At 41.7% G+C, this 144,179-nt stretch overlaps 2 protein-coding genes across 6 annotated transcripts; both read left to right on the forward strand.

Annotated features, from left to right (window-relative positions):
* The first annotated feature begins 2,113 nt into the window (after positions 1–2,113).
* Positions 2,114–80,829, forward strand: HIVEP1 (HIVEP zinc finger 1). 5 transcript variants are annotated; one of them, XM_032222771.1, is made up of 10 exons: positions 2,114–2,204; positions 3,199–3,320; positions 9,971–10,100; positions 52,526–52,579; positions 55,560–61,399; positions 71,963–72,090; positions 73,004–73,179; positions 75,210–75,311; positions 77,680–78,197; positions 79,047–80,829. In XM_032222771.1, the coding sequence occupies exons 3-10, from the start codon at positions 10,055–10,057 to the stop codon at positions 80,217–80,219; spliced, it is 8,037 nt and encodes a 2,678-aa protein (XP_032078662.1). In that variant the 5' UTR covers positions 2,114–2,204; positions 3,199–3,320; positions 9,971–10,054; the 3' UTR covers positions 80,220–80,829. The 5 variants fall into 5 exon arrangements, with proteins under 5 accessions (XP_032078662.1, XP_032078666.1, XP_032078663.1 ...); XM_032222775.1 differs by having other exon boundaries at positions 71,966–72,090; XM_032222772.1 differs by lacking the exon at positions 2,114–2,204 and adding an exon at positions 2,514–2,630.
* Positions 80,830–108,294: 27,465 nt separating this feature from the next.
* Positions 108,295–118,680, forward strand: EDN1 (endothelin 1). The gene is made up of 5 exons (XM_032222395.1): positions 108,295–108,703; positions 111,318–111,471; positions 113,919–114,077; positions 115,905–116,018; positions 117,329–118,680. Exons 1-5 carry the CDS (start codon positions 108,640–108,642, stop codon positions 117,468–117,470), a joined length of 633 nt encoding a protein of 210 aa, XP_032078286.1. The 5' UTR covers positions 108,295–108,639; the 3' UTR covers positions 117,471–118,680.
* The last annotated feature ends 25,499 nt before the right edge of the window (positions 118,681–144,179 follow it).

Genomic DNA, 144,179 nt, shown 5'->3' on the forward strand with positions numbered 1-144,179 from the left:
TACCACTTTATTGGTGAAATTTTTCAAGAGCAAAATTAAGTTTTGAAAAATACTTAATTAAGAAATTATGTGAAATTCCACAATAGAAATTTAAACCGTATTTGGAAGTTAATGAAGTTCCACAATAATTTGTCAGGACCAATTAGCTGTTACAAGATTAAAATAAAGCTTCCCAATACTTTTAACTAAGACTAGAGGCAATGCTATAGGCCTAAGAGCTTTCTTATTCCTAGGTAGCAATCCAAGCTGATTGTTATCTAGTGCAGTGAACTTGGCAAAATGGGTAAATACATTTTATACATCTATCAGCTCCAATCAAGATGTACAGTAAGTGTTCAAAATCAAAGGTTTCAAGCGTCAGTTAACTCTTTTGTTATAGAGTTATTGTCATTTATCAATAAAGAAAGAAGCATTTGGATATTGTAAAATGCCCCAACATAATTAACCATTGTTGAAAGAAATGTCCTTCTGGGTTCAGCTCCAAGTGGGGAAAAAGACACTGGAGACATGAAGGCTGCTTGGAAAGATGGTTTAATGGTAGACAGGATCACATGGCTTGAGTGCCAAAGCAGAAAATGTGATCACGCGCTTCAATATTGGGTGACGAAGAAGAGAAGGGCTGAGGAAGGGGCTTGCTGGGCTATTTATAATCTTTCAGCCCCACCTCTCTGTTTCCTGTTCCTGTGTAAGAAATGTATTCTAATTCGTTGTCAAATTCCTATGGGGCCATGCAAGGACAACTCTCTAGGCTGTGTTTTGAATCCAGGTTTGGTTGAGTTTTCAGATTACATGTAGTGAGTGGGTAAAGGCTAATCATGCCTTAATCCCATGACCCTGGAGCTGAAGGGGAGAACTCTTTATTATGTAAAGGGACTGGCTTGGGCATCTTAATGGCGCATTGACAAAGTGGGATGGGCAGGAAGCTGCAGGGAGCTACTCTGTCTTAAAACATGTTTCTCCCTTTTCACATCCAGGGAAATATAATATTCTGCCTTTTCAATATTTCCTAGAATATTTCATTTTTCTGGGACAGGGCTGGGTGATAACTTTCTACACCATTTAAAACTAGATCAGATGTTGGGGATGATGAAACCTCTGTAACTTACTTGGCAATGGGATAATGGGACATTTCCACATAGATAGGACTGAACAGATAAAAGATCTTCCAGGCATTCCAGGAACAGGCAAGGGATTTTGAGTGAGTGAACTGTGAGTAATCATTAGAGATCACCAACTCATAGAAAGTTTACTAAATAGAAAATAAAATAATCTACAACAATAGTTTGCAGCCTGTTTCCAAAAGCTGACTTTGGCGCATTAAGGATGTTCTGAAGCCTTTATTGATGGCACTTAAGCAAGGCAAACTTAAAGATTCAGGAAATTTACTCAAGTCAATGCATTCAGCAGGGATTGCAATAAGGTAAGCATGTAGAATAGAATGAGGGCTTTATTTGTTGAAAGTTATGAGCTACCTTGAACTTTTTAGAAAAAATGAAGTAAAACGCACTTCCAAGTAAAGAAAAGATACAGGAATCAGAGCACTGTGTTATTTTAGAAATGAGTTTGGAAAGCTACCAGATTCATTTCTGTATATCTGTTTATGACTTTACCATTATTTAACCTCCATGGATAATGGTATTTATTGTTATGTCACCGGTATTAGACAATCTTAAGAAAAAAAGGTCGCATTGCACAGTCTACGCTTTTGGAAGATAAAATAAAATCACATGGCTTGAGTGCCAAAGCAGAAAAGGTGATCACATGCTTCAATGTTGGGTGAGGAAGAAGAGAAGGGGTGAAAATAAAATGAAAAATAAATCAAGCTTTCCGCTAAAGCCAGGATTTCGTCGGGGCACTCCTTCCTATTCTGGAGAAAAAGGATCCCGTTGCCCTACTGACGGTCTTTATAAACAGCTGATGGCTGCAATGCAAGCCAATCCAAGCCGGACAGGGCCAAAGGGGAGCGGGGTGGGGTGGTGGTGGTGGTGGAGGCAGGGGGGGCGGAGGTAGAAGAGAGAGAGAGAGAGAGAGAAAGAATGAGAGAGAGAGAGAGAGAACGAGTGAGCGAGCCTTAAGCGCCTCCCCTTTTGATTTCCTCTCCCGCCCACTTCCAACAGCGAAGGGGGTTTGCCTTCCTTTCCTTTCGGCTTTTGTCGTTTCGCCTTAAAACTTAACTGGGGGAGAACCGGCGCCGACTTGGAGGGGTAAGTTTTCCTTCCCCGTGTTTTTTTCGGGGGGACAGATTTGACAGCGGGCGAGAGGCTCGCCTGGTGCGGGGCTGTGCATATTTCTCTGCCCGCGCAGTTCGGGCTCAGTCTGTCGCAACGGGAAGGAGGAGGAGGAGGAGGAGGAGGAGAAGGGGGGGGATTAAAGCGTGGCTCCTTTAGCGAACGGGAAAACCCGACCAGGAAGGAGGCGGAGGCGGAGGAGGCGGTGCCCGGCAAGCGCAGCCTGCATGACCTGCCAGCAGCGAGGAGGAACCTCCGGGATTTCCGCGTCAGCAGCAGCAGCAATTGTGCATAGATGGGAGGGTGTGTGCGTGTCTCGGTCCTGGAGAGATGGGCCTCTGCAGGGGGGGCGTGTGACGGGCACCAGGGCTGGAGGCGGCAGCGCTGCCGCTCCTTGCCTCGGTAAGGACTCTTCCCGGTGAAGTTTGGACTTTTCCCGCGGGAGGGAAAAGCACCCAGAAACCCAAAGGCATGGTTGTGTTCCTTCCCCCCTTCCTCGCTTTAACCCTTTCTGCATCCGAGGAAGCTCCCTTTCGCCAAGGAGAGCGACAGCCCAGCAGAGCTTATGGAAGGAAAACTGGGCTTGCAAGCTTGGGGGTCGCTCAGCCTCAAGGGAAGACCCCCTCCCCAATTGTGAGTTGCTTCCATGGTCGTGTATAGCAGTGTTTCTCAACCTTGGCAACTTGAAGATGTCTGGACTTGAAGTCCCAGAATTCCCCAGCCAGCGAATGCTGGCTGGGGAATTCTGGGACTTGAAGTCCAGACATCTTCAAGTTGCCAAGGTTGGGAAACACTGGTGTATAGGATGGCGCTAGGTGTCCTGGGTGTGCCAGAGGGAGAGGGCAGCTTCCAGGCAAATTTACTGCACGAATACACGGGTTTTTTATCAAAAAGGATTGTATGTGAAATGCCCAAGAAGTCTCCTCTCCTTTTTTTATTCACGAATTATCTCCTCGTTTTTTCTTTCTAGAGAAAAATGTTTAAAACAAAAAAGCAGAAACTCCAGGAGGATGGCTGTGCTTAGCATTAGAAGGCATCTCCTGCTGTGAATCACTCAAGAACTGAGAGTAATATAGTGGACAAGCATAACAGGTAAACACAGTGGCAAAAATAAGATCATGTAGATAAGAGTGGTCTTTGAACACCTGAATCACTCAAGAACTGAGAGTAATATAGTGGACAAGCATAACAGGTAAACACAGTGGCAAAAATAAGATCAGGTAGATAAGAGTGGTCTTTGAACACCGTCCTCTTCAAAACTACTTAGGATCTGGTTAGTTCTGAATAACCGTAGTAATAGCAGGGGCATCCAATTTCTGCAGATGTGACTTACTTTTGGCCTCCAGAAAGGGCTGTCCCACAGCTGTTGCCATCCTTTGTTTTTAGTTGTGGTGGCCGAGACTAGGAATTTTGTAATACCTTGAATCCAGAGTCCTTATCCCTGATCTGAATGACAGGACCATCATTTTACAGAATTGTTGCTTCTTCCTTTTACAAGAAGTTGGATGCTGTTTCTTTCAGAGTGCAGCATTCTTTTTAGGTAGAAGTCTCAACGAGACCAGGGTGGACAAATTCAGAGATTGGCTTGATTTCCTACAACTTCAAATATATATATATTCCCAGTCATTTCTCAGATTGTCAACCTTGAAATGTAAGAACTACTCTAGATAGTATTGTGCATCAGTATCTGTCCCATTGTTCTAAAACTTAAGTTAGAATGACACAATAATAGAAGAGGCTTCCATTATGTCATTGCTCTACCTTATTTACATAATTGTGTGGGAGCACTTCCAATCTTTCTGTCTCTATAAAAATTACCCTACTACTTTTTTATTACTTCCATGTTTTTGTCCATTAAAGACCCCCCCCCCTCCAAAAAAAATAAGCTGTATTTTGTAGAAAGGCTGGGCTAGTGTTTCTATAATTAAATAGCAGATCCAGTATTATCATATAGCATTTCACAGCTTATTACATTCCCCAATACTTTTGTGTCCCTTGACCAGATTTAATAGTGGATTTTAATTTTAATGAGGTAGGCAGAAAAAAGATCATGGCCTGCGTGTCTTACAATGATGTGATTGCCCCTGACACTTCTCCTTTTAAAGGGTGCTTCCTCAAACTATGTATGCCTTAATTAGCAATAGAAATTTAGCATACATATTTCATTCGTTTAGAAATACTTGGGAAAGTTGGAGAAATCCTTTTTTTTTTTAAGTGTCTGTATAAGCTGGTCACTCAATCAATAACTCTTATGTGAAATATAACCTGTAAAATTGGAGTTCAGCTTGCTGCTGAAAAGGCAGTGTTGGAAAGTAAAATATTTATCCTGAATGAAGTTGAGTCCGTTGACTTCCAAGTCAGCCTTGGGCTGGGAATTCTAGGAGCTGCAGAGAGAACACAGCTACAAGGCCAGGCGGGGGAGATAGTTTTGACGTTTTAAAGGCAAAGCAATGGTGGTTTGATAACCCAAGGACACTGCCCTGCCGCCAAGCTCCCAGCTGCTTTGCAAACCAGGGCTTTCCAGAAAAGCGACTCGCTGCTTCGCAGAGCTGCTGGGATTCTTCGGGTGGGAGGATCCAAACGGTGGCGAAGGAATTCCCCCTCCCCCCCCCTCCCCGCTCCTCCTGCTTTTAAGTTCTTAGTTTCACTTCTGCCCTTCCTCGTCGAGGTCCAGAGGAAGCGAGGAAAGCCCCTCGGCCACCCCCTTCCTTCGTCAAGCCCCGCCCCCTCCCCTCCTAGGCAGACGGAGAAGGGGCGGGGCCCGGGAGACCCGATGACGTCACCCGGCCCGCTTCCTGCAATAGAAAGTGAAGGAAGGTAAAGCAGAACCCCCCCCTCCTTTCCATTTATCTCCTCTTTCCCCCCCCCTATCCTCTCCCCCACCCCCAAAAAAAAAGGCCGGAGGTGCAGCCGGTCGCGTGCTCTACTCTCTCTCTCTCTCTCCCCCCGCCCTTACTAGAATGGGGGGGAAGGGCACCAGGGAAGAGAGGAAGGGGGGAGAGAAAGAAAAGGGGAAGTGGTGGCGGCGGCCGCTCCAGCCCAACCCCCCGCTTTAACCGTGTGGGGTGTCTCCGCCCATTGACACCTTCTTTGAAACCCCCCCCCCCTTTTTTTTTTTTGCCTACCGTTCTTGAACCCTCCTGCACAACTGCCTCCTTTTGCGCTTTAATTCCTCCAACTTCCTCGCCTCCAAAGTCTTTGGAGTACCCGATTGTGACATGCTCCCCCCCAAGCCCCTGTTTGGCCATCCCCAACCCCCCGAGCGCCCCTGCAGGCTGGGTGTTCCTCCTGCTGTCCACCTGCTAACCCCCGGTACCGCCGCACCCTCTCCTCTCCTCTGCCTGCTTCCCCGGGCTTTGTATAGTAGCGGGAGGGGATGGCAAGGTGGGCTTTGAAGGGTGGCTACTTCAGGCTTGGCTGCTAATCCTGGGTGCAAACGGCGGGGGAGGAAAGGATGCAGCCCGGGGGGCCTCCGTGTTTGGTCTAGGGGCGGGAAAAAAGGGGGGCGGTGGGGTTTTGCAGGGGAGGGTGGAAGTCGGGGAGACTGTTGACGTGTAGCTCGTGAAACATGTGGAATACGCGGAACGAGGTAGGCGATACGGGGAAGGTAAGCGGCAGCAAAGGGTCCTTGGAAGGGGGGGAGCGCGGGTTTGGAACCAAGGTGCGAGTTCAACGAGAGATCCGTAGGTGCGAAGTGGCGAGAGGGGTTCCTCTCCAGAAGGAAAGGCTTCTCGGGAGGGGGGGGGAAATGACGCGACACACCTGCCTCTCGGGAGGCAGGCAGGAGAGGCTGGCTGGAGCCTGGAGTTTCCTAGGTCGGAGCCAACAGCTCGCCTGGACGTGAAGGAAGGTAGCCGCGGGGGAGAAAGAGCCCCCCGGGAGAGATGGGAGGGGCGGGCAGGGAGCTCCCAAGTCGGAGCAGATGCGGGGAGAGTTGGCGGTGACTCTCGACCTGGAAGGAGGGGCGCTGAACTTCCCGCCAAGATGAGGCGCGGTCCCCGAGGAGAGGCGGCTTACTGGAGGGGGCGTAAGGTGCCAAGAGCCGTCGGGATTGGGACGGCCGCGGGCATGCTCCGGCTGCAGCCCTCGAGGACCGAGGCGAAACGTTTTCCTCCAGGCTGAATCGCGGGTGTGGGCAACCTGGCGCAGCAAGAAGAGGCTTCGCTCATTCCCAAGCCCCCCCCCCCGTGTTTCGGGGGGCGCTCTCGGCCCATCCTGGCGTGCCTGGAGCGACTGGGGTAGTAGAGAGAGTTGAGCCGAGGAGGAGGTGCTGAAGGGCTTGGGGGGCGCTGCTGCCGTGTTTATGTCTGTGCTGAGCCGGCGGAGGGATGCGTACGGCAGAGAGGGGGAGGCCTTAGCGAGGAAGAGGATTGTGGGGAGGGGTTTTTTTTCCCTATTTTAGCGCCGGGTCATGTTTGTGGAGGAGGCTGTCAAGCTGAAGGAGGATCCCAGACGCCGCCACCGTCGCCGCCGTGCTGGGGTCGCCGAGCTTCCCAGCTGGCTGCTGCTCTTCACGCCGGCGCCGCCATCAGAAGCAGCGGCAGCAGCTCTGGCTGCCGACTGAGCGGGGCTGCGGGGGGGAATCCAGGAAGGCTGGCGGAAGGAGAGACCTAAGCGCGTACACCTCTCCCCCCCCCTCCCCTCCCCCGGGTCTGCCAGTTTCCTCTTTTGGCCGCTTCTTGTAGCCCCCACGGAGCCTCCGAGCCCTCAAAGCGGAGGGGAAAACATAGCCGGTCCCAGCCCCCCTGCCCGCCCCAAGGAGTCTCCTTTAACCATGAAAGCTTCGGGGCAGGGAGAGTCGGGCTGGAGGCGCGAATGCAAGGGCCGGAGAGAAGCCTGCACGGCTGGCGTTGGAGGCTTGGGCTGGCGCGGTTTGGTTCGGCTCGCCTTGGCGCGGTTTCTTCTGGCCGGCCTTTTGGGCTGCCTGCGTTTTTTACACGGCGGCGTCTGCAGCTTCAGCCAGGTAGGTTTGGGGCGTCGTGGCTGTGGTAAGCAGGCATCCCGGTGAGTTCTCCCTCCCTCGGGCCGGTCCTGGTTTGCACTCGTCCTCCTCCTCCACCTCCTGGCATGTGTGCTGTGCTTTGTTCAGTTCTGCGTTGCACAGGGGTTTTCCCAGGCTCCTCCCTCTTTATTCATTCATGTTTTTTGCCTCCCTCTTTGCAACAGTGCTTCTCACAGCGCCCGTCACTGCGCCTCGTTTCATTCCCATCATTTCCTCTAATGCTGTTTTGTTAATTCGGGTGGGTTTTTCTCCTCCTCCCCCCCCCCCGGCCACTATTCTTCCCCTTTGCCCCTTCCTCATAGTTATTTCCCATAAGAGATCCTTGAATGTTTTCCTATTTGAAAGGATTGTCACTCGAGCGCCTTTTATGTCCTTAAACTATTCTAAAAACAGAAGGGAAATCCTGCTGGTGGCCAGCGGAAGTACTACTCTAAAAAGAATAAATATTATGTAATGTGCTTTTTATATATGGAGTCTAAAAATTCTTGCTAGGGTAAAGGATTCATTTGCTGTTAATAGCTGACCAGCTAGTAGTACTCCAACATCTGGGATGAATTGTGAGGAAAAGACCGATATTTTTTAACTATTGTTTTGTCTAAGACGTTGGCAGCATAATAAGTTTGGTAACAACAATAGCAATAGCAATAGCAGGTAGACTTATATACCGCTTCATAGGGCTTTCAGCCCTCTCTAAGCGGTTTACAGAGTCAGCATATCGCCCCCACAGTCTGGGTCCTCATTTCACCCACCTCGGAAGGATGGAAGGCTGAGTCAACCCTGAGCCGGTGAGATTTGAACCGCTGAACTGCTGAACTAGCAGTCAGCTGAAGTGGCCTGCAGTACTGCACTCTACCCACTGCGCCACCTCGGCTCTTACAACCTGGATGGATGGATGGATGGATGGATGGATGGATGGATGGATGGATGGATGGATGGATGGATGGATGGATGGATGGATGGATGGATGGATGGATGGATGGATGGATGGATGGATGGATGGATAGATAGATAGATAGATAGATAGATAGATAGATACTTTATTTGTATGCCGCCCTTTTCCCTGAGAGGACTCAGGGTGGCTCACAATTCAGGGGGAGGGAAGGACAAACAAGTTACAAACACGAAAACATACATCATTAAAAAAGCACAACAGTCATACTATTCGAGTGGGGTTGGAGTCTTTAGCCCCAGGCCTGTCGGGACAGCCAGGACTTAAGGGCTACGCGGAAGGTCTGGAGGGTGGTGAGGGTACGAATCTCCAAGGGGAGTTCGTTCCAGAGGGTCGGAGCAGCCACCGAGAAGGCTCTCCTCCGGGTAGTTGCCAGTCGACATTGGCCGGCCGATGGAATTCGGAGGAGGCCTAATCTATGGGAACTTATTGGCCTAGTGGAGGTAATTGGCAGTAGGCGGTCTCTCAAGTAATAGCCAATTTAATTGGATAGCCAATTAAAGAACTATCCATGTTTCACATAGTATTTTTTCACATTTTTGTTTATCTAGCAAGGCCCTGAAGAGTTATAACATTTTAAAAACACAAATGTGTTTTTGTGTTCCCTTTCCCCCTTTGAGTTGTTCGTCGCCCTGAGTCCCTCCGGGAATAGGGCGGCATATAAATAAAACAAATCTCAATCTCAAGAGTTCTGAAACTAAGGGAAAAGTAAGTTCTCATATTGGGGTCAAAGAAAATAACTCCTTCATATCCACATATACTCATTTGTGAATCTCTCCCCTTTCCCTGAATTGCATGATTCCCATTCATTATTTCAGGGAAGAAAGATGGCTGTACATTAAATTTTATCACAATTTAATCATTCTTAAATTGGAGTGGATAAACCCTGAATAAGATATACACACGAATAAAAACTAACTGAAACAAGTAGTTTAGGAAAGGTGGATTAGAATTATATTTCCTCTTGAGCAATACAGAGAACATTTTGTGTTTTTGTAGGGTGCATAATTTGTGTTTGATGGAAATCCAAAATGAGTTGTTAGAACTTTTCTTTAAAGGCCTTTTGATTTCTGTCTGAGATCTGGGGAAACTTTAGTGGAACAGATTTGAAATACCATATTGGATTATTCATTATATGCACGTAATAAATATTTCTGCAGTGGAGTTTTAAACTATTTGGGGAGGCGCCTCCTTCATGAAGGGTTTTACAGTTCCTTAAAAACTGTAAGATTTAATAGATTTGATCTGACTCAGAAACTTTGTCGCAATCTTCATATTAGAACCTATTTTTTTGTTCACATATTTTGGTGACCTAACATGCTGGCATGAGAGAGGATTGTCCTGTTGAAATACTTCATTAGAAGTATTTCTAATACTTCTGGATTGAAACTTCAAAATAGTTGTTTTTAATATAATTTTGGATACAGTTTTAAAGTGTTCTATATGATTGACTTCAGTTAGTCATAATTAATGTATTGCTTTTTAAATTGTCTTTTTTTCTTAAGGAGGTGATTGTAGAAAAAATTATGTTGACTGTAGGTAATTAAAGAATGAGATAGTTAAGTACATTGTTTTTAAAGATTATCTGCACTAGACACAATGGGATATTTGCTTTTAGAGTATTTTTTTATAGACAGGCCATAGTCTATAAAATAAAATAATAAAGAAGTAATTGCTTTGCATGTGAAGGTTAGCCTGGTCTCATGTGATTACTGGAAGTCCATATTGTAGATAATGTATGTTTAGATCACTGCTTCTGATATTACTTAATCTAATCTTTTTCCTCCCCAGTATGTGGATTAATTGACCCTATTGGCATATTTATGGATCTTCTTTTGATCTATTCTCCATTTCTGCAAAACTACCTATGATTGGATGAGAATGCCTCGAACAAAACAAATAAATCCTAGAAATTTGAGAGGTAAGAAAGAAACATTTATGTGAGAGTGTTAATATTTCAATGAATTAATTTTAAGATAAGGGGTAATGTTTAAAATGAACTTGCTTTCAAAAATTAGTATAATGGCAGTAATTTAAAAGAAGAGTTTTGTACTTAAAGCTAACATATGTTTCAATATCCATTTTCTTGCACATATGCATTCTGGTCTATTTAGTAATCTTTTCATCTGTTTTAAAGGTTAATATAAGGACATTAAGTTCATATAAGCTATAGTTTCCTATATGTACTAAATGCAGGGGTGGGTTTCTCGCCCCGTTCCAACCGGTTCGGTTGGAACGGGGCCGGCGGTGTCCTCGTGCACGCGCGCAGTGCACGCATGCGTACTAGCGCCTGTGCGATGCTCCAGCTGCTCCTGGAGGATCGCGCAGGTGCTGTATGCGTTCTGCACATGCGTGGAAGCACAGAACTCGTCAAAACCGGGTAAGAAACGTGGGTGGGCGGGTGGATCCTTCGGCGTTCCCGGAAGTTACTTACTTCCGGGTTCGCCAACCAACCGGTTCGCGGGGACCGCCGCGAACCACCTGAAACCCACCCCTGACTAAATGCAACTTGACTTAAAGCTTTTTTGTTGCACCTATGACATTTGAAATTGGTTTTGGTTGCTGTTTTCTTCAAAAACCATGCTAATTTCAAAAGCTTTGCGTAATTTACATGAATTACACCCATCTCTCATTTAGTGACTGTTACATTCAAGACTAGGTCTTGCAGTGAATGGTCGCTAAATGAATGGTCACTAAATAAACACATGGACACAAAGAAAAACTGCAAAGTCTTCTTGTTCCTGTCATCTCAGACAAAGTTCTACATATATTTCCCACCCGCCACACACTAAAAGTGGATGGAGATGCCTGTGTGTCTTATACAATGAATGTTGCTGAAGCCTCAACCACCCGCTGGCCCCTACCCGCCGGCCGTTTTCGTCCTCCGCAGGTCACATTTTTGGCCTCCGCACACTCTCATTTTAGACCTGTTCGAGGCTGCGGGGATCGCCATTGCACATTGCTGCCAATCGCCGCCTCTTCACGTTGCGTTTTTGGCCTCTGCGCATTGCTTTTTCGACCTCTGCACACCCCATTTTCGGCCTCCGCGCATTGTGTTTTCAGCCGGTTCCAGATGGCGGGGATCCCTGCCGCCACCAATCCCTGCTGCCTGGAACCGGCTGAAAACATGACGTGGGGACGCTGAAAACATGACACATGGAGTTGATGATAGGCTGTGGTGATCCCCGTAGCATGGAATAGCTGATTGGTGGTATTCCGAGAGGCCGAACCAACTGTCAATCAGCTGTTTGTGCAGAATCAGGCTGCAATAACGTGCTGAAGCTGATCAGCCTATTTGCTGCAAGGGCCTCTAGCCACATGAATACCGATGGATGCTGTTAGGCAGAGTCAGAATTTTTTCCCCTTGTTTTCCTCCCCAAAAACTAATGTGCGTCTTTTACTCTGGAGCATCTTATACTCCAAAAATTACGGTAGTTAGTCAAATGTTATTCTCCGGTCTACATTGTTGTTAGGTGCGTGAAATTTCATCATGAATGCACAGATTGGTTAGAAAATGGTCTTTTTATTACCGTCATATTTGTGAATAGTTGCTAACTTGTGGTAGTCACTACCTGAGGAATGGGTGGAAAGTACAAGCAATACATGCATGCGTGCACACATAAACATAGTGGCTAAGACGCTGAGCTTGTAGTGGCTAAGACGCTGAGCTTGTCGATTGGTTGACAATTCAGCGGTTCGAATCCCTAGTGCTGAGTAATGGAGTGAACTCCCATTACTTGTCCCAGCTTCTGCCAACCTAGCAGTTCAAAAGCATGTAAAAATGCAAGTCGAAAAATAGGGACCACCTTTGGTGGGAAGGTAACAGCATTCTGAGTGCCTTTGGCATTTAGCTGGCCACATGACCACGGAGATGACTTCGGATAGCGCTGGCTCTTCGGCTTTGTAACGGAGATGAGCACCACCCCCTAGAGTCGGAAATGACTAGCACATATGTGCGAGGGGAAACTTTACCTTTACCAATTTTTAAATCAAGATTTGTGATTAGTTTATGCCTTGGATCTCCAACTGTAGTTTTTGTGTCACACATTACACAAAGTTTTCTTTTTTCTGGTTTGTTCCTTTATTTGTGAAAATGGATGGAAAAAATATGAATGCATTTCTAAGTACTGTTCCTTCATTGCATAAACACATTTTGTTGGTAGGATTAGTAAGTACATTCGTTTATTTAATTAAGACAAAAAGAATTGAATGAAAACTATACATTTGGAAGGGGTCTTTCCATGTACTATTTTGCATTGTCCTCTCTAGTTAATTAAATAAGCAATCAAAAGGCGATACTGTTATACTGGTTTTTATTTCTCATTCATTCAAATACCAATACATATTGGTGTGGTCTTTTGCTCTCTTGTTAAAACAGTATTGGTAAAAACACTACCTGTGTCAAAACACTATGAAGAAAGGTTAACCAGTTTTTATCTAAGGCAGGAGTTCTCAAAAGTTACCAAAACTGCAAACCCTCTAAAAAGATAAATGAATTTTTTGCCAGCTCTCAGGAATTAAACAAAGGATTTCATTCAGGTTAGGATTGAGCAAGAGATAAATGAGCCCACTTGTATTATGAAGTTTTAAGCTTTAATAAATGCTTTTGCATTTTGCTAATAATTACTAACATGTAGACTTCTACAGATCCTCCAGAGAATATGGATGCCACACCTGCAAAGATTGTAGAGAAAACAAATATTTCCAATAGAAGCAAAAACCCACCTTTGATGGTCAATGTTAATACATCACTAACATGGAATCATTTTTTTAAAAAAAAATTAGCTGCTACATGTTGCAGAATTGGAATGTTGTCCATATTAATGCCACTAAAACTCTATTCCATAAAGTACATAGTTATCGTGACCCGTCAAATGCGCACCCGACAAAAGCACGCCGACAAAACCGCGGCGAGAAACCCGCGACGTCGAAAGCGCTCCCACAAAAGAGCGCCGACAAAACCACGCCCACAAAAGCACGATTAGGGTTAAGGTAAGGGTTAGGTTTAGAGTTAGGGTTAGGGTTATTACGTTGTTTTTGTTGTTTTTTGATGGCGCGCTTTCGTCGGCGCACATTTGTCGGCGTGCTTCTGTGGGCGTGATTTCGACCTCACGATTTTCTCACCGCGGTTTTGTCGAGCGCTGTCGGTGAACCCATAATTATATAGTCAAAGCAAGTCACAAAACTTTACAGATAATGTTGAGATAATGATAGATCTTAATGGATACAATATTAAAACATTTTGTAAAAGAAATAAGTGATTATAAACATTTTCATTTCAAAAATTGTCTATCAACATCAAATCAAATGCGTTTTTTTTTGAGTTCACAGAATCCTCATGCCTCTGCCAAAAATGGTGAGCATGCAAAAATTCAAAGTCCAAGCTTGACAGAGGAAAATTTAAAAAGAAAATAGCAAACCACTTGTAAATTGTTCACAACATTTCTGGGAGTTGCAAGTTACAGTTTGAGAATTATGATAGGTTGCCTCTTGAATGAAATAAAAAGGATGTTCTTTTGTCATTAAATTTGTGCCTAGATTAAATACTGTGACTTGAGTGATGTCTCACTTGCATGTCATAAGATTTTATAGGATTACATATTAACCATGACTTATCTGTTGGCCACTGATGCTTTCATCAGTGTTTCTCAACCTTGGCCACTTGAAGATGTCCGGATTTCAACTCCCAGAATTCCCCAGCCAGCATTCGCTGGCTGGGGAATTCTGGGAGTTGAAGTCCGGACATCTTCAAGTGGCCAAGGTTGAGAAACACTGCTTTAAATGGTCCCTTTATTTGACCAAAAGGTTCATCAATATTGCAAAGGCAAAAATGCTTGAGGTTTTGCTTGCTAGAGTTTTAAAGATACGCTATCTGACGCTAGATATGCTATCTGACTCTGAAACACACAAAAAAAAGGCTTTTTCTAGCGATTTGACTCCAGTATAAACATATTTCAGTTTTGGAATGAACATAATGCAGAACATCTTGACGCAATCCCATCTGTGCTTCTAATGGATCAGAACTAGGCTGGTTTACAAAATCTGGAGGAAAGCTTGCAGGAAAGTTAATATTTTGCCCCATTAAGATCAATATTTTTATTTCAGAAATTGACATACGCATGGCTGTTTTCAATCTAAACTCCGGTCCCAACGTAATATGAGTAAAATAAATGGTAGAAGCGCTGTAGAATAGGTTCTCTGCCATATTCGTGTGTGAAAAATAGTATTCTCATAGTTGCTGGGTAAAACCCAAGTCGAAATCCTGTGATCCAAAAAGTTCTATTCATATCAACTTAGGAGCTAGGGGTTGCTTCAAGAACTATTTTATTCATCCTTACTGCGTATGTTTCCATAATTATGCACATTACTGAGAATCCAAGGCTAGGAACTTTTAGGGTTTGGCATGCCAAAAGTTCAGAACATGCTTACCTTGATTCTGCTGGTATGTCACTCCCCCTTCTCCCCATCCACCCCCCTACCAAGGACAAAAGAGGCCTGTCTGGACCTCCCATCTGGACTTCTGGAAGTTGCCGGAGATAGCCCTCCTCTCACGGGGGCCCCCGGAGTCTCTGAAAATTGCACGAGAATGCTTGCGTGGTTTTTGGAGGCCTCAGGCCCCACATGTTAGCAAAAAATGGCATGACTTGTCATGTTTGACATTTGTGTTATAGGTTCACCATCAATGGACTAGATAATGTTGTTCTCATATTTCTGGGAATAACAATGATGTCTTGAGAATAGCAATAGCAATAGCAGTTAGATTTATATACCGCTTCATAGGGCTTTCAGCCCTCTCTAAGCGGTTTACAGAGTCAGCATATCGCCCCCACAGTCTGGGTCCTCATTTCACCCACCTCGGAAGGATGGAAGGCTGAGTCAACCTTGAGCCGGTGAGATTTGAACCGCTGAACTGCAGATAGCAGTCAGCTGAAGTGGCCTGCAGTACTGCACTCTAACCACTGTGCCACCTTTAAGTGAGCATCTTAACTCATGTTGCTAGTGTTCCTGTATTAGATACTGCGCTTCATGTGATTATTGAACAGCAAACAAAGGCTATACTCAAAAGAATATCATGCTTTCCTTTAAAGTTAGAAATTTCCTTTCCAAATACAAACAGAAGATGAACAAATAAACAAAATAGTGATCTAGCTTTTGGAAAGGAATATAGCAATAGCAATAGCAGTTAGACTTATATACCGCTTCATAGGGCTTTCAGCCCTCTCTAAGCGGTTTACAGAGTCAGCATATCGCCCCCACAGTCTGGGTCCTCATTTCACCCACCTCGGAAGGATGGAAGGCTGAGTCAACCTTGAGCCGGTGAGATTTGAACCGCCGAACTGCAGCTAGCAGTCAGCTGAAGTGGTCTGCAGTACTGCACCCTAACCACTGCGCCACCTATTTGTCTCAGCAGGTGGTGGTTCATGGCTGACCTTATCTTGGCTTTGGAACCAAGTAAAGTTCAGCCTGGTTGGAATTTGGGTCAGAGATCACTGGTGAGAATCAAGATTATAGCTCATAAGGAGCCTTATAGAACTTTTTGGAATGAACATAATGCAGAACATCTTGACGCAATCCCATCTGTGCTTCTAATGGATCAGAACTAGGCTGGTTTACAAAATCTGGAGGAAAGCTTGGAGGAAAGTTAATATTTTGTCCCATTAACTTTTCCTGAGTAACACATTTTTTTAAAGCTCACAAAAGAGTATGCTATTTAATAAAATTTATTAGCCACAAAAAGTACTATCAGGCTCCTGATTTCCCTCTCACTATGCACAGTTCTTCTACAAAGACTACTCCAGGACTAAGGGTGAGACAAAAAAGAAATAGGAAAAACAATCATGTCCCGTTATCGTCCTAAAAAGAATAAATCACATATTTGAGCCCAGGAATTTCTTTTGATCTCACGAATTGAAACTGTGGTTTTATATAAAATCCATTCCTGGGTACCTTTATTTTCCCAATTTGTAAAGTGCGAAAAGCTGTTGTGTTGCCAGTGTTAAAAATGGAGATTCAGTAAATCCTTGCCAATATCATTCAAATATACCAGTTTAGCCTGATCTATTTCCTACCCAGCTTTGATCTACTTAACAGATGCTCTAGGTTGTACAAATTTAAGCCATAATAAATATGTGAATTTTCCAGCTGGTGCAACACATTTATTGTATTTTTTTTAAAAAAAAAAACTTCTGTGCTATGAGAGCTATATTAGAGCAATTTTATTTGTCAATCTGTCTCTTACCCCCCTGTTATATTTATTATTTGTATGAGTAGACAGCCTAGCTTGGAAAAAAAAAACCCTGCACTTAAAGTTTCAGTATTGCTTTATAAGCCTATAATTTAAGTTACATCAGGGCGTCATATAATTGGCCTGAAAGATTCTTCTCATTTTCCAGTAGAAAAAAAAATGCTGTTGAAATAGTTGCATTAAACGTTCAATATTGTAGTAATCATCCGAGCTATGAAAACAGTTAAAATGTATTCATAAAATTTTAACAGCATTGTTTGTCTTTTCAGTTTATTTATTTTATCCCATCAATTTCTATGGCTGCTGACTTGCAGACAGCTTTTATTCATGTCTCATGAACTCAAGCCCTTTGTTAGTAGCGAAGAAGAATGAGTAACACTTTCCTTGAAAATTGCAAAATGCTTTCTGAGAACAAATTTTAAGTTTTGAAGAATTGTAACTTGCTGACCAGTAAATTATAATGCTTGCAACACCAGTACCATCCCAAACCCACTTTAGAAAATTAGAGAAAGCAAGAAAAAAAAAATTGTAAGGTCAAGAGACCTGTCATGTCGACTGCTAACATTTTTTTTGGAGTACGTATATCTGCAAACATAATCTTTAAAGGGGGAGGGGGTAGAGAGGAAAAAATAAAGATCCCAAAGCTACAATTAATGAGAAATCTAGTGTAGTAAATGCATTAAATATTAGTGCATGTGTTTGAACATTATATAAGTAAGAATTTGTTGAAAGCACCATGTAAGTAAGAACTGGTTGAAAGTGTAAAAAGGAACACAGAAAACAACAGAAAGTACAGTTAAACACCTGCAAGGGAGAAGAGACAAAATATTCTTAGAATAAAATGATTCAAAATGTAAAAGCAGAATAGTATTGATGAAAGAAATGTCCTTCTGGGTTCAGCTCCAAGTGGGGAAAAAGACACTGGAGACACGGAGGCTGCTTGGAAAGATGGTTTAATGGTGGACAGGGCCACAAGGCTTGAGCCCTGAACAGAAAAGGGGATCACATGCTTCAATGTTGGTGTAGAAGAAGAGAAGGGCTGAGGGAGGGGCTTACTAGGCTTTTTATACCCTGTTTAGTCCCACCTCTCTGTTTCCTGTTCCTGTGTAAGAAATGTATTCTGATTGGTTGTCAAACTCCCATGGTGCCATGCAGGGGCAACTCTCTAGGCTGCGTTTTGAATCCAAGTTTGGTTGAGTTCTCAGATGCCATGGGGTCAGTTGGGTAAAGGGCCATTATCATGCTTTAATCCCATCCCCCCTGCATCTGAAGTAGAGAAGTCTTTATTATGTAAAGTGGACTAGCTTGCCCTTCTTAATGGCCCATTAACAGTGGGGAAGGGCAGGAAGCTACGGGCAACTATTCTGTCTTTTAAAACATGTTTCTTTCTTTTCATATCCAGAGAAATATTTTGCCTTTTCAATATTTCCTAGGATATTTCATTTTTCTGGGAGAGGGCTGGGTGATAACTTCCCACAGTATAATATAAACCATGTTACGGCACCCAACAAGTGTTAATTGTGGGCAACTCTAATAACAGTCTGTTACTAAGAGGTGTGTTAACTACAGGAACACAAGGACACGTTTCTTCCATTTCTCCTTAAGTTTCTACCTTTTTAGAGGTGTTACATATTAATTTCTATGAAATATTTAAGGGACAGGATTGTTTTTAGAACTTTAGCTTAGATGGGATTTGGTATTGGGTTGGTCTGTTTTTCTTGGATGTAAAAAAAAAAAAGATTCATATTCTGGTTGGAAATGGATGTTAATAATCTACCATGATGAGAAGGTATGACTGCATTACATTCTCAGCTGTAAAATGAATTTAGTATGTGAAATTATTTCTGATTTATGGTTGCTTTGATCTTTATTTGAAAGTTCTATAAAATTAGGTGTATAATTGCCAAGAGATAAAGCATGTTTATCTCCAAGCATTTCAGTAATTCAAAATAGTTCTTGCCTCTAATTCAGTTTTGTTAGAAATGTAATTTTTGAAGTTATTAGATTGTGTATATATTGGAGATCGGTGGTTAATTTCTGTTAAATTTGGCTTGTGAGAAGACAAGGCCAACTGAACTTTATTTTAAATTGTGCTTGCTATTCTAATGGAATTCCATGTTTTTTTCCCTTTTCAATTTTTTGGGTTATCCTTCTAAAAAGAAAAACCATTTCAGCTGTTCTCTGTTCTCTTCCTTTTTCTTCCTGATATGTCTTCACTTAGCAATTAATCCTTTGGGACTCTCCCCGTGCACTTTAAAGAAACAGGCAGTTGAATACAATCATGGACTTGTACCTGCTTGTTAATTTGAATTCTGTGCTTCTGGTAAACAATGCTGCAAATGGGTCTCTTGAGTCAGTCACCCTCATGAATCAGGCTTTCTCCCCATAGGCTTTGGAAATGCAGCTTTGGCAACTGTAGCAAAAACAGTGTGAGGTGGGGTTGAAGGTTCTACTTAAAGCTTTCAACCTTTCTGAGAAATCATCTGATGGCGTATTATTTCGTTTAGGTTCAGTGCTTCCTTCTGCTCCGTCATTGAAATAGGAACTCCCAGATTACTTTTTAAAGAATTGCTTAATAAACATTTTAAAATTTATATAATTTTGACCTGATTGGTTTTTTTTTTTGGAAAGGAATGCTCTTGTTAGAAAGCCAAAAAAAGGAAAACAGTTAAGTAAAGTTTAGGTGTTTTGGAAAGGGTCAGCCAAAGACACTTCCTCCTAAATTTTATAATGGTCAATATCAACATGAGTGACTATTATGCTACTAGTGAACAATGGACTAATGTGCTCCTTTCTCTCACACAGTTGAGATGTTGACCACCACCACTATAAATTCACATCAGGAAAGAAGAACAATTACTTCGCACAACATAATAAGCGGGGCCTGCTTGTGTAAAGCAAAAGTCTTCTATATAAACTTTCCCCCTTTCTCTAGTACAATGATGGCGAACCTTTTGGTCCCCACATGCCGAAATTGTGTGTGTGTGTGCGTGACAGCGCGCACATGCGTGCCCACACCCACAATGTTTCAAATATATTTTATTTTCATTTTCATTTCATACAGTCACATATATACTGTGCATAACCGGGGCCATATAACATTGAACAATAAACACAGCCATCCTTGTCAGCAATACTCCCCAAAATACAAACCCAATATACCACTTCAACCCTCCATACATCCTTTCTTTCACCCCCCTCCAACTTTCCTTTCTCCCCTCCAACATTCCCCTCTACCCTACTTCCCCTCCCCCTCTATCACTCCTCTCTCCCAATACACTCCCTCCCTTCCATCTCACCCTCCCTCCGATCCTCTCTCCCACCCTTAATTTCCTTGGTTTTAATATATTTTAGACTGTGTTTGATAAAAAGCTATACCGTGTACGGGCTCTGGGAAGTCGGGGGGGGGGGGAAGGGAGGTTGGGTTATAGGGGGGAGGGGGGAAATATAGTATGTGCTAGATTTTAAAGTAACATGATTGCACTTGTATACTGTTGCTTTTTTAATTCTAGTGTAAAAATAGGAAGCTGAATATATTGATAGATAGTAGAAATACACCCACACCCACAATGCAATGCACCCCACCCACCTGCGCTTGCGATCCCCCACGTATGCATGTATGACCCCACTGCATGGGAGGGGCGGAGTTTTCACCCTCCCCAGACTCCAGAGGCTTTCATCGAGCCTCTGGGAGGGCAAAAACAGCCTCCCCGGGCTCCGGAGGCCCTCCCTGAAGCCTCCTGGCATCAAAAATGGAATGTGTGGAGTGCCCCCAGCACCCCCACACATGCGCATGAGATCCCTGTGCATGTGCACGCATCTGCCTGCCTGCCTGGCAGACCTGAAAATCAGCCGGCTGGCAGGAGGTGTGCGTGCATGCAAAATTGTGCATGCACCGAACCGGCAGTAATGCTGACAGCAATCTACCCCTGGGTACAAGGCAATCTCTAGGGACCAGGGCTGTAGATTTGACACTTCTGGCATAAACTGTGCAGAAGAGATTTTGACAATACGGCAAAGTACAGCCAGCTGGGCTTTGTAGTCTCTTCTTTGGGGCAGCATCGCAGTCAATAGACCCTTTTCAGAACACAGGAAGACTCTTGCTTGGATGAGGGCAATGGACTATGTTCTAGCCATTGATAACTTCACCCTCTATACCAGTGGTAGTCAAGCTTTTTTCTACCTACTGCCCACTAATGGATCTTTCTTGATGGAAAAATATCCTTACCTCCCACCAGTTTTTGCGCAAGTGCGGAATATTTTTTTAGAAAGGAGGGTGTTTTTTTTTTAAAAAAAAGAAATGTACGTACATTTATCTTTTTATTTCTTTAGGTATGTTTATAATGTTTTTAACTTTATAAAGTTTAATTAGAAAACAATAAAGTAAGTTGAAATTAGCTTTACTAGTGATTAATGAGATCTTTGAGGCTGATGCCGCGAGACTAAATATTTGATATCTGGTTCAATTTTCGTAAGGAACAAACGAAGATCTCCTCTTTCGGTGATATTCTCTGTTTGCTCATAATATGATTAACAGCACTAAAGCCTGATTCTACAAGATATGTGGTAGCTTCTGCCTGTCCCTGCTACCAGTTTCCACTCCTCCCCTTCCTCTTCCCACGTGTTTGCGTGCACGCGCACTTTGGTTTATTGATGTGTGTGCTCGCGCCTGCCCACTTGCTCAAAAGGAGGTTTTAACCTCCGATGTCCCTACCGCCTACCTGGAATCATGAAACGCCCACTAGTGGGTGGTAGGGACCAGGTTGACAATCCATGCTCTATACATTTGTCCACTCTCTTTTTAAAACATTTTAAATTGGTGGCAGTATCAGATCTGCTGGCAATAAAATTTGCAGCTTAATTGACACCGTTTCAACGTTTTGAGTGATGGAAAAAACACTTCTTTTTATCTGTATTTCCACATTATAGATGGATTTATGAAAATAAAACATATTAAGTAAAAAGAAGTATTTGATGCTCAGAACCATGTATACTGTTCTAAATGAAAACTCACTGTAGATTTATATTGGCTTTCTCAGATTTCAACCATAGAATTTACCTTTTGTTTTGCTTTTATAGTAGCAACACGGAATTGTTATTTTCACTGAGTAAGGCTTCTTTCCTGATCAGTCGCAGTTAGCTTGCAACTCATTAATGTGTATGTAAAAGCTGAGTTTTTAGAGCCAATATGTGCCACATTACACTTGCTTACATTTTACCGCATTTGGCATTTTAAAGCCTATTTCCCCAGTTTGTGGTGACCCTTTTGGAACTCTTTGCAATCTGTTGTTGATTTTATTATGTGAACAGCTTGGGTATCATCAGAAAACCTGGCCACCTCACTATTCTTTTTCAACTTCAGAGCATTTACACATCAATAAAAACAAATTGGCCAAGCTGTGATCCCATGAAGACTCCACTTGTACACCTCTCAGATATGAAAATTATTGTTTTCTCCTTAATCCCTTTTACTAGTAACTCGTCCATAACAGTGTTTGTCACCCAGAGGTGGGTTCCTACCAGTTCGCACCTATTCGGTAGAACCGGTTCGTCAAATCTACCGAACCGGTTTGAAGAGGTTCCACCAGTGGACCCGGAAAGCAGGCCACACCTACAGAAGAGGTTCCAAAAGTTTTTGAAACCCACCACTCACACACACACACACACACACACACACACACACACACACACACACACACACAGACTGACACAGACTGACACAGAGAGAGAGAGAAAGAGAAAGAAAGGAATAAATAAATAAATAAATAAATAAATAAAAAAGAGAGAACAAGAGAGAGAGATGAAAGAAAAAAAGAAAAAAGGGACAGAGAGACAAAAGGAAGGAAAGAGAGAGAGAGAGAGAGAGAGAGAGAGAAAACACATGGCTGGCAAGCCACTCCTACCAGCTCACATGGCCAGTAGGCCACTCCCACAAAGGAGGCCACACCCACAGAGTAGGTTCCAAATTTTTTTGAAACCCACCACTGTTGTCATCCTATCTCATGGTTGTTGAGTTTATTTAAAAGACTGATGAAGGACTTGAAAATCAAATTCTGCATTACTTCATCCTTATTCTTATCAACAGGCTTGTGGTATTTTAAAAATTATGGGAGATTAATAAAATAAATTACTCAAACAAATAAGAAAAATATTTCTTATTCTCCTACGATTTTTATGTTTTGTTGTGAACCAACTTTAGACTAACTAGCGTATAATTCCTTATATCAACTTGATCTCTTTTAAAACGTACATTACGCTGACTGTTCACTGGTACTCATAATGGCTAATAATTGCCTCCTTTAAGTAGAAGAAAATAAATCGTAGCCACAAGGCAGAGCCTTCTCTTAAACATGATGCCAGTTCGGTCCTGTTCAGTTCAATCATCTGGAAAAGTTAAGAGAAGCCCAAAACAAGTATTGTAACCTTTACTTTTCCATAAGTCCTGTCTGTATCTTCAAGACTGACAAATTGAAAATATTAATAGGACAATAAATTGCTATGGTGACAATGGTTTGGCCTATCTGAGCAATTTGGCTTCAGGGTGGGCTTACCTGTTTAATTTTTAATCTGTCTAGTTTGTATATAAATCTAACGTAAAGATTTACCTACTTGCCTAAAGAATTTCAAACCTATTTTTTCTTGATGACTGGCTCTTGCCCCAAAGAAAAATAAACGAGGGATCACATTTGTTAATAAGTGGAGTTATAATTAACCACTCTATGGTAATTCTCCATTTAGGAGTATTAGATATATTCACTGCCTTGAGTTATATGTAAAAATAATAAAGGTAGGATATAAATAAACAGCTGTTGCTTGTTCCAAATATACTTATATTGAATTGAAATTAAATATGCAGTTATCTTCCTGTTTTGGAATTTTAAAGAGTTTTAGTAATTTTTTCAAAAATTGTAGCTGCATCATAATAATAATATGAAAGAAAGGTGAATCTTTTTTTAATACTATCAACACATCTTTTTCTGATCTAAAAATTCATCTGCAATGTTGCTTATTAAAAATTATCTACAAAGTTGCTTATTTAAAAACCCAGCAAAATTAACACAAGAATAATTAACACTGTAATAAGAACAGTCAGGTTTCAATAATAGCATAGTGGTATAGTGGGGATAAGAAAGAATATATTGATTATTTATTTTGAGTGATTCACGCAACTTAGTAATTACAGACACCAGAGATGCAGTAACAGTGTGGTTTTCCCCCCCTCTGATGCTGAATCATTAAAGCATGCCAGTTAGACTCCTTAGATAGGGAAGAAGATCAATAGTAGATTCAGCATTATATTTCCTAGTCAGTGAATGGATGGATTTATCACCATGATGTGATTAAATAAAATTGGCATATCAACGGAATGTGAGCAAAAACCTTCTAGGCTGGGGAATTTTACTTGGAATTTTATTCCAGGTTTTCAGCCTGTATTCTTAAGAGAGATCCTTAGAGAGATCTTAGAACTCACCCAGTATCAAAAGTAGAAAAACCTTAAGATTGCTTGTGTTGAGTCCAGAGGTGGGTTCCTACCAGTTCGCACCAGTTTGGTAGAATTGGTTCGTCAAATCTACCGAACTGGTTAGAAGAGGTTCCACCAGTGGACCCAGAAAGCAGGCCACACCTACAGAAGAGGTTCCAAACATTTTTGAAACCCACCACTGACACAGACAGACAGACAGACAGACAGACAGACAGACAGACTGAATCACACAGAGAGAGAAAGAGAAAGAAAGGAAGAAAGAAAAGAAATAAAAAGTGAGAGAGAGATGAAAGAAAAAAAGGAAAAAGGGACAGAGAGACAAAAGGAAGGGAAGAGAGAGAGAGAGAGAGGGAGAGAGAGAGAGATGGCTGGCAAGCCACTCCCACAAAGGAGGCCACACCCACAGAGTAGGTTCGAAAAATTTTTGAAACCTACCACTGGTTGCGTCTTAGCATTATTGTTCTGTCCCCACTGCATGTTAGTCTGTGTGCAGCTCGAAAGCAGCTAAATCCACCCCAGCCCAAAGTCTTTCAGAATCTCCTTAGCCAGAGTCTGAAAAACTCCATACACCAAACTATCTCCCATTTAAGCCTGGATTGAGATACAGAATTGGGTATCATCCACAGATCTACTGTATATCATATCAAATGCCTATGAATGACCTCCCTTATAGGTTGGAAGAGAGGGTTGAGCCCTGGGCCTAAGACCTCTTTTTTTTCCTCATCATAGGCATTTGTTGACTATTTGGCAAGTCCTCGACTTACGACCTAGCGGCTAGCAACAGCCAAGCTGCGTCCTGATTGGTTAAGATGCGGCATGGCTAAGCGCGGGCCGCTAGGGGCGCGCCTGTTGGTTTCCCTGCTTGACAGCCCCGTATAAATAGCTGTCAAGCAGGGAAAGGTGCTGAACTGCTTGTGTAAATAGTTACTGACTGTCTGACAATAAAGAGAGCTGTTCTTACCTCCGACTGCCTCCTGCCTCGTCCTTCGTCTGGACCTTAAAAGCACTGACTAGAATTGCCCACTTAGGAAGGACCAAAACCACTAAAGCATGATATAATACAAGATAGTACTTGAAATATCACTGTAATGGAGCCTGTTTATCACAGCTACAACTGGTGATGGCCATTGAGTGAGATGTCCTTATTTATGATCCCTACCCCCTGCTCTCCCTAATACAGCCACTAAATGAATGCACAGGTTGCTAAGTGGAATACCGGATGCCTTGAATGGGGGAGGTTCTTAGAGGCCTAGCTCAGGTCCAGGCCTGCCTGGCCCCGGGCATCCCCCCCTTGCCCAAGATACCCCATGCTCCACTTGCTGCCGCTTAGGTCTCCACAGGCCCTTCTCTCCCCTCCCGGGTCACTGTAAGTCTTTCCTTCCCCATCATACCTTGCAGCAGGGGTGGGTTTCTCGCCCCATTCCAACCGGTTCGGTTGGAACGGGGCCGGCGGCGTCCTCGTGCACGCGCGCAGAGCACGCATGCGTACTAGCGTCTGCGCGATGCTCCAGCTGCTTCTGGACGATCGCGCAGGCACTGTATGCATCCTGTGCATGCGTGGAAGCGCAGAACTCGTCAAAACCGGGTAAGGACCGCGGGCGGGCGGGCGCGCCCTTCGCCGTTCCCGGAAATTACTTACTTCCGGGTTCGGCGACCAACCGGTTCGCAGGGACCGCCGCGAAACGGTTGAAACCCACCCCTGCCCTGCAGACATTTTCCTCCATCGGGTTCCTACAGGCCTTAGGGCTGATTCCCGCCCCACCAGGGCCCCCCACATCTTCCTCCCTTACCTTTTGAAAATATCTGCTCTGCAGACTGTGTTTAAGGCAGCAAAATGGAGCAGTTCATCCGTGGGCTGTGTAAGTGGCCTTGCAGAAGTGCCTGTCCTTTTGGTTCACGCACAAGGAATTATGGGCACGCTAAAAATAACAGCCGCTTCCAAGAGGCAGCCAGGTGGCCCAGGGATGCCTGGCCTGATCTCCTCCTGCAGGATGTGGTCTGAGATTTTCAAAAGGTAAGTATGTGATGGACATGTGGGGAGTAGGCCCAAGGCCTCTGGGGGCAGGATGTGGGGGGGGGAGAGATAAGGGGCACTAAAACCTCCCCACGGTCATCATAAGGGCCAATGATTGTGGGACACTGCAGCAGCCATAACTTTGAAATGGGTTAAATGACTGGTTGAATTTCGAGGATTTCCTTCCACTGATGTGGAACTAAAAGTATAAAAGACAATATCAAAGACCAGTAAGAGCTTCACTAGGACAGGGATGTGGCAATCTTTTTATCCCACTCCTATCCCAGGCCATCTATTAATAATACGACTCTTTCTGTCCTATAGTCAGCTGGATGAGAATTCAGATAACCCTCTTTTTCCCATGATCATTTGTAATTGAGGGCTCACCATCTTTACAACTTTCCTCGAGAATGGGAAGCAAATTTGGATAACTATTGTATTACATATTACCAGTGGTGGGTTTCAAATTTTTTTCGAACCTACTCTGTGTGTGTGGCCTCCTTTGTGGGAGTGGCTTGGTGGCCATGTGACCTGGTGGGAGTGGCTTGCCAGTCATGTGTTCTCTCTCTCTCTCTCTTTCTCTCTCTCTCTTTCTTTCCCTCTCTCTTTTTCCTTCCTTTTGTCTCTCTGTCCCTTTTTTCTTTTTTTCTTTTATCTCTCTCTCTTTTTCTTTCTTTCTTTCTTTCTTTCTTCCTTTCTTTCTTCCTTTCTTTCTTTCTCTTTCTCTCTCTCTCTCTCTCTGTGTCAGTCTGTGTGTGTGTGTGTGTGTGTGTGTGTTTGTGTGTGTGCGTGTGTGTGTGTGGTGGGTTTCAAATTTTTTTGGAACCTCTTCTGTAGGTGTGGCCTGCTTTCCGGGTCCACTGGTGGAACCTCTTCAAACCGGTTCGGTAGATTTGACGAACCGGTTCTACCGAATAGGTGTAAAGTGGTAGGAACCCACCTCTGGGTGACAAACACTATTATGGACGAGTTACTAGTAAAAGGGATTAAGGAGAAAACAATAATTTTCATATCTGAGAGGTGTACATGTGTTTTCTCTCTCTCTCTCTCTCTCTGCTTCCTTTTGTCTCTCTGTCCCTTTTTCCTTTTTTCTTTCATCTCTCCCACTTTTTCTTTCTTTTTCTCTTTATTTCTTTATTTCTTTCTTCCTTTCTTTGTCTTTCTCTTTCTCTCTGTGTGTGAGTCTGTCTCTGTGTGTGTGTGTGTGTCAGTGGTGGGTTTCAAAAAATTTTGGAACCTCTTCTGTAGGCGTGGCCTGCTTTCCAGGTCCACTGATGGAACCTCTTCTAACCAGTTCGGTAGATTTGACGAACCGGTTCTACCGAACTGGTGCGAACTGGTAGGAACCCACCTCTGCATATTACCAACCTTCCACAAAAATGGAACATTTACAATAGTGGACTTAAGGCAACTTTCTTGAAAAGGAGGCATACCAGTGTCTCTTTAAAGGTAGTCCATACTTGTTCCTTCTGTAGTGAGATCTTAACTGCTACCCAGATCCACTTCATTATCCCACCCTGACAGCCTAAACCAGCTAGGTGAGCAAGCAATAAATTTAACAGAACAGGCATAATAAAATACCTTGCCCACTGGCTTGAAATTCACGTTAGAAATCTCCCTGTTAACGTGGTAATGACCCAGTGGTATCAACTAATCCAATTTTGACCATCCATTTAGCTTGGAGTAAATGGGAGCAATTTTATCATTGCCCAGTTAAAATATTCAGTTAAAAGGTCACAGCAGCATTTCATTGGAACTTCCAATCCAACCTTCCTTAAAAGATTTCTAGGACACTTTAAACACTATAGCTAGATTGCATTCCATTACATTATGCAACATAGATAGAAAAAAAAAAAGGTTTGTTGCCCTTTTCACTGTGGCATATGACTGAATCTGAGCTTGAAATCTGTGTCTATATTCACCCTTTGTCTTCACAAGTGGAAGAATAACATATAAACTTTATCACTGGAAAAGTGGAGTCAAAGAAATGTTATTCTTAAAGAGTTTCATTATGCAAGAATTAAGGTTGAAAGAATTTGTTTCACCATTTCTTCTCCAAAGTGAATTGAAATCAGGTTTAGAAAAAAGTTTAGGAAAAATCAGGTAAAAATAAAATATCTAAACCTGAAGAGTCCTAATTATTTTTCTTACTTTTTGCATGTAAAAAAATAATTAAAGACAAAAACTGATATGCTTAATTATTTTACACATATGCCAAATATTTTATCTTTGTATCTGGAGAATTGTTTTGAAAAAGGACTGAATATGCTGTCTCCACATTTAGATGGAAAACAGCATACTTTAATTAAAAAAAAAAACTATTAAGGGGAGGGAGAAAAGTTGAAACCGTGTTAGTTTTGTATTGTTCTATAGCTGCTTGTATTAAAATGTAATTTGCTCCAGGCAAATTGTTTGAATAAAAGCTTAATTCAAGATATGTATAGGGTTAGTATCTACAATTTCCACAAAGTTCAAATTCCTACAAGTTGCTAGGAACAATAGTACAAAATACTTTACAGTGAAAAAGTTGATGTAAAATGAATGTTATTCATTCACCAGCATCAACCTTACTTCAAATTATTGTGCATTCACTTTTAATGTATCAGGCTGGTCAAGCCATCTATTGCTAGGTATGTAGTGCACAATAACATCTATTACTTTTATGTTTGTAAATAAATTCCAGTATGTTCTGATTCCCACATGTGTGGAAGAGAAAAGGAAAGGAGAAATGTAGGATAAAGGGGAAAAGAAAAAAAGCATTGACTTCCAGCATTTTTTCAGTGCAATAGATTGCAAAATAAAATTACAGCCTCAACTTTTGACTTTTACATTTGGTAAACTAATCTAATCAGCAAATCCCAAATTCAAGGATTTGAGCACAAAGTTTAGAAGAAGTTTCCAGGTAGAATTGAAATGAGATATATTCTTTTCTCCAGTTAAAAAAGTTAATTTTGTCATCACTGTTAACTCTATCACTTTTTCCAGCCCATTTTTCCATCATGGGATTGGTGTATCTTTCTATTTTTGCACATAAAGAATTTTTACTGCAGTCAGCTTACACAATAACAAAGTGCCAACTTTGTATACAAATTATATCAACATTTAATTTCATCTAATAGTGAAATACCTTCTTTTGCTTTGGTGGAGCATTGATTCCATTTTTATCCCATATTATATATTTATTCTCCATCTTTAAATAATGTGTCAAAGTTCTGTGGAGTTGTTTCCTCAGTTTTCTCCTTTTTTTCTATATCTGATGTTTGAGGTTGGTCCAGATCAATCTGATTGTCAGAATCCATTATTTCTTGCATTTGTTCCATAGTTAGTTTATGTTTAACCAAGAAATATTTGCCTTTTTCTATAAAGTTTAATCTGAATCTTTGTTCTTGATAGGTAAAAAATCATTCTTTCAAGTTTATCCCAACAACATGGAATCTTTCTCTTCTTTAAAATATTTGTTAGAAAGGCATAATCTTTTCTTTTTCTCAAAATCCTAACAGGAATTTCCTACAGTATGATTTATGTCCACACTGTCAATCTTCAGTTTGGATTTGAAGTGTCAATTCAAAACGTGTTCTGTTGTTCTCCTTGTTTGCGGTTCTCTTGTTTGTGGTACAGCAGGAGTATTTCCTACATACCTTGTCTATTTCTAATTCAATTTTTCTTTTCCCTTTTTCTTATATTTTCCTCAGCTGCCTCAAGAACAGCTCGAAACTGTAACTTCAGTTCTTTGTCTCATAATTTCAACAGGACTAAGTTGGCTAGGTCATCCTCTAATCTACACTCCAAAAAATCCACTCTATTTTTTATCTGTTAAATGTCCCCTGAAAGTTGATGAGTTTCTTTATAAAGTTCCTTTGAAAGCTTGTCAATCTTTACTTCCACTTTTGTTTCCATTGCCTGAGTTGCTTGAAGAGTTTTATTTGAACATTTTTTCCAAAATGCTTCTTATTCCCTCAAGCAATCATTTCTTGTTTCAGTCTAGTTGTCATGTTATGAATTCACAAATTGTCACATAAATATGTTATAAGCTTTATTGCGATAAATCAATAGATTATAGGCAATATTCTGCTCTTTAATTCTCTCTTGTTATATTCAAACATTGCCAGGAATTATAGATCTGTCAGGTGCAAAAAATTAGGTTAGTGTGCAGTATAGATTTATTCAAGCCTATACACAAAAAACTGGTCAATTACCGTTCAATACTAAATTGGCATTAGATAAGAGTTAACATAATTTAAGAAGGGTTGATCTTGTAGTGCTTGTGGGAATACAGAGACTCTTAAGTTGATGACATGTTTAACTTTGCTCCCCTCCAACTCGGCCTGTCTTCTCCTACAAAATCTGGCCACATATAGATGTAATTGAAGCTTTTTCTACTCAGACAACACACTTCTTAAAATCAGCATTTGCAGAGCTTTTTAATGGATCAGGCGGGCTTATTAAAGGGAGAAATAAAGTCCCCCCCCCAAACTTCAAATCCCTATGTTTCAAAGGTAGATTTAGAAAAAATAGTTTCAAGCTTCATTATTTTTGTTCAACTTCGACACTCCCATTCGTTGCCTTTTTCAGTCACGGAACCTCTTCAACGACACAGTTTATCAAAAAGAAAAATCAGGCTGCAGCTGAAAAACTCTTTAAAACAGTAAGGTAAATATGCAAAATTATATGCCTAAGAAGTAGAAGGCTCATTTAAGTATCTGTTTTAAAAGTATTTAAAAGTGACTTGGGCTTTCCATGACAAACTTGCTTGTTGCCCTGCTTTCCAGCTAAGTTCAGTCTCTGTCTAGAAAAGCAAAAGGTTTGATTCTGAAGATTTTTTCCTTTCTGACAAAAGTTTCTTCAAATTTAGGAGACCTGATAAGCCTAGCCAGTGGAGAATTCGACTCTCAGAGCTTCTCTGGAAACACATTCAGATAGCCATTTTTTTCCTACTGGAAATCATCTGTAAGTTGATTGCTGAGAAGATTCAACAGACTGTTCATGTTTATGTTAAACACATCCATCTTAGAAACTTAAAATGATCTGTGCTTTGAAAAGCTCAAATGTTATACTCCCCTCATTAGAGAGATTGCCAGGGAGAGCAGACAATTTTTATGTAGGCTTTCTCCTCCAGGACACAAACCCGGCTACCATGTATGCAGTGGCAAAGTTCTGTGTTGCTGCAATGTCCATAAGAAAAAAATTGGCTACGGAAGTATAGTTATTATCTTGTACCAATTATTTGGACATAGCTCTAACAATTTCTGGACCGTTGTATTTACTCCCATACTTATCGGCTTTGCACCCAGGTAAACCAGGGAGTGACCCGAACAATTTGAGAACTTTGTCCGGCAGCCTGCCCATAACCATAGAAAACACTCCTAGAGCGGCTGCTGCTGGAAGAATCAGAAGCCGAGTTCCGGAGTTTGGAAGCCCGACAAGAAGTTTTGCTCGGAGCTCGGCGGCAGCTGCAAGGACAGCTGGCCCAGGGCATGGTGAGTCTGGGAGGCATGAGAGCTGGGGGCGGAGCAAGCACTCACACAACCCCCCCTCTCCAGCCGGGCAGAGCTCCATGCACTGACCTAGGGGGTATCCCGAATATGCCAAGCCGCAGGAGCTGGGGGGCGGACAGAGCGCCACATGGCCTGGCGCCTTAGGGATACCCCCTAGGTTAGTGAATGGTGCTCTGCCCGGCTGGAGAGGGGGTTTGTCATGTGGCTGCTCGTGAGCACGGTCACCTCATGGCTGCTTCGCCCTTGAGGCTGTGGCCAGCTCTTCAGGAGCCCGGTTGCAAGGGAGCAGCCGCCTGGCAACCCCAAAACAATAAGCCCTCCCCCTCTAATAAGCCCAAGGCCATATTTCATGTGTCAAAAAAAAATATAAGACCCTGTTGTATTTTCGGGGAAACACGGTATGATGTTATCCACTTTTAACATCAATGCTTTTTAATTATATTTTAATGTCAGTACTTTTAACATATGGTAAAAAGTAATGTGTATTGCTGGTCTTTGACTGTAATAAAGATTTATACTTATACTCAAATGTTATACACAATATCTTTGAGATAGTCGTTTTTTAAAGTGGGAATTTCATGTACAAAACATAGATGAAATTTTGTGGTGCCAACAAGACTGCATAACTACAGCAGCAAGTGAAATGCCTCTATCATGCAACTATCTATTGGAAGAAAACTTTACTTGGAATAATGAGGTCTCAGCTAACCACCAGGATCATCTGTTAGGCATTTTATCCTAGGCAAGGTATCATCATTTTGCTACTCCGTTTTCCTTTTTTTGAGACCCAAATCCCTTTAAAAAGCTGTATTTTTATATTTGCTTGTTTGCTGGTCCTTACTGTAGGATGTAAAGTTTATCTGTCTATTCTTCAAAACCCTGCTATGCTCTTTCTAATAAGGTTAGGTTTCTAGTAAACACATTTCCTACTCTTCAGTAAGATTTGTGGAATTACAGGTAGTTCTTGACTTACAACCATTTATTTATTGACCCTTTAAAGTTACAATGGCATTGAAAAAAGGGACTTGTGACCATTTTTTACATGACCCCATGGTTACGTGATCAAAATTCGGATACTTGGCAACTGGTTCATATTTATGACCATTGCTATGTTCCAAGGTGATGTGATCACCTTTTGCAATCTTCTGACAAGCAAAGTCAGTGGGGAAGCCAGATTCACTTAATAACCATGTTACTATCTTAATTGTGGTGATTCATGTAACTGTGGCAATAAAGGTCATAAAATGGGTCACAATTCACTTAGCAACTGTCTGGCTTAGCAACAGAAATTTTGGGCTTAATTGTGGTCGCAAGTCAAGGATTACCTGTAGCCAGTTTAGTGTGGATAAACTGGGGCTCTAAATTACAATGTAGATTATTGGCTATTTTTCCGAATTAATAGCATTACTAGGTAGTCATTTATACAGTAAAAAACTGCCAGTACAATAAAAATACAAAATTATGTGAAGTGCTCTCCTAATATTAACATCTTTTAATGCAATTTTTATATTCAGCTTCCAAAAGAACCATAGTGTGACGATATTGGTAATGGATATTAGGACTCAAGTCAGTCACTTTCTTTCAGTCCAAATTATTTCACAGGATCGTAGAAGAATAAATGAATTATATATGTCTCTTGAATGGTCAGGTGGAATATAAGTGATAATGTGCTTAATCAACTTAAAACCTGCAAATTTAAGAGTTTAGTCCCATCCAAGTGGATATAGGGATGCAACCGGTAATCACAACCAAGCTTTTTCCCTTTATATGTATTTTATATGCTTTTTTCATTTTTCCAAAAATGTCATGGAAAATGATACATATTGCAATGTGTGCTTAAATCATCAAAAGTTGACTTAAAATGATAGGTGTCTTATCAATTACACATACAGTAATTGACTCCATTCTTATCGATGAAGAAAAGGCAGATAATGCTTCCTTTTTCTTACTTGACTGAAGCAAGCAGATAACAGCATAGCTGGGTTGGCACATCACATTATTCACCAATTACATTTTCATGGGTGTAACTTACTGAATAAAATCATGGTTTAGCTTGTTGTGCAAAGGCAACTTACATGAAGGTAGAAATATATTTCTGTGATCTAATCGTATAGTTTATTTCAGTATTACAGCAATTCTGTATCCTGTTTTCCACTTGGTGCTGTCAAAATGACTTATGGCAGGTGTTTGTGATAACTTTGGATATACTATTTTAGTGTAGGGCAATAAAAAGATTTTCAATAAGTGTCCAGGTTCTCAATAGAACAGCAGTGAAGAAAGGCATAGCTTTTATTGTGGAGGAGGAGGGCTATTGATGAACTACGGGCCATGATGGTGTGTCATAAATCTTGTCATGACATAAATCTTGTGAATTTTGGCATCTCAAGTGTGAAAGATAGGTTCAATATACATTGCATCGTTTTCCTTTGGTCATTGTGCTTTGATTTGGAAGCCTATGGATTTGGCCATAAAATATTATGCTAAAATAAGTAGGGTACAGACCAATATAACCAAGGATGATGGTAGGGATATAAAGAAAGTAAACTCGGGCTGTGGTGGCAGGGGGTTCCACCACAAAACCGTGCACGACTAAACCGCGTCGCTGACGTCATCAACAGGGCGACAACAGCGCGGAGACAGAAGCACGCTGTAAACCCTAAACCTAAAATTAACCCCTAAACCTAACCCCCCTAAACCTAACCCTAAACCTAACCCTTAACCTAACCCTAAACCTAACCCTAACCCTAATCCTAATCCTAACCCTTAACCTAACCCTAACCCTAAAGCTAACCCTAAAGCTAACCCTAACCCTTACCTTAAGTTGAATCGACTTGCTTTCAAAGCGCTATTTAAAGCGCCCTTCTTTCTCCGCGCTGGCTGTTGTCACCCTGTTGATGACGTCAGTGACGCGGTTTAATCGGGCGCGGCTTAGTCGAGCGCGGTTTTGACGGGTCACGGTGGCAGGGATCAGTTACCACATCTTTTCTTTTGCTTGACAGTCTTACTGAGGAAATCAGATGGTTCCTAACCTCCCAAGTACGAAGCCTGCAATACTATTCTTTTTCTTTCGTGATGAGACTTTGTAGCATAAAGAACCATCCACCATATTTAAATGACATTTCTATACAAATAGAAATCTCTTTGTACCTTTGTATCTCTTTTCTATACAGAGACAGTTTGTCCATGCCCCTGGTAGCTTCTAAATTGGATTATTGAGTCACCGTTGTTTCTTCTTCTAGACCAGGGGTGTCAAATTCGCCGCCTGTGGGGGGGGATGCGCCATGTGCTGGCCACGCCCACACCTGGTTTAGAAAAGGGGGGAAACTCACAATACATCACGAGATGATAGCATGACGCCACAGGTTTGACACCCCTGTTCTAGAATAACTAACATATCTTAACTTGATTGAAAATCCTAACTTGAATATCCTGACTGTTTTGAAGCTTGAATTGTAGAATTGTTCTGAACATAAACCGAGTCATTAAAGTCATATAACCTCTATACATGTTTCTGACCGTGGGGTTTTCTGAATGGTATGGATTCATCATGCACAGTTGCCTTCCTCTTACTGCAATTGTCCAATTCTGCGGAAGTTCTTCTGGGCATTCATATGATCAATAGAGCAGCATCCCTGTTTAACAACATTATTTATTATTTGCTTGTACTACTCCATAATGCTTTTAATACCTCCATTAATGTGTATCTGTTCTGGAAAGTAGATAAGAGAGTGCCATGATTAATTTGCCCCAATGAGTTCAGTAGGTTTATGGTAAGCATGATTAATTCTCATAATGTGTGTGAGAACTTTCCAGACCTAGGAAGCTTATTAAAGGCTTATTTATGTCTGCCCAATAATCATTTTAAAACTTGTGTTACAATTCTGTTTCCATGCCTGCTTAATGGGGGGAAAAACACTTGTAAGAAGAGAAAATATCAAGAGTAACAATTATACCAGTGTTTGGGTTGGGTTTGCAGGCTCAAAAGTGGTCCTAAAAAGCAATTCATGTTTGTAATTCTATCTTGTACCTTATGTAGACTATGCTATTTTAATAAATTGTAACAATTTAGACCAGTGTTTCTCAACCTTGGCAACTTGAAGATGTCCGGACTTCAACTCCCAGAATTCCCCAGCCAGCATTCACTGGCTGGGGAATTCTGGGAGTTGAAGTCCGGACATCTTCAAGTTGCCAAGGTTGAGAAACACTGATTTAGACTGAGTTATAAGCCAATATATAAATATAGACGTGTGTTTATTGTGTGCCTTCAGTTATTAAAGTCTCTTCTCCCTCTCTCCATAAGCATTTATTTCTCCAATCACAAAGAGGAATTCCAGGACTCTGCAGAGCACACCTTTGTTTCCCTAAGAAAGAAATCCTTCTCTATGGCTTGCTCTGAGTAGTCTTTCCAAGTGTATTTGTGAGACAGACAGACAGAAAGAGAAAGTGGGGAAGGGGCTCACCATCCATTCACAATACAGGCCACTGGCCCCCCTGTGGAAGAAAATTGCTGAACCCTGGGTTAATGCTGATGCTGAAGCTGATCTAATATTTCAGGCTCTTGCCCAATTAAGGAGAAACTTCTAACAATGAGGACAATTAACCAACTTGCCCTCAGGATGCTTCATCACTGGAGGTTTTTAAGAAGAGACCGGACAGCCGCTTGTCGGAAATGGTATAGGGCCGGGATGGCGAACCTATAGCACGCGTGCCACAGGTGGCACGCAAGACCATTTGTCAGGACACTCGAGGCGTGTGCATACGCACGCTGGTCAGCTGACTTCAGCCTTTTTTTTAGGCCATTTTTTGCCGTCCTCAGGATCCAGAGGCTTTATAGGACCCTTGGGAGAGTGAAAACAGCCCCCCCAGAGGTCCTCCGGGGACTTCAGGAGTTTCCCCGAAGCCTCCGGAGTGGGAAAAAACGGCCCTATGGGCAAACCGGAAGTTCAGGAACGGACCAGTTTTAGCCCTTCAGAGGCCTTCCGGAGGCTTCCCTGAAGGCTCTGGAAGGCAAAAAACAACCCTACGAGCAAACCGGAAGTCAATTCTGTTTTGTCCGTAGGGCCGTTTTTTCGTCCTCCAGAGCCTTTAGGGAAGCCTTCTGAAGGGCCCTGAAGGCTCTGGAGGACTAAAAACGGCCCTATGGACAAACCGGAAGTCCATTCCTGAACTTCCGGTTTGCTCATAGGGCCTGTTTCATTTTCGTAGAGGCTGTTTTCGCCCTCCCCAGGCTCCTATAAAGCCTCTGGAGCCTGGGGAGGGCGAGAAAAGCATGCAAAAAATGGGGGCCAGGGCTGATCATGTGCGCATGCATGCTGGGGGTCGGCATTGCATTATGGGTGTGGCACACCTACGCAGAACCCCCCTGCGGTCCCCCCGCTTTTGGCACGTGAGCCAAAAAAGGTTTGCCACCACTGGTATAGGGTTCTCCTGCCAGAGCAGGGGGCTGGACTAGAAGACCTCCAAGGTCCCTTCCAGATTTTATTCTACTCTCACTTATCTATTTTTAAAAAATAGACTGGATTATTGTAATGCGCTCTGCATGGGGCTGCCCTTGAAGAGTGTTCGAAGACTCCAATTAGTCCAGAATGCAGCCGCGGGAGTGATTGTGGGTGCACCAAAGTACACCCATGTTACACCTATCCTCCGCGAGCTGCACTGGCTACCTATTAGTCTCTGAATCCACTTCAAGGTGCTGGTCGCTACCTATAAAGCCCTACATGGCATCGGACCTGGGTACCTGAGAGACCGCCTCCTGCCAATTACCTCTCTCAGACCAATTAGATCGCACAGGTTGGGTCTCCTCCGGATTCCATCTGCCAGCCAATGTCGGCTGGCGACTCCCCGGGGGAGAGCCTTCTCTGTTGCAGCTCCGGCCCTCTGGAACGAGCTCCCTGTTGAGATCCGGACCCTTACTACCCTCCCGGCCTTCCGCAAAGCCACCAAGTCCTGGCTGTTCCAGCAGGCTGGGGGGAGCTGAGAAGCATCTACCTCCACGGAAATTGTGAATGTTGGTTTTGTTTTTAATATGTTGTCTTTGTCTCGTTCCCCCCTTTCCCTTGTCTTTTGTGAGCCGCCCGGAGTCCTCCGGGAGTGGGCGGCATACAAGACAAATAAATAAATAAAATAAATAAATAAAAGTAATTGTTCAAAATAAACATCTGACTCTTAATTTAACTTCATTTAAACATCCCACAAGTTTGTAAAAGCAAAACAATGACATATTCTTTGTTGGGTGTTGTTCAAAGAAAACAAAGGAAGCTTTTAGTTTGCAAAACTTTTCAAAGGTAGGATATCGTCAAGTTTCTCACTGAAGGATGACAAATATGGTGCTTGAAACCCTGGCAATCAAAGGAGTGGAAAGCAAAGCCTTTCTGGAAGGGTTTGAGAGGAAGGTGCCTCTCACGCGCTGGAAAGTACTTTTCTAATTTGTTCTAATTTACCATTATCTGGGGCAACGTCCCCCCCCCCCTTCCAGCCACCCCAATGCAGATCAACGTGCACAGGCTTTTCCTAACGTGAAGCCAGTCAAATCGGATTGATTGCTGTTTCTTTAAGACGACAATTAAACAGGGAGGAGTAAGAGTGATGTTTTGACTGCTGGCATTTGTGGCCTCTCTCTTGGCAATGTTTCATATTCCCTTTGCTTGCGTAAGAGGTGGACTGCCTTTACTGTAGCTACTGTTGCCATGGAGAGATAGCGGGGGAGGATTCCTAGGATCCCTAAGCCTGCAAGAGATTACGTCTTAGAATTGCGCTTTGAATATAGCATGATGTGGCAGGGCAATTCAGGTGTATTGTGGCATTATAATGGGGGATGACCTGTCAGCTCTCGGGTAAAAGCTGCCTAATTATTCTAGATTACGAGAAAAAAAGTATAAAGCAATGGGTATGAATTGATTGGAAGGAAGGGATCTAGGGACAGGGATTATTTCTGCGGTGTTTTAGACAATGTTGCATTTCCTTTTATTTTTAAAAAGGGAGAAGTTTGCAATATTGAGATGGCTATAAATAGAAATAATTCATGGGTGAATATCTGCACGAAGGCTCGATTGCAGTTTATATCGTCACGTGAACAAACTTTAAATACCCAGGTTTGTAAGATTAATTTGCTGTAGAATTCAGAGTACAGTAGATTTTGCGTTTGCTTGTCATCCAAGTGTTACATTGCAGCGTAGCAGTATGTAAACAGAAATATGCATTTCTGCAGTAAGAGTATAAACACTGCCTTTAGTGCAGTTAAAGTATTTTACCATCCCGAGAGTTAGTCACTGGGAGATTTTTAGCATGAATGAAAAAAATTACTGTATAGAAGAAGGATCTGTCTGCTTTGGTAAGTTCTAGGGTTTTTCTTTTCATTTTCTCCATCAATTATTACTGGTCCAAGTGGGCATTTAAAGAAAAGCAGATATTGCTACTTTTATTTTTAAAAGATTCTGTTGGGAATATATTTTTTTTCAGTCATAAATTTTGATGATTTCTTTCTCTGTAATCCTAACATATCAGTACAGTGTTTTGGAAAACGTTTATTAAGTTTACTAAATTTAAATTTATGTCTATAATTAAGAGAATGTCAATATGATTTTGCCTTTAGTTATTCATATTTTTCATGTTTGATAGCTTGCAAGTGTTCTGGCAACAACTTCGAGTAAATACCATATATTAAAATGATCCTATTGCAGTTGGAAAGGAATGGAAAAGAATGAGAAGTAGGAAATAAGATTGCATTATAGGTACAGAGCAATTCATAATTATTATGTGGTAATAATTGACTTTTTTTCCCCTGGTAACTGAATTTGCAGGATAAGCATATTGGATTTTGAAAGACCAAGTGTTCTAAATATAGATGGTCTTTACTTTCCTTCTTGCTTCAAATCTTGAGATGTAAATGCAGCACTTTGGGTAGATAGTTATGGATTGTATGGTAGAGATCTCACTTATACAAATAGTCACTGATGGGGCTTGAATGTATTAAAATTACCCTGTGAAACAGTTATTAATTACCATGTGCCTTACTGATGTTTGAGTTCTTGTGTTTCAAACATCAGGTGGGACAAACAACTATTTATTTTTGAATGCTTGCGCTAATATATATTTGTTCCAGCATTCTAGCCATATTATAGATTTTGATAGTCTTTTTTTTTTAATGAAATAAATATTCAAATTGTATGAATATCCGCAACAAGACGATACTATCATAGGGTTGTAATAATTCATAGGAGGAGAAAACTGGTTATGGTGGTGTCTTAAACATTGTACAGTTAACTGAAATATATTAATAGCTAATAGCATTTATAAGAAAATACATTGCTTTTTTAAATAAGATATGTAATCCAAATCTGTTTAAAATTATCTGTTCAATTTACTGTTTTATATGGGTGCAAGTAATGATCAGTATTGATTTTGTTAGCTATACAAAGTATAGGTTCTGTATGGCTTCTTGTGTTGGTATAACTTTCTGATTATTCTTTTTTTTAGCATAGTGTTGGGGAACTGTGCTGCAAACTGTAATGCTGCTTTATATTTATGTACGAGCTTTTTGTTGCTGTTGTGGTATGTCTTTCTCCAGCTTCATAAATATTGTACAACAATTGCTGTTTATAACTATTAGATGGTTTTTTTTTTTCTTTAGGGAGGCACAAAGTTGTTTTACTATTAAGCTTCTTAAGGGCTTGAGGATAATTTGGTTTTTTTGGAGTGGGAATCTATTTCTCAAGTATGTTTGATTGTTAGCTTGAGTAGTAAAAAGTTACTTGGTAAATAGATCGAAATCAGAACTGTTTCCTGACCTTACAATTATTTTTAACTGCATTTTAGCTGTTATAGTCAACTGAAAGAAAAGAATAAACTCTTTCACTTTGAGGTTTCCCAGTGCAGATTTTCAGTAAATAATTCTTGGGCAACGGAAATAAAGCATGACACATCTCCTGATTTTATTGCAAAATACCCTTATAATTTAAGGGAACCATGGAATGTCTTCATCTGTATTATGTTGTGTTCTTGAAGTGGATAGTATGATTAGAATTAGATCTCATTACAATTACATAGTTAATTGTGACAATACCCAGCACAACAGCTCAGAATTCTAGTTCATTACATATGCAATATATTTTGGGCAGGTAGGAACAGCATATACTGAACGGCACCATCAAATAGCTGGCATTGTGTTTCAGAAACACCTGCACAGTATGTGGCATAGACCCTCCCAAAACCAGATGGGAGATTCCAGAGAAGATTGTGAAGAATAAGAGGATCCTATAGGACTTCCGGATCCAGAGAAGCAGACAGATACTGATCAATCAACCAAACATCATGGTAACAGACAAGAACCAGCGTGACCCGACAATTGTGCAATAGACATATGCGCGCCAACAAAATAGCGCCGACTAAAACGCGATGTCAAAATCGCGACGACAAATTCGCGACGACAAAAGCGTGACGACAAAAGCGCGAAGACAGGCACAATAACATCGAAATTTTGTTAGGGTTAGGGTTATAACGTACGTATACGCGTCCCACTATGTTAAAGGCCCAGCACACTCACTGGGCTGTCTATTTTGTTGATGACGCGATTTTGTCGTCGTGCATTTGTCATCGCGCTATTGTCGAAAATCAATTAGCGGTTTTGACGGCGCTCATTTGTCCGTCGCGGTTTTGTCGGCGCGCATGTGTCTATCGTGCATTTGTCGGTGAACCAAGAACCAGAAGAGTGGTATTGATAGATATAGTGGGGCCAAATGACAGCAAGATCAAGGAGTATGAGAAGCTGGAGAAATACTGGGGTGTGAAGGAGGAATTAGAGAGGATGTGTCAAATAAAGTCCGAAGTGGTGATAGGAGCTCTTGGGATTGTGATTCCTAATCTGGGAGAAAGGCTCCAGCAGATCCCAGAAACAACATCAGAGATTTCTGTCCAGAACAGTGCAGTGCAAGGAACAGCTAAGGTACTGAGCAGAACCCTCAAACTTCCAGGTCTCTGGAAGAGGACTTGAGAAGACACCTAACCCCCATATAGGTGAGAAGGGAGGGATATGAAAAAGTCTGGAATATATTTTCAAAATAAGTAATGGAAACATATATTGAGTATACATTTGAGCCATATATTCTGACCTTGTGGGAAATGAAGAAATGCTAATTATTTCTGAGAATTGTAAATTGGTTTATTGCATCAGGTATAAAAAATTATGCTTCTGTTTCTACTGAAGGGCCAGAGAAAACTGCAAAAAATAAATCCCCATCCAAAAGAATAGAGGAAGGAGAGAGAGAGACAGACACACACACACACAGAGAGAGAGAGAGAGAGAGAGAGAGAGAGAGAGAGAGAGAGAGAGAGAGAATAAGCTATGTAGACATATAAAATCCTCTTGTAGCATAATGTGACCCCCAACAATTTAAAATGTGTGGGGTTCCCCCCCCCCCGAGAAACTAGATAGTTCAGTTAAAGGCTTCCTCAAGGACATATTCTAGTGACCTCATGACCACTTGCAAAGTATTCTTAGAAACTTTATAAAATGGTGTTCTTTAATCACATTCTAGGATGTTTTTTCAAATACCCTACTTAGTTATAAAAACTGGGATTTCCTTGTAGTTTCATCTAATATTAATAACTGTGCTTATCTTTTTCTTGATATGCCAAGGTCAGCTTGATGCTGCCATCTACTGTGATAGATGAAGTATATATTTGAAACTTTTTTGGTTCTATCTCTCTCCTTTGACTCACATAAATCATATTTTATTTTGTAAAAACGCTTTTGCTTTTGAAAAGCCACCCTTGTACTTGAATTATAGTTCCTTACGTTCACACGTCACATTAAGCCTAAATTTGTTTAAAGCACGATTTATTATCAAGTCTGGGTTAGTTCTGTAGATGAGCAAAATAATGATGAATAATTTCCATTTCTGCTTTAGAGTATTTGCCTTGCATGTCTCAGGATTGATTAAAAGTTCAGGCAACATACAAACAAATATCTATAAATAACCCAGGAAGTCAAAATTGTACCTCATAAACCTGTTCATACATCATGTTAAGCCTCAGGTGTTACTATTAAGTTAACAAATGCTAGCTTTACATTCGTTTTTATTGTTCTTAAATTAACAATATATTTATTGGTGCATATAGATCAATTTGTGCATGATATGTAAATCAGAAAGAAACCATATTATGGCTTGGTGTGATTTATAGAAACATTGTCCTGTTCAATGGGCTAAATTTATTAAACCATTTAATAAAATATTTTATTACCATATTTTATTTACCATTTAAAATATTTTATTAAATGGTTACCTTCAACAGGAAACATGAAAACACAAGGGAAATTAGAGAAATGCAAAACACACTATGACATTACCCCATTTTAATTTGCTGATAACTATAATAAACGTATTTTATTTTATGATGCTTATTCACAGAACCTCATACTATAATACATTGGTTAATCTTCAGGTTTCCATAGGAGCTCTCCCCCCATTTTAAAGCCCCCACTTTGTAGTCTGTATTGATGTATTTATTCTAAGTTATTATATCTCTTGTCTTCAGTAGCAAACTTTAAGATCAGTGAACAGATGCAGCACTGCAACATTCTTTTGGCGGTTAATATGATAAAATTTAATTCTATGTGGCACTGATTTATTACATAATAAGGACCATCAACAAGGCCCAATGTTCAACTGCTGATAAAAAGACTTTTAGAAATGATTTGTGTCCCAAATCATTGCAATCTTACTACAGAGATCTAAAATTGAAAGCTAGGTAGGCTTCCAAAGGTTATTGCAAGTATCATACAAAGTTCCAACTTGTGGATAGCTCTTGTTGAGGGAAACAAGGGTTTACGGGCAGCTAACCAAGAGTGAAAACTGGATTCTAATTGGCTTGCCTAAAACCTTGTTTTTGAAATAAGATAAGGAAACCTGGGTGCAGGTAAGGAGTGGGCCAGTGGTGGGTTTTGGATCCCGGTGCAACGGGTACGGTGCAATGGGGCCGGGTGCCCACCATGTGCACAGCACGCGCATGCGTACCCACTGCCCGCGACACTCCAGCTGCTCGGCGGAGCATCGCGCAGGCGCCGTATGCTCCGTGCGTATGCGCAAATGCCCCATTTGGCTCAAATAGTGGTAAGGAGAGCGGGGGGTGGGTGGGTGGGCCCTCTGGAACACCATACCAAAACGGTGGCTAAAATGGATTCACTTAACAACCATGGTGTTCACTTAACAATTGCAGCAACATTGTGAAATTAGGCTTGGTCACATGGTGACCTGCTTATCTGCAACAATTTACTATTGTAATTCCAGGCTCAACTCCAGTCGTATGTAGAAGATTACCTTTATTTGAATTAAGGCAAGGTGAAATCTTTCAGGCATAATCAAATATATTGTATGGTCTATTCAAACGTGCTCTTGAACTGCAAGAAATTTGTTTTCAGACCAATGAGTATTTTTGTGACAGGCATAGTAGCATCAGTGTTACCCCACCAGCAGCCCTTACTCTCAAACTTTCAGCTCTACTTACTACTTCATCATTTTGAATTACATATTTATGGTATCAATTTGTGTAACATTATTGGTGTGATGAAACAGTTCAATGCCCACGTTGCTGGTGATCAAGGGTGAAGTATCATGAAGACTCTTTGGAGAAAAATGTGGTAGCTCAGCTGCTTATACATACATTCTCCAAATACATTACTGCTCGTTCGTGCATATGTGAATCTTTGAAATTTAACTTCTATCTATGTGTTTCACACATCAATGAAAATAACAGCCACTGGTGCTGCATCCAGGTGTATTGAATTGAATTGAATTTATTGCACTTATATGCCGCCCTTTTCCCCGGAGGGGACTCAGGGCGGCTCACAATCCAAGTCAGGGAAGGGGATACAGATAAGGGATAAAAAGACAAACAAAACAATACACAATTTAAAAGCACACAACAACCATACCATTCGAGGGGGGGGGGCAAAAGCTCTTTAGCCACAGGCCTGTCGGAACAGCCAGGTTTTAAGGGCTTTGCGGAAGGCCTGGAGGGTGGTGAGGGTTCGAATCTCCACAGGGAGCTCGTTCCAGAGGGTCGGAGCAGCCACAGAGAAGGCTCTCCTCCGGGTAGTCGCCAGCCGGCATTGGCCGGCGGATGGAATTCGGAGGAGGCCTAATCTGTGGGATCTAATTAGTCTATTGGAGGTAATTGGCAGCAGGCGGTTTCTCAAGTACCCAGGTCCAATACCATGAAGGGCTTTATAAGTGACGACTAGCGCCTTGAAGCGTATCTGACCAATAGGCAGCCAGTGCAGCTCGCGGAGGATAGGTGTTACGTGGGTGAACCGAGGTGCACCCACGATCGCTCGCGCGGCTGCATTCTGGACAAGCTGAAGTCTCCGAATGTTCTTCAAGGGCTGCCCCATGTAGTTTGAGGCACAGTAATATCATTAAGTCCATTTGTCTATTTAGCAAATGGTGGATTAATGTACCGCATCCTGACTGGGGCTATTTAACTTCATAGAAAAGCTTTCATAGCATGCTTATTAATTGCTGCTGTTGCAACCAGAGTTGTTAGAATTATTTCACCAATATATTATATCTGATGTTAGAAAGATAGTTATATTAATACCGCTCCTATCTTAACATGCACAAAAAGTTATCAATTTCTATTAGCGTTAACTTTCCTTGTACACTGGGGAACATTTGATTCTAATAATTACTTATACAAAGCTGACTCCTAGTGGTAAGTCTAAGTTTATACAAGCGTTCATTGATCTTGTTTTTTTAGGAGACAGGTCAGTTTTCGATACTATCCTTAATCTTTATATTGAACAGTAGTGTATTATTTAAATTCTCGATTTCAGAACTGTGGAATCCAATTACAAGTTTTCAAACTGTTGGACAGGAAGTTCTGATTTTTTGGAGAAACAAAATTAATATTTTGGAGGTGTATGAGAAGCCAGTGCTTGAACACAGTGTTCAGTCAATCCAATAGGTTTTGATCATTATACTTCACTAATGTCAACTTTCTCTATTTTAACCAATATTTGTGAATGTAGAATATGTGCGGAGTGAACTGTGTGTGCCCATTATGATAAATGGGAAGAATTGGATTGGATTGGATTGGATTTATTACATTTATATGCCGCCCTTTCCCCCGAAGGGGACTCAGGGCGGCTCACAATTCAATCAGGGAAGGGGGGTACAGACAGGAAATAAAAAAGACGAACATAACAATACATAATTTAAAAACACACAACAGTCATACCATTCGAGGAGGGGGGCAACAGCTCTTTAGCCCCAGGCCTGTCGGAACAGCCAGGTTTTAAGGGCTTTGCGGAAGGCCTGGAGGGTGGTGAGGGTTCGAATCTCCATGGGGAGCTCGTTCCAGAGGGTCGGAGCAGCCACAGAGAAGGCTCTCCTCCGGGTAGTCGCCAGTCGGCATTGGCCGGCGGATGGAATTCGGAGGAGGCCTAATCTGTGGGATCTAATCGGTATATTGGAGGTAATTGGCAGAAACTAGAGGTTTATTGTGTAAAGGCTGAGAAGATGAAACAGCTCTTCAGTGAATTCTCAGAAGGAAAGCTGTTGGTCATACCTGATCATTCAGTCTGTTACCATGGTTATATACCATGGCCTTGTGGTCCTAAATGAGAAATAGTCGCTGCAAATACCAAATCCATGTGTCTTTATAGTCTGTGAATTCCAAGTTATTTGTGAAATACCATCTGCTTGTCCCCATCTGTTTCTTTGCAACAAATGATTAGAAATGCAGTGCTAAAAACACTGTGCATTGTTTAGATTGCAATGAACTAGTATGAGGACATATAAAATGTATCCCGTAATGTGAAACTATTTTATGTTTTAACAGCATGCATACTATCATTTTGGCTGTGGAAGTCCACATAATTGTAGATGTTGGACTAAAAGAGAGTAGATTCCCTATTGGTAGCAAAAGGTCTTTCTGAAATAAGATGGGCAGCATGTGGATTTCCAGATATTTCAAGTAAAGGGTAAACTTTGGAAGAAGTAACCGGTGAAACCTACTTTAGGATCTATGTTTTATATACTACACATGGATATTTTATGCCAGTCACATAATTTGGAATTAATGAAACTTTTCAGTCTTCAGAGGCAGTCCAATAGACAATGGGTTGAAACCAAGAGATTTTCAGCTTCCATATGACAAAACAACATTGTCATCAGTTGGAACGCTTTAGGTGAAGGTACATTTGCTTACTATCAATATAATTCAAGTGCATTCAGTCTGTAACACTTTGCACAACCTGTTACTTAACTTTCTAGGCTGGGCCCAAAGATTTTACTTTTATACAAATAGTCATCACTTAAGTAACAGTAATTGGGACTGGAATTTCGATCATTAAGTGTTTCAAGACCAGTTCACTGTTAGTGAATAACATTTTGCATGATAGAAATATAAACTGAGTAACCATAATAGCAGTTAGACTTATATACCGCTTCATAGGGCTTTCAGCCCTCTCTAAGCGGTTTACAGAGTCAGCATATGGCCCCCACAGTCTGGGTCCTCATTTCACCCACCTCGGAAGGATGGAAGGCTGAGTCAACCTTGAGCCGGTGAGATTAGAACCGCTGAACTGCAGATAACAGTCAGCTGAAGTGGCCTGCAGTTACTGCACCCTAACCACTGCGCCACCTCGGCTCTTATTTCTTTATCAGTTTTATTGGGAATGTACTTTTTGAAAGCTTCCGGTTCCTTAAAGCAGAAAGGTCTTGATGTATTCTGCAGCATCCAAAATTATAGGACAATTTAAGTTATAGGAAGACTTAATTCAATTGCATTTTAAGATAAGACTTTCAATGGAGCAGTTCAACCATGGAACCAGTTATTTAGTTATTAAGTATGAATCTTATGGCTTCCAATTTATTATTGGCATGACTGGGTTTTTTTCTTTTCTTTTCTTTTTTGTTTACTAGTAGTTGACTTACTAGCATAATGGAGCCTGCCCATTATGGTCATAAAGTCATGATGGTTGTAAACCGGGTCACCTATGTGAGGGACCCAATTTTATGACCTTTTTATGGCAGTCAGTAAGTGAATCCCCACAGCCTTAAGCAAACTAATGGTTTGCTAGGGGGCGCTTTTGCTGAACAGTGTAAGTAAATGCCACATAGTAATTTGCAGTCACATGACACGTGGGTTGTTGCAAATGGCCATAAGTGTGGGTCACTTACCAAGCACCCAAAATGTGGTTGCATGACCATTGGAAGGAAAGCAGCCCTCAGAACTTTGAAACCAGGTTGTAAGTACCATTTGGGGTGTTCTGTCATAACTTTAAACCAAGGGATTGTAAATTGAGAACTACCTGTATGTTGTGTAAATACCAGAATTTAATAGAACTGATAAACTGGGTTGCTAACTGCGAATAAGAGCCGAGGTGGCGCAGTGGTTAGGGTGCAGTACAGCTGACTGTTATCTGCAGTTCAGCGGTTCAAATCTCACCGGCTCAAGGTTGACTCAGCCTTCCATCCTTCCGAGGTGGGTGAAATGGGGACCCAGACTGGGGGGGGGGGGGGCGATATGCTGACTCTGTAAACCGCTTAGAGGGGGCTGAAAGCCCTATGAAGCGGTATACAAGTCTAACTGCTATTGCTATTGCTATGCATATACCAGTGCTCTTTTGAATGTTTTCATTTGAGACTGAAAATGGGAAATAGCGGACAATGCAGTCAAACCACAAAGGAATATGCACAAGTCATGTTGCTTGGGATATAAAGAGCCACATTTCAAGAACAGGACTTGAGAAATAAAGAACCAATTCCTTTGCAGACTTTGCCTGGGAACATTACAGGCCTTCCAACGGAAGCTGTATCATCTGTCCACATAATGTACTGAAGAGGTATTACCCGTCAGCACCAATGACATGTGTAAGCTGACAATAGCAGATCTATTTAAAACATGTGCCTTTCTTCAAAACGCAAGCAACAAACAAATCAAAGTGAACAAATGCAGCATCTGAACACTCTCTGCAGTGTCAGGATCATCAGAAATCCAATGAGCATTTTATTTTTATTTTTTTAAAAAAAAAACTAGTTTTCACAACTGAAAGAATTCTACAGTTTGATAGTAATTAGCAAAGATTGACTTCCATACTATAAAATGTCTTCCTTGGTAAAGGCATACTTGAGGAAGGCATCCCCAGTTTTCTTCTTGAGTAGAGTTTAAATTCTACATAAGAATAAATTGGTAAGCGGTACAATTAGAATAAGTGTTCTATGTTCTGTTCTCTTGGCTTATTTAGATGTTTTCCCGCTATTTTTTCAGACAGTTCTGAATTTTCATGAAGGAAGGCGAATATAATTGTCCTAGGATAATCTTGCAGGATCCAATCTGGGTTGGTCACTGGGACCAGAGGTTGTTTCCCCCCAAGCCCATCTTCAGGGAACCTAGTTCTGAATTATTTTCGGTACTAATTCCGCCCAGTGTGCATTACAATAATCCAATGAAGAAATAACAAGAGGACAGATTAGTCTATCTCAGCCAGGATGCTGTAGAAATACTTCTGAAAAATCCCCACCATAGATTAACTTCATGTGCTCACTTGAAAGGAAGAAAGCTTGGTAATGTGGAAAAAAAATGATCCTGCAAAGGCAGGCTGACCTCTATTCTGTCTAACCTTCACTCATTCAACTAAAACCTATGCAGAAATGTTATACACATTTGCATAATCACAGATGTTAAGTCTCTTTGCGGTTTGGGATACTTATATTACATGGTTCTGGGTTGTATACAAAACACTATTTGTGTTCCAGATAATGCAAGTACAACTCTCTCATGGGGAGCTGCCAGCTGAATGTAGCCTTGTTACCTGTGACATTATTTTTTTTACTCAGTTTGAGCTCTCCCATGTTTAATGCTGAATGCTAAAAAGAGCTGCTGCATTTCATAGAACCATGAAGGAGGATCTGGGACTACATAGCTTGGAAGTGGAGGTGGGAATGTAACTAAAATAGACAGATGTCAAATCACAAGGGCCATTGGAATTGCTTCTTTCATTCTTTCGTGCTTTCAGCAGTTCTGTAAAGCTGCGGTGAGTTTTTGTTGTCTGAAACTCTTGTCTTTGGGCACATAATAATGTCCCTTAAAGATTGCCACCAAGGTGGGACAAAATAGCATCATTGTGCTTTACCATCGAAGAAGATTGTTGCTTGCGTGGGATTGGAGCTATTCATAATGCTTGAGTCTGATTGATTTGGAGAACTGATAGCAAGGACTAGAATTCCATTACTGAGATTAGAGTAATCTGTTCAAACCACACAAAGGCAAAGGGACACAGGATTCAAAGGCCACAGGGTTGATATGCTCTGAAAAAGCACGTCAGCCCTATAAACTAAGGAGTGTTAGATGATATAAAAAAATGAAATGTGGGATGCAAAATACGTCAAAGCATTAAGAGGCTTTACTTTATTTTCAGTTTTTGTTTTGTTCAGTTATTTTAGGTCGCAAGGGATAGTCATCAGCTACTTCTTTACCTTAGAGCAGTGGTCTCCAACCTTGGCAACTTTAAGACCTGTGGACTTCAACTCCCAGAGTTCCTCAGCCAACTTTGCTCGCAAGGGATAGTCATCAGCTACTTCTTTACCTTAGAACAGTGGTCTCCAACCTTGGCAACTTTAAGACCTGTGGACTTCAACTCCCAGAGTTCCTCAGCCAGCAAAGCTTTGCTGGCTGAGGAACTCTGGGAGTTGAAGTCCACAAGTCTTAAAGTTGCCAAGGTTGGAGACCACTGCCTTAGAACACTTGATTCTGATTGTACCATTTGGAAATTATTATAATGGTTTACAGTGTATGGGGAATTCTGAGTAGATACTGCCTCTGCTTTCCGCGTTTTCAGGAATTCTGGATTATTGTGGGCATCAATTCTAAAACATCTCTACTGTTGATGGAGATTTCAGATTTCATCAGCTAGATTTGGAGGTGGAATTGATTATCATAAACATTTGCTGTGTAGGCAGTACTTATTTTCCATGGTTATATGTTGTGGCCCAGCAGGTGCCGTTGGAGCTGCCACCAGACTCCGACAGCGAGGGGCCCTATGAGTTGGCTCTGGAGGATGTGGAGGACCCTGGACAGGGTTCCGGCTCCGAGCAGGGCGCAGAAAGGCTGGTTGGCCACCAGGAGGCGCCTGAGCCTTGGACCAGTAGGGAGGAGACAAGGGAGAGTGAGCCGGAGTCCAGTAGTGAGTTGTTCCTGGATGCACGCCATCGAAGAGCTACTATGCAATTACAGGAGGTGATTGTACTCAGCTGGTGGTCATTAGGTTCCTCTCCAGACTATAAAAAGCTACTTGTACACATGCCCCTCTTTGTAGAAGTCAACGCAGGATTGAATGTCGGAGGACATTACTGTGAGCTTGGCAGGCTGGATTGCTGCTGAGCCTTATCTGTGTTTATTGCTGCCTGAGTTTGTCTGAGTTGCTGCCAAGGTCCTTATCTGTTTGTTCTGCTTGGCTTTCAGCCACTGAGGTTTTGGTGTCTTGCTATTAAAGTACATTCCAGTTAAGCTTGTCTCGGCATTCGTTACTGGACGGAGGAGGGGGTCAGAACAATTATGTATATATTTTTTGCAAAACATTCATTGTTCCACCCATCCACCCTCGCAGCATCCTGATGTTTTAATGAATAAAAATTACAGAATTTGGAGTATAAGGAAATACACATGCGCACACACACACACACACACACACACACACACACACACACACAATTTATGAAATGCAAATGCATAATAAAATACTTTGTGAAAGATTATTAGACTGCAATCTTGATTCAAATCCTAGTTCAGATAAGATTTCACCGGATGGGCCTGTGTAAATCTCATTTTGACTGAGCAAGGTGATGTGAAAATAATAGCAACCTGTCATGGTTGTCAAGGCAATAAGTTGAAACAGAGACTGTAAATCAATTTGGCAGGTTCACAGATAAAGAATAATAGTTCCAATTTTTTATTTATACATACATATATGCTGAGAAAGAGTTTTAAATACTTTGGGCTTTATGGAATCAATTAAGCAGGGCATTCTGGGTAGCTTTCTTGTAATCTTCACATATTGCTGATGATCACTGAGCACATGGAAGCATCCTTGATTATCTACTTGATAATCTACTGATTCTACTTTAATGAAGCTGGTGAATATTGTAACCTATAACCTTCATAATTCCAATAAAATGCATTGGGAATTGTGGAAATAATTGTCCAATGCAGTCAAGTATATAGCCAACTTTGGTTGATATCAAAAATTTAAGCAGGGTCAGATTTCATTAATCCTTAATTTGGAGGCTACCAGAATCCCAGGTTAAAAGTAGATCAAGAAGTTTATAAAGCATCCTGGAGCAAGGCAATACAAACCATTCCTACCTCCACCCTGCCCCCCCCCCCGGGTCCCCAGTAAAACTATGTGGCCATGTCAATGACGTCACTAGGAGTTGAGAATGTTTCAAATATTCTTCTTTTTCTGTTCAAGATGGTTGGAGAGTTAAAAGGAGAAAAGACTTTAACATAACTCTCATGTTAATTTAGATGAGGGATGAGAAAATTTTTGACATGCCAAGCTATCTCATTCAAGGAAGAATAGGCAGCCCGAGTAAGAATTAGTAGCAGACATGCCTAGTAGATATATTTCTTGCCGTTTTTAATTCTTTTCACTAAACAGATTAAACATGAGCATTCATGAGTTCCTGTGTTTTAATTTTGCTTCTGTACTCTTTCTGAGAGTTTTATTTATAAAAGTAATATCCTGCATTTTCATTGTTTTGTGTTTTGTTGGAAGCTTAAGAAAGTTAAGTTGTTCGCCGCCCTGAGTCCCTTTTAGGGAATAGGGCGGCATATAAATAAAATAAAACTTAAACTTAAACTTAAACTAAAGTTAACAAATGCAAATGAGTGGCTATGATGCTTACTTTTCAAATTGCAAAAAATGATTTTGCTTTGAGAATAATATTGTTTTTATGTGGTTTTATGGGAAGTACTTTCATTATGTATGTGTAAGCTACTCAGTAACATCAAGAATCTTTTACAAATTGGTTATTCAACAACTTAGCCAAGAAAGTGTAATACTTTAAAATAAGTTTTGCTTTTTTAGTTTTGATATTTTTTTTTCTTTTAGATAAAATTGAAGAAGCACAGAAAGAACTAAATGAAACAGAAGATTCTAAAAAAGGTAAAATCACGTCCCTTCTTATTCTTGCCCATCAGCCTCGTAATATAAAGACTGTGGTTCTGATGTGAAAAAAAGTTTAGTCTGATTTTGGAATGATTTTAATGAAGGAAAAGCACAAACTAAATTCTTACAGTAAAGCAATAAAAAGCTTGAATTATACTAATATGAAGAACATTTTTTTCCCAAAGGAAAGATTAATGCTCCATGATACCCGAAAAAATAATAATCAGATTATATTATCATTCACTACACATACTCTTTTAGGCTATTAACACATCAAGGGTGGCATCCTACCGGTTTAACAACCGGTTCGCTGAGTGCACACTTCACGTGCATGCACTCGCTTCCGCACGCATGCTCCTGACATGTTTGACATGCGCTGTGTGCGCGTGCACAGTTTACAGGAAAACAGCTGAGGTGCAACAATCCATTCCGCCGTGTTGATCAGCTGGGTTAAAAAACAGGGAAATAAAGGTGAGTATAATGGGGGGTGGGCGGGCAGACCCACTTGAAGGTAGGAGCGAGCCGGTTCGCTCACAGCTGATCTTCTGAGCTACCTGTTTGCCCAAACTGGGCCGAACCGGTAGAATCCCACCCCTGCAGCACATATATGTATATACAATACATATACAATGTGTACATTTATGAATTCATTAAAATACAGCTTTACTTCCTGTAAGATAGTACTTGCCATGCTTGAAGTGCTATAAGTTATTTTGAGGGAAAGAAATTGGGAACATCAGTGTCGGATTTCAGAATATTTTAGTAAGTCTTTGTACTGTACAATATAAAACACTCAATTCTGATTCAATAACTGACTAGAAAATTCATTTCTGATGCAGAATTTCAAAGAACAGTAGCATTTGTAATTGCATGTTTTTTTTTAAAAAAAATCTTCCAGTGCTGAAATAATGTATTAACTGCCAGAACTATCAGAGCAGGGATTGTTTTGACAATAAAGAAGGAAGCACACTGTGTGTTTTGATTTAGTTCTTCTACTTTTAATGCTGTTCTATCTTTATTATGTAGGAAACATTGAATGCTTTTTTTTGTTTGCCAAATACGGAATTTTCATAAGGATACTGACTACACTTTCAAATGATTATAGCAGGTTTTGTGGTGCTTTTCATGGTTATGAAATACTCAGTTTGAACAGAAAAGCCAACAACTTGCTGAGAATTAGACATCAGTTGGAAGTTGGTAAAATAAAAAAAATGTTATCAAAACCATAATGAAGATACAGAGGTTCTCAACGTGGGGCCCATGCCCCACAGGGGGGAAATTTTATTTTTAATGGGGGCAATTTGAACCTTGTTTAAACCAAGTTAATGGCCTTTTAGGCTTTCTCCGTGGAGTAGAGTTCACCTTTTGAGTAAAGGAAAAATTATATGTCACAGGGGCAGTGGTGGCTTCCTACTGGTCTGGACCGGTTCGGGCAAACCGATAATGGTTTGGCAGCCTGGGTCGCTGGAACCGGCAGGGACCCAGGCCTGCCACGCCCCTGAACTGGTTCTCCGGGCAGCGCTGTAGGGGCTGCCATCTTGTTTTTCGCTTCTACACAGAACAATTCTTGTTGCACTGTGCATCAAGTGCACGCACGGGTGCAGCGCACACACGAGCAAACCAGCAGTAGTGTCTGCCAGAATCCACCCCGGGGGGTGGGGGGGGCATCAGGATTTTAGAGATGCTTAGGTGGGGCATGGCCAAAAAAAGGTTGGGAACCACTGTACTCTACAGCAAGAGCTGATTGGTTCTAGCATGTTTCTGAGTACAATTCAAAGCATTGTCTTTCACCTTTAAAGCTATTCATGGCACAGGGCCATGTAACTCGTGGGCTTATGTCTTTTGTGAAACAATGTGATTGTAAGATTCAAGAATGTTGTTGTGCCTTCCCTCTGGAACACCCCCCCCCCCCAATAAATCTGGTGACACTGAGTATGTTGCCCTTCGGGAAGTCTGTAAAATCCTGTGTTATCCCGTAGGGATTAGGAGTGAGGGTTTAGTGGAACCCAGTACTGGACGATGTTGTTGACAGAGGGTGCCTCAGCTTTTGTATTTTGTATTCAAAGTTTGTTTTATATATGTGTTTGGGTGTGTGTGCGCTTTGTTGTATTTATGCTGTTTTTATTGTTTTGCATTTGAGCCACCCAGAGTTTTATAAATAAATACAGAACGTATTATCGAATATGCTTGAGTCAAGCTTCATTTTAATCACATTCATATTAAATCCAGTATCCAGAGAGGTAGCATTTTTAAACTGTTCCCTCCAAATCATAAAACTATAGTGGACCATAGTTAACTGTGCATAAACACTTAGACTATTTTTATTTATTTGCTTGTTAATAAGTTATGCAAGTAGGTTCTAACGGAATAGTAAATGATGGAAGTGGAATAACAAGTATTGATACATTTCTTGAGCCAAGCACTTGAGCCAAGGTGGCGCAGTGGTTAAATGCAGCACTGCAGGCTACTGCTAGATCAGCAGGTCAGCGGTTCAAATCTCACCGGCTCAGGGTTGACTCAGCCTTCCATCCTTCCGAGGTGGGTAAAATGAGGACCCAGATTGTTGGGGGCAATATGCTGACTCTCTGTAAACCGCTTAGAGAGGCCTGAAAGGCCTATGAAGCGGTATATAAGTCTACTGCTATTGCTATTGCTATTCTTGTCTTTGTTTAGTCTCATATAAAAAAAAAGTTTAAGTAATATTTTGTAGAATTCAAACAGATTATAAGAAAGTGGAGACTCTGGAATTGTCCAAATTATTGAAGTTTTATGTTGGACTCATTCTGCTGAAGCAGGTTCAGGTAAACCTGGATGAGTTACTATGAGTTTTTTTTTTTTAATCACAGTAGTAGCTTAGTAGTTGCCCATTCTAAAAAGCAGGGATTAAAAAGAACTGAGCATTGTGTGAGTTGAAACTGCTTTGTAAATTAAACTGCTGATTTCATGATGTGATTTTATTTCTTTTGTGTTTTGGCAGACATCTCCAAGGCTATTACAAGAGGAAGCACAGACACAGTTAAAGGTGTGAAGCGTAAAAAGATTGTAGCTGAGAATCATCAGACAAAAATACCCAAATCACCTTTGAGAACTCCAACTCAGGCAAAGTCTAAAGAAAAAGTAGAAGACCATTCAGCATCTTCTAAAACACTTCCTGATACTTCAGAGCTATTGAAAGAATCTCCTAGTTTGGCTTCACAAAATGGGAAACAAAATAAACAAAACGTGGGGACATTTAATAGCGAGGTAGCTGTTAAAGTATCTACAGCAGAGACTATATTACACACGAAACCGCCTCTGTTACCTCAGTCCTTGGACTTAAATAAATGGCCAGTAGAAGAATACAGTTCAACTCAACTACATTTACCAGTGAAGAAAGGTCTCACTAGCTGTTCAAGTATATCAAAGATAGATAATAATGAATGTATTAGTTTTGTTGATTGTAATAACTTGTCCTCCTGTACCAATACTGCATTTGATGTCTTACTGAAAGCTATGGAGCCTGAGCTGAACACTTTAGCACACGAGTGCCCTTCTAGTGGAATGCAGATTGATAAACTGAGACCAAACAGAACTGTTAACACCTCTTCCTCTCTTGCATCCAATACACGGAGTGCCCAAAGCCACGAGGCTTCATTAGAGCAAAAAAATGTAGCTGCATCTCAGTTTTATCCTTGCACTCCGCAGACTGTGCATGTAACAACATCAGGGAAGACTTCACAAGCACAGACGCACTCAGCTGCTCCCTCAAAAGAACAAGTTCCCGCCAAAGCTGGACCACGCAATCAGCAAGTAACGGCGTGCCCAAATTTCACTAGTTCTGTGGTACATCAACAGAATCAGGAAAATCTCAAACTCCAACATATATACAGCACAGCGGTAACTTCTTCGGTCACCTCCCAGTCGTCTGTTTCTCAGGCTTTTTGTCAAAATCACTTAGTAGCAAAGTCATCTTCTCCTTTGTCAATTAATCCAGCTCTACTACCCAGCTCTACTGCCCAGATACCCATAGCTCCCTTGTACAATTCAGCCCAGATAACCTCCGTTGTCAACCCTGGCTCAGAACAAATATGTAACCTCCTTAAAGTCCAGAAGCCTAAAAAAATGGGAAAATATGTCTGTGAGTATTGTAACAGGGCGTGTGCTAAGCCCAGCGTTCTCCTAAAGCACATCCGCTCCCACACAGGAGAACGACCGTATCCTTGTGAGACCTGTGGATTTTCTTTTAAAACTAAAAGCAATTTGTACAAGCACAAGAAATCCCACGCCCACGCTATCAAAGTTGGGCGTGTCCTCCAGCCAGACTCTTCCGGGATGTTTCTCTCCCATGAATCTGATAAAGCACTTAGCATTCATTCGGATGTAGAAGAAAGTGGTGACAGTGATGATGAAGGTACGGCGGATGAGAGGCATGATGATCAAGGATCATTAGAACTGGAACCAACTCATGGAGTGAAGATCCCTCCTAATTCCGAACCCTTACGCAAAGGGAATCCCATCTCACTAAGCAACTCAGAGTATACGGTAGGCAATTCCTCATTTCAGGAGTCAACTATTCAAGCAAGAACAGCTTTACCTAAGGTCATTGTTTACCCTATAAATGTGTCTCCTTTACAACATGATGGGCTCAAAGTAACAGTCCCCAGCTCTACAGTCACAAATGTGAAACCAGATATACCTTACAGTGACTTGATAAAAGATTTTGATACAAACAAATATCAGAAAAAACAAGCAGAGATTTCTGAGGAACGGCCCGGAACCCCTCTAGGGACAACAATACACGCACAGTTACAAAGACAACAGGCAACAGATTGTTCTCAAGAACAAGGAAAAGGTCTCCTGAGCCCTAGAAGCTTAGGCAGCACTGATTCAGGCTATTTCTCACGTTCAGAAAGTGCAGACCAGACCATGAGTCCACCAGCTCCATTTCTGAAAGGACCCCCCTCAACTGAAAAAGACTTAAGTAAAATTTGTGGGCCACGAATGAGCACCACGGTGGTTACTGCTGCACAGACGACTTGTCCTGACAAGTCTTTTCCTTCATCAGGTCAAATGAGACCACCCTTGGCCACAAAAACCCTTGAAGAACGCATTTCAAAATTAATATCTGATAATGAGGCAGTAGTGGATGACAAGCAGTTGGACAGCGTGAAACCACGTCGAACATCCCTTTCTAGAAGAGGCAGTATTGATTCTCCCAAATCCTATATTTTTAAAGATTCCTTCCAGTTTGACCTAAAACCAATGGGGAGAAGAACAAGCTCAAGTTCTGATATACCAAAGTCTCCTTTTACACCAACTGAAAAGTCAAAGCAAGTTTTTCTCTTGTCTGTACCAACCCTTGACTGTTTGCCCATAACCAGAAGTAATTCTATGCCCACTACCAGTTATTCAGCTATACCTACCAATGTAATCCCTCCTCCACATCCACTACGTGGAAGTCAGTCTTTTGATGATAAAATTGCCTCTTTGTATGATGATGTCTTTGCGCCAGGACCTTCCCCTCCACAGCTCCAGACTGGGCACACTCGCACACTTGTTCGTCAAACAGCAATAGAAGATTCGTCATCCAGTGAAGGGCACACATTTGGACCGGCACGATCTGTAGATGAAACTTACGGGTCCAGTGTATCCAATGAATTATTAATGGCAAGAAGCAAGTCATTTGTACAAGGCTCAAGTTTGGATAAAATCAAAAAATCACATCAAGGCCGAGGGATAATGTTTGAGTGTGAGACTTGCAGAAATAGATATAGAAAACTGGAGAATTTTGAGAACCATAAAAAGTTTTATTGTTCAGAGTTGCATGGACCAAAAACCAAGGCAGCTATTCGAGACTCTGAGCATAAAACTACTGCGAACAGTACACAACCACAAGTCCTTCATTACCGAGTAGCGACGTCGACTGGTGTGTGGGAGCAGACACCCCAGATAAGAAAAAGGAGGAAAATGAAAAGTGTTGGCGATGAGGATGACGAGGCACCAACAAATGATACTAGTAGCCTGTCAAAGAATATTGCAGAAGTAGAGAGCCAAAATAAACCAGGAGACGCTGTCTCTAAACAAGCTGCTCTCCTGGATTCATACAACACTTCAGTCCAGAGACTGGCACATGATGAGACGGAGACTCAAATCACAGAGCAAGCCACAGAGCCAAAAACGTTGCTGCATGGGAAGAATCACAGTGTTCCAATTGTGCATGAAAAAAATGAACTGAAAAGGCAAGGAGCCGGAATTTCTGTGATTCAGCACACAAATTCCCTAAGCCGACCTAGTTCATTTGAAAAAGCAGATTCATTCGAAAGAATATCACCTACTTCTTTCCCAGCTAATAAGCCTGAGAAGTTCCATTCCTTGAATAATGCAATTAAAGAAGAGAAGCATCCACGCTTAGGTGCTTCCCAAAGTCTTCAGGCAGCCGAAGCAGCACGGCATCAAATTCATCATGAATGTAGAGTTTCCCCTAATGAAAAGAATGCAGCAGTACAGCCCCTAAGACTTGTTCGCCAACATAACATACAAGTCCCTGAAATACTGGTTACAGAAGAGCCAGATAGAGACCAGGAATGCCAATGCGGCGATCTTGAGAAAACAGAAAAATTCAACTGGCCTCAACGAAGCGAAACGCTATCAAAGCTACCCACCGAAAAACTTCCTCCCAAAAAGAAAAGAATTCGTTTGGCTGAAATTGAGCGGTCGTCTGCTGATTCGAGCTTTGAATCTACACTTTCTAGAAGTTTCAGCCGGGAGAGTAGTTTATCGCGTGCATCTAGCTTCTCAGCATCTTTTGACAGAGATGAACTCGCTAAGAATGAGAATGCCTCCAGAGCAGATCCTGTTAATAAATCAGTGGAATTTATCAAAATTCCCCCCTGTTCAAACACACTCAGTGTGCCTGGTCCTCATTACAGAGAGATGCGACGTGCTGCTTCTGAACAAATTAATTGTACCCAGCCTTCCATGGAAGTATTTGATTCTAGGAGCAAGAGCTTTGATTACGGAAGTGTGTCTGCATCGAAACCTGCCTCGCTTAAAGAGATCTCCTCTTCCAAATTGAATGCCAGTAGTGGTGGCCCTGGACATGTACCTCTTTTAGAAAGGAGGAGGGGACCTCTTGTAAGACAGATCTCTTTAAATATTGCTCCAGAAAAGAATCTGCCCGACAGTGTATCCCAGGCTTCCTTGCAAACAGATACTTCAGCAGAGTCTTTTCAAAAGTTGCAAAGTTCTGAGACACCTTTGGAGGACATTTCTTCAGGTTCTCCGCACCCACAAAATTATAGCAAGGCTTTGCAGGAATCGGTAAAGAGCAACAACTTTCTTAACTTTCCCTCCACTCAACAGTCTGTAGGATCGAGTCTAAACCAGCCTGATCAGCAGTCCTCACTGAGTCGTAATTCCCAAGCGTCTGTTAAAGGATCAGCAAGTCAAAAAAATGTGAACCAGCACTGTAAGCAAGAGGATTGTTTTGCACCTAAATATCAACTTCATATTAAAACCTTGCAAGTAGAACAGCAATATCCTTCAGGTCTTCTGGAAACAGCTGGCATGGATCAAACTGGGCCTTCATTAGAGATGTTTAGTAAGTTAAATAATAACATGTCCAAGCCATATGTAGCACAAACTGCTCCTAATGACAACAGTAGTTCAGTCTATCAGGCAGAACCTTTTGTTGTTCCTGTACGTATTCACAGTAATATTCCATCCTATGGCTTAGCTTCTGTTGCACCCATTCCTCAAATTCTAGTTACCCAGGATCAACTAAGCCAGCCACTTTGCATACTAAATACTGCATCTCCGACAGTAGCAAAAGACCAGGCTTCGATGCCAAAGACCCACAAAAACAATGTGAGGTGTTTGCCGTGTTCCCAGCCAATATCTTTGTTTGAAAACTTAGTTTATGAGACGGAAGGCAAGATGCCAATTTCATTAGGATCTTTAAATCTGATTCAGAAAGTGCCGGTTGGTGGACTTTTCCCTCAACAGGAAGCCACAGCTTCAAGTAAACGCATGCTTTCCCCAGCCAATAGTTTAGACATTGCCATGGAAAAACATCAGAAACGTGTTAAAGATGAAAGTGGAGCTGTTTCTATCACAGGTGCTGTATCACTGCATCCATTGAACATTAAACCAAATGAACTCAGTAAGCAAAAGAAGCCACTTTTAGTAAGACAGAGTTGTACCACTGAGCCCCTCGAAAGTTTCCCGTTGGATCCAGATGATGAAAGAGGTGGAGCCAATAATTCATCAGATGTCTTGTTGTCTGATTCGGCGGAATCTGTTCAGTCTAAAAGTTATTCATTTGTAAAAGACTCCTTAGAACAAGATAGTCTACCAGCTTCTGGAACCACGGACTTTGCAGGCAGAAGGCCTCATCAGTCTGTTCCGCAGAACACTCCTTCGTTTCTAAAAATTCTAGGTGACGGTCAAGAAAGGATGTCCCCAGAATTTAATGAAAGCAAGAAACCCGATATCCACAGCCAAGCAAATTCTGGAACTAATTTTTCTGCTGTAAATACAGGCGTTACACAGAGATTATCTTTTCCAAGCCTAAAGACCGCAACAAACTTTACATGGTGTTACTTGTTAAAAAGGAAACCAGTACATCTATTACAACATGACCAACAGTCTTCAGCTTATTCTTCCTGGTCTATCAGTCCCAACAATTCCAACCCGCTTGGTTTGCCAACAAAGATTGCACTTTCCCTCTTGAATTCAAAACAGAAAGATGAAAAATCATCTTATACTCAAGCAATAAGCACCACCTTCAAATCTGACACATTGGTCTACTCAAGCAAATGGGAGAACAACTTACTTAAGGTATTTAATAACTGCATTGACTACACTTACCTTAAACTGGGAAATTCTATGTTTAATGTATTTAAGTAGCTTTTTAAAAAAAATGTGTAACAGATTTGCATTTGGGGAAAAACTTCGCAGTACTCTGTATATTTTCTTATTACTAATACATCTTAACAATATTGCTAATTACAACATGATCACATTTCATGAGAAGCATAACTTTAGCAGTAAAAAAGCCAGCTGATTGTGGAAATTTTATCTGTGTGTGTATATACGTACACACACACATAATATTTCTCTTAAATTTGCCAGATGAATTTGACTTTTTTTAGAGTGAGATGAAATAGGAAGGCCTTCAGCTACTTTATAGTACAGTTTCCCCAAATCGAGGTTGACCATTCTAGAAGTGTGCGATAGCCAGATAATATCTGCATGAACAGATGTATTATCAAACTGAAGAATGTTTAGTTATTTATTTCAAACAATATATTGCTCCTTAGCTACCAACGAACACAGGAAGCTTATAATTTTTAAAAAATACAAAACTACAAAACATACAAAAAGAATGGTGTATGGGCCCAGAAAGAACATATAACCAATAACCCATCCAACAGGGGCTCAAATTTGGGTCTAATCCAGAGCCAGGTCTTCAATAACTTCCTGGACAGCATTGTGGTAGAATTCACCTGCATATCTAAGGAAATATTGTTTTCCAGAGGGCAGGTGCCATAACAGAGAAAACACATATCCCGGGTAGCACAAGATGACATTGCTTAAGTGATGAACTTAACATGCCCACTGCTATCTATCCATTCTTATGGAAAATAATGCAATTTAGAGTTTTATGTGTTCATAGCAGCGATAATCATGATAGTGAACTCTTAAAAGTATCAAATGAAATTCTCAGTACTCAGTTCAATTTACAGGTCTATTAGTAGCATACATTCCATGAAGCACCTGCCAAAACACAGATGCTTCTATAAACAGTTGCACTAAAACTTGTTATGGCAATATAAGAGTAACTTACACACACACACACACACACACACACACACACACACACACACACACACAAAGTTTGCACATCAGTTCTTGGAATAAGAGATCAAGAGTGGTATACATTCACCTCCTACAGGTATAAATGAAATTGTCCCATTTCCACCACCACCACCCACTGATGTTTTAAGTATAGTTCCAGAACTACTATTAACTGAAGTAAAAAGTTAAATAGCTCCCCCTCTTAGATCCTTGATTGCTAGTCAAGTTTATTTTTTGTTAATATTTCAGATTATATAAGAATTCTGACTTCAGTTGCCCAAATTGCTTAATTTACTAGAAAGAGCATGTATTTATCATTTTTTTTCCGTTTAATAGCCTCTCCTTACTCCAGCATTACTTTTGTAGTGTTCTTATCAGTTGAAAGCTGATAAAACCCAGATCATAGACATTGGATTTATTGAACAGTAACTAAAATGTAGCAAATGTATATCCTTGGTATACATTTTTATTAGGAATGCTCAGATTAAATCTGAAAGACGTAGAACAAAGAATAACTATTTGTAAACATAAATGTCATCTTCAGAAATTGCATGTAATGTTCTTACAAGTGATACTTACTGGTACTTTTGAAATGCTATACAGTGGGGCAAAAAAGTATTTTAGTCAGCCACCAATTCTGCAAGTTCTCCCACTTAAAAAGATGAGAGAGGCCTGTAATTGACATCACAGGTAGACCTCAACTATGAGAGACAAAATGAGAAAACAAATCCAGACAATCACATTGTCTGATTTGGAAAGATTTTTTTTGCAAATTATGGTGAAAAATAAGTATTTGGTCAATATCAAAAGTTCATCTCAATACTTTGTTATATATCCTTTGTTGGCAATGACAGAGGTCAAACGTTGTCTGTAAGTCTTCACAAGGTGGCACACAATGTTGCTGGTGTGTTGGCCCATTCCTCCATGCAGATCTCCTCTAGAGCAGTGATGTTTTGGGGCTGTCACTGGGCAACACAGACTTTCAACTCCCTCCAAAGGTTTTGATTTGATTGATTTTGATTTGATTTTATTAACATTTGTAGGCCGCCCTTTTCCCTGAGGGGACTCAGGGCGGCTCACATAAAATCAGGGAGGGGAAGTACAAACAGTAACATAGACACATATAATAAAAGTAATAAGCAACATACATTCATCATTCGGGAGGGGCGGCTATCCTTGTCCCCAGGCCTGACGGGCTAGCCAGTTCTTGAGGGCTGTGCGGAAGGCCTGGACGGTGGTGAGGGTACGAATCTCCACGGGGAGTTCGTTCCAAAGGGTCGGGGCAACTACTGAGAAGGCCCTCCTCCTTGTAGTTGCCAGCCGGCACTGGCTGGCTGATGGAATACGGAGGAGGCCCAATCTGTGTGATCTAATTGGTCGCAGGGAGGTGATTGGCAGGAGGCGGTCTCTCAAGTATCCAGATCCACTACCATGCAGGGCTTTATGAGTGACTAATAGCACCTTGAAGCGCATCCGGAGATCGACAGGTAGCCAGCGCAGCTCGCGGAGGATAGGTGTTATGTGGGTGAACCGCGGTGCACCCACAATCACTCGCGCGGCCGCGTTCTGTACCAACTGAAGTCGCCGGATGCTCTTCAAGGGCAGCCCCATGTAGAGCACATTGCAGTATTCCAGCCTAGAGGTCACAAGGGCCCGAGTGACTGTTGTGAGTGCCTCCCGATTCAGGTAGTTTTCTATGGGGTTGAGATCTGGAGACTGGCTAGGCCACTCCAGGACCTTGAAATGCTTCTTACGAAGCCACTCCTTCGTTGCCCGGGCGGTGTGTTTGGGATCATTGTCATGTTGAAAGACCCAGCCATGTTTCATCTTCAATGCCCTTGCTGATGGAAGGAGGTTTGCACTCAAAACCTCACGATACATGGCCCCATTCATTCTTTCCTGTACATGGATCAGTCGTCCTGGTCCCTTTGCAGAGAAACAGCCCCAAAGCATGATGTTGCCACCCCCGTTCTTCACAGTAGGTATGGTGTTCTTTGAATGCAACTCAACATTCTCTCTCCTCCAAACACGATGAGTTGTGTTTCTACCAAACAGTTCTACTTTGGTTTCATCTGACCATATGACATTCTCCCAATCTTCTTCTGGATCATCCAAATGCTCTCTAGCAAACTTCAGACGGGCCCGGACATGTACTGGCTTAAGCAGGGGGACACGTCTGGCACTGCAGGATCTGAGTCCCTGGCAGCGTAGTGTGTTACTGATGGTAGCCTTTGTTACATTGGTCCCAGCTCTCTGCAGGTCATTCACTAGGTCCCCCTTTGTGGTTCTGGGATTTTTGCTCACCGTTCTTGTGATCATTTTGACCCCACGGGGTGAGATCTTGCGTGGAGCCCCAGATCGAGGGAGATTATCAGTGGTCTTGTATGTCTTCCATTTTCTAATTATTGCTCCCACAGTTGATTTCGTCACACCAAGCTGCTTGCTTATTGCAGATTCAGTCTTCCCAGCCTGATGCAGGTCTACAATTTTGTTTCTGGTGTCCTTCGACAGCTCTTTGGTCTTCACCATAGTGGAGTTTGGAGTGTGACTGTTTGAGGTTGTGGACAGGTGTCTTTTATACTGCTAACAAGTTCAAACAGGTGCCATTAAAACAGGTAATGAGGGGAGGACAGAGGAGCCTCTTAAAGAAGAAGTTACAGGTCTGTGAGAGCCAGAAATCTTGCTTGTTTGTAGATGACCAAATACTTATTTTCCACCATAATTTGCAAAAAAAAATCTTTCCAAATCAGACAATGTGATTGTCTGGGTTTGTTTTCTCAGTTTGTCTCTCATAGTTGAGGTCTACCTAGGATGTCAATCACAGGTCTCTCATCTTTTTAAGTGGGAGAACTTGCACAGTTGGTGGCTGACTAAATACTTTTTTTGCCCCACTGTATGTGTACCCAGTGTTAATGAGACTCCAAGCATAGAAATAGTCCATATTTAATGAGGCTAATATTTATGTAATTAATTTTTTTGAAGTAACTGCAGAAGTTTATACTGCAGGCTTATTGCCCGCTATTTGTTTAGTATGTTCTTTGCCTTTTTTTCTTGATAGCTCGTTATATATTTACATGAAAGAAATATGAGAGGGGAAAGAAGTTATATGAGGGCACAGTTTAAGACTCTGAAGAAATGAAAGGTACCTACAGTCAGAAAGGGTTCACCGACAAAAGGGCGAAGGACAAAACCGCGCCCGACTAAACCGCGTCGCTGACGTCATCAACAGGGCGACAACAGCGCGGAGACAGAAGCACGCTGTAAACCCTAAACCTAAACTTAACCCCTAAACCTAAACCTAACCCCCCTAAACCTAATCCTAAACCTAACCCTTAACCTAACCCTAACCCTAACCCTTAACCTAACCCTAAAGCTAACCCTAAACCTAACCCTTACCTTAAGTTGAATTGGCTTTCTTTCAACGCGCTACTTAAAGCGCCCTTCTTTCTCCGCGCTGGCTGTTGTCGCCGCGTTGATGACGTCAGTGACGCGGTTTAGTCGGGCGCGGTTTTGTCGTTCGCCCTTTTGACGGGTCACGGTCAGAAAGTTGCCTCTGTCATTCTATTTTTTCCTTCGGAGTCCTCACTCCTAGTGAGGAGGAAGCAGTGATTTTGACTTCAGTAAAAGGCAAGAGGGGTTAGCTTCCTTTCATTTTACTCTCCTTTGGATTAGAGTATAGCAGATTTCACAATGATTGAAGTGAGCATTCTAGCTGGCTTTGTCTAGATTAGTTAAGTTCTGTTTAGTATTTGGATAGAAGACCACTAGAAAATTCCTGGGGAGTTGGCGGTAGTGAATGTATTGCTGTCAAGAAAACTTTATGGCTCTGTTTATGCAGTTAGCAGGACTCAAACTTGACTTGAGAGCATTTTTATCTTTTGAAGCATATACACTGTTAGTAAAAGTCATACTAGTCAGTGGAATTTACTAGAATGCATTGGCTATTAAGCACTCTATAATCTATCTCTTTTTCTTCCCTCCTTTGTCCAATATCATTTCATTTTGTTTCATCTCCATCCTAGTCTATTTCATGCACATAGTTTTTCTTTCCTGTTTCTGGCTAGTCTTCCCATTCATTCTGTCTTCACTGTTTCTTGTTTCTTACTGTTTCGATTGATGTATAAGTGTGTAAATATATACAGTATGTATGTGTATGTAATGTATCTATGTATATGTGGTGCAGTGGTGGGTTTCAAAAAATTTTCTAACCTACTCTGTGGTGTGGCCTCCTTTGTGGGAGTGGCTTGGCGGCCATGTGACATGGTGGGAGCCAAGGTGGCGCAGTGGTTAAATGCAGCACTGCAGGCTACTTCAGCTGACTGCAGTTCTGCAGTTCGGCTGTTCAAATCTCACCGGCTCAGGGTTGACTCAGCCTTCCATCCTTCCGAGGTGGATAAAATGAGGACCCGGATTGTTGTTGGGAGCAATATGCTGATTCTGTAAACCACTTAGAGAGGGCTAAAAGCCCTATGAAGCGGTATATAAGTCTAACTACTATTGCTATTGCTATTGGGAGTGGCTTGCTGGCCATGTGTTTTCTTTCTCTCTTTCTCTCTCTCTCTCTCTCTCTTTCTTTCTCTCTCTCTCTTTCCTTCCTTTTGTCTCTGTCCCTTTTTCCTTTTTTACTTTCATCTCTCTTTTTCTTTCTTTTTTCTTTTTTTATTTATTTCTTCCTTTCTTTCTCTTTCTCTTTCTCTCTCTGTGTGAGTCTGTGTGTGTGTGTCTGTCTGTCTGTCTGTCTGTCTGTCTGTCAGTGGTGGGTTTCAAAAAATTTTGGACCCTCTTCTGTAGGTGTGGCCTGCTTTCCGGGTCCACTGGTGGAACCTCTTCTAATCGGTTCGGTAGATTTGACGAACCGGTTCTACCAAACTGGTGCAAACTGGTAGGAACCCACCTCTGATGTGGTCTATGTGTGTAGAAAGAGAGACAGAGAAACAGAGAGAAATACTATAGATTTGGATAGCATAGTGGTTAAAGTGTCACATATTGATGTGGGAGACCAGAGTTTGACTCCCAGCTGGAACCTACATTACAAGTAGGGTTCTTTTGGCAAAGATTTCCTAATGCTTCACCTGTTTACCTTATATAAGGGTACAAACTAAGGGAGTCACACCAGCTCAGACATCACCAGAATTAACCAAGTCTGTGCTAGATATTGGGGAATCAGGACAATCTGATGATAAGTGGGCTACTGGAACAAGTCATACATGCATGAGGCAAAAGATTTGGAATTGATGGAATGCTACTACAACAATAGATCTAATGAGTAGGGACATATGAAATGTATAAGGGAACTATGAATGGACAGAAGACCTACATCCACACTAACTGATAAACAGTTAATTACCCAATACTTCAACTGCTGTTACAACTTGAATTGGATCAACTATATATTACATCCTGGGCTCAAGGAAATCCCAAAGAACAACTGGATGTGCAGCCAACACCTAAAGCTAGAATGTTGCTGCCATCCCTTCTATTACAGAGCCGAGGTGGCACAGTGGTTAAATGCAGCACTGCAGGCTATTTCGGCTGTTCAAATCTCACCGGCTCAGGATTGACTCAGCCTTCCATCCTTCCGAGGTGGGTAAAATGAGGACCCAGATTGTTGGGGGCAATATGCTGACTCTGTAAACCGCTTAGAGAGGGCTGAAAGCCCTATGAAGCGGTATATAAGTCTAACTGCTATTGCTATTGCTGTTGCTATTGCTATTGCTATTGCTACAGAGCACAGCAGCTGATACAAAGCATAAGACCATGGATAAATTAATTATAGTCAGCCCTCAAGACTCATTACTGAGACACTCTGGAACAGTACCATCAGTTAGCATGCTAGAAGATGCTAGTAGATCCTTCATGGCAATCCCTACTACCGATGAACTGGTGTACACTACAAATCAAGGAGAGAAGTAACATAGAGCTAAGGAGAAATTTCCTGACAGTTAGAGCAATTAATCAGTGGAACAGCTTGTCTCCAGAAGTTGTGAATGTCCCAACACTGGAAGTTCTTAAGAAGATGTTGGATAACCATTCTGAAATGGTATAGGGTTTCCTGCCTAAGCAGGGGGTTGGAGTAGAAGACCTCCAAGGTCCCTTCCAACTCTTATTCTATGATGAATTCTATGACAGAAATTCTGGAGATGCTTGATTACGCAATCAAGAGAAACAACAATACACACAATCAGAATCAGAAAGAGAGAGAAGGTATGTTGGAGGCAAGGATCAAGTCAACATAAAGAGAGGTTAATCAGCTGGTGGAACTATAGAAGAGTATAGGTTTCAGCTACGGAAAATGAATGCAAGGGCTGACTTCCTCTGAAGCCCTAGGGACTGCTAAACAGAGAGACCGCCTGCTGCCAATTACCTCCCAAAGACCCATTAGATCACACAGATTAGGCCTCCTCCGGGTTCCGTCTACTAGCCAATGTCATCTGGCCACTACCCAGGGGAGGGCCTTCTCTGTGGCGGATCCGGCCCTTTGGAACGAGCTCCCCGCAGAGATTCGGACCCTCACCTCTCTCCAGGCCTTCCAAAAAGCCATTAAAACCTGGCTGTGTCGGCAGGCCTGGGGTCGATGAGTTCCCTTCCCCTCTCGAATCGTGTGGCTGTTGGTTGTTTTAAATGCCCTGTACTTTTTGTAGTTTTTGTGTTTTTCCCTCCTCCTTCCTTGGGTTTGTGCGCCGCCCTGAGTCCCGCTGGGAATAGGGCGGCATATAAATAAAATGGACCTTGAACCTCGAACAAAAGCCCAAAGCCCTGACACTAGGCTAAGAAAATCCATTAGAGAATCAGAGGCCAAGATGATAAAGAAAATCCATTAGAGAATCAGAGGCCAAGATGATAAAATGACCTGTTGTCTTAAGAACTATCTAAAATGTACTCCCAACTACAATGTAACAACACACTAACAGCAAAGTCACTAAGAACAGAGACTGAATAGTACTGGAAGAACATATGAGAGAAAATAAAAATATATAACACCAGTGCAAAATGGCTGTAGGGCCTAAGAGCAGATCACAGCCATTTTCCAGAACAGGAACCAGTCGCCATTAACAGACCTCCAACAGTGGGTCAAAGAATGAAGATCCAGAGAGCACCTGGCGCAGATGTGATTCACATCACTGGCTAAAGAAACTAACAGCAGTGCATGAATGTCTAGTTTGCATAGATGAACCTAGATTGGCTAACACAAGGAAAGTCAGAGCTGTTCATGAAAGACCCCACAAGAAGCAGTACTTCCAACTGTAGGTCAATAACTTGCCTCCCAACAACATGGAAAGTCCTACTAGGCATTATAGACAGAGGTTGTGGGATCATATGTGTCAGTTTATCAACACACAGAGGTTAGGGGTAGGGTTAGAGGTTCATACATAGAGGTCTAAGCAGATGGATGGAAAGTCTGACTAAACCACGAGTGGTAGTAGATAAGGAAGTAGCAGTGGTGATGACTATAGTGGCGCCAAGCAACATCAGGAAGAAGATATCTTCCAAGATGAAAAAGTAGCAGGCCCTCAAGGAGAAACTATAGATGATGCGGAAAGTAACAACCAGAGTGTCCCACTGGTGATAGGAATACTTAGAGCTGTGATTCAAAAACCGAGGGAGTGGCTTCAACAGATCCCAAGAACAACACCAGAGTGCAGGGCTACTGTAGAAATAGCTAAGATACTACGCAGAACCCTCAAACTCCCAGGCCTATTTTAGAGGATCTGAGATTGAGAAAGACACGTACCACCCCATAGGGGTGAGAATTTTGTCTATGTTTAATGTAATTAACTTTTGGAGAAGTGTCTTAAATCCAGCATTTAAGAAAAATTGCATATCTCATGCTGGTTTTTAATAAAAGTAATCATTATTATGATGTACATACATATTACATAGTACATAATCCAAATTCAAAAATGATACCTGTGGCCAGATAAACACACACAAGAGTAATAAGTCACACCAGGAGTCAGTACCAAGCCTATCAAAGTTGTAGAGCAGTGGTTCCCAAACTTAGCAACTTTAAGACTTGTGGACTTCAACTTCCAGAATTCTCCAGCCAGCTCTGCTCTGCTGGCTGGAGAATTCTGGGAGTTGAAGTCCACAAGTCTTAAAGTTGCCAAGTTTGGGAACCACTGTTGTAGAGCATGCTTGTCCCAACTTTTTGCTTTGCCTGAGCCACATTGAGTGAAGAATTGTCTTGGGTCACGTATAAAACATATAGTTAATATTTATAAATTGCATAATGTTAAAAGTTTATGATCTTGTGGGACCTCATTGCTAGCTGTCCAGGGCCACATGTGGCCTGCGGGTTGGACACACGATAGTGTCTATCATTCAGGAATAGAAACTTGACACATAAAGAGTAAATATCTACCAGATATTCAAACTGCAAGGATATTTGAACATATAGAGTGATAAGCTTGACATTATACTGGAGTCATAAGCATAACATTATACTGGGGCTCACTCAGTATATATTAAATTACATACTGAGGTCATTTAGCTGAATTAGTCTATAGTATAGCTTCATTTCTTTGTTTTTTTCTTTCTGCTATTATGAGGCATTTGAAAGAAAAATAGAAATAATGGAAATAAATAAACAAGAAAAATGCAATAAAGTGCAAATAAATAAACAAAAAAATTTAAAATGTCACAGAGGTAATTTTTTAAATATATTATTAGTTATTATGAACAGCTGAATATATTACAGGGTTTAAAAGGATTAAAAATTGCCCCATTAGTTAAGATCTAAGCTAAACTTGATGGTCAACACAATATAAATCACTGATAAAATTATGCGCTATAATACATTCAATCAATATTGCTAAGCGTATGTGTTCTATAAACCTGAAATCACAGAGAAACCCTAACAATGGATAATTGTAAATTCAATTATACAGTAATCAATATTATAAATAATAATAGTTATTAAGTTGTAGTCAAGGAATGGTTTCCAGTTTATGAAATACCTCCATTTCAAGGGTCTCCCTTAGGTAAGGGAGTATTCATGTTAGGTTGTGTCAGTCAGTGTACTGGGAATCTGGGTGAGAATCTTTGAGAGACAGTATTTCTCTGTGATAAATCTGATATGCAGCAACAGGGGCTTACAGAAGGAGTATAATGCATATATGTAAGGTACTTTTATTTATAAAAGGAATAATTCCATTCCTAATTGCATTAATGATTAATCTCATTGTAATCAGTGGTGCTTCTACCTACATAAATGTACTTTGTCTCAGGTGGTGATCCTTTGAACTACGGATAATTATTTTCCATCTAATATAGAAAGTGTGTGTTGCTTATGAAAGCAGTCTGACAGCTGATATTGATGAATCTATCCTGTTAAAAAGGCATATTAAACCAAAATGTAAAAATAACTGATTTGTAATGTATACATGCATTCTGAATTAGTTAAGATTAGATGCACAAATGGATTGGATTGTACCCTACTTATTGAATAATTTTGCCTGAAGTGGTAGGTTTGATTTCTATGCTACTACAAATGCTACTAATCTGCTAGTTAAACTTGTAAGAGTTGATTTACATTTATCTCAGCAGGCATTAGTTAAACAAAAGGCAGCAAAGAAATTCAGCAATAAAGAAAACTCTGAACTAAGTACTGATCAAGATATTGAGAACATAGCCAAAAATGAGCCAAGAAGAGTTAAAATATTTGATGGAGGGTGAGTGGTTTATTTTCCCTAAAAAGTGCTATAACTTTTGATTATTTTGAACTGAAATCTGATTATTTCACCCTCTGTTTTTTAAAAATAAAATAAAATTTGTATTGCGTTATGCGGAATTGATTCTTTTAGCACAATTTCCAGCAAATCTGTTGAACAGCTTTTGGGGTAGAACTTAGATAACAGGCATCTGAGTCTTTTATAGCGAAGTAGAAACATTTGTCAGTTTGAATGTATTATGCTGTTTCTCATAGTCATTATGGGTGCATCAAGTCACAAAACATGAATTTTCAGGAAAGCAAATTCATGAGCTTAAAGGAGGTGTAGCTTGGTGAAAAAATAAAAGGCCTAACTCAGAGCACAAAAGTGTATAATGGCAGAAGTCACATTCCAGTGTTCAAAATCACATGTTGCCCCAAAACAAACTATTTATTTCATTCAAAATACACAGTGATTTTCAAGAAATCACATGCACATAAATACATACAGAACTTGCAAGCAAAACATCCCACTGTGCTTTCTCTTCAATAAACTAGGACAGTGCTTTTCCACTTGGCAACTTTTTAGATGTGTGGGAAATCTGACTGGGGAATTCTAGGAGTTGATATTCACACATCTCAGTTGCCAAGTTTGCAAAAAACATTGCTCTAGAACGTTTCCTGGCACTCCAAATTTGTCATTCTCCCCCCCTCCCCCCGGCGCCTTTTTTTTTTTAACCAGACTATAGTGCTGGGCTGCTGTTCTCACATTTTCAAATTGTAATTTTTAAAAAAGGAACTTTTAAAACATTGCAACATCAGAGTTGATGAGCTGATTTCTATTTCAAGTGTTTTCCAAATTCCATGCCTAACATTTATTCCCATAATACTGTTGCTCACATTAGAATTTTTTTTTTTTGTCCCATTTAAACTAGATATAAATCAAATGAAGAATATGTCTATGTTCGCGGGAGAGGAAGAGGAAAATATATATGTGAAGAATGTGGGATACGCTGTAAAAAGCCCAGTATGTTGAAGAAACATATTCGCACCCATACAGATGTCCGGCCATATCACTGCAATTATTGCAATTTTTCCTTCAAGACTAAAGGTACTTCAGTTGTGGATCATTGTTTTGAGTGCCCTCCATCCCCAGGATGCTTTAGCAGATATTTTTCTGCTTGACATGTCATATTGAAATTAATACGTGATCAAGATTTTCTGTAAATTATATAGAAATGATAAACTATATAGAGATTTTTGCAATTTTTAAAACTCTTGCTTCAGGATTTGGAAGGTTGTTGTAAAGCTATGAGAACTTCAAAAGAATTTATAATGGGCCATGTCTATTACTTAAGTATGACTAAGACTTTCCTTGCCTGCCAAAACACCCAGGAGGAATTTTGGGTACAGAAGAATCTGCCCCTTTTGAGAACCCATCCTGTATATAATTGGTCATACAGCCATTTATCGGGCAGACATACCCTGCAATGGTATTGATTTTACAATTTTCATTCTTGCAATTAATTCAGGCTTGGCTCATTATTACAAACTATAATGGTGCTGATTTGGGTAAGCTACTGCTTTTTATAAGGAATTACTGTAGTCAAGGATGTATAAGAAAAATGTAAGAACATTTTGAATACATTTGATCACCCAAAATACTGAATCATTATCTGTGAACCAATAATTAGCACTGTGTATTAAGGGCATGCTGGTTTCTATTTGTTCTGCCATAAGTCTAGATAGTTAAAAAAGAAATTAACCTTTTTGTAAATTATATAAAAATGAGATGACATTCACATCAGAGCTTTTGTGTAATTCTGCTCCCTCATAGCATTTAACATTAACAAACTGCTTTATTTTATTGCTTATTTTAATTAAAGGAAATGCAAATATAAAGTTCAAATTTTATGAAACTATAGAAGAAAAGTTATTGCATGATATTATAAAATTGATTTTTTTTAATTATGTCAAAGCTTGTTACAACTTTAAATAAAGCTAATCACCGTACAGTACAAGAAGCGCTGCAAAAATATCAGTAAAACAGCAAATTTCAGAAAATCAGCAACAGTTTGCGTTATTTTCCTTTAAAAGTCTCCTTCAAATCAAGCTTAACTCCTGATGTCTTCACAGATAGATATCTTTTTTTTTGACAACAGTGTAGAAATAGTTAACCATTACCTTTTTAACCACTGTTACATTTATAAGCCTTATTTTGCTTAGTCTAGGACAAAGAGCCACAAAAGTTTTAACCGAAAGCCCCCACCCCCACCCCGGTTCAATTTGGGAGCTACCTGGAAGTCTAGTTCCCCCACCATAGAGTCTCCTCCTAGTGCAACATCCTTTTTCCTCTGATGACCGGAAGTCTGGTTCCCCTACCATAGTCTCCTCCTTCCATGGCTTCCTTTTTCCTCTACCTGTCCTAACTGAAAGCCCTAACCGTAACCCTATCAATTGTGGAACCGACCAGCAAACAGGGAGCTGCAGCAGAGGGATGAAAAAGCCACATGCAGCTCCAGAGCCGTGGGTTGCTGACCCCTGGTCTGGGAGTATCAAAAACGATGTTAAAATCCTTGGGAGCAAAAGTAATTTATTGACTTCCTATAAATTTCTATAATTTATAATAAAGGGTTCACTGACAAAAGGGCGAACGACAAAACCACGCCCGACTAAACCACGTCGCTGGCGTCATCAACAGGGTGACAACAGCGCGGACAAAGAAGCATGCTGTAAAACCTAAACCTAAACTTAACCCCTAAACCTAACCTTAAACCTAACCCTTAACCTAACCCTAACCCTTAACCTAACCCTAAACCTAACCCTAACCCTTAACCTAACCCTAACCCTAACCCTTAACCTAACCCTAAAGCTAACCCTTACCTTAAGTTAAATTGGCTTTCTTTCAACGCGCTATTTAAAGCGCCCTTCTTTCTCCGCGCTGGCTGTTGTCGCCGTGTTGATGATGTGAGCGCCGCGGTTTAAGTCAGGCGCGGTTTTGTCGTTCGCCCTTTTGTCGAGTCACGATTATAAAGCTATTTCAAACCAAAGCATCCCTTATGATATGGTCACGATCCTGTGCTGCTGTGCATTCAACTTTAAAAGTAAAACAGTACATTATTGGTTTTGTTTTTATTTTAGGAAATTTAACAAAACATATGAAGTCCAAAGCGCATAGCAAGAAGTGTATGGATTTGGGAGTCTCGGTGGGATTAATAGATGATCAAGACCTAGAAGACTACGGTAAAGATGTTCATAATTCTTAATATTTCAATTGTATATTTGTGGTTGCGATATTTCCCTTTCTCTGCTCAGGCTTCCTATTCAGCTGCTTTCATGGAAGAAGCATTTACTCACCAAATTTCTTTTAGTAATAACATTGGAAAAAGATATTGAAAAGTCACAAGCCTCCATTTAATCCAACTTGAATGAATTAAATCCAATTAAATTCTGACTGATCTAAACACTAAGATCAAAATCTCTATTTTGAGATCCTAATTTGAGTCATAGGATAGAGCATATTAGATAGAGGATACTTTTATCCACTGAGGTATATAATACATTTAATTAGGAGTCTCACAAAAGATGATCTGTATAAAATATTCATAAGCTACCCCAGAATTGCATCTGGAAAAGATGGACGGCACATAAATCCAGTAAATAAAATAAATAAATAAACAAATTGCAAAATGCATATACAGGGATTCAAAAGGGGAGGTTATTGTTTAAATAGACCCCATGAATTAGGATGTAAAGCAAAATTTCCTACTCTCCACAACAACTTTACCAACCTGTTACTCTTCAACTGGTCTTCAACTGACAAAATTCCAAAGGTTATATAGTTTGACAATTAGGGAAGGGATATCAGGCCTGGGAAAGTTATGTAGAGTATGAAAATACTGCACTTTGTTAAGTATATATCAAATATTTATATCTGAATATATTAATTTACACGCCTAAATCTCAGAAAGATGCACCCATTGTCCAAAATCTACCAACAAATATGAAGACTTAGTTTATGTATCCTACAAAGTAACCTAATAAGGAGATGACAGAATAGTATTAATCTTCGCTAGTGTTCGCAAACATTTTTGGATCAATTAAATTTTCTAAGAAGAGTCACATTTTAAACATTTTTGAAGTTCAGATCGAATTGGGAGTGACCTGAAACTAGTCCTGGATATACTTCTATAGAAATTCCATGGAATTCAACAGAAACCTCTTCCAAACAAATGAATTTGGAAATTGGGCATTTTGTTATCTAAATGGAATGCGCAATGAAAGCTTGGGCAAGCACTCTGGAAAATGATACGGCTAAGTTGTACTATATCACGTTGAATGGTTCACCTAACCTGACAGCTTAGCTCAGAAGCCAGCATTCCAAACATATTAACCTTATATTTTGGGTGGGAAGAACATTCTTTAGATCAGAAGATGGAAGGGTGATTGGGAACATAAAAGGGAAACTAAGTGCTATTTACTAATACCCAAATGATAGCGAATCTGAAACCAGAAAACATCACACAATCTACCAATCCTGCTGTTTTAAATCCTCCCAATCTTTAACCAGCAAGTCTCACAAAACCAAATTGAAACTATATGACAACTATGATGGAAAGTTCCCAAATTCTTGTTGACCAACAGTAGCTTTTCTTTAAAAAAAAACCAAAAACATTCTAGTTCCTCTTTTCACTCAGAAACTGTCCAATCTCAAAGTTATTCTTCTGCTTTAAAATATAGGAAAACCAAATAAGAGACATTCAAGGATGAAGAATAGCTAATAGAGTGGCTTAAATTTCGATCTGAGCATTAGCCTTAATGTTTTCCTGTCAATTCTTACCATCTGTTACACTGCATAAACTTTGCTTTCATAGGGTTTTATTCAATCTTAGTAAGGTCTTAGTGACCCTGTATATGGTTAGTTGATTAAAACCGAAATGAGATGTGCTGTATTTGAGGGGCATATCTTGCATGCCTAATTATTCCCCTTTATTTTTTTTAAAAAAAGTTTGAATTCTTCTTCTACCTTCTACCAGTTATGGAATCAACCACTCTAAAATCCTTCAGTCCAACATGCTACTTTTTGGCTGGGGGGCAGAGGTGGGTTCCTACCAGTTCGCACCTATTCGGTAGAACCGGTTCGTCAAATCTACCGAACCGGTTAGAAGAGGTTCCACCAGTGGACCCGGAAAGCAGAAGAGGTTCCAAAAATTTTTGAAACCCACCACTGGCAAGGATCTTGTAACTTGACAGCTTTAAGACTTGCGTGCTTCAATGCCAGAGTTTCTGAATAGCTATTTGGACCGACCTAAGTACTAATTCATAATTTCATATCCAGTCACATGGGCGGCAAGCCACTCCCATCCGGTCACATGGGTGGCAAGCCACTCCCACAAAGGAGGCCACACCCACAGAGTAGGTTCCAACAATTTTTGAAACCCACCACTGCTGGGGGAGGGGGTGGAGGGAGGTTTCATAGGGATTTCTGCATATACTTCCCTTTACTTGCATGAAGTTAATGTTCAGAAAAGGAAAGTTAAATGCAGTGCAAGTAATCTCCTCTAAACTGCTGCGTTGTTAGATGGGAATTTAATTTTGTTCTCTTTCACAGGTGAAAAGCAACGGCTGAATTATGAACAGTCTGGATTTGACCCAGAGGATTCAGATGGGCCGGAAGATGAAGACAATGATAATGAAGATGACGATGAAGATAGCCAAGCAGAATCCGTTTTATCTGCTACTCCTTCTGTTTCAGCCAGCCCACAGCATCACCCCTCCAGAAATGCTTCTCATGAGGTTTCAAGCGCTGATGAAGAAAGCAGAGTTTCGGATTCTTTTGCTGGGGTTCACATAGACTCTGCGGATGGCCTGCCAAAAGCACTTCTCACAAAAATGACAGTACTTCATACAGGGCACTTGGACTGCAGGAACTCAGGGCCACCATCATCAGCTATTTCCAGAGAAGCAAAAAAGGAAAGCGTGCAAGACAGGGCAACAAGCACAGAACCTGCTGTGTCTTCAGAAACATTTCATCGGTCATCATGTCATCAGATGTACGTGGATTTCCCAGGTGCCAAAGAAGTCTTAGGAAGCAACACTCCTTCTATTAGTACTACAGCAACTTTGAAGGTGAGAGAAAAAGGTGGTGTTGTTTTTTTAAATTCCAGAATTTATTGCAGGGAAAGTAAGGCAGTGCTTCTTGTTTTATTGGCATAATTATGGGGGGGGGGGGTTGGATATACTGTAGATATTAACCATGCTAATCTGGGCATTTACAAAAAAACAAGTCACTACAAAATTGGAAAATTAGACTGCATGTTGTGTACCTTTGGCGCAACAAAAATGTATAGGATTTATTTTTGAAAATGTAACACTGATATAACTTACATCCTTTCTCTTAATGGCTGAATTGAGGAGAATGGGAGTTGCCAAGTAATACCCATCGGGTGTACAGAAATTCTTGTTTCCAGTTTTTCTGCTCAAACTGGTTGAGGGATTTGAAAATGTAGGATTGAAGAATCCTAGTTTCAATATTCACTTTCAAGTTGCTTTCGTGTAGCCCCCCCCCCCAAGGACTAAGATGCATATCACTTTCTGGACATGCTATATTCTACTACTTGGATGTGAATGATTTTGAATTGGGGAAAACAGAGCCAAGGTGGCGCAGTGGTTAGAGTGCAGCACTGCAGGCTACTTCAGCTGACTGCAGTTCTGCTGTTCGACTGTTCAAATCTCACCGGCTCAGGGTTGACTCAGCCTTCCATCCTCCCGAGGTGGGTAAAATGAGGAGCCGGATTGTTGTTGGGGGCGATATGCTGACTCTGTAAACCGCATAGAGAGGGCTGAAAGCCCTATGAAGTGGTATATAAGTCTAACTGCTATTGCTATTGCGTTTCAGCCTAAGAAGGAACTAGCAGGGGCGTATTTCAGAATTATTACCGTAAACACCTTTCTCATGTTTTCTCTTTTCTTGGGCAGAGCACAGCTTCTACTAGACTTCCTTCTATACCCACAGACCAGAGTACACAAACTACACTTGTTGTTCCTTCAGTGGCATCCCCTTTTGCAGAGACGCAAGAGCAAAAACATGGAGAACACCAACAGATCATGAAATTAGGACCTCCCCAGACTCATCTGTTTAGCCACCTCCCCTTGCATTCTCAACAACAAACCAAGAGTCCCTATGGAGTGGTTCCAGTGGGGGGGATCCACGTGGTACCTGCTGGCTTAGCCACCTACTCTACTTTTCTACCCATTCCAGCTGGGCCAGTGCAGCTCACTATTCCTGCTGTCAGCGTGATTCACAGAACTACAAGTGCTCTCAGCGATCCAGCCTGTGCAGTCTCCAGCACTGCAAATCACCTTGGTATAGCAGAAGTGAACAGCGTGGTTCCCTGTATCCCTATAGGCCAAATTAATGTGCCGGGCATCCAGAGTCTGAGTACACCAGCCCTGCAGCCTCTTCCATCCCTGAGCATGGAAACGGTGAATATCTTAGGCCTGGCTGGCACCGGCCTAGCACCACAAATACATCATTCGGGATTAACGCTCAACGCCGTAGGGTTACAAGTGTTGACTGCAAACCCTTCCTCTCAGCGCACCTCTAGTCCTCAGGCACACATTCCGGGCCTGCAAATATTAAACATAGCACTGCCAACTTTAGCTTCTCCGGTGAGCCCTAAGACTGCAGATGATCAGGGGATTGTAGAAGCACCAGCCTCCAGAAATAACACTTGTGAAACGTTCCAACTCCAGGGTTCTGGAAGCTTAGCTACTCCAGACCCTGCTCAGATTGCCAGTGCTCCATCTTCTCAGAAGGCACTTGCTGACAAGCGGTACGGCATGGAAAATCGATTGGAAGTGGGCCCTGCAAGGGACTATCGACGACGTGATATCCCGGATAATCCGGACTTTGAAAGTTCTGACTTGGAGAGTCCCAAAAAACCAAAGTGCAATATTAGTGCTGTTCAGGTGGGACAGCCTTCTGGGTCGGAGCCTCCTGCAAAAGTGAATCCAGACATTTTATCCAGTTCCCCCAGACATCAGATGGTCCTTCAGGATAAAGAATTCCATCGGCCAAAAAGATTGCCCAAGCTTGACTTGAGCGATGGCAGCAGTGATGATGAGGACAGACTAATAATTGCAACCTAGGGTGTTTTGGTTTCCTGTTGAGTTGTGTGTGGGGTTACGGGTGTTTCGTTTCGTGTGTATGTTTTTTTTTTAAAGTAACACTTAACTAGGTTTCTTTGCAAACCTCCCTTTTACTTAAAGCACATATTTTCTGACACAAACTCATTACTAATCTTTGTGCAATCATGAACTCTTGACCAATAATTGTCGTTTCCTTGTCAGCTCCGGCCATTTTTTTTGTACATGTTGTATAGACAATTGTGCCTTTTTTGTGTTTTATGTTTAGAAAACTGTACAGATTGTCAAAATTATATATTATATGTACATTAAAACCTGGGTAGTTACTTTTGTTTCGTAAGTAAAACAATCTTATGTCAAATGAAATGATTAAATTATATGTTGCACTGTTAAATGTAGATTTTTATGGCTGTGGGGCGAAGTTTGTATGTACAGATTCAGTTATGTACAACTCCATATTTATTGTACCCATATTAGTCTTGGGGGTGGGGGGGGGGAGGGAAAAAAGTTCTGTCCATTTTTCTCATGTATGACATTAGCTTTACACTTAAAACAAAAATCCCGTATCTGTGTTATTGAACTATTTCAGTAAAATTTTTGTTTACTGATTTTACTACTGGCGTAAGTTGTAACTCTTTCTAAATGAACCAACCAGAAAGAACAACTCTGTTCTGTGATGATGATAATGATGATGAAAAGATTAAAATTGTAAATACATTGCTAATAATTTCTCCCTTGTTCCTCTCTATCCTATCCAATTAGTTCTTAGAAGAGAGACTGGAAAAGTGATATATTTCTTTGTTTAGCAGGATTGTAAAGAGAATTTCCAAAATGCGGAGTTTTTTTTTTTTCTTGTTTCAATAGATTTTTTTTTATATTCTCAAAAAACAACTCTTTTTTTTGTTAAAGGTCCTTTATTAAAAGAAAAAAACAAAGGAAGGCTCATGCTATTTCTTGTTAGATTTAGCTGCTTTATTGAAGTCAGACTGTCACAAAATTAAATGTAGTTACCTTTGTGACAATGGTAAACCCTTCAGGATACTTTTTATTTTTACTGAAAAACAAGCATAAAGGTACTTCGGTTGTTTCCATTTTTAACAAAGTTAAGATTACAATGCTATAGTAGCTGTTCATTTATGTTTGTAGTTTAAATTATACTTGCTCTGGAGCTTTTTTGCATAGGATGAAGATTTTAGAGAAGTGGTCCCAAACCCCCGGGCTATGAACCAGCACCGGCCTGCGGCCTGCCAGGAACCGTTCTGAACAAGTGAGTGAAGCCCCATCAGCGCATGCATGAGATCCAGGCAGTGCATGAAACCATGCCCCCCAGTCCCTGAAAACGGAACCAGAACCCTTGTGCCCAAAAAGTTGGGGGCTACTGTTTTAGAGTATATCTTTAAAACAGAAGTGTTTCCTTCGATAAGCCAAGACAGCAAGTAACATGGGTGTCACCTGCCCCTTAACCTTTGAAGGATTGGATGAGGTTGAATCATACAACAGATACATATGGGGGAGAGGGAAGCTGTGAGGAATCGCATCCTATACCAGTGATGGCTAACCTTTTTGGCGACGAGTGCCAAAAACACGTGTGTGCGCCAGTGGTGGGTTTCAAAAATTGTTCGAACCTACTCTGTGGGTGTGGCCTCCTTTGTGGGAGTGGCTTGCCACCCATGTGACCGGATGGGAGTGGCTTGCTGCCCATGTGACCAGATATGAAGATGCCGACGACACTTGTCAGAACCACCGTAAATTATCTCACACACAGCACTGGCATGCATAAGAATATGATGTAAACTTGTTTTTTAAAAGGCATCTTTGGTTTGCGTTAAAACAACTTCAACACACGCAATGTTCTGATTGCACCACAAACGCAGTAGTCATCCTTACCTTTCCCAGAGGCACTGAGTTTTATAAATATGAGCATGATAGTGTAGAATAATCATATCCAAGGACTAGTGGTGGGTTTCAAAAATTTTTGGACCCTCTTCTGTAGGTGTGGCCTGCATTCTGGGTCCACTGGTGGAACCTCTTCTAACTGGTTTGGTAGATTTGACGAACCGGTTCTACCGAATAGGTGCGAACTGGTAGGAACCCACCTCTGGTGTGCATGTACACCCATATGAAATACATGCACAACCCCCACACACGCCCCGACCACGCATACACGTGCAACCCCCCCATGCATCCTGTGCATCCACGTGTGATCCCCGCGTCCAACCCGCTCCTTCATGCACGCACGTGCAACCCACTCCTGGCGCTTGAGTGCACATCTCCCACATGCGCCCTGCCCCCCATGCATGCATGGCAGAGACACGAAAACCATCTGACTGGCGGGAGGCGTGCACATGCGCAGCGAAACTGAGCTAGGGTGATGGCTCGCGTGCCCACAGAGGGCTCTGCGTGCCACCTGTGGCATGTGTGCCATCGCGATCCTATACAATCCTAGTCCATAGCTAGTTATGAGAAGATTTAATATTTAAAGGCTATTTAAATATTCATTATATAAACATTAACAACATTAACAAGAATGTTAATATATAAATATTCTTAATACTAAGAGGAGATGGGAAAAGAATGGAAAATTCTAGACTTAATTTGCCTTAGAATGCACAATTCCTGATCACATATCCTGGAAAAGAAAAGAAAAAAAGTCACCATTGTTTGCTGAAAATAATAGCTCTTGCATTATTAAGATGCCAAGTGGATTATATGCACATATATGCTGATTAACACTACATTCTTAATATGGTAGCACAGAATAAGCTTTGTTAGGTTAAGTTCCCCATTAGGAAAACAAGTGCGTTCAGAGAAGCGTAGTGAGAGTGGTGTGGAAGAAACGCATAAACCAGCATACGGAGACACTGAATTGTAAAACAGATAGTATTTTATGTCTGTGGAAATAGAGGTATGCAGAGTTTTGGTTTTTTTGTTTTGTTTTATAGGCCGCCCTTTTCCCTGGGGGGACTCAGGGCGGCTTACAACTCATGGGGAAGGGGATACAAACAATGACACATAAGAACAATACATAATTAAAAAGAACACAACATTCATACCATTCGGGTGGGGGTGGGTTAAATCTTTAGCCCCAGGCCTGACGGGATAGCCAGATTTTAAGGGCTGTGCGGAAGGTCTAGAGGGTGGTGAGGGTACGAATCTCCACGGGGAGATCGTTCCAAAGGGTCAGAGCTACTACCGAGAAGGCTCTCCTCCGCGTAGTTGCCAGTCGACACTGACTGGCAGATGGGATTCGGAGGAGGCCTAATCTGTGTGATCTAATTGGTCGCGAGGAGGTAATTGGCAGGAGGCGGTCTCTCAAGTATCCAGATAGCAATAGCAATAGCAGTAGACTTATATACCGCTTCATAGGGCTTTCAGCCCTCTCTAAGCGGTTTACAGGGAGTCAGCATATTGCCCCCAACAATCTGGGTCCTCATTTTACCCATCTCGGAAGGATGGAAGGCTGAGTCAACCCTGAGCCGGTGAGATTTGAACCGCTGAACTGCTGATCTAGCAGTAGCCTGCAGTGCTGCATTTAACCACTGCGCCACCCATGAAGGGCTTTATGGGTGGCAAGTAGCACCTTGAAGCGCACCCGGAGATCAACAGGTAGCCAGCGCAGCTCGCGGAGGATAGGTGTAATGTGGGTGAACCGAGGTGCACCCACTATCGCTCGCGCGGCCGCATTCTGGACTAGCTGAAGTCGCCGGATGCTCTTCAAGAGCAGCCCCATGTAGAGCACGTTGCAGTACTCCAGCCTAGAGGTCACAAGGGCACGAGTGACTGTTGTGAGGGCCTCCCGGTTCAGGTAGGGTCGCAACTGGTGCACCAGGCGAACCTGGGCAAATGCCCCCCTGGTCACAGCTGACAAATGGTGGTCAAAGGTCAGCTGTGGGTCCAGGAGGACTCCCAAGTTGCGAACCCTGTCTGAGGGGTGTAGTGTTTGACCCCCCAGCCTGAGAGATGGAACACTTGCCAAATTATTGGGAGGGAAACACAACAGCCACTCGGTCTTATCTGGGTTGAGCACAAGCTTGTTAGCCCTCATCCAGTCCCTAACAGCTTCAAGGCCCCGGTTCATCACGTCCACCGCTTCATTGAGTTGGCACGAGGCGGACAGATACAACTGGGTATCGTCCGCATATTGATGGTATCTTATCCCGTGCCGCCGAATGATCTCACCCAGCGGTTTCATGTAGATGTTGAATAGTAGGGGGGATAGGACCGAACCCTGCGGCACCCCAGTTCAATTCATACATGGTTAAAACGGTCAGTCATCAACGTTCTCAGTTAAGGGGTGATCCATCAAACACAGTTCAGTATCATATAATCCAGGGGTAGTCAACCTTTTTATATCTACCGCCCACTTTTGTATCTCTGTTAGTAGTAAAATTTTACGGTTCCACAGTAATGGTGATTTATAAAGTAGGGAAGTAACTTTACTTTATAAAATTTATAAAGCAGAGTTACAGCAAATCCCTACCGCCCACCATGAAAGCTGGAACGCCCACTAGTGGGCGGTAGGGACCAGGTTGACTACCACTGATATAATCAGTTCAGCACACAAAGTTGCTAACAGTAGCAAAACTCACAGTAATTCACGCTGAGCAATACACGACACATCTACAAGCAGTATCCACCGATCAGCATCTAACAATCAGAGAGCTAACAGTCATTCTGGCTCCATCTTATGGCCGCTTGAGGTAACAGCAACCAATCACATTTACAGCAGTACTTAAGGAAACAGTACTACTATCATGGCTTATATATTGCTAACCCAACTGTTAGATTACATTCCTAACAAGCTTGACTAGGAGAAGAAATATATGGCAATAAAAACGCTAAAGTTTCAGTGCAAAATTCAGCCTAATCTGCTGTTTCATATGATGCCATTAGATTATATGAGCGCTTGTATTACCTTTCATAACACTGCTGAGCAGACTTCCAAAATCCTGCAAGAGATCGAGCATAAAGTCATTTGATTTTCTTGCCAATCTTTCTTGAAACGTTGCTGAAGGTTGTTTAGGTGGCAGAGATCTAATGTTGGTTAGAAGCCGTAAGGAAATCATGCTGGAGACGAAGACGTTGAAAATCCAGATAAACCATTAGATCACTGTGGTTTATCCCTGCAGAATACTTCCTACCCACTTTAAGATTCCCCTGGAGTGAACAAAGCCACCCTGCATTCCTGAAGTTCAGTCAGTGAAGCAAAACCTTGCATTGAGATGAGTTAATTAACCAGGCATGCTTCCCTTTATTTTGTGAGACACGGTTTGTTTTGCCCAAAGAGGTCAAATGTTAAAACAGACTTGTTTGATTTGCCACCAAACTGTTTAAGAAGGTTTGTGTGAAGTTTCTTGCAGCCAGAAAAAAAAGCTTCTCTCGACATAATGTCTGACTTAAACACTGCGGTGAAACACTTTGGTGTGCAGTTTTATTAAAATGGTTATCTCAAGTTGCATGCCTGCTGAGTTTGATGATGGTTTTGAATGGCAAGGTTTACAATGTCATCGGCTGAAATTCAAAAGTAATTCAGTGTTATCCCAAGGAAACTGGATTTCTCCATTCCCCTTTTCTATCGCAGCTGTTACAATATCCCTGATAAATTAAATGGCTGAATAGGAAAATGAAACTAGATCTTCCTAGCCCAACATCTTCCCTATGGTTGCGCACATCACTTCTCCAGACTATCTGATGTCACCCAACAAAATTTTCTCCTGAGCAAATGCTTACTAAAGCCGTGCTGTAGTAGCCATTTTTATGAAAATTTATTCTTTGTAATAAAATCCTCTGTAAACTTCACTATGAACTTATTGAATTGCAAGCTGAGGCATTTAGATTTCTGGAATATGATTGGGTTTTTTTTTCCAAAGCACAAAAAAGATATTCCAGTCAGAAACGATAATACGTTGCAAAATTGGGATTCATTTTCTTCAAATATTTATTTTATTTCTTCTAAAAAACACAAATATTTCATCATTTGTCAATCATTAAAACATTGAAGTACAATTTTTTTTGTATGCCCCTCCCTCCCTCCACCCCCCCAACCCCCCTCCTCCTCCCCCCCCGACTTCCCAGAACCCGTACACGGTATGGATTTTTAACTAACATAGTCTAAAATCTATTGAGAAAAAAGAAATTAAGAAATTAATAACATTCTACATTAACCTTAGCTTCTTCTTACTGAACTAACTTTTAACAGTTTAAATCATTTCTGATCTTAAGCATAGGCTAACTGGAATTTCTTGGTCCCGTATTTATTTTGTATATAATCAATCCATTTTTTCCAGTCTCGTTTATATCTCTCATTTGAGTGATCTTTAAGATATGCCGATATTTTAGCCATCTCGGCTAAGTTTGTGACTTTCAATGTCCATTCTTGGATTGTAGGCAAGTCTTCTTTCTTCCAGTATTGAGCCACCAACTGGATTCATTTTCTTGAGTATGATTAGGAGGTTTTCCAAATAATTTTCAGGAATTATTTGGAAACCAATAGATGTGTCAGTTTTTCCAATCTCAACCAATATTATCTTAAATCATAAGGGATTCCCTATGAATACGATTAGATTTATTGTGGAAACCTGTAGAAGTGTAAATGTTTATATAATAAGCCTAACCATGGTGGCACAGTGGTTAGAATGCAGTACTGCAGGCTACTTCTGCTGACTGCCGGCTGCCTGCAATTTGTCAGTTCAAATCTCATCAGGCTCAAGGTTGACTCAGCCTTCCATCCTTCCGAGGTAGGTAAAATGAGGACCCAGATTATTGGGGGCAATGGTCTGACTTTAAACTGTTTAGAGAGGGCTATAAAGCACTGTGAAGCAGTATGTAAGTTGAAGTGCTATTGCTCTTATTTCTCTTTAATTGAAGATATTTCCACATGTTTTTTGATGCCATTCTCTCAAATCACTGCAGTCCTGCATTCTTACACTGCTGAGTCAATTTACTTCCACTTTTAAAAGACAGACTTTAAGAGGAGTTAGAATTCTCTCCTCGTCCCAGTGATTCATCTCTCTCATTTCACCATAAATGTGCAAGTTCCATCACAGCTGGCTTTAGTAGAGCAGAGAGGAGTTTCATGTATTTTTTTTTCTTATTACATTAATTGAAAGCATCAAAAGGGCACTTTTCAAAGAAAGGGACAGAGCATTGGTTGAAATATCCTTGTTTATATTCTTCAACTCATCAATTGAATATTTTCCATAAGATGAGGCTGGTGATACTGGTAAGTCTGCCAGTAAGTATGGCAAGCATGAATACAGCCATTTATTCTCAGCTGGAATGGTGAAGTGACTAAGTTGGGAGTGGTATATATTAGTAAGCCCAGTTTCCATGCCCTTGCCCCATTAATGGTGACTTAATAGAATATAATCATACAATATGAAGAGGAAAAAAGGATCAAAATCTGCAAAGAGGCCAAATTATCTCATGCCCCTGGCTTTTTCATATATTTGGAGAAGGGGTAAGATTGCTTATGGGACAGAAAAAAAACCATTTTCTAACATTGCAATTCCATTAGATGACTCCTCTTTCCATACACAGCATTTAACTGTTTATCTGTTTAACTGTTTATTTAATTTATAGGCCGCCCAATCCCAGAGGACTCCGGGTGGCTTACAGAAACAGACATTAAGAAAAATTAAAAACAGGGCTTCCTGGGCGGGACTTACTGATGGTAGCAGCTAAACACAGCTGCTCCTGTATTACCAGTGGCGTTATCTGTTAAGATGATCATTCATCAGACATCTGACAGACACCTTCCTCTTCGGGAAAAGAAGGGAAATGAGAGACGTTTTGTCAAGCAAATGCCTTTCTGATCTTTGCAGCTTTTGTGTCTGTGAAGAGAAGGGGGGCCAGCTGAAGGCAGAACTGCTCCGCGCTGGAAATCTCCGGCTGCCTTGCAGCCCCAAGTAAGCTTCCCTCCCACTCAGTTCAAAGATTGAATTACCTGATTCCAAAACGAGCAGAATTCGTATGCAAGATCATTAATTGTCTATTTAAATCTAGCTTCTTTGCTACAAAATCCTCTTCCGTTATTTTACCTATTTAAAGAAGTGTCTAAAATGGCGACGAGCCAGTTGAATTGCTGACTAACATTGTTTATCTAATTATACGGAGTCTCAAAACTTCAAAGAAAGGGAGGGAATTTCACCTCACAGTCGGCCAACAGATCTTTACTAATTAGTTTCACTTTTAAAGTTTTAAAAGACTCTTTGCTAATATAGAGACATTCCAAACAGAGGTGAATATGCTGAACTGTTTCGTTAGGCCTGCCGGAATAGCCAGGTTTTAATAGCTTTTCAGAAGGCTATGGGAGTGGGTAGGGTCCGGATTTCATTTTTGAAATCAGGTTCATTGATTACAAATTAATGTGAATAAAGTCTCTATGCAGGGTTGCCTTTCCCAAGTGGCACCTCTCAAATGTGTTACAACTTAGAATGTTTGGAAGGGTGGTATTTACACATCTGGAAAGTGCCAGGTTGAGGGATGAAACTTATGCTCTCTTGACTCAATTCAATGCACCATATCTTAAATTCACTTGAATTACACTTAATCTGGAGATTATCCAAGATCGTTAATAGTAATAATAATACAAAAGAAGCAAGTGTGGATAATTGATGAGGCAAAAGAATAGAATAACAGAGTTGGAAGTGGCCTTGGAGGTCTAACCCCCTGCTTGGGCAGGAGACCCTATACCATTTCAGACAAACGGTTGTCCAATCTCTTCTTAAAAACTTCCAGTGTTGGAGCATTCACAACTTCTGGAAGCAAGTTGTTCCACTGATTAATTGTTCTTATTGTCAGGAAATTTCTCCTTAGTTCTAGGTTGCTTCTCTCCTTGATTAGTTTCCACCCATTGCTTCTTGCTCTACCCTCAGGTGCTTTGGAGAATAGCTTGACTCCCTCTTTTTTATGGCAACCCCTGAGATATTGGAACACTGCTATCATGTCTCCCCTAGTTCTTCTTTTCGTTAAACTAGACATACTCAATTCCAGCAACTGTTCTTTATATGTTTTAGCCTCTAGTCCCCTAATCATCTTGGTTGCTCTTCTCTGCACTCATTCTAGAGTCTCAACATTTTACCAAGGGATAGTCAAATAGAAGACAAAGAATTGAAGATAACCACAAAGTATCATAATCTGAAAATTGAAATGAAAAGATAATGGAACAAATCAGCTATGGCGGTCCCAGTGGTTATCAGCACACTGGGTCAAGGGTAAAATTCACTTACCTTTGCTACCGTTCGCATGCGCAGAGGGTCAAAAACAGATGTGATGACGTCCTGGCGGGTGGGCAGAGCACCCCGGCAAAGGTAAGCAAACAGCAGGGGAGGGGAATCCACTGTGCCACGCGGTTTAGATTATCTAGAAAGCAGGAAATCCTACTTTCTCCTAATATAAATTGCATGTCACAGCTCATCGTCAGAAAAAACGGTTCACCCGAACCGATAGCATTCTCCCCCACTACCGGTTTGGGTGAACCAGTATCATTTTTACAACTGATTCGGGCAAACCAGTCCGAACCAGTAGCATTTCACCCAGAGATGAGTTCCTACCAGTTCGCACCTATTCGGTAGAACCGGTTCGTCAAATCTACCGAACCGGTTAGAAGAGGTTCCACCAGTGGACCCGGAAAGCAGGCCACACCTACAGAAGAGGTTCCAAAAATTTTTGAAACCCACCACTGGTCCTTGGATATGATTATTCTACACTATCATGCTCCTATTTATAAAACTCAGTGCCTCTGTGAAAGGTAAGGATGACTACTGCGTTTGTGGTGCAATCAGAACATTGCGTGTGTTGAAGTTGTTTTAACGCAAACCAAAGATGCCTTTTAAAAAACAAGTTTACATCATATTCTTATGCATGCCAGTGCTGTGTGTGAGGTAATTTAAGGTGGTTCTGACAAGTGTCGTCAGCATCTTCATATCTGGTCACATGGGCGGCAAGCCACTCCCATCTGGTCACATGGGCAGCAAGCCACTCCCACAAAGGAGGCCACACCCACAGAGTAGGTTCAAACAATTTTTGAAACCCACCACTGATTTCACCCCTACACTGGGTGCCATACCAAAAAACTTTGGATGGCGCTTAGAAAATCTGTGCATTGAGAAAATTTGCATCTGTTACTTGCAAAAAGCCACACTGCTTGGATCTGCACACATACTATGCCAGTACATTATGACATCCCAGGTCCTTGGGAAGAACACAGTGCATGTGAAGGCCAACACCAACTAAAGAGCTAGCAGCAGGGACATCACATTGTTGTGACCAGATAATAATAGAACACTTAAATATACCTACTTTTTGAGAGGCTGTTTCTGCCTTCCGACAAACACACTGTATCGGATAGTTGGCTGATCAGAAAAGATATAAAACATCGATTCCTTGAAAAATCACACAAAAAGCTTTAGCTACACGCAACTTGTAGAAGTAAATCTTTTGGTTTCGTTTCATCAGGTTCACTACAACTGCTAGCATGTAATTTATTGCTTGCAAAATGCATGAGAGCCAAAATAGAGCTGAACCCGCCCGAAGGCTACTTCAGAAGCTTAAAGCATATCAGGTCAAAAAACAAATCCAGACAAGGAAGGGCTGGATTATTTCAGACGGATTAAAAGGTCAAAGGCCTGGCATAGAAAAAAAAACAGGGTGAAATGCCCCCAAAAAACCCTGACTGCAAGACACCCCCCCCCAGTCCAAAAAATGCCTTTACCTCTCTTGATGATGCATCCCTCAGTAGACAGTGTCTTGCACTACATTACGTCCCTTTTAGACACTTGCAGACTATCAACTTTTTATTGTGATTTATTGAGTTTGGGGGGTTGCTCCTCTGCTTCCTGATTTGGATTTCTGCACTCAGTAGAAATCACTGGTGGGTTTCAAATTTGTTTAGAACCTCTTCTGTAGGTGTGGCATGCTTTGTGGGAGTGGCTTGCCGGCCATGTGACCGAGTGGGAATGGCTTGGCAGTCATGTGACTGGGTGGGTGTGACCAACTTGTAAAATGTGGTGAAACTCACTTAACAACACTCTTGCTTAGCAACCAAAATGTTGGCTCAGAAACTCTGGCATTTGAAGCACGCAAGTCTTTTTTTTTTTTTTTTTACTTTCAAATGTTTTATTCATTTTCAATTTTGTACATTCACTTATATACTGAATATTTGCAATAATAATAATAATAATATAAAAAAATAAAACAAACCTAAACACAACTCATCATCCAACATATAAAACCAACCTGTCGCTTTCATCCTCCATACACCCCTTCTTCTCCCCCTCCAACTTTCCTTTCTCCCTCCAACAATCACCCCTCCTACTTCCCTTTCCCCTCCTATCTTCCTTTCTCGCCTTCCTCACCCTCCTTCCCCTCTCATCCTCCTTACATTCCCCTCTTCCTCCCTCCTTACTTCTCCCTCTTCTTTTCCTCTATTTCTCATTTTGGTGCATTTCTCTATTCATTAATCTATTCAGTTACTAAAAATTGCGCTAAAAAGAAAAGAGAAGAAGAAAAAAAAAAAGAAAAGAAAAGAAAAAAAAGAGAAAAATAAAAAGAAAAGATAAGGAACAACAGTATACAAGTGTATTCTTCTTATTCTATATATTGAGACTATATCTCCACCCACCCACCCACCCCCAATGAACCCCCCTCCCTAATCCCCTCCGACTTCCCAGGTCCCACACCCGGCACAGTTCACTACCATTCACCTTCTAGAATATCTTATAGTCAAATAGATTAAAAATAATAATGAAAATAAAATAAAAAGAACACTCCGAAAAAAATAAATAAAAAAAAATAAATAAAAATCTTTTTGCATTATGCTCAGCCTCCCATCATTATTAAAATTTAAACAGTATAGATCATTCCATTTATATTTTATCTTCGTCCCTTGCTTCTTTGATATTTACCCCCATCTTCCTGTAGACTCTCCAAATAGCCTTTCTTAACCTTATATTCAGATAATAGTTTATACAAAAATCAATTTACCTTCTAATACAGAGCAGTCTAATCATACTTTCGCTACTCTTCTTCCTACCCCTCGCTTCTCATCTCCATTCCTCCCAAGCCAAAATTCCATAAGATTAGGATCTCTCTCTTCACTTTAAAATCCTGAGCTTTTTATGTTAGACTTCAAGCATGTAAATCCGTAAAATGTGTGCCCAAAATCCATACCACTTCATTCAGTCCCAAGATCCCTTCATCAATATCCCGCTCCACCTTCCCTTCTGCCCCACTCCTCCCGACTCCATTCATCCCAAACCGCAATTCAAATAAATCTTGATCTCCACTTTCCTCACACCAGAAAACAATTCATGCGCAGTTTGGATTAAAATTCAAATAAGTCTTATAAAGATCCCATACAATATCTGTCCAAAATAAGCGATGCTTCTTTCCGTTCCTCATCGATATACAGCTTTACCATTTCATACCAAACAGGAATCCTAAAATTTTAATCAATCTAAGAGTTTAAAAAGTATTTTAAAAACATCGCTGGATCTTTATTCTTTACTCTTCTGCCCTTCCGGAAAGAGAAGGCAACCCTCTGCCTTATAGCCAAACTGAGGATTTAGCCATATCTTCAAAGCAGCGGGACACGTGGCTATAAAGCACGCAAGTCTTAAAGCTGTCAAGTTACAAGAACCTTGCACCCCTAACCCTTTAGAAAAAAAACCACAGGGGTGTTCAAACTTGACAGCTTTAAGACTTGTGGACTTCAACTCCCAGAATTCCTCCACTCGCTCTTCATCTTGATGATGAGCGGACAGGCGGGGGGAGGGAGCTGGAACCGGTTCTAAACGGCACTGTAGATTTGTGGAACCTCTTCTATAGGAGAGGTTGGAACTGGCAGGAACCCACCCCTGGTAGAAATGATCATTAATGGTCCACCATACCATAAAAGTTTGCACTTTTAAAATTTACTTAATTATCAGCTTTTATTTGCAGATCTCTTCCTGAGTGACATTGTGTCTATTCTTGGACAACACAATATTGCTTCCTTAGCAATCAAATTGTAAATCCCTAAACTGAAAAGCTGAAGGCTTGGAATTCTTCCCAAATGGTGGTGGGTTTTTTTTACCCAACCCCAATGCATTTTATATCCTGAAGGACCTCCGGTACTGATAGCATAATCCTATATATGCCTATTCAGATGTAAATCCATTAAATTCAGTGGGAATTACTCCCAGGTGAGTGGAATATAGGAATGCAGTTTAAGTTGCAACTTTATCTTTTTTGCAAGTGCTCATCAGTAGCTCTAAGGAAGTACTTTCATTAAGAGCTTGAATTTGAAATAATTTGCGATAATGTGGCTGAATTGAATGCTCAGAAGTGGGAGAGTTGTATCTAAGTAATAGAGCACGTCGTTATTTAGTGCAAATGCTAATAATCCACCTGGCTCATTTCCTTTAAAAAAAATCTATTTAGTACACAGCAAATCTAATGAAGTAAAATTCAAACAAAAATAATTAATCTTAACATGGCAATGCCTTGTAAGATGAGGCATCAGAACAAAAAGCTCAACAGATTTTAGAAAACGTTCTTATCCAAAAGCTCTTACCTAAACACATGATACATCTTACCTCCGATATTGTATCTATGATATAGCTTTCACCCTACATCCAGGGTCCATACAATCTGAGCATTTATAGCAGGGATATCTAACCTTGGAGATTTTAAGACTTGTGGACTTCAACTCCCAACTTGGCTGAGGAATTATGGGAGTTGCCTTGGTACAACACAGTGTTTCCACTGCTTAAAATCTCCTAATGATCCTTATTGCTCAGTGGAAATTTGAAAGAATGTCTCCAAAGCTCTATTCCTAGTTCTCTAAAATTGCTTGTGTCTTCAAGTTGTGTTCATTCCTTTGGCTTCATTATCTCACCTATAGTTTACTTTTATATGGAGAAAGCAGGAAGGTTGCATTTTTATTCCACTACTAAAAGCACTGGGGGGGGGGGGGGAGGAAATGTTACCACTGACTACTACTAAATTCTAGCTTGTATTTTACTCCATTCCAGGGTTGGTTTGGGTTTTTTTGGGTATCATAAAAATGTAGAGTACAGCACCATCTTGTGGCTTGATACTTCTACTAAAGCAATATCATTGGTAGAAGAAAATCAGTCTTCTCAAACTAACAACCATGACTTTAAAATAACTCACACCTGAGATCAGCTCTAGAAAAATGTGGAGCAAGCTATGGAGGCATTATGCACTTCTCATATAATCCTATCTGCCCATTTAGGAGGAAAACAGGCATTAGGATTCATTCCCAGATAAAGAGGTAGTGTTCTGAATATGAATAAGGGTACATTCATGGAATTTGTAGGGGATGCAAGTAAAGTGTATATGAGAGGAGTACTGATGAATATAAACAAAATACATAGACATAAACAAGGGCAAAAATGAAAAGAATTGGAAGAGGAAATTAAAAGAAAAATTTGAAATGTATCCAAATTGTGTTATAGAGGGAAGGAGGTGTTTCAACAGGAGGAGATTTAAAAGGCATTCCGGGAATTTTTTTTACAGAATTGTACAAAGGGGACAAAATTAAGGGTTTAGATATGGACAAATACTTAGATAAAGAGAAAATACCCCTAGTTAGAGAAGAGTACAGGCAAAAGTTGAACCAACCAATAACCTCTGGGGAAATCCTGCAGGTAATCAAACAACTAAGATTAGGAATAATGTAAACTGCTTAAAGTTTGTGTAACGGCAAGAGGCTGAGTTCAATGCAGAGATCTTACTGACTTTTTTTTTCTTTTTTTAAAATTTTCTTGGTTTTAATATATTTCAGACTGTGTTTGATAAAAAGCTACACCGTGTACGGGCTCTGGGAAGTCGGGGGGGGGGGAAGGGAGGTGGGGTCCTAGGGGGGAGGGGGGAAATATAGTATGTGCTAGATTTTAAAGTAATATGATTGCACTTGTATACTGTTGCTTTTTTAATTTTAGTGTAAAAATAGGAAGCTGAATATATTGATAGATAGTAGAAATACACCGAAGGGAGGAGCAGAGGGAAAGAAGAAAGAGGGGTAGAGAGGGTGGGAGAGAGGATTGGAGGGAGGGTGAGATGGAAGGAAGGGAGTTTATTGGGAGAGAGGAATGATAGAGGGGGAGGGGAAGTAGGGTAGAGGGGAATGTTGGAGGGGAGAAAGGAAAGTTGGAGGGGGGTGAAAGAAAGGGTGTATGGAGGGTTGAAGTAGTATATTGGGTTTGTATTTTGGGGGGTATTGTTGACAAGAATGGCTGTGTTTATTGTTCAATGTTATACGGCCCCGGTCATGCACAGTATATATGTGACTGTATGAAATGAAAATGAAAATAAAACATATTTACAAGTAAAAAAAAAAAGAGAGAGAGAGAGAGAGAGAGAAAAGAGGTAGTTTTCCCCCATGTAATACTCATGGTTCACCGACAAATGCGTGCTCAACAAAAGCGCGCCGACGAAACCTCAGCGAGAAAACCGCGAGTTCTAAATTGCACCGACAACAGTGCGCCGACAAAAGCGCGCCTTCAACAAACAAGTAATAACTGTGAATTCTAAACCTAACCCTAAACCTAACCGTAAACCTAACCCTGAACCTAACCCTGAACCTAACCCTTACCTTAACTGAAATCGCGCTTTTGTGGGGGCGCTTTTGTTGGCGCGTTGTTGTGGGCGCGTTTATGACGTCGCGGTTTTCTCGCCGCGATTTGGTCAGCGCGCTTTTGTCGTGCGCGCATTTGTCGGGTAACGGATACTCATACTCCAAACACCCAGGTGGACTCCACTTCCCAGGTGACATATCTCCTGCCTAACAAGGCAATTGAATGCATTTTCTCTCTTCTTTTCTTGAATCATACATTTTGAAGAACCTAGCAAAGGCTTGTCATCAAGGCAAGGTCTGAAGAAGAAGAGCACACATCTACCATCCTGTTGCTAAGTAGATTTAGATTTGGGATCTCAAAGGTGCTTTTTCCATAGGACAATTGAACTTTCTTTTTTAAAAAAAAAACAAACACACATTTTGCTTCTTATCCAAGAAGCTTGTTCAGTTCAGTTGTTTTCAAAGGAAAAAAAACAACAAGAAAGTCCAGTTGCTTTTTGAAAAAGCACCTTTGGGGAAACTACAACTTGGATGGTTGAGAATCTCCATAGACATCTAGATTTGGAATCTTTATTTATTTAGTGTTTACATTTATAGGATAGAGACATTCAATGAAATAGAACAGACTGTAAATAGGAACAGCTTAAAAATAACAATCATCAACAACAGCAGCATTACAATGTAATCCAAATCACTCAGACCCAGCCTAACACTACGGGGGGGACAGGTTAGTCCTCTCTCAGAAGTTGTGTTTCAATGACCGCATGTGAATCATCAAGGTGTCATCTCCAAATCCACTATGGAAGAACGCCAATCAATATAATCTTCCATTGCAATATGAAGGTCTAAAAGCCCTACCTGAAAAAGCACTGTGGGCTTATAATTTAATATTTGGTCTCCAGGGAAGGCCAATACCATGGTTCACTGACAAATGCGCGCCGACAAATGCACGCCGACAAATGCGCGCCGACAAAAGTGCGTCATCAACAAACAACATAGTGGGACGCGAAAACAACGGTATAACCCTAACCTAACCCTAACCGCGCTTTTGACATCGCAGTTTTGTCGCCGCGGTTTTGTCGGCACGCATTTGTCGGGCGCGCATTTGTCGGGTCACGCAACACCACAGCATTTTTTCATGACATGACATTCCTTTCCCCAAATAGATCCAAACACAATTGCTGTTTTTGGCAGATAAATAGGGTAGAATATTCTCTATTTTCAGTATGGCCACTAGTCAGCCGTAGAGTTTTAAATGAAGAAAAAATAGGCATTTGAAAGCTTCCATCATACAAAGGGCTATTACCATTTACTACTGTAAAACGGTTCCACCACAAAACCGCGCTCGACTAAACCGCGTCCGACTAAACCGCGTAGCTGACGTCATCAACAGGGCGACAACAGCGCGGAGACAGAAGCACGCTGTAAACCCTAAACCTAAAATTAACCCCTAAACCTAAACCTAACCCCCCTAAACCTAATCCTAAACCTAACCCTAACCCTAAACCTAACCCTTAACCTAACCCTAAACCTAACCCTAAACCTAACCCTAAACCTAACCCTAAACCTAACCCTAACCCTAACCCTTAACCTAACCCTAAACCTAATCCTAACCCTTAACCTAACCCTAACCCTAACCCTTAACCTAACCCTAACCCTAACCCTTAACCTAACCCTAAAGCTAACCCTAAAGCTAACTCTAAACCTAACCCTTACCTTAAGTTGAATCGGCTTGCTTTCAAAGCGCTATTTAAAGCGCCCTTCTTTCTCCACACTGGCTGTTGTCGCCCTGTTGATGACATCAGCGACGCGGTTTAATCGGGCGCGGCTTAGTCGAGCGCGGTTTTGACGGGTCACGCTGCAAAACTATAATACTATGTAGTATATAATACAGAATAGTGCCTACTGTATTAGTTTTCATTTTCTCCCAAATTCATTACTGCATGCCCATTTACTATGAGGTTCAGGAATTGTGGGTTGTTTACCATTTCACGGTTTTGTAGGAAAATACTCTCAAAAACTAATGCATTTTTTACAAAACTCCTCCCTTAGGATAGCTAGGAGCAAAATCTAGGCATTCATTCTTTGCTGATTTGATTTGATTCTGGCTGAATGGATCCCCCCCCCCCCGCTCTTTCAATAGTGTCACTTCTTTCATGGAGAGTTGCTCAGGTCCTCTCAAATTTTGAATTCCTTTAATATGTGGCAACAGCTCTGAAAGAGGCAACAAAGCCGAAACTCATCCTGTTTGATTTGATAGCTCACTCAAACTCATTATCAAATGAATCTGATTAAGGCAGTGGACAGGAGCGAAGTAATGAAGAAAATAACCGGCACCATTTGGGGAATGTGTTATGCGCCTTTTTAATGAATCCAACATCACTGTACGTGAGTAAAGTCCTCGGGGATGTTGGCTTGTAGCTTCTACCCTGAATTCATAATGTTTGCTTCAATCTGCATAATATGTTTAGCCAAACAAATTGAAAGACCCAGTTGTTGCATTTGTACCATGTGCAAAATTTGGATAGGATTCACTTATTTGTTTGTCTCTTAGCATGCAGTCTGTTTGGTTGATTCATTATTCAGTGTTTTGAGCAAACTCAGAAAACATCACCAGGCTAAGCATCTTGTGTGGACATAATGTAGCCTATCCAGTGGTGGGTTTCAAAAATTGTTCGAACCTACTCGGTGGGTGTGGCCTCCTTTGTGGGAGTGGCTTGCCGCCCATGTGACCGGATGGGAGTGGCTTGCCGCCCATGTGACCGGATATGAAGATGCTGATGACACTTGTCAGAACCACCTTAAATTACCTCACACACCGCACTGGCATGCATAAGAATATGATGTAAACTTGTTTTTTAAAAGGCATCTTTGGTTTGCGTTAAAACAACTTCAACACACGCAATGTTCTCATTGCACCACAAATGCAGTAGTCATCCTCACCTTTCACAGAGGCACTGAGTTTTATAAATAGGAGCATGATAGTGTAGAATAATCATATCCAAGGACCAGTGGTGGGTTTCAAAAATTTTTGGAGCCTCTTCTGTAGGTGTGGCCTGCATTCTGGGTCCACTGGTGGAACCTCTTCTAACTGGTTCGGTAGATTTGACGAACCGGTTCTACCGAATAGGTGCAAACTGGTAGGAACCCACCTCTGGCTATTATACCATTATTTAACAGGACTGTGCAGTGATCTAGATTCAAGGAGCAAAATATGGAATGTAAATGGACATCTATGCTAGAATATCTCAAACCATGTGCATCTTTTCCTGGGCTAACATTAAGGGGGACACAGCTCAGGATGCTTTAAGACATTCCTGACAGGCTCCATAAACCTGCCCAGACCTTCTTCACCAGAACGAGTAGCTTCCTCCAGCAATGATGGAGAAATTATGGGTGTTGACCTCTTATCTGCTAGACACCAATTCAGCAGCACTGGAGAAAAGTCAGTGATTTTATTTCCAAAACCAGGTGGGAAATTGGCATACAAAATATGCGCATCCCATCCCATCCATCTTCCCCCATGGGTAGAACTCTCAATCATTTTCTCTTTTCTCTCTCTCTCTCTCTCTCTCTCTAGTCCTAAAAAGGAATGCAGCTGAGTTTGGAGATATCATCCTGGAATGTATGTGGGGGAAGAAACTTCCTCACTGGCAAGCAAACACAACATTATATCTGGATTTTTTCTTTAAAAAAAAGTTTGAGCAGATACATTCATAACAACATGTTTTATCAGTGCATTCATATGTCTTGGGGTTAGGGGAGCGGGAGGGGGGGGGCTTGAAAACACACTTCCTTTTTTTTCTTTTATTATTACTTTTTCCAATACAATTTGTGTCTGGTAACCATTTAAGCATCACCAAGCGTTTCACAAAAGCAACGCAAAGCTAAATTATAGGTATACACGGACATGTGGATATAATTCCGTAATCTAAATAGAACTATAATCTAGCTATCCACATAGTCTAGCTATCCGCTGGACTAAGATCTCAAAACAAAGAATAGCTTTCTTCAGAGCCAGATTTAACATTCTTCCTTCAGCACTCCTCCAGGGCAGGTATAAGGGAACACCTATAGCAGAACGGGTTTGTATATGTGGCAAAGGAGAAGTGGAAGATAATTCACATGTTCTATTACACTGCGAGCTATACAGAGCTTGTAGGTCTGCACATATTCTCCCCTTATTAGAGAGATTGCCAGGGACGGCAGACCATTTTTATCTAGGCTTCCTCCTCCAGGACACTAACCCGGTTACCACGTATGCAGTGGCAAAGTTCTGTGCTGCTGCAATGTCCATAAGAAAAAAATGGGCTACAGAAGTATAGTACCATCTTGTACCAATTATCTGGACATACCTCTAACAATCTTTGGACCATTATGCTATTATCCACTTTTAATGTCAATACTTTTTAATTATATTTTAACGTTAGTATTTTTTAATGTAGTGTAAAAACTAAGGTGTATTGCTGGTCTTTGACCGTAATAAAGATTTTACTTACTTACTTACTAAGACTGTTAGAGGTGAGCAGTTCAGTTCAGAATCTAAGTGATTGCTGTGGTGGTGGTGGCGGTGAACAGCCCGATTATTGGTGTTCTGAACCTTTAAAATAGACATGGCTGGGGCAGCCCTTCAGAGCAGTGACGTGCGGTGAGGTTTATGGCCGGTGAGGCAGTCCTCTCCCCCGACACCCCACTGACTTTCTTTCGCCTGCCTGTGCTCGCGGCAGAGCTCAGGCGGGCTGCCGCGAGCTCAGGCAGGCGAAAGAAAGTGACTTTCGCCTGCCTGTGCTCGCGGCAGAGCTCAGGTGGGCTGCTACGAGCTCAGGCGGGCTGCCGCGAGCTCAGGCGGGCGAAAGAAAGTGCTTTAGTCAGTGGGGTGTCGTGGGAGAGGAGAGAATGCCTGAGCATTGCATTTATTAAAGAAAAAAAAGGAAATTTGAAGGAAAAGAGGGAGCGTGGGGTGGGGGGCATCAGAAACGGAGAAAGAGAGGAGGAAGAGTGAGCACGATGCTGCAGCTTTAAACAGAATGACAGAGTTGAAGCCTCTAAAAATGCGCCCTCTACTATGAGGCAGGAGAACTGCGTGCCCCAACTACTTCGGGATTTTTTATGCTTTTAATCCTCGCTTAACTCTGCTCGAGCGCCTAAAAAGTCAGACTAGATGAGGCATGCAGTTCTCCTGCCTCATAGTAGAGGGCGCTTTTTTAGACGCTTTTTTAAACAGGCAGTCATTCACGGTGTGGCAGCAGCTAGCTAGCCTAACCTCAGCACTCACCTTTTCCCGTTTACATTTTTTTTTCCTTTTCATGATTGACAGTGGTGAGGCTGTGCCTCCCCTGACTGCACGTCACTGCTTCAGAGAGTAGAATAGGGATGTCCAATCTTGGCAACTTTAAGGCTTATGGACTTTAACGCCTAGAATTCCCCAGTGCTAGTTGGGGAATTCTGGGAGTGGAATTCCACAAGTCTTAAAGAGGCCAAGCCTGGACATCCCTGCAGTAGACTGTCGTCTTATGTAAAACATGTCACATAACTCTCTTAGACCTTAAACCACTAGCTGTTGTACCAGTGGTGGGTTTCAAAAATTGTTTGAACCTACTCTGTGGGTGTGGCCTCCTTTGTGGGAGTGGCTTGCCGCCCATGTGACCGGATGGGAGTGGCTTGCCGCCCACGTGACCGGATATGAAGATGCCAACGACACTTGTCAGAACCACCTTAAATTACTACACACGCAGCACTGGCATGCATAAGAATAGGATGTAAACTTGTTTTTTAAAAGGCATCTTTGGTTTGCGTTAAAACAACTTCGACACACGCAATGTTCTGATTGCACCACAAACGCAGTAGTCATCCTTACCTTTCACAGAGGCACTGAGTTTTATAAATAGGAGCATGATAGTGTAGAATAATCATATCCAAGGACCAGTGGTGGGTTTCAAAAAATGTTGGAACCTCTTCTGTAGGTGTGGCCTGCTTTCCGGGTCCACTGGTGGAACCTCTTCTAACCAGTTCGGTAGATTTGACGAACCGGTTCTACCGAATAGGTGCGAACTGGTAGGAACCCACCTCTGTGTTGTACCATGGGACAGAATGGGACATACTTCTTAGTAAAAATGTCCAGGGTCACCCCGCAGCATGCCTACCTGTTGACTTAATTTTTAACAATGAAGACATGAGATAAAAGCTGTATTTTGCATTTTTCTCTGCCGTACAATACAAAATACAAAACTGTGTCGGAAAGCATCCTCTTTGGCGGTGAAAGCATCACCTGATGATATCACCGTTGCCCAGAGTTGGGGGCTCCTTTGATATCTCTGTTAAATTACCCCCTTAACCGATAGTGGTACCTGTTCTGACCCCCCTCGTCTACCCCAAAGCGCCGAGACAAAGATACTGCAAGAATTTATTGACACACAGACAGGACCTTGGCAGCAAGCCAGCACAGACAAGACGTTGGCAGCAATCCAGCACAGACTAACCTTGGCAGCAATCCAGCCTGCCAAGCTAGCCACGAAAGTTCTCCAACTTTAGTGAATACGTTGACTCCTGCAAAAGGGCGTGTGCACAATCATTCCTTTTATAGTCTTGAGAGAAGCCTAATTACCACCAGCTGAGTGCAATTACCTCCTGTAACTGCGCAACTGTTCTTTACGCCTATTAGCTCTCCGGTGCTGGGCATCCAGGAAAAAACTCCCTTGGCTCCTCTCCACTGCTGATGTTGAGATCACACTCCCTTGTCTCCTCCCCACTGGTCCAAGGCTCTGGCGCCTCCTGGTGGCCAACCAGCCTCTCTGCACCCTGCTCGGAGTTGGAACCCTGTCCAGGGTCCTCCACATCCTCCAAAGCCGACTCATAGGGCCCCTCGCTGTCAGAGTCTGGTGGCAGCTCCAACGGCTCCTGCTGGGTCACAACAGGTACCCATCTATCTACTCGTGATTGCCTGCTTTCGAACTGCTGGGATGGCAGGACCTGAAGCGAGTGACAGGAACCCATCCAGCAGCAGCAACTGGGTCTTGAACGCAAGCCTGCTAATGGACACACCAGTGTCCTAACCTTGTGAGCCACCATGGTCCAACTATTTGTAAATACAAAGAACTCTTTCTATTGGGAAGCATTAAAGTGGCAATAAAGCAGTGCCCTGTATTCAAATGGGTAATTCTGGAGAAAGTACAGCTAACTACCTCACTAGACTTGCAACTTAAAGTCAGAGAAGAACAGTTACAGGTATGAACAAACACCCATCAGTCCTTTGGAAAGGAGAGTTTCAATGTATAACCTACTGAAATGTGCTCATGATGATACCGAACCCATAGCTCATGTATTATCACACTATTTATAAGATTAGAAAGGATCACACACCTCTATATTTCTAGGAAGGACCTAGGAGATCTACTGTTCTTATTGAAAGACAAGGCCCAGAAAAAACAGGAAAATTCAAGAAATTGTGCCAAAATATACTTAATATGAACTCTCTCGATGTAATTTCTCTGTATGTTGTGTGTGTGTGTGTGTGTTTCTGTGTGTGTATATACAAACAAATTCTATAATTGTCATTTCTCTGTCTTTTTTAATGATCATAATCACTTAGTTACCTAATGCATTTTTAAAAAAATGTGTCAGTCGTCTTTTTACTCTAGTGAGAATTGAATAATTTACCATCTCAGTGAAACAGCAAAGCCACAACAATGAAAAACTTCATACTTTGTCGGTGTGACCTTACCGCTGCGTCTTTAGAAGATTCAGTAGATATAAAGAACAGACATTTTTCCCCTTCTGCACAATCCATAGCTTGCCTTTGCATCACACACCAAACCACAATTTGGCTTGCTGCATTTTAGCCCAGTGCATATATTTAAACCATGCAATAAATATATGGTACTTTATGTTTATTCAATCCAGAAAATTGGGTTGAATAAACCATGGGCAGGTATGTTGTGCAAACAGGTTTATAATTACAAAATCACCTTTGATTTAGATGCTGGTTTGCCACTAAGTAAACTGCTCTTTTATTAATATAGTTTAGTGACATCCCAGATTTGCTATAATTTGCTTTGCCTTTTTCTGCACAATTATGAACTGCCTTGAGTGAAATCATCTAGTAGAAAGGTGAGTGTAAATTAAGAGAACTGAGCAGTGAGGCTGTGATATTTCAGTGTTTTATTGGATCCACAAATATGCCTGAAATAAGAGATTCCCCCCCCCCCTTCTTGCATATTTTAAATTATGACTTCATCAACATTGGAAGAATGCATTGGGAAGGGAGAGCATGATATGGAAGCTCTTTGAGGTGGGTGAGTACCCAGATTTGGTGGTGAGCTTTACCGTACCCCTTTCCAGCAGGCAACTCAATTCCTCCAACGTTGAAACAAGGTTGTAATCCAAAGTGCCAGCGCTTCCAGAACTGTCAGTTCGAATCACTTCTCAAACTATGCCCACCATTGGAGTACCAGGCGCAAGAATTCCAAACCCAGCCTTACAATAGTTTCCCAGTTAAAATCCAATCCTGTCTGTAGAAAGCAAATTGCAGTGCTAATTAACTGTTAATGCCTGCAGATGTTTGATGTTTAAGAATATATGCTTTGTGGTCTGCAACAAAGGATGAACAGGGGCAGCAGAGAGGGCTTCAAAGGTCCACTAATCCCTCACAGAGGTGGCTCCCAGGGACAAAAGGTGTGTGGAGCTTCAATGAAGGCCTGAATGATGGAGATCCCTTATCTCTGACACCAGTTCTGAATGATTAGGCTTCTAATTATGGGACTGTAATGTCCTCTGGCTCAACAGGATGAAAGAACCAGAGAGATCAAACCTTCCTAGATTGGGGGGAACCTTTTGAGTCCAGGTCACAGAAAGACACAGAGAAATCTATAACACAAAACATAGATATTAGAAGACCTTCCAGCATCACAAAAGTCATTCTGCTCCATATGTACCTATGCGAATATACACAATTATGCCTAATAAGGAAAGATTCTTGTCCTCTTTTATAATATGACTGTGAGTGTGAACAATCATTTTCTTTCTATTTAAACTATTTATATATGTTGTGGGACTAAAAGTGGAGGGCTAGTTGCATGTTTCCTAAATTTTTTAAATATAGTAATAGGCTGTACACCTACTAGTGAAAAACAAAGGAATAAAACGTAACAAAAATGTGAATTTCTGCACTAAATATCCATGTTCCACTTCTCCAACTAAAAAAGGTTTTTTTTAGGATTAATACTTAATTAATAGGAGGGGTGAAAAGTATGAAGTGGTCTCTCTATCTTGAACAAAAGTTTGCTGGCCAAAGAAAGCTTTTCGTGCTACAGTGAATACATTTTGGTTTACTGTTAATTGATCTATTTCTCAAAGCACAGAAATAGTCACGAAAAAAGCTTCTAACCCCCCAAAAATCCGGATCTTTCGTGGGTAAGATAGTTCTTTTAAAATAACAGATGCCCCAGGCTAGTAAGAATTGTATTTTTGTCACTTTGTCTGTTTATGTTTGCCTTTAACTGGATTGGATTGGATTTATTTCATTTATATGCCACCCTTTTCCCCAAAGGGGACTCAGGGCGGCTCACAATTCAGTCAGGGAAAGGGGTACAGACAGGGGATAAAAAGATGAACATAACAATACACAATTTAAAACACACAACAACCATACCATTCGAGGAGGGGGGCAGAAGCTCTTTAGCTCCAGGCCTGTCGGAATAGCCAGGTTTTAAGGGCTTTGTGGAAGGCCTGGAGGGTGGTGAGGGTTCGAATCTCCACAGGGAGCTCGTTCCAGAGGGCCGGAGCAGCCACAGAGAAGGGTCTCCTCCGGGTAGTCGCCAGTCGGCATTGGCCGGCGGATGGAATTCGGAGGAGGCCTAATCTGTGAGATCTGATCGGTCTATTGGAGGTAATTGGCAGCAGGCAGTCTCTCAAGTACCAACTATACCCAGGTCCAATATCAACTATACTTGCAATTAAAGAAATAGCAGGTGAAACTGTTCACAACAGGGAGGGTACCTGTTATCACTTGTTAACTGCAACATGTCAAGTGTTGGAAATGTAACAGCTCTGATAAGAGGAAAGAATGATCTTTACTCCCAGTTGTTAATTGGGTATTTCATTAAGCTGCAGAGTCCAGGGGACAAACCAAGTTAGCAATTTGATGGTCACATGATCCACAAGTGCTTCCCCCCCCCCCCCCCCCCATCCAGATTGGATAAGTAAAATTTACTTGGGACACTTTCCCGACTGCCTGCCTGCCTAGGACCCAATCTATATATTCTTCAAAATGAAATCATTTTTTATTACCCATTCTCCGGATTTGAGGAAATTATGTTTTTCGATACTTTGAATCATATTCTTCATTTTAGTGTGTCATTTAGGAAATGTCGATTCACACAGTGATGTCTGCATCGGTGTGATGATTGTTGTATGAGCCTTCTTCCTAAATGCAATGTCTATTGCGTGGTTGAATGTCTATTTGCGTACTCAAAGGCAGAGAGTTTTATGGACAAAGGGATTTCAGAGGGCCCTTTTGGGGGGGGGGATAATTGAGATCCTTTTCTTTCTTTCTGCTCCCCTCTGCCACCCTCGTCCCTTTGCTTTCTGCTGTTTTATGTCTTTTGTATTGTTCTCTACATTTAAAATGTTTTAACAATTTTAAGCCATCCAGAGTTGCTGGTTGGAATACTATTATGGTTGGTCTCACAGTCTGATGTTTAGACTGGATTTGGCATATTCACCCACCTATCAGATCCTTCCCAAGGACTTGGGATATGCAGATCTTGCTGTTTAATAGCAATGGCAATAGCACTTAGACTTCTATAACACTTCACAGTGCTTATCAGCCCCCTCTAAGTGGTTTTACAGAGTCAGCATTTTGCCCCCAACAATCTGGATCCTCATTTTACCCACCTCGGAAGGATGGAAGGCTGAGTCAAACTTGAGCCGGTCAGCAGTAACCAATTAAGGCTCACTGGTGCCCTAAGCACTGACAAATCTTGGTACCCCCTCTTTTGTACATACTGTGGTGCTCCCTTTGGGCCTGGTTCCCTAAGCACGTGCTTAGTCTGCTTAATGCCAGTCAGGATTGAACTGCTTGCAGTCAGCAGAGTTAGCCCACTGTTCTGACTCCCACACCAAAACACTCCAAGCCAAAGATACTTTACGGAATTTATTCACAAACAGACAGATCCTTGGCAGCAAACTGGCACAGACAAGCCAGGACAGCAATCCAGCCTGCCAAGCTCACAATACTGTTCTCCAACATTAGTTAAATGTGTTGACTTCTGCAAAAGGGGTGTGTGCACAAGCATTCCTTTTATAGTCTGGAGAGGAGCCTAATGACCACCAGCTGAGTGCAATTACCTACTGTAACTGCGTAATTGTTCCTTAAGCCTATTAGCTCTCCGGTGCCGGGCATCTAGAAACAACTCACTGATGTCTGGATCACACTCCCTTGTCTCCTCCCCACTGGTCCAAGGCTCAGGCGCCTCCTGATGGCCAACCAGCCTCTCTGCACCCTGCTCGGAGTCGGATCCCTGTCCAGGGTACTCCACATTCTCCAGAGCCGACTCATAGGGCCCCTCACTGTTGGAGTCTGGTGGCAGCTCCAACGGTTCCTGCTGGGCCACAACAGCCCACAATACTACATTCTAGCCTCCACGGCTCTTAATATTAAAGGTATTGTTGCAAGATGTTATTAGCCATTCACGTCTACCAGTTTTTTAGCTGCTGGTGGCCTTCGTATACATCAAGTTCTTCCCAAGAACTGAGGACGTCATAATGTGGTTCCACCACAAATGCGCGCACAACAAAAGCGCGCCTGACTAAACCGCGGTGTCTAAAGCGCGGTGACAAAACCGCGCAACGAATGAGCGACTAATTAGCCCTAAAGCGCGCCGACAAAAGCGCGCCGACAGAAGCGCGCTGTAACGTAACCCTAAACCTAACCCTAACTCTAACCCTAACCCTAACCCTAACCCTAACCCTAACTGTAAATCTTATCTTAAATGAAATCGCGTTGTTGTCGGCGCGCTGTTGTCGGCACACTTTTGACATCACGGTTTTAGCGCCACGGTGTTGTCGGTGCGCTTATGACATTCGCGCTTTTGACGGGTCACGCATAATGTATCAGTATCCTCTATCACCGGAGGTTTTTTTTTTTGCAATCAACTGATGAAAATTTTGTCAAGGTGCAGGTTTTATTTTGAAGGTGTGCGTGTTTAATAAAGGAAAGATATAATTAGGTTCCTTGTTGTTCAGTTCTGAACAAGAAAGAATTCACTATAGAAATTCGGAGTTGGTGGAGGACGGGGACCTGTCGTGGTTCTGGCGAGCAGCGCGCCCCCTGTGGGCCAAGCGCCGAAAGTGCCCTTCGCTCCCTTTCCTAAAAGTCTGCGCTCGCGTATTTATTTTCCTGTGTATGTAACCCTGCCAGACGGCGTCTGCCTCTCTGAAGCTTGCAGCGGTTTCCTTTCCAGCCTGCCCTTATCTTCTCCTGCACGTTGACTCCGGGTGACTAATAACACAATACCATAATAAAGCCGGGTTTTGTTTACGCCGCTCTCCGGGGGTGCGTATAAAAGGAGCCGCCGAGAGCCCGAGCGCAGCCAGAAGCGCTCGAGGAGCCTCCGCGGGGAGAAAGCAGCGCCTGCCCCACCTGCTCGGCGAGCCCTCCTCCTTTGCGCGCAGCCTGCCTCATCCCGGCTGGCTTTATCGGACTGCGGCCAGGCAGGGGTGGGGGTCTCAGCTCGGGGAACTCGAGCGATCGGACGGTCGTGCTCGCCTGCAACCTGCCTCGGGACTTAAAGAAGGCGTCGTTTGCACTGCCCGCCTCTGGGTTAGCAGGAGGAACCCGTCGGGATGGATTACGCGCGGATGATCCTTCCCTTGCTTTTTGTGATCAGCCAGGGAACTCAACGCGCCGGTAAGTTCGAATCCTGTTGGATTTCTCCATTCTTCTGCAGATGGATTTTTTTGCCCAGGTAGACTGCACGCGTCCAAGGAAGACCGCGCAACCTCGGATGCTTTGTGGTCCAAAGCGTTATCCCCCCCCCCCCCCCCCAGCCAGGTTCAGGAGGCTTGCTTAGCCTCGCCAAGGGGCAACTCCAGGATTCCGGGTGCGCTCAAGGCAATTCATCCGAGATCTGGTCCTCTACTACAGTGTTTCTCAACCTTGGCAACTTGAAGATGTCCGGACTTCAACTCCCAGAATTCCCCAGCCAGCGAATGCTGGCTGGGGAATTCTGGGAGTTGAAGTCCGGACATCTTCAAGTTGCCAAGGTTGAGAAACACTGCTCTAATAGATTCAATCCCGCAGGCGAAGTCTTGCTCTGAGAGGTGGATGGATCTCCCACTCAAACTCCCGTCGGGAATTTGGCTTTACCTGGCTGGAGGTCGGGGAGCCCGTTTTAGCAGCAGAATTATTTTAAAAGAAATCACTTCCAACTGGTGGTAGGAACAGTTCTGCCTGCTGGATTCATTAGCTCTCTAGGCCAGGGGTCCCCAGGCTTGGCAAGTTTAAGACTTGCGGACTTCCAGCTCCCAGAATTTTATTGATTAAATTTAGAGGCGACCTGACTTTAGAATAACTCTGCTTAATTTAAGAGAAATGGAAAACAATAAGAAAATGTCCATCTATGTTTGGCCAAGCCACATTCCATAAACAGAACTGAAGGTCCTCTAGGAGGTCTTCAAAACTTTGGAAAGTTTAAGACTTGTGGACTTCCAGCTCCCAGAACTTTTTTTATTAAATTTAGAGGCGACCTGACTTTAGAATAACTCTGCTTAATTTAAGAAAAATAGAAAACAATAAGAAAATGTCCATCTATGTCCGGCCAAGCCACATTCCATAAACAGAACTGAAGGTCCTCTAGGAGGTCTTCAAAACTTTGGAAAGTTTAATACTTGTGGACTTCCAGCTCCCAGAACTTTTTTTATTAAATTTAGAGGCGACCTGACTTTAGAATAACTCTGCTTAATTTAAGAGAAATAGAAAACAATAAGAAAATGTCCATCTATGTCCGGCCAAGCCACATTCCATAAACAGAACTGAAGGTCCTCTATGAGGTCTTCAACTTTGGAAAGTTTAAGACTTGTGGACTTCAACTCCCAGAGTTCCTCAGCCAGGAGTTGAAGTCCACAAGTCTTAAACTTTCCAAAGTTGGAGACCTAAGGCGATTAGCCAGAGAGATGATTCAAGAGTTGGAAAACTTTAGGCAGCCAAATCTTGGAACACTTGAGCGGGCGACCGAGAGCCGGTTGGACAAACCTTAAGTAGAATTAAAGAGACTTCACATTCACTAGCGAACCCCACACTCACTCACGCTGATGATGTTACCTAATTGGGTCATGAAACGTCTGAAGGCAAGCAACCGAACTTAGGGCTCCCAATAATTAAGAGCGCGCGAATCCATTGATTTAAACTGGCACTTAAGTAGAATTAAAGAGACTTCACGATCCCATGAAAGCGCCCGGGCTTCGAAAACTGACAAGACAGGGGCTCAAAGATGCTTTTATTTTCAAGAAGCAACTGGACTTTTTTGGGGTCTTTGAAGATGTTTTGAAGATGCTTCTCATCCAAGAAGCTTCTTCAGCTGTGACCGGATGGTGGGGAAATTAAAACGCCCCCCCCTCGCTCTTCCAACCACGTTCCCCACTAGTCAGAGCTGAAGAAGCTTCTTTGAGTGAGAAGCAAAACGTCTTCAAAGAAAAACCAGAAATTCCAGTTGCCTCTTGGAAAAAAAAGCATCTTTGGGACGTCTGGATGACTGAGAATCTCCATAGACAGGAAAGGGATTTCCTCTTCTCCCTGTTCTCGTTTGGATATGTTCTTAGATGTCACCTATCCCTGTGGTCTCCAACCTTGGCCACTTTAAGACTTGTGGACTTCAACTCCCAGAGTTCCTCAGCCAGCAAAGCTGGCTGAGGAACTCTGGGAGTTGAAGTCCACAAGTCTTAAACTTTCCAAAGTTGGAGACCTCTGCTCTAAGGCGATTAGCCAGAGAGATGATTCAAGATGATTCAGGTCTTAAAAGTTGCCAAGGTTGGAGACCACTGAGTCCTATCTAGTTCCCTGCAACTATTTGGGACTACACTTCCCATGAGCCGCGCTGCCGAGGTGCTCGGAAGCGCTGAACAGAACAGCCTTCGAAAAACCTGGGGGGGGGGGGGGGCTCGCTCGCCTTTGCAGCGTCAACCCCATAGAGAGAGTTGGGTTGGCTTCGAAGGACGATCGCAACGGGCAGGGAGTTTCGCTTCCAGACCGGCGGCCACTAGCCGTTTTTTTTTTTTGTATTTCCCGCTCTGGTCTTTGCGTTGTTTAACGACGCGGGTCGCTCAGCGAGACGCCACGTGCAGCTCTCGAAGCGGCGGCAGGGGAGCTGCTCCCCAGACTTCCCCATGGCTCTTCTGCTGGTCTGAGATGCTCTAACTTCCCTTTCCGAACCGGCTCTTTCCCCTCCCACCCCGCTATCTCTCCCTTCGGATCGCTGCTGCCCCTTGTCCCGCTCAGCGACGTGTTTTTTTTCCCCCCTCCTCAGATGCAGCGGTCGGTGCCTTGGTGGGAGCTACCAAGCAGCCCGCGAGCGCCCCCTCGCCGCCGCGCCGGGTGAAGCGTTGCTCCTGTTACTCCCTAATGGATAAAGAGTGCGTCTATTTCTGCCACCTGGACATCATCTGGATTAACACTCCGGAGTAAGTAGAGCCTCTTCCTCGGCGCTAAGCCATTAATGTAGTTTTTTATCACTCTGCGACTGTGTTTAATGAAGTCTAGGATTCCTCTCTTAAGGCGAGCTCAGCACATCCCTCCTTTTTGGTGCATCTGGGCAGAGCTATCTCAAGTATCAGCCAGATCCGAAGCCCCACAAATCCTAATTGCACTTAGGATAATCTTGGGAAAAGGCTGTTCATTCAGGCAGAGTTGCTTCTTCCTAGCACTTTGCAAAGAAGCAAAGGTCAAAATCTGCTATTTTCCAGATACCTAGGATCATGAATTCCATCATACTGATTGTGGCAATGGGTGTTGTAGTTCAGTGAGTACCAGGTTAGAATAAGTGGGTGTAAAAATAAGTGTGTCACGGTAACAAGTGCACATCACAGAACTATTTTCCTGGCAACATAAGTATAGGTCGTCCTTGACCTGCGACCACAATTGAACCCAAAATTTCTGTTGCTAAGTAAGATAATTTGTTGGGGGAGTTTTGCCCCATTTTGCAACCTATCTTGCCACTGTTGTTAAGTGAGTCACTGCAGTGGTGAAATCCGTAACATGGCTGTTAAGTGAATCTGGTTTCCCCATTGACTTTGCTTGTCAGAAGGTTGCAAAAGGGGATGGCATGACCCCCCAAAACATTGCAACCGTCATAAATATGAGTAAGTTGCCAAGTGTCTGGATTTTGATCATGTGGCTGTGAATATGCTGCAATGGTCATCAGAGTGAAAAACGATCAAAAATCAACTTTTTCCAGCACCGTTGTATCTTCGAATGGTCACTAGTGAACTGTTGTAAGCCGAGGACCACCCGTATTAACACAGTTCTTTTAAGATTGGCCTCTACATCTAATGCAGTTGCATTCTGCTTGCTTTTAAGCAGTTTATATATTTGCAATCTTGACCTTTGCAGCTAGGAATTTAAGGGTGCCACACTGCAGCATGGGCAGTAAGGATTATTAACAGCAGCAAAAAAATTTGTTTGGATATATTTCTCCATTTTGCAATGTATTTGCATGGGATGTTTTTATTAAATTGTCAAAGCCCGACTTTGTCAGCCTGCAAGCATAACCCTAAGGTTTAATGAAGATTTTTCTGCATCGTATTGTATTACACACAACACAACAAATACCGGTGTGTGTGTGTGTGTGTGTATTGTATTTGTGCTGATAAATAAATAAAGTGAGACTAGTATAGATCTATTTCAAGCTATTTAGCTCTCATCAGCTAGCCATACCCTTACTGGGATTCGAACCTGTGCTGTATTGCATCTTAGGCAGATGTCTTAACCATTGAGCCACAGGTCCTCCTCCTTATTAACACATTAATCTTAATTAAGACGTTAAGACATCTGCCTAAGATGCAATACAGCACAGGTTCGAATCCCAGTAAGAGTATGGCTAGCTGATGAGAGCTAAATAGCTTGAAATAGATCTATACTAGTCTCCCTTTATTTATTTATCAGCACAAATACAACAAATGTAACAAAGGCAACAGTAAAAATATTGGGTTTCTGTCGTGATGGACTCTTGTGACGAGCCGATAGACAGATAATGGAAGCAGTTAGCTTCCTCCCATAATTGGGGTTGTGACACTAAATATATACCTACCTCCCTGGCTTCAGCTGATAAGGAGGAGGACCTGTGGCTCAATGGTTAAGACATCTGCCTAAGATGCAATACAGCACAGGTTCGAATCCCAGTAAGGGTATGGCTAGCTGATGAGAGCTAAATAGCTTGAAATAGATCTATACTAGTCTCCCTTTATTTATTTATCAGCACAAGTACAACAAATTTTATAAATAAATATATATGTTTGATAGTACAGCACTGTTCAAACAAGCTCAGCTATTTGCTCTCATGCATGAAATCCGATTTTAAATGGTTCATTTGTGGCATTAAACTGAAATTGGCTTGGTGCACCACGAGCAAAGTTAGCAAAGACAAAATCTAGCCACAGCGTTCTCCTGTGGGATTCTGCTGCATTAACAGCATGTAAGGCAGAACTGCAGTTAATCAAATTAGCCGAGGCAGGCCAAAGACAGCCTGCTATCAGGCAAATCATGTTGTGTAATCCTTGATAAGCGTGCTGAAATGTATTTGAACGCGGCCATCTGCTGCTAGCACATACCAATCCTGCTTTAACGATTTGGCTTAAAGGAGGTCTGCCTGAAGTGTGCGAGGGAGCTCGCGGGGGCTTCGTTGGTAAGAGGATATTCACGGTGCCAAATTATTAGATGTTTGAACTGAGATAGGCCTCAAAGATAACTGGGTGTAAAAACAGACACTTCACTCCAAACTGTAAATTCCAAACTGTAATTCCTTGCCAGCATGGTCAAGCAGTAAAGGGATGATGGGAGGTGCAGCCTAGGAATAATTGGGAGACCACCTGTCACTCATTGAATATATATTTTTTTATTTTTTTCCTGATAGGCGGATTGTGCCATATGGGCTTGGAAGCCTTTCTCGAACCAGACGATCCCTAAAAGATTTAACACTTGAGACACTGAAGCCATCTCCCAGCCGATGCCACTGTGCCAGCCTGAAGGACAAGAAGTGTATGAATTTTTGTCAGCCAGGAACTGAGCACAGGTAAATTTTCTTTTGCTTTTTTTTTCTAGCCTATAATGAATGGATTATAAATTGGATCCCCAATATACCTACTTCATCTCTAAAGATTTGAGTTAACGATAGCCTAACATTTGTAGAGATATCAGTTAAGTGACCAAAGGCTACGGGCTTTGAAGCAGCTAAAGAAACAGGGTGTCATTAAAATTTATCATGTTCATTAGGGTCAGTCAGTGGTGGGATTCAAATAATTTAACAACCGGTTCTCTGCCCTAATGACCATCTTGGTAGGTGGGGCTCGGTGGTCATGTGACTGGGTGGGCGTGGCCAACTCAAGGTCACTCAGGTCGATGGGCGCTTCGCCTTAGCTGTTACAATGTAATAAGGGTTAACCGGAGAGGCAGTTTCTGTAAGCAGGGCAATAAAGATTAGGCTAGAAACAACACCAGAATGTTTCCTTCCTGCCTTCCTTACAGGATTAGCCCTGTAAAGAGGGAAAAAACAAAAGATTTCTTCCAACAACCGGTTCTCCGAACTGCCTAGAAAGTTACCAACCGGTTCTCCCGAATAGGTGCGAACTGGCTGAATCCCACCACTGATTAGGGTGCTAGTCTGCATTTAGACATGATACCCAATTTGATGATTTTGAGCAGGGCAGGCAACTGATGCCCTTTTTTGTATTTCAAATACCATCATTCCCAGTCAGTACGATTAATGGTAGAGTCTTATCAGAGTGCAGCTCCCAACATTTGAAAGACATGGGATGCTTCTCTCTGATCTTGGATATTGTCTTCAGCTAAATCCATGGGTTTGGCTGACTTGAGGAATTCTGGAAGTTGAAGTCCACAAGTCTTTAACGTTGCCGAGTTTGGAGACCCATGAAGCAAATCAACGCGATTAAGGTGTTAAACATGAACCACTTTAGCCATGGAAGCTCATTCTGTGGTTTTGCGTTAGTTACCCTCTCAATTTATTCTACTCCGTAGAGTTATTTGGGGGAAACAGGGGAAAAGATAGTGATATGAGATCTTGGAGAACGTGACCCGTCAAAACCCGTTCCACAAAAGCGCGGTCGACGAAAGCGCGTATGTGACGTCATCACAGCGCGACGAAAAAGATCGAAAAATTGAAATAAAAATTAAATTACAGCAAGCCGATTCACATAAAGGTAAGGGTTAGGTTTAGGGTTAGGGTTAGGGTTAGGTTAAGGGTTAGGGTTAGGTTTAGAGCGTTAGCGTTATGTTTAGCGTTAGGTTAAGGGTTAGCGTTAGGTTTTTCGTTAGGTTAAGGGTTAGGTTTAGGGTTAGGTTAAGGGTTAGGTTAAGGGTTAGGTTTAGGGTTAGGTTTGGGGGGGTTAGGGTAAGGTTTTCGCTTTATTTTTACATTTTTCGATCTTTTTCGTCGCGCTGTGATGACGTCACATACGCGCTTTCGTCGACCACGCTTTTGTCTACCGCGGTTTTGTGGTGGAATCCTTGGAGAACACCAGGCTATTAATTTATTAAATTTACATCCTTCCTTTCCTCAGACCCTGAAATTGGCACATGTACAATTCTTCCTCCAAACTTATTCCTCCATAAGGTTGAGCTGGGCAGGATGAAAGGCCCAGAATCTCCAATTAAACTCCTGTGGCCTTGGTAGAGTCAAACTTGGTAGAATCCTAGTCTTGCTTCACAATCCCTATACCATATAGGGTGTCTAAATCTGATCAGTTAAATGAATGAATGAACACTGTTAGGATAAAGTCATAGAGGAAGAATAAGATTAAGGTTTAATAAACGTGCTAGAGTAGGTGCAAGAAATGTGAATGTTTCTCACAGCTGTATCTTCTTTTTTTATTGATATGAACAGATCTCAGTCCACTACAGAGAAGGAATGGAAACATTTGTTTAAAGGGAGAGAATGCAAAGGATTCGGACTGAAGTGTACATTTCATCAACTGGCTGAAAACAAGAAAATGAAGAGGTAAAATTGTCCTTTGCGCTTTTGGAAAATGATTGATTTCAATAAATATACTGCCCACCACAACAGAATACATAAAATCTCAAACAAGTGAAAAGTTATTCTTTCCTCCACCTACCCAGTGGAAGCTAAGCCAACCTACATTTTCTTAACCGTCGTATGCAGCTGATTCCAGTTCTTGAAAATGGACATTTATAGCTGCGTGATTTCCCTTAAATTGACTTGGCAGAGGGCTTTTCTCCAATGCGAAGCATTTTTAGTTAAGATATCAATGTACTGTTCTCTATATACAGTGAAACTCAATTTGGATCTTGACCCAAGAGCCTCTGCAGGGAACTGACCAATTTTCTGCACCAATTAAGGTCATCTGCATAAAAAAATGTAAATGGAAGAATTCATATTGTTATGCAGATCACCCAAGGAGATGGCCTTAATTTAATGAATGTTTGTTAATAACCATCTGTCCCCTTTTAGCTATTCCATTAAAACGAGGTTTTGTTACTTGTTCTTATCGATGATAATGTCATACTTCCCAGAGGCTTCTTTTTAATTTTGCATGTGGGACATTGTTGTCGAATGTGGTGGGAGAGGTTTCATTCATTTCCCGCTTTCTGCTATATTAAATTGATTAATCGATATGTGCCATCTAATTGGTGTCAACCCTTAGTAATTCCATAAATAGATTTTCTCTGAATGAGCTTTTCCCAGCCTCTTTAATTCTTCCAACAATGCACTTGTTATTGCTGTAATTGAGTCCATCCAGTTGTCAAATATTATATTAGTAGTTTAGTTACCTCCTAAACCTTTTCCCAAAGGGAGGTAAATTTGAATGCTAAAAGAGTATGTGAATTTACATTATGTGCCTTGCATAACATATCCAAAAGTAGTATGAAAAACAATATTATAGCAATAGCAGTTAGGCTTATATACCGCTTCATAGGGCTTTCAGACCCTCTCTAAGCGGTTTACAGAGTCAGCATATTGCCCCCAACAATCCGGGTCCTCATTTTACCCACCTCGGAAGGATGGAGGGCTGAGTCAACTTTGAGCCGGTGAGATTTGAACCGCTGAACTGCAGATAACAGTCAGCTGAAGTGGCCTGCGGTACTGCACCCTAACCACTGCACCACCTCGGCTCATATCTTTAGGTGTATGTAACTCTGGGTTATAGGGATTAAATAATTTGTATGTCCAGAAAAAGGATAATTAAATGCTCATGTGACTAAGAAAACTAGCAGATGTGGTGTCTATATCAATGCATACACCAACATATTTGATCATTTAAATTGATGATTTCTTTTCTATTTCTGCAGGTTGGAGACTCTTCGAAACAGCATCAAAGCTTCTTCCAATATTGCCAAACTGGTAAGGAAGCTGCAGAAACCGAAGCAGCTGAAGCATAACCGGACATACGAAAAACAAAACATCTGGCAAAGTCTGAAAATGGCATCGTAGTGGAAAGATCACCAAGCCTAATCCTCATGTCAGCAAGACTTTCTGACAAAGCTTTGTGGAGGCTTTGTTTTGACTTCTTAACATTCCACTTCAGGAAAAGATCAAGGAAAGTTGATCTAAATATTAACTCTCCAAAGTAAAGCAGAGCCCACATCAATATTCCATTCAGACTGATGACAAAACAGATAAAGACTGGCATCTTATTGGAATTCAGTGGGTCAAAGAAGATCTTCTCAACCCATCCCTTTAAAGACTGTCAAACGAAGAAAGGACATGTTTGAATCCCAGCTCCAGAAAGAGAGTGACATTTAAAGCATTTGATTTGTCAGGGTTCAGTCACAGTATAACTCAAAGCCAGATCAAAAATGGAAAAACCAAGATTTGAAAGACGAGATGCCTTAATTCTGACCATGATTAAAGGCCAAATAAGTGTGCTATTTTGATTGAGGCGCATATTCTAAATTAACAGGTCTACCTCATATGCTCCGAATTGCACTCTTGCCAAACTAACATACAACTATTTTAGGAGTTTTGAGTGTTGGCTTCAACCTCTTACCTTTAACCATGACTGCCTGTAGTTTAGTTAATTTAGTTTTAGATTTTCAGGATTGCAGATTAACGTTTGTCTACAATCTGGTGGTAAGGGAATTAAATTAATTGCCTCCATCTCAAAAGATATAATGTCATTTGAAAAAATAGATCTTCACTGTTTTTCAGGGGATCATGTTTTTAAAAGAGTGTTAGAATTGGCGTGATAAAGGATTGTTAATACATGAAGTTCAGTATATATGGAAACACCAAAATTGAATGCCATTGAGTGAAACATGAATTGGATGACGAAAGTTGTACTAAGTGCTTGTACTATCTAGCTTTGTTCTCTCTATAAATAAAATTTGAAAGCAAAGCTAGTATAAAACTAAGATCAAAGGCTTATCCTGAGCAAACATGAATAGCAATGGATTTATCTATATGATAAATTTTCTGTATAATATTTCTGGGATATATTTTGTATGATGTGCTCTTTACCTTTATATATTATATTTATATTCAGGCGGGTGTCAATTATATTTACTATGTTGAACTTATATTGAAACAGGCCATATTGGTCTATATGTTTATATGTTTTATAAATTTCTGTATGAAATTGGAAAATTCTTTATGCCTGTTTATATGTTTTATAAATTTCTGTATGAAATTGGAAAATTCTTTATGCCTGTTAAGGTAAATATACTAGAAATAAATATTTTGAACTACTCAAGTTTCTTTTATGGTATATTGAATTTTAAAAAAATACTCTTACATTGCTTGTTCACTTTCATCAAACTAGCATTTTCCATTGCTACAAGATTTCATGTTCATATATGAATCACATACCGTATCCTTCTCGCAAGTACCTAATTTGAATTGAATTGAGTCTTAGGAAACAAAATGTTTTATTCCATTCTTGGATCATCTAAATTGCATTACCTAATGTTCCTTGTAAGTACTTCAGACAAGAATGGGGACCATTTATCAGACGTTAAACAATGGTATAACAAACTTGGAATTAACTTTAATATACAACCTCATAAAACAAATACATATCACTTGGGTTAATGATTGCTGGAAATATCAACACAAATTGGTGTTCATGCATAATTTATGTTTAACTGATGTATATCTACAATACTGGCAACTTAAACAGTCTCTTGAAATTACAACTCCTGGTACAGGTAGTTACAGTTGACTTAAAAACATAATTGGAACAAGAATTTCCATTGCTAAGCAAGATAGCTAAGAAAGTCACGCCCAATTTTACCACCTTTTTTGGCACAATTAAGTGAAGTTATATGTTAATATGTTAAGTGATTCATAAGGTCATTAAGTGAATCCAGCTTCCCCAATTGGCTTTGCTTGTTGGAAGCCAGCTGGGCACAGAGGTGGGTTCCTACCAGTTTGCACCTATTCGGTAGAACCGGTTCGTCAAATCTACCGAACCGGTTAGAAGAGGTTCCACCAGTGGACCCGGAAAGCAGGCCACACCTACAGAAGAGGTTCCAAACTTTTTTGAAAGCCACCACTGGTCCTTGGATATGATTATTCTACACTATCATGCTCCTATTTATAAAACTCAGTGCCTCTGTGAAAGGTAAGGATGACTACTGCGTTTGTGGTGCAATCAAAACATTGCGTGTGTTGAAGTTGTTTTAACGCAAACCAAAGATGCCTTTTAAAAAGCAAGTTTACATCATATTCTTATGCATGCCAGTGCTGTGTGTGAGGTAATTTAAGGTGGTTCTGACAAGTGTCATCGGCATCTTCATATCCGGTCACATGGGCGGCAAGCCACTCCCATCTGGTCACATGGGCAGCAAGCCATTCCCACAAAGGAGGCCACACCCACAGAGTAGGTTCGAACAATTTTTGAAACCCACCACTGGCTGGGCAGGTTGCAAATGATTGCATAACCTTGGAAGCTGCTAGCATTCTAAATACATGTTGGTTGTCAAGAATTTTGATTATGCGGCCATTGTAACTTTGAACGGTTGCTAATGGAATGGTCGTAAGTCAAGGACTACCTGTAAACTCTGAATAGTAAAACAAATTGTGTTTACTCATAAAGAAGGCGGCAAGATTCCTAATCTGAACTAAAACACATATAAGTTGCCTCTTGGCTGAATGAGACTGGGGAACGCACAAACATTTGATTGACTCAGCTTCAAGGACCTACACACAGGGAAATGAAGAAGGAGTTGTTCAACCAACTCACAATGCTCTTCAAGACATCCTTGATGGAGATACTAGTAAAAGCAGAGAGTACAAAGTAAAATCTTTTGTATGATACTACAAGTTGGAGCAGAACATATCCTCATGGCAGAATGCTTGGCGTTCTTGGGGGAGGAGGGGGGTTGGTATGCCTTTCTTCTCTTCTTTTTTGATTCCCACAACATTTCCAAAACAATCTCTGGTAGCTCCCAACAGTTAGCACTAGTAATATTGACAAGGGTTAAGGATTTCAGTGAGTTCTAGACTATCAAACGAAAATCCCATATTATATATTATATTACATATTATATATACAGTATATACACTATCCTCCCATATTTGGGCATACCAGGGGTTGTGACACTAAATACATACCTATTTCCCTGGCTCAGCTGATAAAGGAGGAGAACCTTGTGGCTTAGTGGTTAACACAACTGCCTAATATGTAATACAGCACAGGTTCAAATCCCAGTAAGGGTATGACTAGCTGATGAGAGCTAAATAGCTTGAAATAGATCTATACCAGTCTCCCTTTATTTATTTATCAGCTCAAATACAACACAAATGTAACAAAGGCAACAGTAAAAATATTGGCTTTCTGTCTGGATGGTCTCTTGTGATGAGCCGATAGACAGAGAAAGGAAGCAGTATGCCTCCTCCCATATTTGGGCATACCAGGGGTTGTGACACTAAATACACACACACACACACACACACACACACACACACACACACACACACACATATTAAGGCAGCAGGATTCTAGTAGCTTTTTTTGGTCCTTTTAAGCCGAAACTGGGACAGTCTCTGAAAATACAAGTGTTAAAGAACATAGTCTCCAAAGGAAATGGGAGGAATAAAATGCCCTTCTTGCATAGAAGAAAATAAGCCTTCAGTTAAATATTATACTTTTTTTATTTTACATGCACATAAAATGCCTATACTTTAAAATGAATAATGTTTCTTTACCATTGGAATAAGCACTGTAGGGCATCACTTTTTAATCAAGGTAAATAAAAGATCAGCATAGCCAGGGCCAGAAAAGGTGGGCCAGTAACAACAATAGAAGCTGCTACATTTATAAAACTAAAAGAAACACAAGATTTTTCCCCCCATTTTAATCTGTTATAAACCCAACATCCTTTGCAGTTGCATTTAGTTGTGGGCTGCTAGGAGACAAGCCAATTTAGACAAATGATCTCCTAGAATATCTGCAAGGAATCAATTTCCATCAAAGCAGGAGTGACATTTTTCCATTAGCTACATCACACAATAGTCAGTTCCGATACGAACATAAAGTCAGCAGAAGCTTAAAATTGAAAGCATTTGTGAACTTACAGATAAGAAGAACTCAGGTGACAAAGAGAAAAGCTTTTACAAAATTGTTCACAACATTTTCTACTTAATAGAACTCTATTCTCAAAGACATTTCTTGTAATTTGAAGCCTTGAAAAGGTGTCTTTCAAAGACCTTTTGGGTAACTAAAGTCTAAACAAGAATATGAAAACCAGACTGTTGGCTCATTTATTGGAGATGAGGATAAAAAAGTAACTTTAAAAAAAAAACTCTTAGGGGTTTTAATTTGGAAGCTTCTGTGTGCTTTCATTTATGAGAAAATGTTTAAAATCAGCTTGGACTCCCCTCTGACAGGAATGAAAAGGAACTTAATAAATTCCAAGAAATTTGCCATTGTTCCCCATAATATAGATAGGACCATCTTTTCATAAAACCAACTTCTTCACAAGAGGTTAAAATAATTTAGGGAAATAAATCTTTATATCACGTGAAAAACGCCAGGGGCTGATATGTGAGCCTTATTAGTAGGTAATTATTTTTAAATGTACTCAAATGAATTTAATTGTCATACCATACTAAACCATAATATGCTTTGTCTATTATTGCTTTTAACCTGATAAGTAGACCCACTCAGTGTTATGTGGGTTACATTATGTGTAAACCATGCTTTTGATGGGTGTTCAACAAACACTTTAAAAAAAAATATTTTGGAAATTTAAAAAGATTCTGATCAGAGATGGGTAGGAATATAGCTGTAATTTAACACAAAATGCATTAAAACAGACATTATCTATTTTGACCCATCCCCTTCCCCTCAAAATTAAGGGATTAAATTAGCTATTGTTGAATTACACTTTCCTGTTCTCTCAACTGTTCTCTACAACTTTGTACATATTGTAGTTGGAGGGCATTGTTGCTTTTGATCAATTTGGGGCTTGTGAATATTGAGTGTGTTGTTTTTATTAAGGGGTAGGTTTCAAAATAGATCTATTTATTAGAATAAATTAATTCACTTTTAGGAAGTAAAACCTTGAATGGTTGGGTCCATGCCAGTTACCCAAAAAGTTACCAAAAGTTGAACATAACGTTGCATGTTGTTTTTGCTGTTAATTAAGGGAAAAGAACAAAATGAAATGATGTCGTATTCCAGCTGTTTTGGTCAGATATAATGAAGAGTGGCTATCAGACATTAAAGAACAGGAAATGGAGAACTGTCATATTTCCCTATTTCAACAGTGCCCCAAATATCCAAGGTTAACAAAATAGCTAAGGGCAGCTAATGGGTCCAGAGGTCACATTTTGACAGACTTAGTCCTTTGCTTGCAAAGATCAAAGGTTTGCAGCTCCTTTCCATGCTGTCCTGAATTTGCTCACCTGGTCCTGTCCTAAGAGAGGCGATAAAATAACACATTGTGAGATGTGAGCACAGTGATGCTCCTACTTACCTGCAGAGCCTCACCTTCAGAGGTGGGTTCCTGCCAGTTCGCACCTATTCGGTAGAACCGGTTCATCAAATCTACCAAACCGGTTGGAAGAGGTTCCACCAGTGGACCCGGAAAGCAGGCCATACCTACAGAAGAGGTTCCAAAAGTTTTTGAAACCCACCACTCACACACACACACAGAGACTCACACAGAGAGAGAAAGAGAAAGAGAAAGAAAGGAAGAAAGAAATAAAGAAAAAAAGAAAAAAGAAAGAAAAAGTGAGAGAGAGATGAAAGGAAAAAGGGACAGAGAGACAAAAGGAAGGTAGGAGAGAGAGAGAGAGAGAGAGAGAGAGAGAGAGAGAGAGAGAGAGAGAGAACACATGGCCGGCAAGCCACTCCCACCAGGTCACATGGCCGGCAAGCCACTCCCACAAAGGAGGCCACACCCACAGAGTAGGTTCGAAAAAAATTTGAAACCCACCACTGCTCACCTTGGTGATGTTCTCTGGGGCAAGTGCCCTGCCAGGCATGTCTTTCTACTAACCCTGAGTGGCAATTCCACCATCTGTCAGTCTATTTTGAGAAAAAGCAGCAGCAAGCAAGAATAAAAGATTTGTTTAACTAATTTATTGCAGAAACTGTTGCTTTTTAAATAGCAACAATATTTATATACTGCTGACAGATGTTCAGGATGCCTCATGTATATCATCTTATTAAGAGTTTGCCCCAGAAAGGTAACAAGAACCAATATAATTACTCCAACACTGGATGGGAATTAAGGGATTGTAATCTCAGCATTGTGGGAGAACATCAAGTTGGGGGAAGATATTCTACATTTCAAACAATGGTTCCTGAAACTGGAAAGTCGCAGATATCATAGAAGGAGGTCGTGAAGCTTTTTTTTAAAAGATGGCTTCCACTTTGGGCAAGTGGAACAAAGTGCAGGGGAAATTATGAAACACATCTAAACACCTGGCTCCAGTCCATCTGTTAAACCATCTGCCAATCACACCAATGCTATATCTGATGCCTCGTTTTAGTTTCCCTGTTGATTTGGTGCCTTCCAGCCTGGCAGGCAACAGAAATTTGGAATCTTTGTAGAAGTATGCTTGTTAGTGAAGTTCAGTACTTTTAGCTGTAATTATAAATTTCTAGCCTTATTCCACGGGTGAAATTCAGCAGGTTCTGACGATAGCGGAAATCTTGAGTAGTTTAGAGAATCAGCAATTACCACCTCTGGCTGGCCCCAGAGTGGGGTGGGAATGGAGATTTTGCAATATCCTTCCCCCAGGAGTGGAGAGGGAATGGGGATTTTGCAGTATCCTTCCCTTGCCACGCCCACCAAGCCACACCCACAGAACTGGTAGTAAAAAAAATTGAATTTCACCACTTCCTTATTCCCTTCATTCCCCTCTTTCTTTACAATTTCTTTTTGTATTTTTTTTTATTTCTCTTCCCCAGTACAAATAAAAAGATTAGCAAGTTGGACACGGCTGAAAGAGAAAATAAAATTGTGATGATGAAAAGTAAGTTAAGTGAAAAACTGCAGTTAATTATCAAAAAAATGAAGACAAGGAGAAATTGCTTGATACTGAGCATTGATGACTTAGAGAGCATTATCTTTCTTACTTAACCCTCCCACCCTTCTCTCTCTTTTCATATTGATGATGTGGTACCCAGTGAGAGAATCAAAACAATATTAACGATTTTACTCATTAAGAAACATTAGCTACCATCCTAAACTCATTGATTACCTTCTGCTGAGAAAGAAGATGAAGTTGGGCCTCAAATCTTGTTGAACTAAATAGTCCTATGTACACAATTGGGATAAATTTTCATCCATAAGCCACAGTTCTATAAAATTCTATTAAAAACGAGTGGATAAAAATTAATTGTTTTGTTAGGTGATGAAGTCCCAGTATTTCCAGTACAAGGTGAGCTGAATTACAAATGCACATTTTCCCTGACTCTGCCTGAATAAGCCACTTTCCCCAAAACTTCATGGGTTTGCCTACGCATGCAAAATCTGAGCCCTCTCTAATGGGCTCTGAGCTCTCCTTCACTTCGATAAGCCAGTTTGGCCAGGCAGAGCAGGAAAAAATGGGCTTGGGACTAAACCATAGGGCATGCAATGATTTATCAATTAGTCCAGGGGTGGACTGCTAGAGGTTCGCATGGGTTTGGGAGAACCTGTAGCTAACATTATGGCTGGTTCGGAGAACCTCCAAATCCCACCCCTGGCTGGCCCTGCCCACCCCTCTCCTCCCAGGAGTCTCCATGCGGCCCGTTTTGGATGTGAGATAAGTGTAGGGCCCTTGCGGTGGCTCAGGGAGGGGGGAAATGGGTCTCCCCTTTCTGGCCTCCGGAGGCAGTTTTCATTCTTCCAGAGGCTCAAGGAAAGCCTCCGGAGCATGGGGAAGGCAAAAGCGCCCCCTCCCACTGTGGTGCAGGAGGCCAACTAGGCCACGCCCATCATAGCCTCCTGCCGATTACCTCTCTCAGACCAATTAGATCGCACAAGTTGGGTCTCCTCCGGATTCCATCTGCCAGCCAATGTCGGCTGGTGACTCCCCGGGGGAGAGCCTTCTCTGTTGCAGCTCCGGCCCTCTGGAACGAGCTCCCTGTTGAGATCCGGACCCTTACTACCCTCCCGGCCTTCCACAAAGCCACCAAGTCCTGGCTGCTCCAGCAGGCTGGGGGGAGCTGAGAAGCATTTACCTCCATAGAAATTGTGAATGTTGGTTTTGTTTTTAATATGTTGTCTTTGTCTCGTTCCCCCCTTTCCCTTGTCTTTTGTGAGCTGCCCGGAGTCCTTCGGGAGTGGGCGGCATACAAGACAAATAAATAAATAATAATAATAATAGCCACACCCACCCAGCAACCAGGCAGAGAATCTGTTGCTGGAATTTTTGAAGCCCACCCCTGAATGAGTATCACAGAGTGGATTGAAGAGCCGAGGTGGTGCAATGGTTAAATGCAGCACTGCAGGCTACTTCAGCTGACTGCAGTTCTGCAGTTCAGCTGTTCAAATCTCACCAGCTCAGGGTTGACTCAGCCTTCCCTCCTTCCGAGGTGGGTAAAATGAGGACCCGGATTGTTGTTGGGGGCAATATGCTGACTCTGTAAACCGCTTAGAGAGGGCTGAAAGCCTTATGAAGCGGTATATAAGTCTAACTGCTACTACTGTAACTTCCTGAGTCAGTGGTATTGTATTAGCAATCCCAGATTTCAAGCGGGATTTCCCCCCCCCCTCCTATCTGAAAAGTGCCAAGGGTTGAACATGGACGCAATGTGCACAGTATCTATTCCAACTGCAGCTCCTCCAAGGAGAAGAATCTCTTTTGCTGAGAATATCTCATCGCGGTTCAAGATATTCTGGCACTTAGTTCATACAATGTTAGTTTCAGAACGTGTAGTTTTTCTCCCCGGAAGAATGAGAAGTTAGACATGTCAAAAGTTCCCCTTTGCTTTAGAAATATGAAGTGCACACCCTCCTTGGCCGCTGAAAAGTAGAAGAATGGGCTTAATGCAACTGGCTGAGCAACTTAATCAAAGGTAACATTAACCACATTCCCCAGCATACCAGGCATAGTTTCTTGAAAGTGAAATGACAAGAGTTAAACATGGGGCAGAAGTTTGTTTGGCAACACCGAGTTGTCCTTGTGTTGTAATTCTAGGTTAAAATGCAAGCAGTTGGTGAAAGGTGCTTGTAAAAACATTGTCTTTTGGCAGCGCCTGGCCGTGTTCTGTGCTGAAATGAAGTTCTTTCAAATGCATAGCTTGACTTTGTGCATAACTACGTGTTGGAGAAGATTTTTTTTTTCATTGCAGAGATATGGCAGAGTTTTTGTGGTTCTGCTCTTCCACTTTCTGCTACCCAGATCATTTTTCCATGCTTCTGTAGGTAGATGTGCAAATATAGCGAGCCAGATAAGACGTGGAGTGCTGATTTGACACTAGAAAGATACAACACAAAGTTTTATTTCCTTTCATTGTGTGAAGAAAAATATACAACTTATCTAAATTGGGTTTGGATTTATATATGTGTGTGATGGGGTGGGGGGAACGGAGGAGTGGGGGAGCTGGGGGGAGAGTCTGTCCCACCTTTATTATTTTTATAAATGACTCAATGGTAACGAAGATATCCAAGGGGTGGGTTTCAAAAATTTTTGGAACCTACTCTGTGGGTGTGGCCCCCTTTGTGGGAGTGGCTTGTCAGCCATGTGACATGGTGGGAGTGGCTTGCCGGCCATGTGTTCTCTCTCTCTCTCTCTCTCTCCTTCCCTTTGTCTCTCTGTCTCTTTTTTCTTTTTTTCTTTCATCTCTCACTCTTTTTCTTTCTTCTTTCTTCTTTCTTTCTTTCTTTCTTTCTTTCTTTCTTCCTTTCTTTCTCTCTCTCTCTCTCTCTCTCTCTCTCTGTGTCAGTCTGTCTTTCTGTCTGTGGGGGGGGGCAGTGGTGGGTTTCAAAATTTTTTGGAACCTCTTCTGTAGGTGTGGCCTGCTTTCCGGGTCCACTGGTGGAACTTCGGTAGATTTGACGAACCGGTTCTACCGACTAGGTGCGAACTGGTAGGAACCCACCTTTGCAACATACCATCCTCTTCCTATTTTCCTACAACTCTGTGAGGTGAGTTGGGCTGAGAGAGAATGACACACCAAAGCCATCCCACTGGCTTTCATGGCTGAGGTGAGACTTTAACTCATTGTCTCTTCTTCCCCTCTTCTATAGGTGATCTTCTACTTCTGGAAGGTGGTATTGATGACTCTCCCTGGAATGCAAGGTGACACATTTGCAAAATCTATGATATTTATCGCAAGGATTGATCTCTCCAAGTCAGGAGAACCGCACTATGAGGTATGTGTAGAAAATCTTCTAGGCTTTGTGACCCATTACTTTGCAGCAGTGGTGGGATTCAAATTTTTTTTACTACCGGTTCTGTGGGCATGGCTTGGTGGGCGTGGCATGGCTTGGTGGGCGTGGCATGGCTTAGTGGGCAGGCTTGGTGGGTGTGGCAGGGGAAGGATACTGTAAAATCTCCATTTCCTCCCGATCAGCTGGGACACGGGAGACAGAGAATAGATGGGGGCGGGGCCAGCCAGAGGTGGTATTTATCTGTTCTCCAAACCACTCAAAATTTCCACTACCGGTTCTCCAGAACCTTCTGAATACTACCTCTGCTTTGCAGGGAGATAAGGTGACCGCAATGACTGGAAACAGGCAGGATAGGGATTGACAATAGGGACAAGTTTCAAGTTTCAGTTTTATTTTCTGCCAATTTAAGGAGTTGGTAAAAGGCCCGTTAGAGAGCATTTTCATACAATTTCAAACCCAGTCTTTTTCAACAGCAAATGAAAGCATGTATCAATAGGATGATTTACCTGCATGTGTGAATTGTGATTAGGATGCGACCCAATAAAGAATATGTGGAGGTCAGTAACTCAAGAGTAAAGTTAATAACATCTCTTAAAACCTCTGAACACGATCTGAAATGCTCTGAAGAGTCTTGCCAAGTCACGACATTTGAAATGAAGTTTGGGGGTGCGGGTGGGGGCAGTTTCAAGAATTTAAGCATAGTTTTATCTGATTTGGATTTCCACTCCTGAATTGTTTTGCACTGCTGTCCAACCATCAAATTTATTAGCGTAATAAAACCGAAAGAAGGAACAGAACACAGGAACAGATGAGGAGAGGCAGAAAAACTCACCTCTATATCCACTTTTGGTTGTGAAAAGTTTGGTTTAGTAAAATGTACAGCTCCTAAATTTACTATCCTATAAGGCGTTGGTTCTACAACTGACCCAATCAGCTCTTTTCCCAGTCCGGAATTAAGCGATCACCCAGATTCTATTGTTTTACACAAGTGTGCAAGCAGAAGCAGTCGGAAACTGGGAACCTGGTCACAAACAAGCGATCATAAATTATCCCATTATCCATAGGATAGGCCCAAATTACCCCTCGAGAATTATTATCCCCAGTTTAAGAATTAATGGTATGACACATAGCCTAGGATGACAATTTTCCTTGGTGTTTTTTGGCATGCACTTGTGTTTTGGCTACATTTTCAAAAATCCATCTTTGCTCCAAGATAGGTTGGCTATAGGTCAGTGGTGGGATTCAAATCATTTAACAACCAGTTCTCTGCCCTAATGACCATCGGAGTAGGTGGGGCTCAGTGGTCATGTGACTGGGTGGGCGTGGCCAACTCAAGGTCATTCAGGTCGATGGGCGCTTCGCCTTACAATGTAATAAGGGTTAACCGGAGAGGCAGTTTCTGTAAGCAGGGCAATAAAGATTAGGCTAGAAACAACACTAGAATGTTTCCTTCCTGCCTTCTTTACAGGATTAGCGCTGTAAAGTGGGAAAAAACAAAATGAGATTTCTTCCAACAATCGGTTCTCTGAACTGTTTAGAAAGTTACCAACTGGTTCTCCCGAATAGGTGCGAACCGGCTGAATCCCACCACTGCTATAGGTAGGCCCCAACTTATGACCACAATTGTGCCCAAAATGTATGTTGCTAAGTGAGAAATCTATTAAGTGAGTTTTGGCCCATTTTATGACTTTTCTTGCCATATTTCTTAAGTGAATCACTGCAATTCGTAAGTTGGAAACATTGTTGTTAAGTGAACCTGGCTTCCCTGTTGACTTTGCTTGTGAGAAGGTCGCAAAAGATGATCACATGACCCCCCCCCCCAGACATTGCAACCGTCATAAAAATGAGTCAGTTGCCAAGTATCTGAATGATCATGTGACCATGGGTGATGCTGCAAGGTCATAAGTGTGAAAAATCACCATAACTCACTTTTTTTCAGTGCCGTTGTAACTTCGAATGGTCACTAAACAGACTGTTGTAATTTGAGGGCTGCCTGTAATTGAAAGAGAAAGTGGTTTCCACCAATTACTGTCTTTAAGTTGCACCGAATACCAACACTCTCAGTCCCAGGTCTTGCTCCTGAGACAGAATATACCTCTGGCTGTACCCACGTTTATGGCATTGAAATTCCACAGTTTTAACTTTATCTGATTGTGTTTTTGCTTGCGGATTTTGCTTGTGCAAAGCAGGCCTGAAGCCGTTGTGCTGCACATCAAATCTTATGGTTATGCAGGGATGGGCTTCAAAATTTCTAGCAAGGGGTTCTCTGCCTGGTTGCTGGGTGGGCATGGCCCAGTGGTGGGATTCAAATAATTTAAAAACCGGTTCTCTGTCCTAATGACCATGTGGGTAGGCAGGACTTAGTGGTCATGTGACCATGTGGGTGTGGCCAACTCAACATTACTCAGGTCGATGGGCGCTTCGCCTTAGCTGTTACAATGTAATAAGGGTTAACCAGAGAGGCAGTTTCTGTAAGCAGGGCAATAAAGATTAAGCTAGAAACAACACCAGAATGTTTCCTTCCTGCCTTTCTTATAGGATTAGCCCTGTAAAGCAGAAAAAAACCAAAAGAAGATTTCTTCCAACAACCGGTTCTCTGAACATCTTAGAAAGTTAAGAACTGGTTCTCCCAAATAGGTGCGAACTGGCTGAATCCCACCACTGGCATGGCCATAGTGGGCATGGCCTAGTCAGCCTCCTGCACCACGGTGGGGTGGGTGTGTTCCCTCCCCGGGACCTGAAGGTTTTCTTTGAGCCTCCGGGAAGGCAAAAATGGCTTCCCCATGTTCCGGAGGCCCTCCGGAGGCCAGAAATAATCCCCTTTCCAGCATTCCCTATCTTTTTGCCCGCCCTGAGCCTGTTTGCGTGCCCTGCATATACCTGCATCCAAAACAGGCCGCATGGGGAGTCCTGGCAGGGTGGGGGTGGCCAGCCAGGAGTGGGATTTGGGTGTTCTCTGAACTGCACAGAATCTTAGCTAGAGGTTCTCCTGAACCGCTGCGAACGCCCAGCAGCCCACTCCTGAACTTATTAGTATCTAAGTGTACTACAACAAACATACCATGATTCCCAGAATTTTTTTTTTAATTGAAGTAGATTTAAAATACATTGAGGCTGGGATCCCATATACATTTAAAAGTACTTGGACACAAATTGATTGCATAAAATAAGCTTTCCCCAGGATTTAGCCCATCAGCACACCTAAAAGAATCTTTAGTGGAGTACATTAAGGCCAATATAAAATATCTGAGGAATGAGTCAGTGAAGCAAATAAACTGGCTATGCTTGATTCTCGAGGGGGATCTTTTCATGTGCATTGGGAAAGATTTATTTCTGCAGTTTCAAAGAATATGACATTTGTCATCTTTTATGACCCGCATTATATCTTCTTTCCATCTCTTTTCAATCCTAGCAAAACTCAAAACTGTCTTGCTTAGCAATGGAAATTTTAGGCTCAACTGTGATCCTAAGTGGAGGACTATCAGTAACGACAAATAAATTCTTATAACCTGTCACGTACACACTCCCTGATCTGGACAGAATACCATGGTTCCTTTGAAATAACATGGAAAGAATGAGCTGAGTTGGCTATATATAAGAGCCACGGTGGCGCAGTGGTTAGAATGCAGTACTGCAGGCTACTTCTGCTGATTGACGGCAGTTCGAATTTCACCAGGCTCAAGGTTGATTCTTGATCAATCTTTTACCCATCCATCCGAGCAGTGGTGGGATTCAGCCAGTTCGCACCTATTCGGGAGAACCGGTTGGTAACTTTCTAAGCAGTTCAGAGAACTGGTTGTTGGAAGAAATCTTTTGTTTTTTTCCACTTTACAGGGCTAATCCTGTAAGGAAGGCAGGAAGGAAACATTCTGGTGTTGTTTCTAGCCTCATCTTTATTGCCCTGCTTACAGAAACTGCCTCTCCGGCTAACCCTTATTACCATTGTAACAACTAAGGCGAAGTGCCCATCGACCTGAGTGACATTGACTTGGCCATGCCCACATGATCACATGACCACTGAGCACCGCCTACCCAGCTGGTCATTAGGGCAGAGAACTGGTTGGTAAATTATTTGAAACCCACCACTGCTTCCGAGATGGGTCAAATGAGGACCCAAATTGATGGGGGCCATATGGTGACATTGTAAACCGCTTAGAGAGGGCTGTAAAAGCACTGTGAAGTGGTATATAAGTCGAAGTGCTATTGCTAAGTGCTACATTTATTGCAATTGTGCAAACAATCAAACATGGTAAAGAGTCAGCATAATGTCTCTGGACAAAGCCTTTGTAAAGTCTTTGTAGCAACAACAGCTGCTGTTTAATGAACTGCTTCTTAGGCCCTCGTACTGATAAAGAATTCTGGATAACTCATGCTTGCATATTCGTTTTTATTATTTTGGGTGGTCTTATCCTTTGATCATTACTGGTTTGTCTCTGAGACTGATGGGTGTAAATTGAAATTTCTTCTTCTTCTAAGGAGTGCATTCTTTATATCAAGCGGTTGCACCATTTTTGGATTCCTGAATTCTAGAAAATATGTCAAAAAAATGTTTGCCGTCATTTCTTATGATTGCTGCAAGATAAGATTAGGAGCAACCTGAAAAACCCACCAGGGGCAGAATATTTTTTATTATAATGAGGAACAACAGAATAGTTACGGAAGAATGTTTGCAGTATGAAAATACACTTTTAAAAAAGAAAGAAAGAAAGAAAATTGCTTTTCTGTTTCTGGGAAAGTACAGTTTCTGATAGATGAGCTGTCACCGTCTGAAGAGCCATCTGTGTCTGCAATCTTGAAAGGTAAACATTTCAAAGTGACATTAAAATCTATAAGATTTAATAATTGCAACAGCATTTATATAGCGCTTCGTAGTGCTTTACAGCTCTCTCTGAGCTATCTACAAATTCAATATGTTGCGCTCAACAACCTGGGTTCTTATTTCACCAACCTCGGAAGGATGAAAGGCTGAATCAAACTTGAGCTGGCCTGAATCGAACTCCTGGCATTGGGCAGAGTTTGCCTGCAATACTGCATTCTAACCACTCCACCATCCTCCTACTGTATGTATGTGAATATATACTATATATATTGAAACCAGTTTTATTGTACTATATTTTTTCAAATTACTATTTTTCTTTCTTCAAGCAGTCTAGTTTTCTCCTAGGCTGTTTATTTTCGGTAAGGCTACTGATGTACCGTTTCTTCAAGAGGGGGGGGGGGGGATCCCTATCGGTAAAAATGCCCTCCACAGTGCAAGGACTGAGAAGATAAAGCACAAGAGACAAACCAAGCTACAATGCTTGAACCAGTGGTGGGTTTCAAAATTTATTAGAACCCCTTCTGTAGGTGTGGCCTGCTTTATGGGAGTGGCTTGCAGACCATGTGAACAGATGGAAGCGGCTTACCAGCCATGTGACTGAGTGGGCATGGCCAACTTGTGAAATGTGGGGAAACTCACTTAACAACGCTCTTGCTTAGCAACCAAAATGTTGGCTCAGAAACTCTGGCATTTGAAGCACGCAAGTCTTAAAGCTGTCACGTTACAAGACCCTTGTACCCCTAACCCTTGAGAAAAAAACCCCAGGGGTGTTCAAACTTGACAGCTTTAAGGCTAGAATTCCTCCTCTGGCTCTTCATCTTGATGATGTGCAGACAGGCGGGGGGAGGGAGCTGGAACCGGTTCTAAACGGCACTGTAGATTTGTGGAACCTCTTTTATAGAAGAGGGTAGAACTGGCAGGAACCCACCCCTGGCTTGAACTAATAAAAGCAGGAGTACATTACTTGAAAGTAGAGAAGGAAAATACAGTCACAAAGTCAGATTTGAGGTGAGTGGGATGAATCCAAGAAAATGTTGCACATTCCAACCCCCTCCCTCCAAAAAACCCCACTCCTTGTTGTCTCCTATTGTTGACAAGCCTTCATGAAATGCAACTTCCAAGGGTGTTGTCCACGAAATGTTTAACATTAGGAACTCTTACGTGCTACTTTTGACAAAACTGACATCAAATAAGATATCGCGACAATCACATGATTAAACGCTTCTGGTCATGTGATCACCTTTTGTGTCTTACTGACAAGGAAAGCTCTGAAATAGCTGCAGTTTCCACCCACTTGTATAATTTCCAACAAGGTCTGATTGGGCTTTTTTCTGTACTATTCTCATGCATCTTGGTCCTTTTTTCATCTACCATCACGCCATCCCTTCATCCAGTTCACATGGATTGTTGTCTGTGAACTCTTCATTCTGGAATTTTTTTTCTGCCTGCTGCAGAAGGCGATATCCACCAGAAAACACATTTTTTTGTGTGTGTATTTCTTACATTTTTATCCCACCTTTTGTCAAGTCCTCAAAGCAATGTACACAGTGTTTCTTCCTCCTTTTTGTTCCCTGTGAGGCAGGTTGGGTCGAGAGAGAGAGTGATTGGCGCAACGTCAATGAATTTTTGTGGCCGAGAGTGAGTCTCTCTGCTCCTAGCCCATTATACTAGCTCTCTTAAGAAATTAAAAATAGTTTATTTATTGCCCACTGTGGGGAGACCTCATGTACCTCGTTGTTCATACGTGACTGCTATTACCTTCACAAAAATGCACCACAAAGTTACATATTAACATAGCGCTAACAAATATGACATGTACAATATGATGTTATATAATGGTACAAATATACTGCTATTGCAATGTACCGATACAGGAAACCCTTGAATTAACGGATTAATGAAGAAAAGATATCTATTATAGCATTACATTTTCAATAGGGTTGTTAAGCTAATAAACATTCCTATGTGAAAAGGCCTCTTTTACTGATTACAAAGTACACATTTTGAGGAAAAGCGATTAGTGACACAATGATATTAGCTGGGTCACAAAAAGTCAGAAGTGACAGAACAATTAGACAGCTATGAAGTAGTCAAAACATGACTCTGAACTCACTGGGAGAAGAAACTCCCTTCTCAGCAAGAGCAAAATTACGTCTATGCCCATCTACACAGCTGGGTCTTGAAATTACTCGAATTAGGAAACAGGAGGGGCTGCGGTGTTGTAAAAAAAAAAACGCAAGGTGGTGGCCTCCTTGGTGTGATCAAAGCTTCAAAGCACACATGAGCCACAGAAAAAAAAGCAGGAGGAACTTTGATTGTACCACCATTTTGAGATTTGTACCATACCCTGCAGACGCATCTACTAGGAAGAGTTAAAATGAATCACTGAAACAGAAGCCATGATGGTATGGTGGAAATGGTTTGGTTTGGTTTGGTTTATTGGATTTACATGCCGCCCTTCTCCCAAGGACTCAGGGTGGCGTACAACATTAAAAAAAACCACATATTACAAAAGTTTAAAAAAATTAGATAGAATATCCAAAAAACAAACCCGATTAAGATTAACAATAACATTTAAAAAAATTCGATTAAAATTAACAATAATCAATCATTTATTTTGTTTTGTTCAGGCCAGGCTGGCTTGCTGGAAAAGCCAACTTTTTAGGGTGCGTCGGAAGGACCGGAGGTCGGGGATTATATGAAGCTCCGGGGGCAGCTCATTCCAGAGTGAAGGCGCTCCCACAGAGAAGGCTCTCCCCCCGGGGGTCGCTAGCCGACACTGTCTGGTCGATGGCACCCTGAGGAGGCCAACTCTGTGGGATCGCACTGGATGGTGGGAGGCTACCGGTGGCAGTAGATGGTTTCGCAGGTATCCTGGGCCTAACCCATGGAGCAAGGTCATAATTAGTACCTTGAATTGCACCCGGAGGACAACCGGCAACCAGTGCAGGCCGCCTAAGAGGGGCGCAACATGGGAGCACCTAGGTGCCCCCATGATAACCCGCGCAGCTATTGAAAGATAAGACCGAGGTATGGAACTGAAATTGCAACAGCTGAACGGTGTAAAATAATATTTTTGCGCATCCTTGATTGTGTTTTATAGGCCAGAGACACACAACTTGAGGCTCGTGGACGATACACAACTCTGAAAGGTCCTTGTGCAAGGGCCAATAAAAGCTGTTATCATGTTGTCATTTTTAATGAGGCCCAAAGGAAATTTCTTTCCACACGTGTTCTAAACAATAACTGTATTTAATATAATAAAAGGAAAACTGATTTAAATTTGTCCTGGCACTAGCCATTGCCTTCTGGTATATTAAAAAATATACAAAAGTCTGACTAGAAGTCATTGTGTATTTTGTAGGATCCAATCTGGGTCAATCATTGGGACCAGAGGTTTGTCTTCCGAGCTTTTGGACTTGTCCTGGAGCCCATCTTTAGGGAACTTCTCTTTAGCCTAGAGCAGGAGTATCAAACACAAGGCATGCGGGCCAGATCCAGCCTGCGATGTGGTCGGATCCGGTCCATGGGGCCATCCTGGAAAATGTAAGGGGACGGCCCACATGGCTTGAGCCCTGTCTACCCAATACAAAGAGGAAACATTGGGCCAGTGTAGCTTCAGCCCGATGTACCCAATGTGAAGAGGAAACATACCAGCAGTTTGGGGAGTGTCATCAAGCTGGCCATGCCCACCCAGGTGGCCATGCCCACCCAGTAAACCATGCCCAGTGCGTGGCATCAAGCTGGCCACACCACCCAGTTGACCACACCTACTCAGTTTGCAATGCCTGCTCAGCCCCCCCCCCCTGATGTCAACTACAGTCCTGATGTAGCCCTCAATGAAATTGAGTTTGACACCCCTGGCCTAGAGAGAAGTTCTCTGAAGATGGGTGTCAGCGTTCCAAGAATCATGTAGAATTAAATCAGAGTCCAAGGCAAAACGATCCTTAAAGTTCCAATTTAATAATTCAGACATCTTGGCATTATGCTATGAAATCCCAATACAAGAAATTACATCAGAATCCTACCCAGTTAAAAGTTCATGATCTTGTCCCCATACCCATAATCCATCGCATGGTCCAATCTTCTTCTTCCATGCTAGCACCCACGCCCAGCTGCTTCCGGTCAGGTGCAAAGGTGCGGAGACAAAAGATGAGTTTGAGCTTCTAGAAAGGAATGTTTTATTTTGAAAACAACACATTCTACCCCTTGCTATCCCCCCGCCCCTTAATAAGAGTATGGCAGGCCAAAGATTCTTAAAGGAACCACTGTAGGCCTGACAATGGGTTCTAGTACGAGTCCGAAAGCTTGGAAGACAAAACCTCTTGTCCCGGTGACTGAGCCACATTGGATCCTGCAACATTATCCTGGGAGATATATATTCTCCTTCATTTGTGTGCTCACAGTGACTTCCCCATCTATTAGCTATGTTGAACACAAATGAGGAGATGATCATTGAACATTAGTTGTGAGGAAGGTTGTTCTAAAAAAAGCATTCTATAAAGTTGGGGAAAAGAGAATTGTAGCGCAGGATAAAGAGCACATGTTTAAAGGATATATTAGAGAGCTTAAATGGAAATATCCTGAATGTTTGCTACTGCTGATTCATTCCGGTTTCTTTCATTTGTCCTTTTGATTGTCCCCGGTTCTCTTCCTTGAACTCCATGTGTTGCTACTTAAAATGCCACCAAAGTCTCGCCTGAACTTGGGCAGCGAGAACAGTGCGGCAGTCTTACATTCCTGACTGCTGAGTGAGTGAACAGCACATCAAAATATAGTCAAGCCCTTGCAGCCAAGCAATTCCTTTTTATGAGTTTCACACCCAAATTGCCCACGGATAATTGGTTGTGACGATGTAGGCCTAGATGAAAGCCATTTGATTTCGAGCAATTTCTATCAGACTCTGCTACCGATCACATCCTTTGCAGGTATCAGTTTCATGATGCTGTAATAGCAGGAAAAGAATCTTGGTTCAATGCAGAATGAGGTCACTCATGCCCTCGTCCTTTCTCACCTGGACTACTGTAACGCTCTCTACATGGGGCTGCTCTTGAAGAGCACTCGGAGGCTTCAACTGGTCCAGAATGCGGCTGCAAGGGTTATCATGGGGGCACCTAGGTGCTCCCATGTTACACCCCTTTTAGGCGGCCTGCACAGGTTGCCGGTTGTCTTCCGGGTGCGATTCAAGGTACTAATTATGACCTTTAAAGCGCTCCATGGCTTAGGCCCAGGGTACCTGCGAGACCACCTACTGCCACCGGTAGCCTCCCACCGTCCAGTGCGATCCCACAGAGTTGGCCTCCTCAGGGTGCCGTCGGCCAGTCAGTGTCGGCTAGCGACCCCCAGGGGGGGAGCCTTCTCTGTGGGAGCCCCTTCCCTCTGGAATGAGCTGCCCCCGGAGCTTTGTATAATTCCTGACCTCGGGTCCTTCCGATGCGCCCTAAAAACTTGGCTTTTCCAGCAAGCCAGCCTGGCCTGAACAAAACAAAATACATTATTGATTATTGTTAATTTTAATTGAATTTTTTTAATGTTATTGTTAATCTTAATTGGGTTTGTTTTTTGGATATTCTATCTATTTTTTTTAAACTTTTGTAATATGTGTTTTTTTTAATGTTGTATGCCGCCCTGAGTCCTTGGGAGACGGGCGGCATATAAATCCAATACACCAAACCAAACCAAAGTTGCCAGTTGAATCTCAGCCATCTTTAACTAAAGGATCTCAAAGGGCAGGAAGTTTTTAGTGTCGGACCCTGCAGAAGCGGTGCCAAGAGGTAATGTTGGGCCAGATGCTAGGGACCCTTTAGTCAACCATGACAGTGATTTGATGGGATTATGGTTAGGAGAGACTCACTGGATTCGAACACTCAGCTCTTGCAAAACTATGATTGAATTAAAGAACTTAGATCTCTACCCAAGCCTTCAGTGAGGGAGAGTGAGGTCCTCTCAATTCATTATGCTTGCCATCTTTTATATATTTTTATTTTATTTATTGTAATTTTTCTGTTTATTGTTTTCAGCCACCCGGAATCATTGAAAGTTGGGTGGCATACAAATTTTTTCTTTCTTCTTCTTCTTCTTCTTTCTTCTTCTTCTTCTTCTTCTTCTTCTTCTTCTTCTTCTTCTTCTTCTTCTTCTTCTTCTTCTTCTTCTTCTTCTTCTTCCTCTTCTCCTTCTCCTTCTCCTTCTCCTTCTTCTTCTCCTCCTTCTCCTCCCCCTTCTCCCTCTCCTTCTCCCTCTCCTCCTCCTCCCCCTTCTTCTTTTTCTTCTTCTTCTCCTCCTCCTCCCCTTCTCCCTCCTCCTCCTCCTCCTCCTCCTCCCCCCCTTCTCCCCTCTCCTTCTCCCTCTCCATCTCCTTCTCCCTCTCTCTCCTTCTCCTTCTTCTTTTCTTCTTCTTTCCTCCCCTTCTCCTCCTCCTCTTTCTCTTCCTCCTCCTCCTTCTTCTCCCTCTTCTTCTCCATCTCCCTCTCCTTCTCCTTCTTCTTCTTCTCTCCTCCCCCTTCTCCCTCCTTTCCTCCTCCTCCTCCTCCTCCTCCTCCGCCCTCCTCCTCCTCCTCCTCCTCCTCCTCCTCCTCCTCCTCTTCTTCTTCTTCTTCTTCTTCTTCTTCTTCTTCTTCTTCTTCTTCTTCTTCTTCTTCCCCTCCTCTCTCCTTATCTGGAATCTTAGGTTATGCACCTCTATTCTAAACTGGGTTTAAGGCTATTTCTACCATTAGCTTGACTTGAAACTTATAATTAATATAGAAATCAATACAGACACATATAAGTAATATAGAAGTTAGCTCTTAATTCAGCCTTCTCCAATCTCGGTACTCTACAAATGCTTTGATATTAGTAATTTCAAAAGCTCTGGAGCTGAAATCCAATATATTTAGAGGTTGAATAAGGCTGCGCTAATTTATGTAGCTTTTATTCCAAAACTATGATTTACTGTGTACATGTGAATTGAATTAAAGGACCTGGAAATGAATAGAGCACTTAGAACTCCCTTTGTTTAGTGTGAACTAAATCTAAAAAATGGATGGTGGCTATGGAAAACAAATATAATTTGTTTTTTTCCTTGTGATTGTCCCTCAATGGAGTGGAGAAACAGTTGGGAACAGATTAGGCTGTCAAACCTGTAACGGAGTAATTAGTAGTGAATGGGCATTTCCAAAGTGTGAGATGATTTAAACCTCTACAGTTAGCAGAGACAGCGAAAAAAATTACTGTAGGGTAAATCGGCTGAATTAAAACTCTTCAAACGGAAGCCATTCAGAAGTGCTGTTGCCAGCCCGTGATACCAGCTTTTCATATCCAACTTCCAGTGTGTTCATCAGTGAAACTACTCTGAGTTTCGATGGTTGGCCTCTTACGAATACCGTTAGTCAGTGAGAAACCTGGATGACAGAAATAGAGAAGAAGCTGTGGGGGGTGTATTCAGACTGATTCAGGTCTTGGGACTGAGTTAGTCATGGCTCAAAGGGCATCCGTTCCAAATAGGGTGAAGAATCGAACAATAGTGAGTTGGGTATGGGCTCATAAAAAAAAATGAGTACATTTTTTTCCTCTGGGTGTGTAGTGCTTGTGTTGTAATTAGAACAACATTAGTGACTTTACTGATCAGAATGGGAAATCACTAGGGCCATCATGATGCCTCAGGCAATGGCACGTCTCCCACAGCCCATGACAAATTGTATCCAGGAGAGATCAACTTTTTCTGGTATCTAGCCATGCAATTGTGGTTCCTTACAGCTTCAGCTTTTGGCGTGTCAAAGGTACTGTCAGGACCAATACTTAAATAACAGGGAAGGGAGTAGGTTCTCACAATTTTGCATTTTGACTTCCGGGGTCTCCACCAACTTTAAGACTTATGGACATCAAATCCCAGAATTCCTCAGCTGTTTGAGGAAATTCTCAGCCATCCTTGGAAGCTTTAAGACTTGTGGACTTCAACTCCCAGAATTCCTCAGCTGTTTGAGGAATTCTCAGCCATCCTTGGAAGCTTTAAGACTTGTGGACTTCAACTCCCAGAATTCCTCAGCTGTTTGAGGAATTCTCAGCCATCCTTGGAAGCTTTAAGACTTGTGGGACTTCAACTCCCAGAATTCCTCAGCTGTTTGAGGAATTCTCAGCCATCCTTGGAAGCTTTAAGACTTGTGGACTTCAACTCCCAGAATTCCTCAGCTGTTTGAGGAATTCTCAGCCATCCTTGAAGCTTAAGACTTGTGGACTTCAACTCCCAGAATTCCTCAGCTGTTTGAAGGAAGTCTCAGCCATCCTTGGGAGCTTTAAGACTTGTGGACTTCAACTCCCAGAATGCCTCAGCTGTTTGAGGAATTCTCAGCCATCCTTGAGTTTTTATGTTTTTTTAAACATCCTTGGAAGCTTTAAGACTTTGGACTTCAACTCCCAGAATTCCTCAGCTGTTTTGAGGAATTCTCAGCCATCCTTGGGAGCTTTAAGACTTGTGGACTTCAACTCCCAGAATTCCTCAGCTGTTTGAGGAATTCTCAGCCATCCTGGAAGCTTTAAGACTTGTGGACTTCAAACTCCCAGAATGCCTCAGCTGTTTGAGGAATTCTCAGCCATGCGGCTGAGGAATTCTGGGAGTTGAAGTCCACAAGTCTTAAAGCTTCCAAGATTGGAAACCCATCCTATAGTCTTGACATGCTGAACAAAATTGTGGAAGGGTTTCTTCCAATGGATTCTGACCCTTCGGAAGGGTCCTTTGATGGGCAAAAGATCACCTGTGCAACTTGCTTGCTTGTTAAGAAGCAAATGCTGTGGCTCCTACTGAAGAAATAGCACAGGAATAATAGCTCAAAAGCAATGGAGCATCCTTAGAAAAAAAACGGTGTAATATTAGGAGAAGATCGGGATGTGGTGGCTCAGTGGCTAGGATGCTGAGCTTGTTGATCTGAAAGGTCAGCAATTCAGCGATTCGAATCCCTAGCGCCACATAGCTCCTGTTACTTGTCCCAGCTTCTGCCATTCAGCCTAGCAGTCGAAAGCATGTAAAAAATGCAAAGTAGAAAAATAGGGACCACTTTGGTGGGAAGGTAACAGCACATGTGTCCCTTCGCCATTGAGTCATGTTGGCCACATGTCCACATCTTCGGACAGCGACCCTCTTCGCTTAGAAACAGAGATGAGCAACAGCAATAGCAATAGCAGTTTGACTTATATACCGCTTCATAGGGCTTTCAGCCCTCTCTAAGCGGTTTTACAGAGTCAGCATATTGCCCCCAACAACAATCGGGTCCTCATTTACCCACCTCGGAAGGATGGAAGGCTGAGTCAACCCTGAGCCGGTGAGATTTGAACAGCCGAACTGCAGAACTGCAGTCAGCTGAAGTAGCCTGCAGTACTACACCCTAACCACTGTGCCACCTCGGCAGCATCCTCGAGCCGGAAACGACTAGCACGCATATGAGGGGAACCTTTTCCTAGGAGAAGATCTTTAATTATCTCATCAGGTTCTTGATCCAAAATTGACCAAAGTTGGAAAAAACTGATAAGACCCTGCATGGCCAACATGGTAAACTCCAACAGAGTAAATATTAAAAAAGTATGTATTCATGAGCAAACATAAAAAAATGACTGACTGGTGGAATTTTCTGGTTTGTTTTGCACATGATTTAAAAAAAAATATCTGGAGTATTTTAAAGAACCTTCTTGAAAATTCATTTGTCTCGATTGGCCTTAAAAGAAATTGCAAAGAGCCTTTGTGCTTTTATTAAGGATTGGCAGGACCTAGCTGACCTTGGCTGATTTATGAAAGCTAAGCTTGGTGAGGTCTGCTTAACACTTCAGTGGGTGAACACCAGGAAATACCAGGCTGGCAGACTATACTGAGAAGTCAAAACAAAAACATCCTGGAAATCATTGGCAAACCACTTCCATACTGTTGTAAAACAAAAACACGAGACCCCGGGGATGTTTTCTTTGTGAACTCACCAAGAGTAACAAGAAAATATACTTTACTGTTTGCAGGTGTAGGAAGTTATCACCCAGCCCTCTCCGAGAAAAAAGAAATATCCTAGGAAATATTGAAAAGGCAGATATTTCTCTGGATGTGAAAAGGAAGAAACATGTTTTAAAAGACAGAATAGCTGCCTGTAGCTTCCTGTCCATCCCCACTTTGTCAATGGGCCTTTAAGAAGGCCAAGCTAGTCCACTTTACATAATAAAGGCTTCTCCACTTCAGCTCCAGGGGATGGGATTAAAGCATGATAATATTGGCCCCAACTCACCACATGGCATCTGAGAACTCAATCAAACCTGGATTCAAAACGCAGCCTACAGAGTTGCCCAAATCAGAATACATTCTTACACAGGAACAGGAAACAGAGAGGTGGACTGAACAGGTTATAAAAGGCCTAGCAAGCCCCCTCCCTCAGCCCTTCTCTTTTCTCCACCAACATTGAAGCATGTGATCACCTTTTCTGTTCAGGGCTCAACCATGTGGCCCTGTCCACCAATAAACCATCTTTCCCAGCAGCCTCCATGTCTCCAGTGTCTTTTCCCCCACTTGGAGCTGAACCCAGAAGGACATTTCTTTCATCAATGGGTATATCTGGGCATTTAAATAGATATTAAATTTATATTTGAATTGGTGTTGAAAAAACAGCTTGTTACAAATAAGCTCATCTTACAAACATTTGTTTAATGGCCATTCAAGTTACATCCCCACGGTCACGTGATCAAAATTTGGACACCTGACAACTAGCATGTACTTACTACATATGTGGTGTCCCAGGGTCATAGGATTACCATCTGCCACCTTCCCCGCCAGCTTCTGACAAGCAAAGTGAATGGGGGGATGTCAGATTTACTTAGCAATCATGTGATTCACTTAAAAACTGCAGTGATTTGCTTAATAACAACCATGGTTTAAAAAAAATCAGGCATGAATTGTGGTCCTAAGCTTCTTGTAGGTTTATTAAAACCCTCCTTTATCATTTTTTTTCCTACAATTCATGGCTCAGACTCACTTCGTAGTAAAATTACAGACTGTTCCCCTGAGATACTGGAAGTTTGGGGCAATACTAATAAATTAAAATCATTGCACAGTAATTATGTCAACCCTCAACAACACTGTAATGGAACAAGAGTATGGAAAGTTCAGGGCATGGAGAGGAGGAAGAAGTTATTGGCATGAACAGAGTTAGTGATACACTCCAGGATCAAATGTATTTTGGTTTTAATGGTTGGAGTAGGTCCTAGTGCTATTCTTAACCAATCAGCAACATAAATAGGTGTGTCTTGTTTCTTGGAATCAGCTGCAGCTTCTTAGTAGCCAATGGTTATTCTAAATAATACGTTCACGCTTTTGAATTGGAAATGATTACCTGGAGAAATGCATGGCCACTTGAGATCTTTAGTCATAGATCTCTTTGGAACTGGCAGTACTACTACAAGTAACACTTCCTTTGCATCAACTGTTTTGTTTCCTCCCCCACTTAAAAAAAACATAGTTATCTATCTTTCTCACACAACCTCCTATGAATTTTGCCTGACCTATTCCTTGGATAAAGAAGAAAGATCGGAATGCCTTTAATTAGAAAA

This window comes from Thamnophis elegans, chromosome 8 (genome assembly GCF_009769535.1).
Source record: "Thamnophis elegans isolate rThaEle1 chromosome 8, rThaEle1.pri, whole genome shotgun sequence".
NCBI lineage: Eukaryota > Metazoa > Chordata > Lepidosauria > Squamata > Colubridae > Thamnophis > Thamnophis elegans.

What these genes read in the sequence shown, in the direction of transcription:
- EDN1 (XM_032222395.1), top strand. Translation starts at nt 108,640, where the DNA reads ATGGATTACGCGCGGATGATCCTTCCCTTGCTTTTTGTGATCAGCCAG. An exon ending in ATCTGGATTAACACTCCGGA is followed by an intron (nt 111,472 to 113,918) that starts GTAAGTAGAGCC and finishes TTTTCCTGATAG; the next exon opens with GCGGATTGTGCCATATGGGC. An exon ending in GAAAACAAGAAAATGAAGAG is followed by an intron (nt 116,019 to 117,328) that starts GTAAAATTGTCC and finishes CTATTTCTGCAG; the next exon opens with GTTGGAGACTCTTCGAAACA.
- HIVEP1 (XM_032222771.1), top strand. Translation starts at nt 10,055, where the DNA reads ATGAGAATGCCTCGAACAAAACAAATAAATCCTAGAAATTTGAGAG. An exon ending in TCAAGACCTAGAAGACTACG is followed by an intron (nt 75,312 to 77,679) that starts GTAAAGATGTTC and finishes TCTCTTTCACAG; the next exon opens with GTGAAAAGCAACGGCTGAAT. An exon ending in GTACTACAGCAACTTTGAAG is followed by an intron (nt 78,198 to 79,046) that starts GTGAGAGAAAAA and finishes TTTCTTGGGCAG; the next exon opens with AGCACAGCTTCTACTAGACT.